Here is a 143,426-nt window from a genome sequence, read left to right as displayed (position 1 = left end):
ATACTACACAGTCCATTTAAACAGGTTGTTGTACAATTTCTGTTTTTCTTTTCTGTACTCCATTAACAGTTGTTGTGGTAGCCCAAGGGTCATTCACGTCTTAACGCACTAAAGAACCCAAAAGCAAACACTTATGCAGGTCTGGATGTCAGTAGTTGTGAGGCGGGTATTGAGTATTTAATAGCACATAAATATCTGTGACTCAGAAGAGGTTATATAAGGCTGATTTGAGAAAACGTTAAGGACTTGTTAGAAGAAGAAAAGCTGTATATTGATTTTGACTTACGGGGTTGAGTGGAGTAGTAGGATGGCATTGTTTTAACAGAAGGCACTTTGTAGGCTAAGCATCCGTGATTAGCAGAAGCCATGATTAAAGCCGTTGTGATCGCAGTTAACTACTGTAATTCTCTGTATAATGTTAGATAGATATGAGAAGATATTCCCAGCAGTGACTAATTCGGGGTTAGTCACATCTCTAATGCGAATAAGAATATAAAGAGGAGACAGCATTCTATTAAGTACAGTACAAGAACCGTAATCAAACCTACCGAAGCTTCATCAGTTCAACTTAGCTTCAGGGCCCTCAGCTAATTTTACTGCTCACTGAAACGTTGCATGTAATACCCGGTGGATGGAGAGCACTTCGTTCATTACTGCTGATTAGGAAAAAAGATCAAGCAAAATATGTCAACGCATGATAACCAGTTAATGTGTTTTTAATCAGCGCCTGCTTTTCTTTTCTCCTGTTGATTCCTATTCACAAACCTACCACTGTGTGCATTTAATTCCTCCTCCAGCGGCCTCTTGATTAACATTTAGCTTCCATTATGTTTTTTTGAGAGCGGCGGAGTGACCGAGCAGGGATGCAGCGACTAGATTAAAAGTTGAGTGGGTGAGCTCACTGGCTCGCCTCGTGCGCCATTTGAAATGAGGCCTGAGCCAGAGAATCATTTTACAATTTAATAAGCTAATAAACGTGATATGGCGAGTAGTTTCGAGTGCCCTTGGGGGGTCAAAGCACAGTTTGCAATCCCATTTAAGAGCTTGTATTATTACCATGCTGACAAAGGCTTGGACACGCTCACAGAGGGAGATGACAGCGTTTTGAAGCAGCCTCAGTGATGCAGCAGATCTGCTACGTCAAAGTTCACACTCAACACAGAGGGGTGAGCCTGAACCAGATTTGATGCTTTCTTCAAGACAGCTCCCTGTGTTGGGCATTCAGCAGCCGCCATATTAACACCTTATGGGAAAAAACACATTGAAGTTGAAATTTGTCCATATTCTCATACAAGCTAACGCTTGACAGTTCACCCTGTTCAGGATTTGACATTTAAAGTCCTCCTCCGAACAAGTTCTATAAAAATACTCTTTTATGATTTATGTTTTGTTTAACATTGTTTCAAAAAACAGGTCTTCTCTTCTCCGTCGTTGAGAAATTGATTTTTATTATTTTTAGTTGAACTGTTCAACTCTATCTTTTCGATAAAAACACTGACTACACACCCCGCTTTTCTTCCCATCACTGGGCCCCATCAGTCATGTGTTTCTTCCTGGAAAATAGTGAAGTTTCACAAATTCAAAACAAGGATGTTGTTGCTGCTGCTGCTGGTGCTGCTGCTTGGCTAACACACACGTATGTCCTTCAATCTGAGCTGCTTTGAGCCACACTGTTTCATCTCATGCTATCAGGGCTGATGAGAGCCTCTCGTCTTTCTGGGTGTGCTGCAGCTGCTGTGTGGTGAGTGGCAAGCCTCTCTGATGGCTCTCCTTTATCTTCACATCAAGCAATTTGCTGCTCCTTTCATTTTGATACTTGTGCCAGATTGAAAAGGGAAACTTGTTTCTGAATGACACAGGTTCAGGTTGGAGAGTTGAATCCTGATCCAACTTACAGACTGCTCAACTTAATTTACTTAACTTTCATTTAAAACACTTGCTTAATCTGAATTTTTTTTTTGGCTACTCTGTATTTCACTTGTGCCATATATCATCCGTTGTACTTTCCTGTCTAATAATGCCAGAACACTTTTTACAAACATGAAATACTACAGACATAGAGGATCTTCCAATATTTGAAGAGGAATTCTAAGATAAGATAATCCTTCAAAAGTCAAGATACTTAAAGTTTAATTCCTAGAACTAGCAAAACATATTAAAGAGTTTTAGGATGAAAACATAAAGTGGTTTTTAGGTTTATTTTGATGTATTTGATGGTGTTCTTTTAAAAGGCAACAGAGTCACTGTGAAAGTAAAGTAAGCAGGTCAAGCTATGGAAAACATTTATGTTCTGGTCATCCGTAAAGTTCATTACGGTCGATACTAAAGTGGGGTCACATAACCTATTATAAAGACACTCTGCCTTACAGTACTTTTTTTGTTGGATCTTAAGCATAATACGGACGGACGCAGTGTTCTCCTACACTATCACTGTCATTGGTCAGCGGGGGGGTGTCATATAGACTACTGTTATGATTGTCCGATTGTCCTCTGTTTATATGGCTAGAGAGAACTGATTCGGTTTTACTAACTTCCTAGTTTGTCTCATGCAGGTCGGTGGAAATATGTTGGCCTAATCTTCTTTCTTTCCTTTTTTTCTTTACTTCTCTCTAATTAACTTGTACTTGCAGGCAGAGTGAATGTTCTAACACCTATAACATGACCCGTATTGAAACGGCTGAAACATATGGTAATGAATGCGTGGGTAGTCAAAGAGGGACTCTTGGTTCCTGATGTTTCTTTAAAAAGACATAGGCCCATAGGGTAAAAGGATGGGGTTGTGGGGATAAGATGATGGACAAGGTTATAAGGTAAAATGCAACTCAATGTGAGGAGATGGACAGGATGATGAGATAACTGGATTTAAAATAAACACCTGGAATGAATGTTTGTGTTAAAAATTGTTAAATAAACATAAAGTTGAAAAAAGGGATGTGAAACTGATTGTTTTCCTCCTTTTAAGCTTTAAGGGGGTTTATAACTGCTGACACAAAAGGTCAGTGTCTGAGCTTAAAAAAAATATTCTATGATTCATTCATTCATTCAAGTGTCTGCATATCTTATCTATAAATATATATATAATATTATTTTATATTATATAATATATTGGTATACTGTGTATTTAATGTGTTTTAAATCAGCGTAAGCACAATTCTTAGTGTGAGAATAAGAACAAAAAGAGGAAATAGTGGTAAGTTTGTCATCGCACTCTGTGTCAAGGATATTGCCAAATCCTGAAAGTGGGCGTTTTGTAACCCCCAACAGTAACAGGAAAGGAAACATATGGTGGTTATAGCAAAATGTACATCTTACACATAGTGACATGACTCACTGAGACACTAAAATCCATCCAGATAACATATTTCCATCAATACATTAGGTACATAACTGGCCAGCACACCTAAAATAGCCAGTTTTATTTCATACCCAGGTATCAAATTGTGCTTGTTGACAAAATACCCTCCAAATTTAATAGCCCTTCCTTCCCTCTCTCTCCGTGTCTCTTAATCTCAATTGCCTTTTGTCAGGCCTGCAGGCAATTACCTATTAGTAGTAAGCAGAAATGCTGAAGAGGAAAGCAGTGAAAATAGAGGCCTTTATGCACACTGCTGATAAGAAACAGGGAGAAATTCCATTTCTCTCCATTGCTTTAATGCAGACTTTAGAAAATAGTGTTATTGGGGACTGAAGGCAGTGATCTGACTGTGAGTTTGAGTTTGGTTTGAGTTAAAAAATGATTAAAGTAATACCTCCTCGTCTACCTTGTCAGACGTAACATTTTTGTCAAGAGTTGATCCAGACCAGAAATACTGGGAAGTGGGATTAATAGAAACTAAAAACAAATGAGAACAGTGAGTTCCTTTGGCCTTTAAAGAATAAGTTGAATCAAACTCTAAAATGTCTGTTGACAACAAACATATCGATGTTGCCAACAATGTTTTGTCCTGAGGAAAAATTGACTTGAGATTTCTCAGCAGAATCAGTCGGACAGGAAGTTTCTCAGTGCTGTGGTCTCAGTTACTGTGCGTGTAATGTGTGTGTGAACATGTCCGTGAGAGATGTATCTCTGGTGGAGAAATCAATAAGGGGCATCTGCCACACTGTCAGATTACATTGAGAGCTTTCCTCCCTGCTGAGCTCTTAGTAACATTTGAGTATTGTTATCTGTTTGAATTATTGGTTTGATCCACTGTAGTGAAAGGAGTTCATAGATAATAATAAATTGTATACATCAAACAGCAATTAAAATGTCGGAAATGACACATTTTACCACCTATGCTGTTAATTATCCGCCACCCAAGATTATTTTCGTAAAGGAGTAATTTGATGATTATCTTTTATGAACTGTTAAGGTCCATCCTCAAAGCAATTTCAGTCAAAAGCAACTGGACTGATTATTTGTCTAGGAAGACGTTTCACCTCTCATCCAAGAGGCTTCATCAGGTTATGTACGCATCTGACCAGGCTGGGACCGGTCCCACCTTAACCATTCACAGGGTTGAGGTCCATGATAATGTCAGTAAATGACCGAAAAAAACACCTGTTAGAGCCCAAAGTGATTTCAAATTGCTTGTTTTGTTTAGCAATTCAAATGTTTTGGATTTAAAAGTACCTCAGGCAAGAAATCTTCCCAAATGAGAAGCAGGAATCAGAAACAATTTAGTGTTTACTCTAGCCCTATGTGAAATATATTGTGAAATGTCTAAAAAACACAAGTGCGTGTCACATTAACGGCTGTTTTACGGTGAATATAAGTATACCACTGAGAATTACTTTTTTTAATGTGTGAGATGGTGTTTGGCATATGACGATTAACGTGTTTTTCTTTTATTAGGGGGGAAATTGTTGTCAGCTTGCTGTCAATCAACCAACACAGTCGTATAAGTCAATAAAACAAATTGTTTTAGCCATTACTCCAGATGAATAACATCTTTGTCTTTCCTCCCACACAGACAGAAATGCTGTGAAGGCATGTCTCCGCCTCGTTGTTGTTGCTTTGTGAGCGACCAGAGTTCAGCTCAATTTTAACATTTCACGCTTGTGTAATGGTGAGTATTTCAAAAACACAGTCCTCAAAATGAATTTCAACTCAATACCTGCACTTTTAATTTGAGGCACCAACTGATTCTCCAATTTAAGAAGAAGGTTGTTGACTTTATATCAGAAGTGCAATATGCTGAACAATTTCATCTGTTTAGTTTACAAGCTCCCATCTTCTGTTCATTATAAATGACCAATCATCTTAGCAGCATGTGCCCAACAAGGCTGGTTACTAGCAATTACAACCTTCCTGTCTGCTCTGAGTTTATAACAGCTTGAATGTCACATCCTTTGTGTAATCATTTTTACATAAATGTGGACCCAAGCTGTCATGAATGTTGATTTTTCACGTGTACGGCTTCTGCAAACACCTTACACAGGCAGCACTGGCACAGCAGGTCTCTCTCCTATATTGTGTAGAGAAGCAGTGGATGGATTCTCTGTCCGTTCATATCAAAGTATTATGCATTATGGAGATCACATCCTTGCTCACATCACCCTGCCATACCAAACACTCAAACACCACTTTCAACACCACGTGTCTTGAGAGGACGGACGTTGTCACTCTCAATACCTCTCTCGCATAATGCAGCAGCAATTCAAATATAGTTTTGATAGGGCATGAAAGTTTGCAATTTAAGAAAAATGCATTTCATTTCTGTCGCCTGCCAGGTTTCATCATCATGGTATTCTCATGGTTGTCAGTGATTGTCATGCTGGTGGCATTTGTGAATAGTGCGAGAAATGGTAAGTGTCGTTCTCAGAATGAAAGAGTAAATCTAAATGGAAATACCTAACGAATACAATTGCTCTGTCCAGACTAAATATATAAAGCTGGGCACGATTAACATTCTCGTCAACATCTAAATTCATTTTCTCATTTGAAGAGGACGACATACAGCCGTGTGCAAAGGTCCAGACGTCCACCTCAGTGGTGCCTTTGGGGTCACCTGTCACAGCCACCTGTGTCATCAGAGATGGCTGCCCTCTGGTCACTGGAGAAGCTGTTCATATAGAGTGGCGGCTTGGCGATCGCTTTCTCCCCGGCAGACCCGTAGCCAACGAGAGTAGCAGGGTTTCCGAGGTTGTTATACCGAGCTTCAATCACACCAGGGAGTTCCTCACCTGCTGTGTCCTGGCCTCTCCTGTTCAAGTCGTAGGAGGAGTGGAGATCAGAGCCGGATGTGAGAAAAATTCAAACTTCTTTTTTTGTGAATGTTTATTAATAATCTAATTACCATGGTTGTTCCTGTTCCAGCAGTGAAAGGCAGAAAAACAAAAGTGAATTTTTGATCAATTAAGTTGTGTTTAGCGAGAGGAACTTTTAATGTGTTGCGTTGACATTATAAAAAAGAGAAAGTAAAACTTCAACACTGAACACTTTAATTAACTTTAAGAATCTTTTTTGTCCACCCATCAAAGAGATCTGACACATTTTAATGGATCTGTAGATGGATACATGTTTTAAAGGTTTACACCAAATGCGGAAAAGATTGTATTGAAGGATTAATGCAGCACTTCAAAAGAAGCTGGACTTTTTAATTTGGACTACTTCTAAACTTCCTCCCCAAAAGGACTAATTTTAATCGAGAACATAACAAAAATCTCTGGAAAATCAGCAGATATTTACTTTTTCATTATTATTACATTTATTCCTCAGGGACCATGTTTTAAAAAACATTCATCTCATACAAAAAGAAAAATACTTTGTAATAAATTTAGCTTTAAGCTTCGTTCCATCTGTAGTATAAACACTGCTAGCCTACTAGTAACAAAAATAATACAAATACATCCCAGTGCAATATAGATACTCATTCCAACTTGATTCCCATATGATGCATAGATCCTGGTCCATAGAAAAAACCCTCTTCACCTTCTTTTACATCTATAGATCCACCAGAAGCACCACAAAACCTCAGCTGTCAGACGAACCTCACCACCCCTAACACCTTGACCTGTAGCTGGGACCCCGGGCAGCAGGAGACCCACCTGCACACAAAGTACACCCTCCAAACCGAGATATGGTAATATTCTGCTTGTAAATGCCATCTTCCAGGAATACAATGAAGCGGTTACCAGCAAGCAAACATCATTTGGGTGTCAGGAATGTTTAGAGTGTCATTTACAACATATGTTGGCAGGTTTGCACAACTGCGTTTCCCACATTACAATTTCCTCATTTCAGGGATTCAAACGAGAACCACACTTACGAGCCTCGACCAGGAGTCCACCGTCATACCATCCCTCGCTCTGGCTTTGTCCTCTTCTCAGAAATGGGAATATATGTGAAGGCGGTGAATGAACTTGGAGAAGCAACCTCAGTACCTATTATTTTGGAACCCATCAGTGCAGGTGGGAAATATAGAACATATGCATCAATTGAATGTTTTTTATTGTTTGTTTGTTTGTTTTCTATTATGGGCGAGCAGTTACCTTCATCAATGTCATGTAGTTGCCATTATCTGATATTAGATAAAAAAAAAAAATATTAGATGGATGGATGGATGAATGGGTGGATGGATGGATGGATGGATAGATAGATAGATAGATAGATAGATAGATAGATAGATAGATAGATAGATAGATAGATAGATAGATAGATAGATAGATAGATAGATAGATAGATAGATAGATAGATAGATAGATAGATAGATAGATAGATAGATAGATAGATAGATAGATAGATACAACATTGTGCTCGACACTGTGTAGAATGCTAAATTGGAGCATTACTCTTTTAGTTCCTATTCATTATCCAACCTCCTTTTTTCTCTTGTACTTCCATCAACAAACACCAAGAAATCATTTATTTAAAAAAATTAATATTCAATCCAGAAGGTTGTTAAACAGCACTCACTGCTGTCTTGAAGGTATTTCCAGGATACTAATCCCTCTGCCTATAAAGGATGGATGAAAAGCATATATTTTTCCTATCCTGGAAATTGCCGATACTCTGTATTTTAAATGAGAATATAAATAAATAAATAAATATCATGTAAAAGCAATAGTTTCTTAATTTTGCTTCATGCTGAAAAATTAAAGAAATGATTTATATAAAATCCAGCCACCACTCAACTTGAAAAATGGGTTAGTGTGTGTGTGTGTGTGTGTGTGCGTGCGTGCGTGCGTGCGTGCGTGCGTGCGTGCGTGAGTGTGTGTGGTGCAGATGAAACATTTTTTATCCAGATGGTTGGATAAAAAAAACAGTCTCCAAGGATTCTGGAAACAACTTATACCAGATTAGAAAACCTTAAAGACTTGTGATAAAAAAAAAAGAAAAGAAAATACATCAGAGCTTTTGCTTTGTTGACCATTTTGTTTCAGCTAAGTTTGACCAACCAACGATTCTGAACGTTCAAGCGGTGCATAAAAGGTTTGGCTGCCTAAAGCTCAGCTGGACCTTATCACAGCAGCAGGCCTGGATGCGTGACTACCGTCTAAACCTGGAAATCCGTCTCAAGACTGCTGACAGCACCCAATGGACTGAACAACCAGTTAGTAAAATTCATTCCAGCTTTAGTATAAACTGAAAACTTTTGGTACAGTAGCTACAAACAACCGTATAATATAACCTGCATGAAGGACATAATGTGCATAATGTGTTTGGTTAGATCCTGGTGAGACGAGTTAGACCGACCAGATCTGTGGACCAGTGTCGTCTCCTCCATGGGACTCAGTATGTTGTCCAGATTAGAGTCAGATACCAGCAGAGCCCCTGGAGTGAATGGAGCAGCAGCCGGTCTGGGGTCACCTTGGAGAGTGGTAGGGTTTAGATCAATTCAGAGTGACACAATCAGTCACTCTAACAAATTTCAAATCCATCACCTCCTCTTCCATTTCCTGGTCTTTTCAATAAATGCTAATGCCATGTTCTACATTTCCCATTGCTTTGCTCTATAGCACAGATTAAATTGATGTATTGAGTCTTGCCGCACACTTTTGCAGGGAATCCATACACCTGTCTCGTATAGCAAAGCTTTTAAAGAGAAGTGCGGAAGCTGACAGCCACCTCTTTCTTTTCAGCTCCCACAGGGCGCCTAGACACGTGGATGAAGGTATCGGGGAATCCCATGCACAAACAACTCAACCTACACTTGTTTTGGAAGGTACACACATCACACTTCACGTGTTGCTGGACACCTTTCACAAACTGGTGTATTGTCTGTTCTCTGGTTGAGTGTGTGAGGTCTGATTTTAAAATGCCCGTTCACGTTATCTGTTTCAGCCATCAAAACAATTCCATGCCAACGGCCAAAATGTGTCGTATATTGTCTCAGCGAAAAAGCTGCCAGGTGAGAACGGAAAGGTGTGCTCTACAAAGTGGAATTACTGCACTTTCCAGGTTCCCAGGAGAGCAAAGAAAGTGTATCTGAGTGCTGTAAATGCAGCAGGAAAATCCTCCCCCACTGAGGTTCGGATTTGCCTACCTAAAGGTAAAATTGATAACCTTAAATGGGATAATTCAGATTTTGTACGGGGGTTGTATGAGGTACTTATCCATATTCAGTGTATTGCCTACAGTCGATGACGGTTGGCTTTCCTCCAGTTTGGAGAAGTAGGCAGGAGTCCTGGCACGAAAACTAAAGCAATGCACTACTGTGGAAGGTGACGGCAGCTAAACGTAGTTTAGCGACCTAAAAAAAATTCAATATAAGTTTAAGTGTATTTAGAATATTTTCGCCACTTTACCTTGCCATCAAACAGCCCTGTTTAAGTTCACTTGGGAGGAACTGAAGCCTTTCAATGCTCTTGTCAAAGCGACCCCTTTGACAGTAATTTTACCTTGCAGAACACGGGAGTGGCAGGTCTGCCGCTGCCTCAATTAGTTAGTTTGTTTGTGTTAATGTGTGACTTTAGTGAGTTTAAAGGATTAGGAACTAACAAAACTAATACACAAAAAACTTCAATCGAGTCACAGTAGACCAGCAACTCCTATGTACTGCAAGGTAAAATTACAGTTTTAGTCATCAGAGTCGGTTGGCTTTTACTAGAGATAAACTTATACAGAGCTATTTGATGACAAGGTACAGTGATGACAATTTTTCGGAATATAGCAGACACTTAAACTGATATAAAACATTTTCAGGTGGTTAACATACATTTAGCTGCTGGCCCTGATCCACAGTGATACATTGCTAAGCTTTTGTGCATGTCCACCTGTCTTCTTGAAACTGGGGCGTGCTGACAGACATCTGCTGTAGGTAATGTACTGACTATGGAAGAGTACCTCACGGCTACACTTCAAAAAAGTTTGAACTATTCCTTTAAACTTGCTTAAACTGGTTTAGAAAATGGCTAACATATGAAACATATATTCTTCCAGCAGTGAGCATGATGTGTTATGTGTCTCTAGCTTATACAGTGATATCAAACGTCACAGTCATTCCTCATGATGACGTATCCCTACTGGTCCACTGGAGAAGCCTGGTTTTTCCCGGTCTCACTGGTTTTGTGGTGGAATGGAGACCGCTGTTAAAAACAGACCTCTCTCTCACCCAGTTTGAAATAACAGACGGAAACCAGACACGCCTGGTTATAACAGGTATGTTTTATAGTATTTGTATTGCAGGTTTCAAGATCAATGTCCTTCTTATTTTACTCACCTTTTGTTTTTCCTGATCTAATGTTCATCTCTTATCCCGAAAAGTCACTCTTGTACGAGTTCTTCTTTTTCCTGTGCACAACCTACCTGTACACACTATCAGGCGCTTATGACCACTGATACATTCTTACCTCCTTACTCTCATTAATAGGCAGCTTTGAGCCCTACAAGCCATATGGGATCTCTGTGTATCCTAGGTTTAAGGATGGGATAGGCCTTGCTCAGACTGTTAATGCCTACTCCAGACAAAAGGGTAAGTCACCAAAGACACAAAGAGCGGGCAGGGGTATGAAAGTCAGGCGGCTTCAACTTTGAAGAAGTGAGAAAAGAGTTTGGCATGAGTAACACATTGTGCAATCAATCAGAATCAGTGGATACATGATGGAATAATGCCCTCTTGTGGATAGAAAGTATAATTATGTTTTAATTCTTGCCTTAAGGTTTCAAACCATGAGCTTAATAGTTCATTATAGTTGTAATAATTAATCACAATATTTTTTTTTAAAGCTCCATCCGTGGTTCCAAAACTACAAATTAAAAAGACGTGGCAGTCACACATCGAGCTTACCTGGGGTGAAATACCATTAGACCAAAGGAACGGGATTATCCAGAGCTGCAAAGTTTTCTACTGGGATAAGAAGGGGCCACTTAACGGTAGGTTAAAGACCTTCATTTTACTGTTCTAAAACACTTTCTCATGAACTTGACGCTATCTGATGCCTGGCTCTTCTTTCAGTTGTGAATGCTGACCTGGGAGAGAGGAGAGTGGTCCTAAAACACCTCAACACTGGGTCTCTGTATGAAGCTTTCATGATGGTTAGCACGTTTGGTGGGAGCCTGAACGGATCAACAATTAATTTCGAAATTGAGCCCTTCGGTTAGTATTTGGCAGTGGCTTTCTGGATACATAACAGAGAGATCACAGCAGATATTTCATTATGAATGTGTGTTTCTCTCCTCTCAGATGCCGTCGCTGCTGTGACGATTGTAACTGTGTCTGGTGTTGGACTATCATTGTTGGTTATCTTGATAGTCATGACTTGTTTCTCCAACCAAAAAAGGTGAGATCATCGCCACGCTGTCATGAGCTGGGAAGCTTTGATGTCATTATTATTATTCTGAAAACATTTTTCTTTCCTTTGCAGGCTGAAGGGGCATTTTTGGCCAGCTGTTCCAGATCCAGCTAACAGCAGCATCAAGAGCTGGACATCAGAATCAACACAGGTGCAGAATATTAACCTGTGCATTATAAAACACTCACACACATGCAATAACCGCCTTGAGGTTCAATCATTATTCCATATTAACAAAAGGTGATAATGATGATGATAATGTGGCTCCATGCAGGATGTGTAAACAAGCAACTGTCTGCTAACACATTTGCATTTGCATGTCAGTGTAATGTTTCCAGCTTGATCTTATATAGTCATTTATTGTCATTTACTACTTAAAGACATTGATGACTAGACTGGACAAAACGGTGATGACTCTGTTTTAAAGATCTTTTGTTGAAATAATTATTTTCCCTGTTCTGATGGTTAGGGAATGTGAAGGTAAGGAGTGCGTCAAAGCTACAGATAGCCGTGAACTACTGCTCTAAGATTACAGGAGTGCCCCAGCTCAGTCTCTCCGCTCTGTACTGTACAACAGACACCTGATCAGAAAGGCCACCTCCATTTTGGACGATCCATCCCACCCCTTGCATCAGTAGTTTCACCTTCAGCCTTGATGTTTGCTATTATTTGTTGTCAATGGGGTTTTTGTTGTTTTCGTATGTAAAGTCGTTTATCCCAATTGCCCTAAATAATAATAATTTATTGAATTGAATTCATTTATTTTCCCTGTGCAGGATTCCCGTCTTGCCTCGGACAGTGAGGAGCCCAATCCAGTGTACCTGTCCCACCTGAGCTTCCTGGACCTCCCTGTGAAACTCAGTAAAGAGAACAATGACCCATGGTTAAGCAGTGAAGAGGACACCAGTGACCTGGGAGAGTCCATTTGTGGTTCACCTTTCATCCCTGGTTACTCTGGTTCAAACAGCGACTCTGTTCCTTACGCTACTGTGATCTTCTCTGGTCCATGCAACAGCCCTACACCTAAAGACCCCCATGTCTACCTGCGGTCTGAGTCCACACAGCCCCTCTTGGAGACTGAAGAATCCTTCAGTCCAAAGTGCTACCAGAATATGGCAACTAATGGGATGCCAAGTGAGCAATGTTTTTTTGGACCATGCCATGATTGTGTACCTGAGAGAGAAGCAGACCTGAGCATTCTTTGGGATGACTTTCCTTTTCTCCAAGCATTATCCTTGAATGATACTCAACATGACTAAAAGTACTTTGCTGATTGTAAGAGGTGCCGCTTTGCAAGATGTTGGTTGAGTTTGTAATGAGCCGCTTGTGATAAGTTGATCCAGCAAAGCACAAAGCTGTAAATGCATCAAGATTTAATGATATAATCACTTTTACATTTAATGATTATGATGTCCATATTTCTGTACCGAACTTTGTAGATACATCACATCTATAGAAAATAGACTTTTTTTACTGAAATAGAAATCGATGCTGATGAAATAATGTTGTTGTGGCTTATATTTGGAGTTTTGTCAAAAGTATGTATTTTTTTTACCAAGGGGATGTTGTTAAAAAAATGTTTTTAATAAAGTAAATAAATAAATTAAAAAAAGATTTTCCTGTTGGCTGATCTTTCTTCTTTCTTTTTCATTGAAGCGGGTCATCATAAACATAACTACAGTGAAATTCAATTTAAGTATTTATCCAAAAGATTATATCAACATAAGCACCATCCTCACGTGCTGTTTTGCTAAAGATGAGTATAATGGGACATTTTTACTGGTGAAATGGCACCTATAGTCTAATTTTATGAATATTATTTACTCCAAAATTTCAGTGTAACTCAAATTGCTTTATACTCCTGTTTAGTTGTGGTGTTCCATTGTGGTGAAAAGTGACCCATTGGAATATAAGCTGGGAATGGTCGATTGGCTGATTAAGAGACCAGAAGATTTGATAAATCTCCCCTTCATATTACTTTTCATTATATTGTACTTTTATTCATTTTGGCTCCTCTCCCATGCAATTTGTGATAGTAAGCTATATGTCCAAATATACATTTAAGTCATTATTAAAGGTTGAATATGGAGAATGAGCAGAACACCTCCATCTAGTGTCTCAAGATCGTAGTCGCAACAAAAGATTATTCCAGCCAATGGGGTTGCCGTGTTCCTTGCCGAGTGTGTCAAGCGAGGAGACAAGAGACCAGAGTCTGTTTGAGTCTGTTTGAACCCATCCCCTCTGTTAAATCGCACCATAAAAACAAGTATTGCAGATGAGTTTGACTGACAGTTATCTTACCGATCAAGGAGAAATGTAGCCATTTGGGAGAGTGTTTTAATGCCGTTGAACTCCTTTATCTCAGTCCATCGAGTGGATGCTTGGCCTATATTGACTTCTTTTTGCTCGTCAGTCACTGAGCTGATGAGACAAAAAAACGCCCCTTCGCTGAGACATTCCACCCAGTGCCAGCCTACAGTAGCTGCACCAAACAACAGACAATCCTTGCAACCAGCAATGCCGGCCATTATTGGCTGGTACAATGTAAACAAAACGTGACAGAAAGTCATTGTCAAACCCGTCAAAAAAAAAAGTAAAATATTACCTGAGACTAAATATATATATATTTATTTTTTTATGGTAAACCAATACTTTCCTTCTGTACCTTTCAATACGCCAGTGGGTGTATTACCCTTTTTTAAATATAGCTTTTAATAAAGATTCTACATATTCAACCTTTAAGTATAAATTGTATTGTATATTGTAAATTCAAATATAAATACTAATAATTAAATATAAATGTAATTCTTTTTATTTATTAACTTATTACTATGCACTGGGGTATACTATAAACACATCTTAGGCTGCTCATCCTAAGACCCTATTGTCACTCACAACCTCAACAAGCCACTTCACAAAGATCTTCTCTAATAAATGTATCATCAAATACAGTAAATAGAAGGATTAAGTTATTTAGCAAACTATCTTTTAAAAAAAAATCAGTAGTGCAAAGACTCCAAGATCCGAAATTAAGGAATTAAGGAATTTGTCCCATCGATGTGTTCTGGGATTGTTAGCACAGCCTAGTAAAATATCCGCCATCGATCCTCCCTCGGCTAGCTTGGTCTAGTCAAAATGGCGGACCACATATAGGGGTCGAGTGTGATAACTTGTCACATTTTCATCACTTTTAGGGAGTTCATTTGACACCTTGTGAGCTATCCTGACCACCATGTTCGCAAACATGGCTCTGCGAACTGTTCTGAAATCGTCAGTCGGTGTTCTGCGTGAAGGCTCAGCTCTGTGCTCTGCTCTGGCAGTGAAGCCCTGGACATGCAGCTCGGCTTTATTATCAGGACCGAGAGTCAGCTGTGGTGAGTGTTAGTGACAAAGAGAACCTGGAGGGAGCTGACGCGTTTTCATTATAGACCTTTCAAAGATATAAACATAAACACTCCAAAACAGTCCTAGTTTATTTCCTGTTGCAGTGTATGTGAATGGCTTCTCCTGACCGGAAATTACCAAGGACCAAGGCTGTTGACAAGCAATGGAATTCTGTTGAAAAGGTCCTAAAGGTTGAATATGGCCGCCATCTAGTGTCTCAATATCGTAGTCTCAACAACATTAAATAATTCCAGCATTGGGGACTGATTGATAACGACTGATTACATGGTGGTGTAGTGGTTAGCACTGTCTCCTCACAGCGAGATACTTCCAGGTTCGCATCCCGGCTGGGGTCTTTCTGTGTGGAGTTTGTATGTTTTCCCCGTGTCTGCGTGGGTTTTCTCCGGTTCCCTCCCACAGTCCAAAGACATGCACGTGTCCCGTAGGTGTGAATGGTTGTCGGTCTCTGTTCGTCTCTATGTGCCCTGCGATAGACTGGCGTCCTGTCCAGGGTGTACCCCGCCTCACGCCCGATGTCAGCTGGGATCGGCTCCAGCCCCCCGCGACCCCGGCAGGGACAAGCGGTTGAAGATGAATGAATAATTGTATAATCAATTAATTGTACAACAGTATTTAACGTTATGCAGTCTTCAACTGGAAGTCTTTCTTTGAGTGGTGTGTAATCGATTAGCTAGCTAGCTCTCCCCTCAAAGTGATTCTTTGTTTCTGTAGCAACAACAGACAACCCTGGCAACCCCGCAATGCCGCTCGCCATTGGCTGCTACAATGTTAACAGAACGTGTCTGTTAACATTCGTTTTTAAACCCGTTTAAAAAATGTAAAATATTAACTCAAAAGCAATACTTTCATTCTGTACCCCTTTAAAACGCCAGTGGGTGCATTTAAATATATATATATAGATTATTACATAAAGTCACACATTTTACAGACACACATCACATTATATTATTATATAGCTACACTATAATACATATTGCTCCAACAAGGTAAAGTGAATTTAAGTAAGTAAAAAATGTGTGTCCATCTTTGTTTGATCACAAATTTGACAACATCAGCTAAACTGCTGTAGAACTGAGCCAGGAATGGTTGCTACTAGCAACAAAATGTTTTTTATTTAACTTCACTAAGTGTGTGTATGTATGTCTATACTCAATCCGATGCAACATCTGACTTCATCATGATCATATCAAGAGCATCTAGAGCAGCTATACTTTCATTTCCCCCTCACTAGAACATGATAACTGGTTTTCACACTGATAACTGGTTTTCACACTGTTGCATCCTATTTTCAGCTCGCTAACAGTCACAGACCAAACCTACATTAACAGGCCTAGGAACAAGCTGGCGTCTTCTTGCACATCACTTCCCCCCTAAACTCCTATTACAAATTTAATCATCACTCACATGTCACTAAATACATTACAGTAATGACAGAAATTAAGAAATAAGAGATAAAAAGCAGCTTGCCCTGCAAATACGTTTACTTGCAACTTTGCATAATGTTTCCTGCCGAGAAAACATTATGTTAACTGTAATAATTGGCTGAGAGCACAGAGACAACAGAGCAGCTGCAGTGCAATTGCATGTTAGTTGTACATGTGTCTGGACTTCTGCGGGGATTAAGCAACAGGGCTTTGAAGAAATAACATAATGTGGTGTTTTGATGATGCTGATATTGAAAACCACTTTCCTCTCACCATCTGATATGTGCGCATTTGTGTTTTATCTGGGGTGGGGGAAAGCAGCGTTATAGAGATTATCTCGGTTGTGCTCTTCAAACACCCATCTTCAACTCGAGGATGAGTTGCATCATCATGCACATGATGCACTACATGATGCAAGGCTGATAAAATGATCACTCAAATCTTGCCTTTAATCAGAATTAAATTAATGTATCTACTTACAATGATGCCAAATTTAGGATAGCCTCAGGTTCTTACGGGGTGTGTGCGTGGAATACATGCTTCTGTGGACTTTAATAGGATTATATACTTGCCTATATTTCTTGGCTATAATATAGCCACAAACACAGATGGCAGTCAGCATTATTACAGATTCACCACTTTTTTTTCAAACATGTGAAACGCATTGAGGACTGATGCTATATTTGGTGGTCTTTAGATATAACACCGCATGTTTGAAAAGGTTAAGGCCTATCCTCAGACCATGTTTCTATCTAGATTTGATGAGATTCCAGCTTTTATGCGTCTTTATGAGATTTCCTTGTTGAAGTCTCGAGCTTTGTGAAGGTCACAACGCGTTTTTGTTGAAACTGTCTTGGCCCAATGAGGTAGTAACTTTAGCATTGTGTGAAGTTTCCATCTAGTTCACAGTCAGCTTTGACTGGCAACCACTCATCGTTCACAGAGTCAGTTTGTTGTGTGTTTGGCATAGGTCATGTTTTCCTTCAGGCTCAACCTGTTGGGCCTATTCTGAGCACAAATAACCCATGATCCCTTCGTGTCTTTGTTGTTTTACTTGTAGTGTTTTGATCATTTCCTCCAATCACTTACTTTCTGTTCTCAGTTGCAGGCAGCTTTGCTGTTCCACCACCAGTGAGACATTATGCTCGGGTTGCAAAGAAAAAGAAGCCAGGTATGAGATTTTGTTTTTGGCGCAACATGTTTCAACATTTGAAAATGGTCGCTCTTCATCTTAACATCTTTTATCCTTGCAGGCCCTGAGAGCCAGCTCAGTGATCTTCCCCCAACAATGCTGAAGATGGATTATGCAGCTGTGCCCCTTGCTCAAACGTAAACATACATGCATTTAATCGTACCTTACATTAAATGAGCATTAAGTAGTATTTTAGTATTAATTAATTAATTTATTTTTATTACATTTATTTTATTTTTTGTTAATAGGACTGATGATGTTGTCAAAAGACTTCTGTCATTGGAGTTGGCGAGTCAGGTGAGTTCCCAAGCCCCCCCACCCCCCCCACACACACACACACACACACACACACAAGTTTTTAGATGATAATGATTACGATACTCGTCACAAACGGGTAGTTTAATAATCTGTGTCTGTGTTTTCAGAAGGAAAAGCTAAAGCTGAAAAAGGAACAGCTGATTGCAAAAGTTCAGAAGGACGAGCACGACCGCAGCTCAGTGGGAGTCCGTGGTAAGTCGTGATTCTTCAGTCTTGTTCATGGTGTTTTCACTGACGTAAAAAGATAGGATATAGCGTAACTGTGTGTTGATTCAATCCTGCTTTTAATCTCTTTTTCCTCAGTGGCGATTTTGACTGCACACATTCGAAACTATCGGGAGCACTTGCAAAAACATCACAAGGTGAGTGAAGACGTTGAATCAGCAAGTTAAACAGGAAGGCTTGTCTTTGATGACGTATCAAATCATACGTGAATCGACTTGCACCACGTTTACTCTCATGTATGATTACGTCTCTCCGCGTTTCCTGTCTACCTTCCTCTGGTGTGTGGTGTTCTACAGGATATCCTGTGGACTCCCCCACATTAAATACGAACATGTCGAGAACGGTCATGGGTGGAAATTTCCACGTCACATGATAGATTAAACATTGTTGTTGAAATTGTCACCGCGAGGTGATAGAGGTGTAAGTGCTCACCTGCTTCTCTGTTGCATTTGTAATAATGTGTCTTCTCATAGCTAATTAGTGTATAAACAGGGCATCAATTGTTGTCCCCATCTGAGCCTGTTTGAATCACATTTGTTGTCCAACCCAATTCTTTTATATGTGAATTCCTTCCAGGACAAGTCTAACAAGAGGAAGATGCTCATGGCCATTGACCGAAGGAAAAAGCTCTTGAAAAACCTGAGGGTGGTTAGCTATGATTCCTTTGAGAAGGTGTGCGAGCAGCTGGGAATCACCTACACCTTCCCTCCAGAGTACTACAGGCGGGTCACTCGCCGCTGGCTGGCCAAGAAGGAGTTCTGTATTAAGGTAGCAAACAAATGCCCTCATTATTCTGTTTCAAGATTCAAGATTCAAGAAGCTTTATTTCTCCCGAGGGAAATTATTGTGCAACAGTTTCAATACAAAGATGGGAAAGGGTCAGAGTAAAAATAAGCTAACATAAATCAAGTCAAAATAAAGTTAACGTAAAATAAATCAAACAGTTAACTAGATGTGACAGAATGCAACAGACATTGTGGTTAAACGATAGGTTTCAAATCTAACTATAAGTACATTTTCTGTGTATTATGATGTACAGTTTTGGTTTTTCTTTTTCATTTTGGGGTATAAGAATGGTATCGGATTAATATTCAAATCCTTTAAACCCTTAACAAGCCTTTCATACCACACTGGTGAAATAATAGTGCATATTGTGACTGCGAGTGTTACTCAAGCGTTCTGTAGGTTGATGTGTGCACACTTTCCAAACTGACTTACATGTTGAAGGTGTTGTTTTAACACTTGTGTCATGTGCGTCTCTTCTCAGGTCTTCAAGGAAGTGCAGAAGCAGAAAGCAGAGCAGAGGCGGATGATGAAACCAAGTTTAGTCTCTGCAGACAAGATAAAAGCCTCTGAGACCCAATAAAAGACAATATTCTGTATATTACAACAATTGATTTTTAGTGCTTATTATAACCAACATGTCTACCATCTATACTTTTACACCTCCAGATACTGTATGTCGCATGTGGATTAAAAGCTCCATTTCTCATGTTACATCATACAATGTTATTTACTTTTGCCTTCAAGTTGATGTCAGAATTTTATGGAAATGTCCCAGAAAGTTGTATTAATGTGTATTTCTGCAACGACAGGAATGCATTTGTACCAAAATATATTACTTTTAATTAGATGTTTTAGATTAGCTTAGATGTATCCGCACCAAACCAGTTAGGTGGCCACTGATCTCACTTGTGCAAGGGATCAAGTGAAGTAGGGAACTCAAATAACCACATAATAAGGAACATTTTTTGTTTTACTTAATTTCCCACCATAGGCTGAAACTTAACACTGGAAAAAATTGGATAAAATTGCTGACCTGCAACAAATGATTGCATAATATTTAATATGAATAAATCCCACACTTAGTACCTTTCGCCGTTTCATTACTGAGTTGGCATTTTTATGCTGACCAACATTCTTCAGTATCTTTAAGAATATATCAGGTTACGACATGATTTACCTTCTTTAAACACACTTTGATGGGCTTGAGGTGTTGAGAAAGGGCTTTGAAACAGGACCTAGGAACAACATGATCGCATGTACAATGTCATAAATCCACTATGAAATAACTGTTAAAAATAAGACATTTAAGAAGTTTGTAATGTTACATTTTTGGTGACTGCCAGAGACTTGTTGATCATTGTTTGGGCTGTAGAGGTCGGGATGCCTCATTCTATCCAAATACCAAAATGATCTTAGTGCAATGTGATCTAGTACAACACCTCAAACTATGGCTCTAGTAATTAACCACATAGTCACTGTTCATCCAATATGCTGGATAACAATACAATGAATTTCAGATATAAGCTTCACTACTTTCTGACTGCTCTTTATTCAATTCAATTCAATTCAATTCAAAAAACTTTATTTGTCCCCGGGGGGCAATTCAGGGCACACAGAACAGCAAATAACGACAGTGCAACTATACAAAAACATTTAAACCTAACAACAAGAATAAAGTGTAAAAGAAGAATAAGTGTCAGGATGTTAGTGTGTTAGTACAGGTTAGATACATATATGTAGAAAGACATGCGTGTATCAGATGTAAGCAGACATGTGAACGGGTGTATATGATGTAAACATGCAGTAGACTGTTGAAACAGGTATAAACAGAACTGTAGTGCAGAAAAGATATAAATGAACAGTGATTGGATGTATATTATGTATAATGCATTCGTCAAATAATATTTAATTTCAAACCTAAGTTGAGGAATAATAACGAATGCAGCCCTGCGTGCATATAACAGGGACATCCATATGAACATTTTGATTCCCTCGGGGGTTTAAGTCCATCAGAAAACACGTTTCTGAAACTGCATGTAGCTTTGTTCTGGTTCAAGTCTTGAGTAAACCCACGCCTTTGCAAACTGCTGTGGTTGATTAAAACCTCAAGCTATACGACAAAAGGACATGAGGCATTTCTGGGTGTTACATGAAAGCATGGTGTAAAGGACTAACAACTGCGTGAATTCTCTAAACTGCTGATCTAATGTGAGATTGGAAAACCATCTTAATCTGAAGCCTTCACCTCCTAACAGATAGTGTTCCAGTGATCTGTACTTGTTTGTGATTAGTCCCACTATCAGCCTCAAAGCAAAGCTGAAGTTCTCGTTAATGGTCTATCATTGAATCACCACAGGTCCTTGTCATCCTCCGAAGCAGCAGTCTGTTAGCAAACCAGCATTTCACAGCTCAAGATCGTCATAGCTTCCTGTGTGGTGTGCAGCTTGTCAGTTTGATGAGTGCACGCTGGTAAGTGACAACTTTTTTCCCTCTCGCAGTAGATCAACTTAAGAATTCACCACTAATTCAGTTAAACTAATATTACGCATTAAAGATATTTGCTGATCACTCATGTTATTCTTTAAAAGTAACGCGTTCGCAATAATTTCATTTTAACGGCACTGATTGAAGATAATATGTCTGTAATGTGTTTTTTGTACTTCAAGGTTATTTAACACCTTCATGTTCATGCATGCTGTCACAAGTCATATTAACTATGATCTATGTCAATAATATACAGCAACTAACACAATAACATAATTTTATATACCATACCTTTATCTTTATTCTCCTGTAGGTTACACACAGAAAATGTTCTGACTCTGAAACATTCCAAAATAATTGATGGCATTCTTCCACTATACTATCAACTGAAAGTCAAGTCTTTCAAGTTTTCAACATAAATTGACCTAGTTAAAAAAGGACTTTCTTAAAATATTAAGTATATGAGTAAAAACCACTATGCAGAACAATTTTCAATTAGTGTGAAAATCAGAAAAACTCTCAAAGCCCACAGTGTCTCCTGTGTTACAAAAGGAGTCCATGAATCGTTTGTAAGGATAAGATGAAACTTTGTTATCGGGGAGGTCCGGGTGTCTTAGCAGAATCAGCAGTGGCAATGAGCAAAACAAGAATAACAGTAGAGATAAGATAAATACATGTTGTTGTTGATTGTGGATACATGTTTACAGGGGGATTCATGAATGCTGATGGAGCTGTAGAGTATTGAATAACACATGAATTCTGTCTCAGTTATTTTCCAGTGGAGATCAGAAAATATACCTCTGAATTATTCTATGAAAAATCAAACTATGACATTTTGCTCCTCTGGAATTGAATACACATAAAATATAAATACGAAAACAACTGTGGAACTTGGAAAGATTAGTTCATGTCATGTTTCCTGAAGCTTTTTCCACCTGCAACAAACACTGCACTCATCTTTTTTCCATGCTAACGGCTGAATGTGTTCTTTACTAGGCAGCTAAACCAAAAACAACAAGCAGATCCAGTAATCCAAAATGTCAAACCCAGTGGTCACCCATCAACCAGCTGCAGGGGGCTACGGGACGAATGTCCAAACAGGAGAGTGGAGCACGGGCCTGTGCTCCTGCTTCAGTGACTGCTTTGTCTGTGAGAACTGTTCTATAGCTGCTTAAATTTAACATTATCACATTTTTGTCCATAGAGGCACATTTTCATGCTTATTCTCGTGCAAATATTCATAATGAAATCTATTGTGCAGGTGCTATTGGTTGCTGCTGTCCACTTGTATTGAGCTGTTACACAGCAAATAAGTATGGAGAAAACTGCTGCTTGGGCTGTGTGCCTGGAGGTGCAGCATCCATTAGGACTCATATGAGACTGACATACGGTATTCAGGTAAGTTATTCATATACTTACTGTACAGTGTATGTTGTAAATTACTATATAACATGTACATATATTCCAAACTCTCTAGAGGACCCTCCCTTGTGTTTTGCGGATAGTTCTGTATGTGTTTCAATAACTTGGCTCTTATGAAAGACAGAGATTTCTTAATCATAGGAAGTGTTGGGCGTTTCCAGCAATTAAGAAACCTGAACTGTGGTATGTTTCCCCATAGAGGGTTTGCGTTCCCTGATGTGACCTTGTTGCAATCTTTTAACCACAGGGAACATTAACCAATGATGCCTGTATGACCTTTTGGTGCGGAATTTGTGAGGTGTGCAGGATGGCGCGAGAAATCCGCATCAGGAATGGAGACATTTCATCTTAAGAAGACATGAAGGATTTGCGCCCACTATATGCAGTGTTTTTCTGTTTGTTAGTGATGTCCAGCTATGGTTGGAAGTACTTTATTTTTTTATTATTTCTTTATTCTTCTACGTTTATTTGTTTATTCATGTAGCAGGCCTAGCTTTCATGCATAAAACAAAGAAGGAGCAGCTAATAAATTATGCCATTCAGTATTATTTTATTTTTTTTTACCCATAGCCTTATATGTGAAAAATGTAAAGCCCTCACTCCTCATTTATGCTTTCCCCCAGGCCCGGTTGGCCATCTCTGACCTTTTGTAGACTCAGTCATTGTTACTTTTGTTTGTGCTGCTGTCAAGGTCACCCTTGTAAAAAAGAGCATTGCCTTACCTGGATAAATAAAGATTAAAACAAAATCCAAAAATATAAATGTACCTGCAACCTGTGTGACAAAATGCTGATATTGATGTGTATTACTGTAAATAAACTGCATTGTTCCATCATTCACAACAAGATTTATAACATATAAACATGAGCCATTTTGTACTACGTTGTCAATATAAAATGATTATTGTGTGATGTAATTTTATTTACCTTTTAATCTGTCTTCTGTGGGTTATTTTGGCAAAAAAAACATCCTTCTTAAACTTTGGGTTCCCAAACATTGTGGCGTGTGACCCCTTAAAATAATGTGTATATAACGTGGGCATCAGCTGTGAGTATTTCAGCAGCAATTTACTTCTCCTCTTTTCTTTATTAGACTGACTTTTATAGGCTTGACTAGGTGAAAGTATTCAGCATTTCACAGGAATATAAATAGCCGATGCATTATCTGTTCACCAAGTGTGCGGGACCTCTGAAAGTCAGGTTGCCGGAGTTATTCAATTAAATTCAATTTTATTTACAGTGCCAAATCATAACACAAGTTATCTCAGGACACTTTACAGAGTATGTAAAGACCACACTCTATGACTTATTTATGATTTACATAGACCCAACAATTTCCCCGTTGAGAACATGGTGGCAACGAGAACCTTCCCTTTAACTATGGAGGACATAGAGAGACAAAGACAGACACAAAGACAGACAAACAATCACAGGGATCCAAGCAACCACAATAGTAACAGTAACTATGATAATATCTTTAGTAATGTGAGTATGACTCATATGTTATGGCAGGTAATATAGAATAGAATAGTAGAAACAAGTGCAGCTAAGGTGATAGAATATGACAATGATAATAATTATGGTGGTAAATACGATCGATGATGAGTGGTGGTTATAAAGCCGTGATACAATCTATCTGATATATATTACTGATGATGTTTTTATGGCTACACATTTTATAATTTGCCTATTCAGACATGAAGACAACACAATGCATACAAACTGAGTTTGTACTTGTATTTTTAATATTAAAGTCTAATTTCTATCAATATGATTTAATTGCAGATGGAGCTGGGTCTGTTCCACGTTCCTGCCTGTTATAGGGAAGGCTTTCGTTGCAACCGTACTCTACGGGGAAATTGTTGGGTCTATGTCAATCATAAATAAGTCATATAGTGTGGTCTGTAAAGTGTCCTGAGATAACTTTTGTTAGGATTTGGCACTATAAATAAAATTGAATTGGTGGTTTGGGCATCTAGTAAGGATGCCCCCTGGGCGCCTCCCTAGGGAGGTGTTCCAGGCACGTCCAGCTGGGAGGAGGCCTCGGGGAAGACCCAGGACTAGGTGGAGAGATTATATCTCCACACTGGCCTGGGAACGCCTCGGGATCCCCCAGTTAGAGCTGGTTAATGTGGCCCGGGAAAGGGAAGTTTGGGGTCCCCTGCTAAAGCTACTGCCCCCGTGACCCGACCCCGGATAAGCGGATGAAGATGAGATGAGATGAGATGAATGGGGGCAATAGGGTCTGGCTGGGTATCTTCAGATTTTAGTTGAAAGTTTCACACCAGCATGACCTCTCCCTCTTCGTGTACGTCATAATGCACAACGCGCTGATTGGCTGTTGCGTCGTGGCCTAGCAACCAGAAGAGGCTTTACCAAACAGATAGACCCCCTAACAGCATAGCATTTGAGCTAGCTTCGACCGCTAGCTTGCCTACATTTCCTGGAGAGATTCAATCGTCCAAATACAATCATGTCTTCAAGAACCCTGCCTCTGTTATTCATCAACCTCGGCGGAGAAATGCTGTACATCCTGGACCAGCGGCTCCGAGCTCAGAATATCCCTGCTGACAAAGCTAAGAAAGGTAGCTTTAGCTTAGCATCTATGTAGAAAACAAAACAAATGTCACCCTGCTGTTTAAAACGTTAGCGTGATACCTGCACATTCATTTCAGTCGGTTTGTCCGTTAACTGGAGAGAAAGAGTCAACAGGTTGTGTTATGTTTTGATAAAATAATAACTCACGTGACGATAGACAACAGTTGCTGTTGCACGGGACACTGTAACCAGGAGCCCAGCATCTCAAAGTGTAGCCACTTCCCAGTACTCCATTGTCAATAACAATGAAACTGCTCTATCTTGTCTGCTATATAGCATTTTAGCATGTATTCAAATGTCGTATACAACAGCATTGCTCAAGCCTTGAGTCATGTGTCATTCCAGTCTAGTTTTCAGAACATCATTTGATTTATGTATCTCCTTTTTAAATCATAAAGTTTCCACAATAGCTGGCTGGATAGAGGATGACAGAAGGAGAGGTATTATTATTACACAGCTTCAGCATAATCATGCACCGATGCATTAGTAGCTCTCTGCTCTGCTTTGGCCTAGACTAAAGCCACACGCTTAATAAACAATCGAACTTGAGAAGAAATAAAGAACATATGAGGTGAGATATGTACAGTTAAGCTCATAAATAATGTGCTGTGGTTGTCTCTGCACCCAGGTACATCCTGTAAGTGGTTGGGTCAGTCAAATCAAACCATCCAACCATCAAACCATGCAGACTCACAGGCCACATGTGACACAGCATACACTATATGCCATAGTATAATCACTACATATAATTATGCAATACATTTATATTCTCCATCTATGTCTGTCTCTGCTCTCAGAACAGTGTGTTTGTTTTTAGCTTTTGTAGAACTACAGAAAATACTACCTTAACTCACTGTGCCAGTTTATTTTTCCTCACTCTTGAGCCAATACAAAGTGTTCCTATGAGGTTTGACCTCGTACAGCGATGACAGTGATTGTGATCACTTCTGCCAGCTGCAACAGTAGTTGTTGGAGGTAACACAGCAAATTAAACCTTTCTGAGTGGAGTTAACGGTTATTGCCCTACCACTAAGTAGGACGTGCTGATGGCTTTTCCATGCTGCTGCTTTATTAGGGCCTTTGCCATTGGGATAGGCTTTGGATTACTTTTTCAGAAGTTTGACCGATGTAGTAATGCTGCCTGCTTCTGAGCCCACAGTGTGGAAAGTTTATTAAAAAAAACCTCAGTTCACTAAGTTTTTTGTCCTGTTTACCTGACTAGTTATGAACGACATCATCACCACCATGTTCAACAAAAAGTTCCTAGAAGAGCTTTTTAAGCCACAGGAGCTTTACTCTAAAAAGGCCCTGCGGACTGTGTTCGACAGGCTAGCCCATGCCTCAATAATGAGACTCAACCAAGCCAGCATGGACAAGGTAAGTCATCATACAGATGTAACGTCCTGTATATTTTTATTTTATTAACCTTTATTTATACAGGTACAATCTCATTGAGACCCAGGGTCTCATTTGCAAGAGAGACCTGTTCAGGTAGGCAGCAACAAAACACAAAGTTACAGACTAACTGAACATACAGGAGACACAACACAGAACACAAACAGTAAAACAGTAAAATAATACAGTACAAACTGCAAAGGGCAAAGTTAAGTACAAGTTAAGTTATGTACAAGTGCAGACCCCCACAGACTGTCTCAACAGCCTTATATTGTGTTGTATCATGCACATGTTGAATTGTCCTGTTCCGCTGTTCATCTAATTTGAATTTTTCCCTTCAGTACACACAAGGCTTATCCACACATTAATCACATTGTCTCATCACCTGCACAGATATGCCAGTCTGTTTAACAGCCTCCCCGGTATAGAGGCTTGATTAGTATTGCAAAGTCGAGCATGCTTCAGATCTAGATACATCTACACAATCTAAATCTACATCAATCCATGCTTTATATTCATAAAAAAAATATTGGATTGTTTTGTTGCCTTGAAGCATAGTGTACAACAGGACTTCTGAAATACAGAACGATTCATATCTTAAACACTGTGTGTTGCTGTATGCGGCTCCCTCTGCTGTTTATTATTAAACAGTTGCATTGATATTATTTTTGATGGATGCATGTGTGTCCCTCTTCACAGCTCTATGACTTGATGACAATGGCTTTCAAGTACCAGGTGCTTCTCTGTGCCCGACCCAAGGACATCCTCCTCGTCTCCTTCAACCACATGGATGCAATCAAAGACTTTGTGAAAGACACTCCCAGCATTCTCAGCCAGGTTGATGAGACGTACCAACAGCTCATAGAGGTATGGCATGTGACTTCACTCTCCTCACATGCAAGCTCTTTGAGTTTTTGGTGGTATGTTAAATAGGTGTAATTTGAAAATGCCTCCAAAATTGCCCAATTATAGCATGAAGAATAAAGAAAAAAGGTACTCTACTTCAAATGTAAAAAATAGTCAGGTGTATAGAACTAAGTCATAAGTGAGGAAAAGCATTGACACGCAGTATCACCAAACGATATTTAACAACCTGTCGTGTAGTACAATTTATATGGCAAAGCAGAAACACCTGTCCAAATATAGGAAATATTGTAGTCTTGTGCAAAAAAAAGTATGAAAGTCCACATACCAGACCAGTCAAAATAAGAAAGAGAAACCATACAATTTAACTACTTAAACATTTAATAGAAGCAATTTAAAGGGCAGTGGCCTATTTAATTTACTTTCTTGATTAAATGTGGTAAATAATGCAGGTAACACACTATGCTGTCGTTATTTCAAACCATTTGGGTTTAGGGTTGCAACACAGTGAGATAATCGTCTCAGAATATGCATGCTTTCACAGTATTTGGTATTACACAATTACTATCATTATTATTATTCTTGTTGTTCTTGTTATTGTTTATAGCACAATACCATCTACACAGTATGATAACTGTCAGTTTTCATATTATGGTATACATGGAAGCCAGTATAACACTGCAACCCTATTTGGATTATGATTGCATAAATTCAGCTCTATTATCACTGCACATGTAATGTCATGTGTCAAGCGGCAACAGTTGTTTTTGATTGATGTTCTTGTATGATTAGGTTAAATGGGATCATTTTTTAACATTGATATAAGACAACTGTATAAATAATATATAAATGCATGCTGCATGTGGTGAAGTTATTTTCTCATTGCTGGTTTGATGATGTTTCAGTTTGAGTCTTTTTAATTTTTTTAGATGTATACAACCTTGTCTAGTGGGGACTTCCAGCTGATCAGACAAACTCTCCTTATCTTCTTTCAGGACATGCATATAAGAGTAAGTCAATTATGTTGGCAGATTTGAATCCTTTTGTTGTGTGTTTTATTTGACTCACAAGCCTGTTTCTATGTTTTCTTCAATGCAGGTATCTATTTTCCTCAAGGATAAAGTGCAGAACTCCAATGGCCGCTTTGTTCTTCCTACCAGTGGCCCTGTGCCTTATGGAACACTAGTCCCTGGCTTGATAAGGTACCACTGTATATAGCTGTTTTCACTTAGACCCAAACAATCTTCACTTTAAAGGATGGTGGAGATAACTGATGATAGCAAAATGTACCATTGGTCCTGTCAGTGATCTTTAATGTTTGTCTTTTTGTCTTTCATATGCTTGCTGATCTTACCCAGACACTGTAATCTTAAGTTAAGCAGGCCTATCTGCAGCTAATAGCATTACAGAGGTCTTGTTGAACAAGTATTTCCATTCTAATTTTAGATCTGTTGTGTGTTTAGCTTGGATCAAATTACTTTGCACAGTTAAGCATTTAATGCACAGAGAAAACAAGATCACATGAAAAACTAATAAAGCAACAGGGGTTCTAATGGTTCCATGTAAGGGTTCAGATTAAATATCTGTGTATAGGAAAGGTATTGAAAGCATACTTGTCCTTAATATATGGTATTTCCAGGATGTTTAGGTGTACTGGGGAAGAGGCGACCAGGCTGCAGTTCCATAATGGAGGAAACTACGCCGCCGCTCTCCGGGAGGGATCCTTCGATATATTCGGAGACAGGGTCACCAAACTTGGCACGAACATGTAAGACGCTGCAAAGTACAAAAGATGTACATGAACCTAAATTTGTGGCGTACTGTATTTATGCAATGGCAGGGGCTTGATGATGAGGATGTTATGTAATCCAGGTCATGAGGTATTTAGAAGTAGTAAGTCAAAGCCAACTGAACTTTACGGTGGGAGTCCAAGGTATTTAAACGCATGTGGTTTGATGTCCCATAATTTTATTACATTATAATGTGAACATCCTACAAAGGATTCAATTCCTGGGACTTCCAACCAGTCAGAAAACCGTATTAAGCCCACTGAATGAGTTGACGGATCATCTGTGGCACTAAGTGGCGTTGAAGTGTTCATTCTGTCTTTCTAATTTTTTCCATTTAGGTACAGTGTAAGCCGCCCAGTGGAAACCCACATGTCAGGAACATCTAAAAATTCTGCTCAGCACACTAAGGTGAAACAGCTTCACTGTCATCAGTGTAAACATTAATGGTTTTATTAGTGGACAAATTGTTCACAAACTCACAGGTTACATGTTTAAGACTGGTTCTGACATGTGTCCTTGTGTCCTCTGTACATTCCATGTGCAGGAATTTGGTGAAGTGACCCTGGTCCAACTATACTCTAGTTCCTGGTGCATAATCAAGTCAAGACAACAACAAACATTGCCAAAAGTGCTTTAAATAAAATAAATCACAGAGATTATCAAATGCAAAACACAGACATTCATAACACAAGTAAATTAATAAAAGCACAGAATACATTATTAACACAAGCACCAATGCACAAACAACAAAATAAAATACAAACAAGTAAAAATCAGTCAGGCATGCCTTCAGGATGATGGTTAAGGGCGCACTCACACTGTCCATTTGTACCTTGCCCGGTGCTTTGGGGTGATTGTTCCCCACTCGATTGCTTCTTGCTTATACATCCTCACCCATCGGAGGTTTAGTTTTGTCTGACTGTTTTTGAATATTTTCATCTGAACAAATCTGCAGTAAACACTCCACCTCCGCATCAGAGAACTGCGAACCGTTCGGCGGCATCTTTTTAAGTGTCGCGGGGTACAGATGCATATAAATAGACATCTGGACCGCTATCAATGCTCGCGCCTGTGCTCGTACACGTTCGCACGCTCATGGCTGTACATGTGCAACCTTCTCTCAGGCCGCGGCCAGCAAGCATGCCGTGCCTGGGCGCGGTACAGTTGTACTCAAACTGGCCAAAGGAACTAGACTTTAGTCGTGAAGCGTGCTTGGGCATGGTAGAGATAGATAGTGTCAGTGCGCCCTCAGAGGCCAATGAAAGGAGATGGGTGTTTAGACTGGCTATATATGTATTAGTGTAGGGGAAAGATTGAATTGTTAGTGGCAAACGTTTCCACAATGTAGAGCCAACAAATGAAAATGCTCCGTTTTTCAACTGGGTGCATGGAATGAACCCAAAGGGTCGGGAGTTGGAAACGGTACAGTAGCATGATCTTGTAACAAAACAGCTTAACCACTAATATATTGACGTTAACAAGCCATTGTGTGTCAGCAGGTCAATACTGCTCCCAACCCTTTGGCCAAAGAGGAGCTGAATCTGTTGGCAAAGTTAATGGGAGGGTTAGAAGTCCAGAAACCAGGAAATGCAGACAGTGGCTTCCGAGTCAACCTCTTTGCCACCGATGAAGAAGAAGAGTGAGTCCCCTTTTTTATGTGTCTACTGTCAATGTGTTGTATGGCCCTGGATCAAATGAAACTTGTTTTAACTTGTTTTAATTACTCCAAACTAACATTGGGACTCTTTTCTTATTATTAATATTACAGAGAGGCATTAATATCAAGACCCGATGACCTGTTATATGGAGTCATAAACATCCAAGCAACAAAGGTAAAGCTTTGCTTTCTGTTCTCACAAATGGTTTATTTTGATGTGATACAATTGGATGTGTGATTTGTGTAATGAAAAACTCTCTTTACTGCACATTTATTAACAAAAAGTCTAAGCATACAGTACTGTCAGACATTTGACATTTGACGTAACCATGCTCAAACTACACAAATTATCTCAGACAAGGTGGATCGATTACAAAATTACTGTAGTTGGAGACAGCTATGACTGGAGCGGATGACTGTGCTAGTCAATGACTAAAACACACAAGGAGTCACTCACTGGAAATTGCATCTAATTTGTTCCTGCATAGTGGTGGAGCTTGATTGTGCCATTTCATTCCCCTCCACCTCTTGTGTCCACTCAATCCACTGAACGCCAGTCCCCATAGTCGCACTCTTTTTAGGTATGATGTTTGTTTTGGACTGTCTGGTTCCCTATTGCTGATTGGATACTTGTCTCAAAGGTGGCCCAACTACAAGTTGATCTTGTTTTTTAAATCAAACTTGTTTAAAAACTGATGTAGCGTCTGGGACAGTTCACAATGTGGGCAGGGCTCATTACCAGACAACACGTTTTTTTGAAGAAGATCTAAGAAGTTCGTCTGGGACCGGCAAATCATGGCGAAAAATCTTGACATCTGCACTGGCCCCACCTGTCAGCCTCACAACTAGAATCTGTCTTTAACCCTTGATCAACAACCCCATGATTGGTCTCGGAGCCAAATGTTACTTATCTCAGTGATAGGCTTATGGTTATACAGTCAATGATCAGAGATGTGAGGCTGTTCCAATCTAACAGGATTTACTGTAAAGAGGTATAAGTTCTTGTACGACCACTCTGGCACTGTGATTGGTGGATAACATTGTCTTTCAGGACCAGCAGGCCAATGCAGAGCTAGCCAAGATCATGGGGGAGTTCACAGAGACTGGAGATCAATCTCCGAGTGCCAGCAGCAAAGGAGACGACCTTCTGGCCATGATGGACGGCCTGTGACATGGTCAACCTGACAGAAACGCCCAGGGGGTCGGGCACAATGCATCGTCAACAGTCTCTTCTACAGCGGACCAGTCTGCTGTCTGTACCTGCGTATACACTGCAGCAACCTCACAGGCAGCCAGTAAAACTTCCTATTTGGGTGCTTTTAAAATGCAGACGTGTGCAGTTGTTTCCATTGTTTTGTCAAATGTCCAACTGCAAAATGTGCATAATTAACAACAAAGAATGTGATAAGCCAGGCATTAAGCTGTAATACACTGTAATAGTATGTTTGCTGTGAGCTGAAAAGAGTTTCAGAGCATCAAAAAATACAGTGAGTGGGCCTATGTAAGTGTGTTCAACATGTGTATGTGGTAATAGCAAAGCATCGGTTTGTATGTCATAATGATCCTTTTTTTTTAAATCAGAGTCAGACTGCGCTGCTGTACACAAAAAACACATTCCTTTAATTTCACACAATGACATTTATGTTAAATGTTAATAATACATCTCAGTTTTAGTTGATTTGATGGTTTATGGTCCAAAATTCCATGTTACACAGTGTGAATAGGGAGTTTGTTAACTTCAGCTCTATTCTAACAACGATAATATTATGGAGGAATCAGAGGAAACCCAAGTGCTCTTTCGAATTTCTTCAAATCTTTATTTTGGTAGGAAATATGTTTATCTTGCATCGCACTACCTTAAAACGGTTTCACAACCTGTGATGTCTCTAGTGTTGAGCTGTGGCTCAGAAACGATTTAGAATAATGCAATGTAAGTAATTGTCTAATATGTAAATATATTTATTGCATACTTTATTTATTTGAAATATATAATTTTCAGTGTATAGGGGTGGTGAATATTTCTACAGTTATTAAATTGTTGAATGTGCAATGTAGGATTGTTAATAAATATATGGGGGAAAAACATGTTTTTACAGATGTATTGTATGAACTGCAGAATCTTTGGTCCTGATGCAAGAGAGTGTTAATAATGGCATGAACCTTGTAACTGTATGTTGTAGTTTAAAATATGAAACAGTAGGTGGAGCTGTCCGATCTTTCTAAACATCGTGTACTTTACTCGTGTAGTCTGTCCAAACTGACTACCACACAAATACATGGCATTTCATAATGCATCGTGCATTTTTCTTAAATACACCAACAAGTGATAGGTGACCATTTTTTTCTTTTTACTAATGTTCTTGCCTTGGTGTTGGGTTCATTGAAATGTAAACCGACAAAAGTGTGATTGGTTATATTTATCAATATTTACATTAATTGCCAAACCAGAAAAGCAACATGCTTGAGTATAATCACCAATTAGACTCCTGTCCTCCAGCACAGACCTGCAATGATAATAGCTAAACCAACAGCAGCTATCTGAACGCAAGATGTTTGTGTTTGTGTGCAGTCTGCCTGCACACGGGTCAAAGGGAGACTGTGATAGTCGGCACTCCCCCAGTCAGCCACACTCAGAGGCATACACGCGGACATGGTGCATACCATGCAGCAAAACATGCTGAGACATATCTCTAAATTGATCCAGGGGAGGAGGATTCTGGTGATGTCTTTTTGGATAATCTTGGCATCGTAGAGACAAGAAACACTATGTGCCCTGAGGATACAACCTACCTGCAAAACAAACAGAAACCAGAGCTCATGCCAGTCATCCTGCAAGACTGTTCACTGGAAAAAATATGTTTTTCAGCATAAAGATTTGCAAGATTATATTTTTATTACCAGGATAATTCTAGTTTAGTGGCATATTAAAAAAGAACATGAATGTGCTTTTTAAGATAATGTATAACAGTCCCTTATTTTGCGGATACGTTTTCCTTGCAAGGCTTAACAAGAAAAAAAAGTCTTTAATATCCAGTTAAACTTAGTTTCACCAAACATGAGAAAACAGCCACTGAAACATGTTTCCCTCAGACCTTGCATTTTGAGTTATGATTCAGTTTCCTCTTCAGAGACTGTGGGCAGGACACTGTAAAGCCACAGGCTGACAAGTGTTTCATGTGGCCGGGGACACATGCTCTACTGAGTCAATACAGGAAGACTAGTGCAACTCAAATAAAGCTTTGCCATTTAGGTTGCCCTCTCCGTCTATCACACCTGCCCACTGCTTTGAAACTGGTAGCTGTGGGTGGAAGGTTAATCGGGGAGTCTAAATTGGGAACATAGGTGGGCTTTGCTAAATGCCACTTTCATTATGTTTGCTGAGTATGACATTCACTTATTAGTGAGCTGAAGTGGTGGTTTTTCTATTCCAGAAATTCTATAGCCTTAAATATCGAAAATGTAATGCTCTTATCAGATGAGGTATTAATAGTGGTACACGGTTTCACTGAGTCATATGGTTAATGTGAATAAACTCATTAAGAAGGAACAATGTAGAGCCTTCTGTGAAGCAACATTTTAACAGTCAAAGAGCTTTACGTGCACAGTTACATTCAGGTTCATTACCTTTTGAGACAGAACCAGGTTTAATGGCGCCCTTGAAGAGAAAAGACTGTTTTATGTAATTTAGCAGAGACTTAAAATGAAGACCATATGATGTTACATTCATCATTATATTATAATTAAAGGGCTGCACTTGCAAGTTTGTAAAAACTAAGAGCTCTATGTGGTAGATTTTGTTTGTAGAGCTTATCTCAGTTCAGTTTGCAAAATCATGCTCTGTCTGACAAATGTCTTACCAACCCAATGGTATTTTTAGTGACTTAGAAGTCCACGTGGGCTGGCCATTTATTTGCATGATACAATAAATAACCATGGTATCGTCTGATCACACTGACACTTGCGTGTGGTGATGTTTCATAGCCCAAACAAATATTTAAAAATGTCTCAAACTCGTAGAGACAACTATGATGTAATGTGTTCCAGTTAGCAATCTTGTGTGTATCTTTCATTATGCGAAGAATTTCATCATCAGTTTTACTAGGAAAAGAAAAAAAAACAGACAGGTGTTGGCATTGGTCGAGCGCAGCTGTCAATCAAATAAGTGGTGTGCGTCATTTCCGTTGTCAGGTGGTGCTGTCGCTGTGGAAAGATGCGATCAGCGAAGAGCGGAGGCTTTTTCCTTAATTGCTCATTTCGGTAACAGAGGCTAAAACAACCCGAAACCAGACCTCTGTGGTCTCCCCTTTTTAAGCCAGAAGCTCCACACATCCACAACGGCGTTTACCACAAGGAATATCCATGTTGTAAGCCGAAAAACGCAGACTTTACCCGGCGGTTTTGGCTCGAGGTAAGCGAGGTGGTGACTACATTTGCTGTCTTAGCTTTCTGGCAACGCTAGCCAGCTGTAATATACTTTGTTTAAATGGCCTCCAGGCTGCTCTGTAGCCCCCGGCTTGTCGTTAGCTAACGCCAGCTCGCCGGCAATCGTCTTTAAACATCCGTGTCACATAGAAATGCATGCTAACTTAGCCGTAACCTAAGCTAAAGGCTGCTCTGTGGTAGTTTGCACCGAAACTCCTTGTTGTGTTGTGCTGTGTGTGCCCCCTTTGTGTGGCCGGTGTGCCTGAAGCTGTGCAATGTCTTTAGCCGAATAATTTGGTCAGCTTTGTCGCCGTATTAAGTTTGTATAATACCTCATGTTACCGTGCGGATATAAAAACAACGAAATAATGTGTACATTTATGTTTAGGTTATTTAAATGACCCCTTTAGTTAGTCAGACGTTGCCTAATGCATGAACGCGTGCCGTGTACGCCGTTTCAATGTGTGTGTGTTTTTTAAAACCGTCTGTAGGTGGTCAAATGGTATTTGTTGTGGGCAAAACTACAGTAGCACCCGGCTACTCAAGGTATTAGCTGTCTGTGCTGGAGTGTTTTGGTTTTTTTGCACAAATTTTAAGGCATAACGTCAGCGATTTACTCTTTATACATGTCGTTCACACTACTCCGCTGCCAGAACTGACTGTGTCCAGACACTTGTGGTCGCAAAATGGCACCAATCAATGTGTGACAAATGTGTGTGTGTGCATTTGTAATTATTTGTGCTTCAAAGTGTGACCTTGTGTGTGCACGTACTTGTTGTGCGATCAAATACGTTTGTATTGCAATAATGTAGTCAAGAACAGAAGACAGAGGCGGTGTTGTGTGTAGGAGCTGACATGAATGATTGACATTTCATTCAAGCAGCTGGATTAAAGCCTGTATGACCTTCCAGCTGCTTTACCTCTTTGTCCTGACTGTTGTGCTTGATCTATTTGTGGATTCATTGATTTGGATCACCTCTCTGGCTGTGTGAAAGCTCCAGAATGTGTTATCCGCTTTTATGTTTACTACCTGTGTCTTTATGCTTTTTTGTCCATGCTGACACTACCTCGATTTTGTCATCAAGCTGTTCTTGCAGAGCCAGACAAGTGGCATTGGAGTCTGGGTGGGTGGATCTTCAGACACCTACGTGGTTGTTTTGTTCAGATACTATTTAAGGAGCCCACATTTCTCGTGGGCACCGGCAGCGTGTCTCTCCTCCTTTTGTGTGATATGATTCAGAGGCTGTATCTGTTCTTGTCCTCCCTCTGGTACAGTCAGAGGCAGAGGCAGCCTTGCTTGCCAGATCACTGGCTGTGCAGAGAGGCCCAGCAGTGTCAGAAAGGGATAGCTGGGTGCTGTCATTGTGCTGATGTCATTTAGGTCAGTGTGCATTAGTCAGTTGCATTGACCTTTGCTTTTAGATGTGTCAGGGGCTGGCTCCACAGAACTACAGCTGGTTTTTAGTAGGTAGGTGAATGGCCTTGGGTCCATTTGTTGTGTATCATTTGGGTCAGTTTTGTGTTATAAGTCGCAGGTGCATGATTTGTGTGTTATTCTTTTGTAACTGTCCATGTAGCTGTAGATGAAATCACAAGGTAGTCACAGATCACCTTGTTGGAAATGTGGGAAATGTCTGCTTATTTGATTCTAGCAGCCCCTCTAACACTCAACCAACAATTTAAAATGAATCTGGCAGCACTGTAAGCGATATTTATATTGTTGATTCTACATTGTTGAACACTTTTTTCCATGGTATGAAAACAGTGCAATACTTTCCTTCCTAGACGCCTTGTGGATTGTAGTAGCTGATTAACCTTTGCTTTGTCTTGCATGCTCTGAGGAAAGATGCTCTCTTACTATTGGCAGGGTGACTTGGTGTCACTCTGGCTTGTGCCATAAATGCTGTCAGAAAACCTCAGATCATCAGACTCAGTGGGTGATGACTAGTGTAGATGGAGACAGATGGGCGAGAGACATGATGATGACACTGTCTGCTGTCTGGGATCACAAAAAGCCTCATGGAAGTGAGAATTCATACCAGCCCATACTGACTGCCAACTGTCCTGTCTCCTTTCTGCCCAAAAACGCCAACTGGCGAGTGGCGCACGATTAGTTTTGAAACAAGAAGATGGCCTAATTCATCAAAAATATTACATTTCTCTCGTCTGTTCCTCTTGTGGGACCGGTTACATTTTCTGATGTTTTGTTGGCTTTGTCAACTCTTCACTCAATGTCTAGCTTGCAGAATTTATGAGCCTAAATCACCTCTCTTATGTAGCAGGCTACAATATGCACACCATTGCTATCAGTCACTGATGTTTTTGCCTTTCTTGCTGACATAACTTCTACAAGGTATTTTTTTTTTCAGTTGACATAGTGTGTGTGTCACAGGCTAATGGCACATTGCTCTCACTCTCCTATTGGTTTTATCACCTAGGCATTTAAGCAGTTCTGCCCAATTGAAACTCAGGATGACAGCAGGGTGAATCATTCCTCTCGTTTCAAGGCACTACTTCCCTGTTACGGGAAACAGATGGGGTTTCATCACATAGGAACTCAGTATCAGTAAACAAAGCATACCTCTTGCTCTCTGGATTCTAAAGAGGTAGATCTGCTGTGGCGGTTAAAGTAGTTTGTGTAATGATGATGTGTCACACTGTGTCACTGGTTCTTCTGGCATGTGGATCTAGTTCCTTATCATAGTGTTAGGGCTTGGCATTTTTTGTTTCAGCCTTGTTCGAACATGCATGTCCTTTCAGAGGAAGGTCTGCATGGATAAGCCGTCTGTACAGATTTTGAGATAAAACGCCCAGATTAAGAGCGGAAGGATTTTTCTAAACCCATGTCCACTGCAGCAGGAAAAGCTGGAGGTGGATGTGTGGTTCAGTGCTGAGACTCAAATTAAAAAAATGCTTTTGTTTTAAAGAATTTTGTGCTAGTGTAATGCATTTGCATGATAGCATTTGCTATTTAAATTGCAGATTGTAGGTCGGGGAGTGTTGGGGAGATTGAATCTGAGGTGTCACTCTTGACACCAGCAGCCATCATTCTGAATGGAGCCGTAATGGCCTCACATTCACACTGAGGTGTTGGTAAATGTGTGGGAGGGATATTTAAAATAGGTTGGGAGGAGCTGCCCTGAGGTTTACCTCCTTTCTCTTCTGTTCACTAATGAGTGCATATGTGTTGTAGTCTGTAGTACTACTGCTAAAGCTGTGGGTATGGTCTTTATTTTTTTATTTTTAAAACCATTGTTTGGTCACAGATTACCAATTCTATTTTTTTGTCTCAGGTAAAGAGTTTGTGTCCTTGCAGTCACATGTATGCACTTACCCTTTAATTTGACTAGCTTTATCCCATGTACTAATCTGATTTATTCCTCTGTAGAGCTCCAGCATGTCCAAGCGGCGCTCGTCGGAGAGGGGGGCTGGAGAGACATCAGGCAGGGCCAGCAAGCTGCAATGTCCTGGGATATCTGGCAATAACGCCAAGAGAGCTGGGCCCTTCATCCTTGGTAAGGAAGCTACAAGTGTTTGCACAGGCCCCAAAAGTATGGAACTGGTAGTAAAAACGTCTATGGCTGAGATTGTACCTAGTGTACAATGTTGTTAACATGTGTAACCAGTATGTGCAGGAAATCTGGAAAGGTATGCATGTTTGTGTGTGAATGTGAGAGTCGTGGGGTGTCTCTGTGTGCACTTCTGAAACAAGAATGTGAAGAATTTTGCTGATCCCTCTGACATCGGCCAGAAAGGTCTAAGTCTGTAGGAACAAGGTTATTTTCTCCCTCAGGAAAATGTGTCTCTTCCCATACTCTCAAACTTGTATGTTTTCTACTCCACAACTCCTCCACTGTTTTGCAATTCAGAGTGCCAAAGAAAACATTACACTAGGGGTGTTAATGGGTACATGCACACACAGCCTTTAATGAGTTGCAGTGAGAGCACACACTCCGGCATGTAGCTTGCCTTTTGGTCATGCAGCTGTTCCTTTTCTTATCGTTGCAGGGCCTCGCCTGGGCAACTCACCAGTGCCCAGCATAGTGCAGTGTCTGGCCAGAAAGGATGGCACAGATGACTTTTATCAGCTCAAAGTAAGTCCGTCGGTTGGCACACACACACAGTTCAAATAAAATTTGATTACATTATTCAAAACAAAGCTATGATGTCCCCTTAGACATCTGAACCTTTGACCTTCCTTTGTTGGTGTTCATTTTTATGGCGGTGGTGTTTCAGTCTGGTGCAAACAACAAAACCTCAGCCGGGCAATCTGTTTATTGGGGCTATCCAAAGTCTGTTACACACAGGAGGGGGCTCATGGAAGAGGGGAAAAGGAAAGGAGGAAGGTAGCGCCCCACCTGGAATGTCGACTTTTAACCCCCACGATCATGAAGTGAGTCAGTGCGTGACCCTTCCCTCATACCCGTGACTACAGCGCCTCAGTGTCTGCTGCACAGCTTGTTTGCTTCACATTGGTATATGAGCCACTGTTGTAAAGCGGCAGACATCTTATACCATGCCTGAGAACCAGACGAATCTGCGAGCTCATGTTTTACTTACTCTGGCAGATGCGTCTGGTCTCCCTCCGCTTTGGATAGAATTCCAGCTAGACCTGACGGGCCAATCACAACCCTTTATCTAATGTGGGGTGTGTTTGAGACGATGACTGTAAAGAGGAGTGAGGCATTTTCGAAAATGACCAAGATGGCTGTGGCTTTTGTGGAACTGATCTGAACTTTCAAAACACCTTTTCACAGTCTAATGGAAAAACGGTAACACTTGTTGATGCTTCACCCTCACATCTCATCTCTGTACGCTCTAGACATTTACATTTTTCTGTTTCTCTGGGCTTCAGGTTTTGTTTCTCTAATTGGGTGTAGGTCTATCCAATTGCGCCCAGAGGCATTTTGGTTCTTCGCTCATTGGAAAATGAACTGAGAGGTTCCAGACAAATTTGCAGATGCAATTTGGTCTTATGATTTCAGGCTATTTTATACCAACTCCACTGAACAGATTGTAACATCTTGTTAAATGCTAAGCCGATGTAACCTGCTGTCATGTCTTCAGTCATTTAAAAAAGATTGGCTTCAGACTAAGGGTTCGTCCACACAATTGTAAACTTCTTAAAAAGTTTTCCGTCCACACAGACTCGGCTCAAGAAATATCTGCGGCCTCATGAAACCAGTGAAACTGGCTAAAAATGCTGTAAAACACATGCCAGGCCTGGATGTGGTGCTGTAACTACCACAGAAATAAACAGAAGAGAAGAAGAGACGGGGAGACGCTGTGTATAATACAAACACCAGTTTCTCGCCAAATCTGGCGACTTCCCAAATCCTCCTCCATCCTAGAGAGAAATCTGTTGACTGTTTCTGGTGTTATTGGAGACTTTTGTGGTGTTTTGGAGACTCTGATGCACAAATCACGCAGTTACTGACCGCAACGAGCAGCGGGTGCTGCAGTTAGCAGTTAATTTAGCGACTTATTCAGAGCATCAGGGAAAAGGGACAAGTATATGGTCGGCCTTTTTAATTCCCATGCATGTGGCTCAGAGTACAGTTCGGTCTATGGGTCCGTGTCTTTCTCCAAGCAGCAGCACGTTGTTGTTATATATCTCCGCGGGGGTTAGAGGTCCGGGTTGGGGAGATGCCGGCATCTTTAACAAAGTATGTGGTTTCGCATTCCAGACGACAATGCCACAGGGGGGTGTTCTCAAGTCTTTCCACTCGGGGACCTGGTTACAAAAAATACCGTTTTCAGGCTCTGATAACGCTGGCTGCGTGTGGATGGTCTGCCAAAACGATGCTAACGTTGTGCGGTTACAGGAAAACTCGTCTCCGTGTGGACGGGCCCTTTATGTGTCAAATAGTTTAAATGGTTAAAGCTCTAAATGGTTCAATCGGTTTCAATGGTTAATGATCTTTCTGCGGTCTGATCTTCTATGGGCTCTTGTCTTGTGTCCTCTAATGTTTCTTTGTTTACGTGTGCGGTCACGGCAGATCCTTACGCTGGAGGAGCGAGTGGACTCTGCAGGGGAGACTCAGGAGGAGAGGCAGGGGAAGATGCTGCTGCACACAGAGTACTCCCTCCTTTCTCTGCTTCACAACCAGGATGGAGTTGTCCACCACCACGGCCTCTTTCAGGTAGACTGATACCTGCACATATTTTGCAATTTAGTCACATTTCTGTTGACATAGTATGTCATCAGTCAAATAATTAATATAGACAAAGTAGGAGGGTGTCTTTTGCTGTATGGTGTATTAGTCATCACCATGTGGGCGAGTATCCTGTACAATTGAACATGATAAAAACATCAACATTACCATGGAGAAGTGTTGGTAAGTTTCTATTCAGTTCAGATTATGGCGTCACCATGTAAGTACAAGTAACAGCATGTTCTCATCAGCCCAGTAATAGCAGAGGTAAGCTTGTCATTAGTCCAGCCAGCTGCTTGTATTTTTCTTATCAGAGTTGTTTCAAGGGAGAAGTGGGAGTTCCATTAAAAACCATATTTATCTGCAGTCATTCTCGATTATCACCCCCATCCATTCACAATGAATCTCCCCCTCCCTCACCTGTCTTCCCGTCTGCCTCCTCCTCTAACTTTGTTATTATTCCATTTGCCTTCTCTCTCTCTCCGTTTCTCTCCTTTGTCTCTATTTCACATCCTGTCTGTTCGGCTCTGCCGGTGTCCTCAGAATAGCAGCATCGAGCTATGCACTCTGATTCATTTAGGCCTGTAATATTGATTGGGTTATTATAGTGCATCTCCACTGTGAGAGAACCAGTTAATAATGTACACGTTCACAGGTGCTGACTGCATCTTTAAAAAAGAAACTAACAACCTGATACAGAAATCAATAAGAAGTGGTGACTCTGCTAAGACTAGAGTTGGAAGAAGAGCAGTGACCTTTTGTTATTCGTCCTTCACCACCCGTTGTGGAGGGGTGGATGTGTCTTATTCATCGGCAATATGCAGGCTGGTGATTGATGGCCTCTACTCTGCTTGAATCCATGCCTTCCTAAGCTGAATGAATCAGCTTGATCAGCTGGCAAAGAAAGTACAGGAATCCATTCAGTTTGGTGCATTCATGGATTCCTCAACTTATATTGATTGGACACTGTAGGAAAGCACCTCCAAAATGCATCAATAGCTCATTCCACTTACAAAGTAAGCCCCTTCCTGAAGATAGTTGCTCATACTTCTTTGTTGTTTTTCCGTAGGATCGAGCCTACGAAATAGTGGAGGACATGGAAGCCAACAAAGTACGCAAAATGAAGAAACGGATCTGCCTCGTGCTTGACTGTCTGTGTGCTCATGACTTTAGCGACAAGACGGCAGATCTAATAAACCTCCAGCATTACGTTATAAAGGAGAAACGACTTAGCGAGCGCGAGGCTATCGTTATCTTCTATGATGTGGTGCGTGTGGTGGAAGCCCTTCATAAGGTGAGTCTAGAGTCTTTTTCTCATATGAACTCCAGACAATGTTAGGAGAATGAGGTGCATTGTATGCAGTTTCCCTTTCAAACATGTAGGACACAACAGGAGATTTTTTGTCTGATGTGTCCCTACTTACTGAAAATACTGTACTATAATATATGTTTGATTTCGGTGAGGAGTGGGTTCTTGGTAGAGCGTGCAGGACATGGCGTGGATTGCACCATGGTGACAGAGCCAGTTCTTGATATGGTCATGAACATTAGTTCATTGGTTCATTGAATTAGTATGACAAGATCAGTGTTTGCCCTAACTGACAGAAGTTCCTGAGTCTTGTCTTCTCTCCAGTTAGACAGTTGTGTTGCCGTCTTTGTGTAAATCACTCTTCTGCTTCTTCTTCACCCCAAGTGCTTAGTTTGTTTTTTCTTACGGTATCTGCAAAAAAACGGCATCAACAAGCCCACTTGCTCACTGTAAATACTCAATCAGTGGCTGTCTTCAAACATGGCTCACTCAGAGATTAAACTGTCTTTGTATTTGGGAGCTGGGAGAGTAAAGTCTATTTGGACATACACATACAGTAATGTCTAGATCATTTCAATTTGCGTAGTATGTGCGAAAGGGGCTTAAGATGGAATTTGGTTGACTGCTCCAAAAAAAATGCACTTTTCTCTTAAGATGTTGTCTATCATATTTCACAACAGTGTGCATACAAGAAAATACGAGCATGTTTTCTATTTTCTTAAATGAAGAGAGATTGGATACTACAATTTTTTTTCGACTGCAGAATAAATTGCTTTGTTATTCTTATCTTGTTGCACTTCCTTTCTGAATACTCATCTACCATACTCATGTGCCACTCTCAAAAACAAAAGGATTGTTTTGATACCAATGATTCACTAAGCACGATCTGACCAACCATTTTTTTCTTTCCTGCATGCAGAAAAACATTGTGCACAGAGACCTCAAGCTTGGAAACATGGTGCTGAACAAACGGTAAGATGAAACTAATGCTCTCATTTGGCCTTGCCAATCAGTTAGCTGGCCAATAACCTCTCCCATTATACGGAGTCAGTCATTTTAGCCTGTGAGTTAGTCATTCTGTCTCAGCTCACGTGTGTGAGAGGCCTCAGCCGGCCCCAGCAGCCTGTATCCAGTGTGCATTTGGCTTTAAACCCAAGCAGGGGTCACATTCTCAGACTAAGAGTGAGATCAGTTGTAGGAACCAACAGCCACGCTCTCTGGGTCCGTGTCTTTGTGTTGAGGAAAGGCTGATGATTCATTCCCCATGGTTGGATTTTTTGGAAAGCGGACGATGAACTGGACTCCGGTGCAAAACAGAGCAAAGAATATGCCACTGCTTTCTTCTTAGTGGCAGAGTGAGCAATGTTTTATAACCCTGGTGAGTGCACCTCAGGTCACAGAGTGCTGCAGTTCAGATAGGCCCTGCAGAATGGAAAACTGCTCATCTGTAAAACCCTCTCCAAACACCGTACATACAGACTGTATGAGAGATATGTTGTGTATATTCAGGCGGTGAAAGTTACTCTCACAGTGTGACTACAGCTGTTTTACAGGCTACTTGCTTATGGATATGAGTTTGTCCTAGTTTAGATTATTTGGCTAGGTCTTGCATTGGACCTACGGTAGGTTGCCTCTAAACAGCATAGATCTGCACGCACATTTTTGGAATTATCCAACAAAGTCAGCCTTTTCATTTGGAAGGACTTGAACAATACAGACACGCTCTCTGCTCCTACGCCTGCTACACACACCTTTGCATCCATACATCGAACATGTTTGCATCACACACAAGTGACCGTAATCATGGAGGTGTCGCACACTCTTAGTCACTTCTCATACATGATCTGCAAGTATGAGTTTGTGCATTGAGCTCTCATGTTCCCAGCTTACCTCATGCATGCATCTCAGACATCAGAGCCTGTTGACCACACCATCAGCAGCAGCAGCAGCAGCAGCAGTAGTAGTGGTGGTGGTGGTGATGATGAAACAGGAGAGTGTTTTGGCCAGGAGGAGGATGGCGGGGAGAGGAGCAGACGAGCGGAACACTCCGTCCCAGCTGGAGACAAAGGAGAGGCCTGCCAAAGGCCCCATAGCTCCAAGCTGACTCACACCGCAGTACACGTCACACACACACATATACATCATCATCATCATTTATTTACCCACTCCTCTGCTTTTTCTCTATTTTTCTTTTGCACCCAAATCCCTTTCCTGCTTATATTGTCTTTCTGTTTTATGCACTTTGTCATCATATCCCCTTTATCCATTTCTCTCTTCCCATCTCCTTTATGCGTCATACTTTGCTTGCTTTCATGTTTCCTCTGTTTCCCCCTGGATGTGTATGAATGTACAGTCAGCATGGGAAGAACATGGTCAATTTTAGATGCAGACCGATCCCTAAATCTCCCCTCGTCCCCTGGTGCTTGGGATCACTTCAACAATCAACAAGCTCAGCAGTTTATGCAAGAATTATGTGTTTTGCTCGTGCAGGGCCAGTTGTTATGAAAAGAGGATTTCATAAATACATCTGAAAGATTGTTGAATGTCAAAGCTTTATTGACTTCCTAAATGTTAGTTGTGTTCGTAAGGGGACATAGATGCTGTATTTTTTCAGGGATGGATTGTTACATTTCTGTTGAGCCAAGCAGTAACCATCATTCAATAATGCCAATCTTAGAAAATAAAATAATTGCTTCTGTTAAGTTTTGTTACTAGTATAACCCTCCAAATCACTGTTGTGAGAAAAGGATCCATAGAGGTCGACCTGTGTTGAACCTATTTTCTCGTCAGCTGGTGTATTTTCAGCAAAATGTTGCGGGAAAGGAGGAGAAATCATGGGGGAAGTTTAGGTTTCTGGTTTCCTGACTTACCCAGGGTCACATGACCAGGAAGCGAGGGATGGTGTGGTCTCTCTTCAGTCCTCAGGGACCCTTGCCTCACAAGGCAAACATGCAATTTAATTTACCCAATCTCCGGTGCAAGAATAGAAGCCTGGGTCGTGATGTACACGGACAAAAGAACAGACTCCTCTATAAAGGAAGCTTTTATGTTGAGGGTCCTTGAAGCGTTACACTCCTCCTGGCCCATCCTTGTGTAGATCACAAGGCCACTGTATGTTTATAGAGACTTGCATCACAAAAGCTGTTGAAGGGTTGGATCACATAAGTAGCTGGAAATTATGTGAACTTAATGTTCTAAGGGAGCTTAAGATGGGATCACTTGGTTGAAAATTGAGTGTTTGACAGGAATTGGCTCCAGACGCTGTAATGGGAGCAGTGAGTGTGTGTGATGGAGCAGGGTGTGAAAGTGAGAGAGAATAGGGGAAGCTGTTGACCTCAGGCTCTTTAGAAAGCGGATGTGGGTAAGGAGCGTGATCAGAGAGGACCCTGGCTCTAGACCGGTGTTGCTTTTGTGTGAACCCATATGCTTTTGAGTGCATTTTGGTGTGTGCCTGTTTTCCATGGGAGCGATTGTGTGGGGGCTCTTGAAGTTGTGCATATATGTACATATTTTAAATCTTTGTGAGCTTTATATACTCGTTTGCCAACCCATCACCATGCAGGCTTAGTCATCAAGACAATTATCCCAAGCCACAAGTTGACTCATATGTTTGTCAAATTGAGGCCTTTTATTTTCTCCTCTCTGCTGAAAGAACGGCAATATAGAACCGTCCATACCAGTCCCTCTGCTTTAATTCTGTTAGGTTTCACTCCACCACAAGCAAACTAAATTTACCTTGATGACTCAGAGAAAAATCTTACAGTGTCACATTGTTTCCACAGAAACCAAATTAATCAAACATCATTGGATACATCAATAGGTCTTCTCAGACATTGAAGCGCCAGTGTGTCTGGAAAGGTCTTGTTCTTGATATGGCCATCAGCTGAAACAGTGATGTTGATGAGAATACACTTTATGTGGAACTTTAGAGTTTACATAAAGAAAGATACAACAAGTACAACCACAGGTACAAGATAAGAACATGAAGCACATTAAAGAGAAAATTTTGCCAAATAAGGGAGCTAGCATATGATTGATTGATTTAACTTCAGCATTAGTGAGGTGCGACTAGTAGTTTTCTATAGGTTGTCATTTTGCAGTTAATGGAACACTGTATTAAATGTAAGTTATTGAAAGTGAAAATAAGATTATTTTAATATCATGTCAGATAAAATGAGGGCCCGTTGAGCAACTATGCTTTAGACAATTGAAATGATTGTCTACAGTTGTTAGCTGACAATCAAGACAAGTGTTTCTTTTTCCCGGTGATAAGCATGCATGCTTAAAACTGGAGAATATGGACAGGACAGGGAGACTTCCTGAAAGTTTAAGATGCTGGTCAGATGAGAATCTTGTTGAATAATTTTAGGAAAAAGAAAACTCATAGCTTAATTGCACATGTAACATAGGGAGATGGGAAGCTTTCCTCTGGGTCAGACTGGGTTTGCATACTCTGTTTTGCATCTGGCAGTCATGAGATACTGATGTAACTTAAGGCCCAGTGAACCGTGAAATTATTAAAACGGCAAGACATACTGCAGGTTCTGCCTGTCTCTGTCAGCCTGTATTCACTTCATGCTCTGAGTGTGCAGTGTTTCACATTCTCAACATTTGTTATGATGAGTAAGACATGTTTTGCCATGGTTTGATCAAGTTAAAGGGGAGTGAGGGGGACATTGTTTGATTCAAAAATTGATTTCCCCATGAAAAATCAGAAGTATAAAATGTATTTATCTAGCGTGTTTGTGTGTGCTTACAGGACTCACCGAATTACCATCACCAACTTCTGCCTGGGAAAGCACCTGGTGAGCGAGGACGACCTGCTGAAAGACCAGAGAGGAAGTCCGGCCTACATCAGCCCTGATGTATTAAGTGGTGAGTGAAAATAAATGTTGGTGTTGATGTTGATGCATGCATGTTATTTTCATAGAATGGTATGTATATCAAAGAAGGTGCTTTTAAGACAGAAAGGAGCCTTTTAAAACTTTTCTTTGTCTTTTGGTCATGGGGGGGTGGTCGGCCTCACCCAGTTTTTGTCACTTTCTAAAACCGACAACCCAACCGTCACACCTGTTTTTGCAGAAACTGATCATGTATGCACAGGTGTGAAAACCTTCCTCACTGCCTTCGATTTGCCACCATCCATTTTAAGATGTGAAATTGGGTTGTGAAGTGTATCAACTGCAAATGAAACACAATTGTCTACGTTACAAATAAATATGCCAGACCTGGTTCTGGTTAGAAGAGGGACTCTTATCCAGATGGGAACCTGGGATTCTTTTGAAGATCATTGTGTAACATAAAGCCGTCAGTCTTGTGTTTGATTTTCCGGTTATTAGGCAACAAGAAAGGGGTAATGTCGCAATCTTTGACTAGGAATAGCTTTTTTTTGTCTTTGTTTGTGTAATCACTGTGATGTTGCATTTTCTCATGGTGTGTTCTGCAAAGGAAGCTACTTTCCTCTTTGTGTGAAACAGTTTCTTTGTCTGTCAAAAAACAAAAATCCATTTTTATTGTTTAGCTTCACAATGCTCATTTGTCACAGTAAGTGTGCAGACCTGAGCCCCGCACACCGACCATGCCGATGCTTGAGCATACACTTCCATGGTAGACCCCAGCGCCATCCATTTGAACATCGATTTTCAGAACACCGTCCTGGACAGTGAACAAGATTGAGAAGAATAATTTCAGACCAGAAATCGTTCTGCTCCAACCGCTCAAAAACTGTAGATAAAACCTGGGCGTGTATATCAACATAACGTGACAGGCACACAATTAAACAGAGCTTCAGTGACTCACGCACTGATGACTCACTGGAGGGAAACTACCCCCTTCCCCTCCCATCCTCATCCCCATCCCCCGCCCGCCTCTGTGTGTGTGTATGTGTCACAAGCTTTAACATAATTGCCTGCTGCTGTTGCTGCCGCCTGCCTGGCTGTAACAACATTGCCTATGGTCATGCAAAGCCATGATGCTCCACCTTCAGCTCCAGTTTATTCATCACCGATCCATGGCTGATTCAATGGCTCAGGGTTGATCATTAAAAACAGTTAGCATTTTAAAAGTCAGCAGTGTTCTAGGAAATATAATGGATGTGGAGTCGTAGCATGTGTTTGCTCATTTCGTTAATCATTAGACCTGGTGACAGAAATTGCTAAATGGGCTGATCACCTCTGAGTCACACAGGGTAAAAACTGTCAGCAAACAAATGTTGTTCTCAATGTCTTATTTAATTTTGGAGTATAGCAAAGCTCTTTGCTGTCTCCATTTCAAATGGCACATGATATCAAACACTGAGTGGGATCCCCTCTCCTTTCTGTCTCCAGGTCGGCCGTACCGTGGTAAACCCAGTGACATGTGGGCTCTTGGCGTGGTCCTGTTCACCATGCTGTATGGCCAGTTCCCCTTTTATGACAGCATACCTCAAGAGCTCTTCCGCAAGATCAAGGCTGCAGAGTACTCCATCCCAGAGTGAGTAGGAGAACATTTTGTATTCAAAGCTATGCAATTGTATAGTTGCAGCATATTAAAAACATAGATAACTGTATTTTAACAAATAGTTTTGCATACTCCAACCTTGGTTCAAGATTTCTTTATGCAGACTGAGAATTTACCACATTTTCATAATCAGTTTGGACCTGAAAAAATGGCAGTATCATTTTTTTTTATTGGTGGCTTTTGGACTTAAATAAATAACTGTCCTTGCCCGTTCTCCTCCAACTCCTCACAGGGACGGCCGTGTGTCTGAGAACACAGTGTGCCTGATCCGAAAGCTGCTGGTGTTGGACCCTCAGCAGAGGCTGACTGCAGGAGAGGTGCTGGAGTCTCTCAGTGGCATCATTGCCTCATGGTAATTGCTCCCCCTGCTGGATGAAAAATTTACCTGAAAAATTAAATCAAATGTGTTGATTGTCAAGTCATGGTTTTAAAGTTAAAAGCTGAGAAATAATGAAACTGAATTTAGTAAAATGTCTACTACTAGCCATGAATTTTTTAAATAGATTTTCACTGGTTGGCTTCACATCGATGATTTGATTTTGTAGGCACTTGAATTGTCTGCACAAACAAGTATCCTGCTGATAGCTGCACAGTGATTCAGCATGGGTCATTTTAAATCGACAAGCTCACAGCTGTTAATCATCATCTCTGTTGTGTTGTCCTTATCACAGGCAGTCCGTTTCATCGTTGAGTGGCCCTCTGCAGGTGGTGCCGGATATTGATGATCAGGTCAATCACCCAGAACATCTGCAAGAGGTAAACTTGGATGCCATTATGTGTTTCTCTGATTTTCCTCCATATTTACTCTACTTTGTTGATACACTTAGAGAACTAGCTGAGTTTAATCAACTCAGATGTTGCACCACATTGAACAGACTACATTTTCTTCCCTCAGGCCAAGGTGATAGAGGAGTCTTCACAGTACGAGTTTGAGAACTACATGCGCCAACAGCTGCTGTTGGCTGAAGAGAAGAACACTATCCATGAGGCCAAGAGCTTTCTCACCAAGCGCCAGTTTGGCAACATCCCGCCTGTAAGGCGCCTAGGCCATGATGCCCAGCCTGTCAGTCCGCTAGATGCTGCCATACTGGCACAACGTTTCCTCCGGAAGTAGTCCCCAACCACCCATGGCAGCCTTCCTGTCCTCCCCAGGGAGTACAGAAACCTGTGGAGTCCAGAGAGGAATGAGGAAGATAAGCCCCAAAACTGAACTCTCACACAGGAGGCCAACCCTCAACCGGGGTACAGACGGCCCTACTAGAAGGTGGGTTGTGGGCAGTCTAGGTGGAACAGGTGTGAGTAGGGCACCAGAACAAACTGCCAATTTAAATATTCACTCCTCGTGTCTGGATCCTCCAGTGATACATAGAAAGCCCCGGAGGAAGATATGAACCAAAGGTTCCTAGTCCTCAGGTCACTCACAGTCAGATCTCACTGTGCAACCACCCTGATGGCAAAGTCACACATGGGGCCAACACAAGCCTCTGCCTGGATTGTTGAAGAGACGATTAACCCCATATTCCTCCTCCTTCTTTTGAGATCTCTCTACTGTAACACTTCCCCCATCAACTCTGGATCCCCTGAGCAATACAGGACCGGAATCATGTAGCAACCCCTCTCTTCCTAGTGGTAAATGGCATTGCCTCAAGTTAGATCACCTGATCACAGATGTCACTTCTCAATACCTCCATTCTACCCTCCTCCTCTCACTCCTTCCTCTCTACTGTTTCCCTGTACCGGAAAAATGATCCAGACTGGTCCCGTCTGTAACTCTGACTTCAAATCAATCTACCTCTCTGTCTCTCTTCTCTGTTGGTAAACCATGCTCACTGTTCTGAGACAAGGGATTGTAACAATGGAGTCCTGATGCCACCAGTGACATAAAGCATTAATGTTTTCTGTCAGAGTGATAATGCTTTGAAACCTTTTCAGTGGTTTAAAAAAATCTGAATAAGCTTTTTTTTTTATCATATATACCTTTTTAATAAGTAGCATTTCATCCCTACCGTCGGATCGAAGATACTGAATATCAAAGTATGTGCACATGCATCCCTTGATAATTGCAGATGGCATTGTCTCCTGCTTTTGCTCAGCCCTGTGGAAATCTTTTTTTAGCATCTAGGCAGCTAGTGTGAGGTACCTGGAAGTCACAATGCCAAGAACTGAATGGGAAACACTGTTGGATCCTCCCTGCCAAGGCATATTGATGGTAACGCTTCCTCAGTGCAATTATAGCGGAGATCAGGCACTGTCAGGTTTCTATTGCCAAAAATCATGTCTTAAATTTACTCTTAGCCAAGGAAACTAACTTTTACCCACAGCCTCACTCAGAATCAAATGGCTTCCAGGTATTCCAACTTCCCTGTTTCTCTCTCATCAAGACTTGACATCAAGTGTTTTTCAGTATGAATGTGAACTGTCACGCTTTGATGAGTCTGCAGCATCCAAGTGTGTACGTGTGTTTCGGGCCAGGCAAAAACAAGAGTCTGTGGAGCTGTCGAGCCGTTCACCTCTGACAGCCACGGACCCTTTTTAAGCTATCCTCCAATCGTTGTGTTCTGTTATCTGGCCTGCCTCAGTGGCAGACACTGTGAAAACCAGAGCAGGCTTTGCTGAGACGGGGCTTGACTGAATGTCTTAGCGATTGTCACGATCGCCATGAATGGTTTCTTAAGATCGGAAAATATCGAAATATTGCCATTCTCAAGCCCTCTCTCCAGCTCAACTTGTACATGCTTGTATTATCGCACCATGTAGGCTCTCTACGCAGAGACACTAGCTGGTGGCCGGTAATAAATACTTTAATATTTCATTGAGAAATGAAACATACTCATAGATTTTAAGTTTAGTTGCTGGGTCTTCTTGGCTTTTGATGATTCTTGTCTTTTATCACAGGGTTTCCTCAAACCATGGCAAAGCTACTAACCAGTGACTGTTAGGCATCTGTACACTGCTACTTGCCTTTGCGTATTGGTACCTGCTTTAGGCTATCTAGACTTCTTCCTATTTATATCAAACGGATTGCATGAACATAGGCTCTGGAATATTTTCAAATATCTTTACTTCTTCTTTTTTCCTTTTTGTAATTTCATGTTGATTTATTTATTCTTTGTGTTAGACCCCCCACCCCCAAACCACTGGGGTTTGTATCACAGCCTAGTCTGAACTTGTGCCAGTGAAACATGCCCCGAAACTCTTTGCTCTCTTAGCTTTAAGAAGTGTTGTTAACTCCAACAGTGGTTCTCGTTTTGATCCTTTTCAGCCACATTCATGAAAGAGTAGCATCTGTTTTTGTATTTTTCTTTTTGGATTGCTAAATCATTTTCTTGCCATTTTACCACAAAGTCTGTGGTCAACTTAAGCTACACTAATAACGTGACTGACTTTGCATAGTTATATTTTTTACAGAAAACAAATGATACTCGCACATTATCTTAATTTATGGGAGGGTGTTTTGTAGTGTTTTTTCCCCCCCCTATCATTTACCCCCAACATCGCCACACAAGGCTGCACTCTCTGGTCAGTATGTAAATATGTACCATCATTACTGCGCCATTCATATTGTATGTAGATACACCCTGTGAGATACCAACTCTGTTTCAACACATGCCGATTGCATTATAGGCCACGTTGGCCATCAACCACCACATCCAAAGGCTAAAATTATATGTAAAGAGAGCTGTTGGCTTTCTCCCACCTCAATGTGAATTCAATGGGAATACAGCAGTATTGTAGTAGTTTAGATCATTCATCAGAAAAGGGTGTTTCAACACCGTAGCCATTGCTGAATGCTGACATTAAGTGATCTGTCTGTGGAAAGTGTCTTGCGCCATCTTCCTCTGATGCCCAGCTACAGATTAGTAACGACAGGTTCAATAGACCTTTGATGTAGATGTTATTTGGCGCCCCCCCACACACACTTTCTAGCTAGTGGATTCTACCACATTCAATGTTTGTTTTTTCAGAGTTGTATTGGTAGACTGCAATGTGGACTGAAAAGCATGGACATAGTGTGAGGTTCAACTCTGTGTGAAACATTTTTGTTGCATGATTTGAAACTTGAAAGGTGTGCCAGAGCAACTGATGGAGAATTTGAAAATAATTTCCTTCTTTGGATCCTAAGGTAAACTAAAAGAGAACAAAATAGATTCACCCCTTAAATGGATAAGTAGTAAAAATGTGTTGATTTTCATAATTTTAAGTTTTTATGATCTGAAGTCCCGAGTCACCAGTATATATACATATATGTTGCTGACTGTTTCAACTGGAACAACGTAGTGTAGGTTATGAAATGTGTAGTTTAAACCCAATGGGATAATGTGTTGTAAGCTGCTTGGTTGGACATGGGCATCTAGATACAGAAAACGGCGCAATTGTACAGATGAAAAACACGTTTGTATAAAAAAGCATATTTTTCTACTTCATCAGATCTCTACATGCATGTCAGCAATAAACTTTGATATGGAAAGATTCATCTTTGTCTTGCCTTTGTCTTCTGACACATTATTTTGCTGCCAGCAGGTGGAGCACTTTCTCAAAAAATTAAACCAAAGCCGGCAGAAGGAGCGGTACAGTTAATGTTGCCTTTTGTAGGACATTGTACTGAATGTTCTTCTTTGTTGGCTTCCACATATTTCTCTACCATGTGGATATTACAATCTACAGAAAATGTTCCAGCCATCTGTATGTGCTCTTACATGATGTGGTCTGGGGCCTCTCAGGGTGAGACCTGTGTGAAGAATGAGCAGAATATAGAATAATGAAGTCTCTGTGTCTATACCACCTCAGACTTGCGGTGAGTCGGGTTTTGGACCAAAACTGAGGTAGAGGTACTCAAACAGGAAACCTCCTGCGTACTTCGACAGCACTGCAGGACCCTGTGTGCTACTCTGCCAACTTCCCCCGCCTCACTTCAGGCCTTTGCATGCACGCACCCTCTTGAGCAGGGCATTAATTCCATTAGAAATCATGTCCCACCTGCCAAAAAATACACACTGATACGCATGGAAATCTCATCATATACAGACTTGACAGACATTGGATTAAATCTGCGATAATGGCATGTGCAAATGATTCATGAACATTTTGCTGGTCCTTTTTATACCCCAGCAAAAGAAAGGGGCTCCCACCAAAGGGTATTAAATCTTAAGCCCACAATCACTGTGGCATCGAAGGACAAATTAGGAGATTAGACCTTCGACCTACTCCTTATAGCTCAGTTTCTGTCAATAAGTAGTTACCAGTGGCTAAAATGCTGGGCTGACTCCACAGTAAAAAAAAAAAAAAAAGAGTACTGAGTAACCTTTCCCACCCTTTTGAGATCCTCACAACTGGGTTTGTCTCTCCTTTGGATCATTACACCCCTCTCCCAACATGTCAAGCTGGGCGGAAAAGTCTCAAGGGTCACAGTTGCACAGATGCTTTGTCCCCATAAACTACAACCAGCTGGCCTTGAGGAGGTCCATCCTGGATTCATGTGTGTCTCAAACAAACGATTGTTCATTAAAAGACTACGTCAGACTTCTGCGATGCTCTTGCTTAATTACCTTTGAGAGCATTACGTATTCAGTTTCAATACAGAAGAGCCAGCATTATCCAGCTGGACATGGATGACAAAGGGTAAACAGGGATCCACATTTCCAGATGTGTGTATGTAGCAGTATTGTCATAGCTTTGAGTGTGTGTGTATACATTACTAGTAGCAGTATATTTAACTGTTAAAAACGTATTAGAAATAATTTATAGAAGTGCACAGCTGCATCTGCTTTGTAGTTATTACGCTGCGTTTGTGTCGGCCAGAGCGTGTGAATGTGTCTCCAGCTGTGTCCAGCAAGCCCCCCACCCCCCACCACCTCCGGACAAGACATTCCAGGAAACACACGAAACCAAAAGGTCACATCAAAAACCTCCTCTTACTGTCTCAATCAATTAAATAAGTAAGCAAAGGCAAAACAAAATGAATGTAAATGATCTTCAGGTTTGCAATCTAGGCCTGATCTACAGTGATTCTAGGCACATGCAGAGCAGAGGGGTAAAGCGCCAGTGTGCAGATCATGCTCATGTGTTAGCAGCAGTAACCGATAGGCTAGCAGTTTTTCGTTAAGCTTTCCAGGACAGCAAAAAAGACAGGGGCTTTACAGATGTATCTCTCAGACCCTTCAATGCCCACAGACAAGCCTCAATACCCATCAGAAAAAAAAAATCTAAAAAAGCACAGAAACACTGATATGAAATGTTTTTGATATTTCTTCATCAGTATATAGATACCGTAGATTTATATTTACATGAATGTGCGCATACTGACTCTACTCTCAATAACACGTTTTTACATCTGTATGGGACGTAGGCTACGTGGCTTTTGTTCGACTCCAATGTAAAACCATTTTTCCCCCCCGCGACTCGTTTGCAACTCCCCGGATGAAAATCAGAGTCTGCCCTGTGTAATCTATCCATTTAATCCGGTTCTGGTTGCAATGAACTCTCTCATAATGAAAGTACTGGATGTGGCATCATTGGGCTTACCAAAGTACAGCAAATCTGTCATTATAATCATTATAATCATTATAATCATTATAATCAAAAGAGTCCCCCCTAGTGAGTGTGAATTTGCAAAGGAAATGTCATGACAGTATCCAAAGTAAAAAAGGGTTCGACCTCAGAGGAACATGCATGTGCACAGTAAATAGCCATCTGTTCTTTAGATTTTGATACTTATTCTGTTAAAGTTAGAATTTTGAGGGAGGTCATCCAAACTATTCATCCCATGGGGACAATAAATATAAAGAAAACATTTGTATCAATCTGGCCAGCGATTGTCAAGATATCCAGCTCTGGAGTGTTGGACAGATTAATCAAGTTCTTCATGGATCCCAATCCTCCTGGGACAAACACCTAAATGTATAAAACTAATATCCTATTTGGAGGGGCAGAACACTGAACAAGCATTTCCATGTGTTTCCACCTTTTAAAACTCATAACGTAGAAGATGAGATTAGCAGCATTATGATTTGTACTAGACATGCTGAACGAAATCCAGTTTTTGCTGGTAAGCTGTCAAGGCCACAAAAACCGGCCTCAAGACTGAATGTGCATAGGGTCCCCACATGAGCAGCGAGGAGAGGAAACATCTGCTAAAGATCTTTCTTTACTTATTTTAAGTTACTCTGTTGCTTTAGTCTTACACTCATATTTGAGTGTTGTTTAAGAGGATGATAAAACAGAAGATCTGAAAATGACGAGCGCAATTACAGTATCATTAACAAGTTTGCGGTGACCACAAAAACATATAAATCATCGTGAGTGTCCGCATATTCTCGTTTTCATTTACTTTGCAGTTCAGTTGATTACAGTCACAGGCCGCCATGTGGGGCTTTGACATCAGCGCATGTTCCATTATGCCAGTAAAGATCTCTTTAACGTGGTGCTTTCCTTTATTAAGACAACTCATTGAGCAAGATAACAAAACGCCCGGGCCTCATGTTCCCCCCACATTAAAGAGTACAGTCTAATTTAGGAACAGACAGTGACTTTACATGTGGTTGTAAAACTGGTGCCAGCAGAAACAAACAGACTTTGTTGTGTCACTTTACACATGGCTGGCCCTACAGCGATGCGATCAGAGAACGGTCCAAATCTAGTACAGTTAATAATTGTTTTCCTTTCATGACTGGATATTTCTCTCAGCACATAACAGCAGAAATATAATGACGCAAATATACCATCTGAGTAAATACCATTTCATAGATCTCAACAATAACTTTGCAACGTATCTGCAATCACGGCGGTTTGACTTGGAAATATGCTTATTTCACTTCTTTCTGAAAGTTAGACGAGATGATTAGATACCTTCCTTAAACGTGCGTCAATCTTCTTATCTTACTCTCGACATGAAGGCAAATAAATGTATTTCCCTAAACGTCAAACTTTTACTACTTTGAGTTAGCCGAATCGATTGTATTTGTTTATTTTATTAAGAAATAACTGTCAGTGATGGCTGTAGGTTTGTTGACACTTCTGTTGCTGCCAGAAACGCTGGATATCTCTGACTAGGAATTACAACTAGGAGGCTGACGTGAAGTGTTTTTCCGACACGGCTGCTCATAATTATGATCTAAGCGATATGAAGTGAAAGTGGCCTAAGCTAAGCTAATCACCCTCTGGCTCCCGCTCCAGAAGAGGTATCGATCTGTCAATCCAACCTTTGGAAAATAAAGCAAACAAGTGTATTTCTCCAAATTTATACATTGTTCCTTTCCAGAGCGTGACAATGAGTTACTATCTTAATCTTTAACAATGTATAATGTGGGTATGAATAACTAAAGCCTCATGCAGACCCAGGGCATAACCCCTCTTACTCATAATCATCTGAAACCCATCAGCGTGTAGCTAGAGATTGTTTACAGCTGCTTTGTGTCTCCTCGTGACCTTGTCCTGTTTCTGTGGGAGAATGAAACACCCCTGTTAATCGTCTCTTTTAGGATGACATTTTGGGACATTCGCCATGTCTGCGTTTGATGTGATGCAGGAGGGTTGTGATGGTCAGTGCAGTCCTTGCATATTTCACCTACACATGGTTTTATTTGGTGCTGAGACATAGCGTAAATCTCAAGAGGAAGATGCTGAGAAGATCCGGGCCAGCTGTCGGTGGGGTATTATAAAGGAGTAAAAATTGCTAGAGCCCAACGACTGTCGTTCAGACTCAATAGAGCACTAACGAAGTCGAAACCAACTTCCCACCAACGACTGTCACTCTAACGACGGTCGTTGACACTTGGAGCACAAAGGGTTCCAGTGACATCATCGGCCTTGTGAGAGTTTTAAATACCTGGATCTCACACCAGTTAGTTGGACCAGTCCCAGTCTGGTCAGATGCGTACATGAACTGATGAAGCCTCTTGGATGAGACAAACAACCAGTCCAGTTGTTTTTGACTGAAATTGTTTTGAGGGTGCTTTGCTAACAGACTTTTAACAAACGTTTTTTTGTCTTTTCAAAGTCCTTGTACTATTTCTGAACTGTTTTCTCTTCGTCTACCCATTGAGCAAACCTTCATGTGACTGAACTCCTTCCTCTCCTTGTATCTTTCTTCACCTCCTCAACTCGTTCGTCAGGAGCAAAATGGGGAAATCCAAAATGGCGCAAGAATGAGTGTGTCATTTTCAAACTGCCCGCTAACTCTGAACATCTGGTCCTTGAGGGAGGAGGGTGACCCCGTCAATGGGAGCCCTTGTCCCCCCTGTCAACACCATGAGAACAGCCCGCCACGAGGTGAACAAGGAGGCATGTGTGTGTTTTAAATGTGTGTTTATGGGCCGACGCTGTTCATACTCAAATGATGTTTAACGGGTATCGTTAACTCTCAAATTTGTGGAGGGAGCTTCTGTAATTTCAATTTTTCTTTTCAATTTTCCCTCAAAATCAGGAGCTAAATCTGTGAATCATAGGTGTTCTTCAAGCTTGACAATATCCAACAAGCCTTCCATTTATAGCTTTCACGAGTCCATATAAATGCTCTCATCCCTGCATTACATTAATGGATCAACAAAGCACATGGTAACTTGTACTTATATAGCGCCTTTCTAGTCTTCTGACTACTCAGGGCGCTGTCACAGTGTTTGTCACATTCATCCATTCACACAGACATTCACACTACATTTACACACCAATGTGCAGCACGGGGAGCAATTCGGGGTTCAGTGTCTTGCCCAAGGACACTTCGACATGTGGACCGGGGGAGGTGGGGAATCGAATCGCCGATCTCTCGAATGTAGGACAACCCACTCTGACACCGAGCCACAGTCGCCCCATCTGGAGCAATAAAGAAAAACAAGATCAGAACACACAGACGAGATTTCACAATTGACCATTATACTGTACAATAAGCTCAGTAGTCCATGTGTATAATATTTTTTTATTGGAAACATTCATAAAAAAACGTATTAATATTTCATTGTGTAAAAAAGCAAGGCCTCCCCAGGAGCCCTGTCTGCTGAAAATGAACTTCCCATAAATTGTATTCTCAATTGCGTTTCGAGGGAACCATATTTTGTCTCAGATTGTTACGTTTTTGACGTATCGCACATATGTTACTAATCAAAGTCTGCATTGGAAGTAGATTGGGTGGATGGATGGGTAAAAAGAGCACAGACTTATGAGGATGTGTAATCCAGAAGTAAATATGTTTCCCATGAAATGTAATTGAGAATACAGTTTAGCTGTATGGGAATGTCATGTTTAGTAGCCAGGTTTGTCCCCAGGGTTAGTAAAACATAAAACATAGAAATTGTCAAAATAATACAGTATATCATTCAGAGGATCCTGTTTAATCGTGTAACCCAATTTGAAGCATGAAATCTTAATGGAACGTCATATGTTTGCCAGCGTGCATTAATTGTGCCCATACGGAGATAGAACTTGGTCTCTGAATATGGAAAACGTGCACCAATAAGAACCATCGTGCGAGTGAAATTTGCGTGTTTTGAGATCACATAAATCATGTTTACATTACTTAAAATACATAAAAACCGGCAACCTAATTTTCATATGAAAAGCACATTTTGTCTTTAATGCTCTCTAAGTTTTATTGACATAAACATGATTATGTTGAAGTATGTTGGGACACAAACAAGCTGCTTTTTTAAAGGTACTCCTGATCTTATTGTTGGTATTTGCACCAGATGCATCTTGTTGACCAAATAATTCACTGCCCAGTTATTGCTGCCACCTGTGTGTGTGTGTGTAAGAGTGAGAGAGAGAGAGAGAGAGAGAGAGAGAGAGAGAGAGAGAGAGAGAGAGAGAGAGAGAGAGAGAGAGAGAGAGAGAGAGAGAGAGAGAGAGAGAGAGAGAGAGAGAGAATGTGTCTATTTGGCAACACTTGCTGAGTGACTTAAACAACCCTGATGAGATTTAAAACACTCTGATGAAGGTGCCGAGACATGTTTGTTGAAATTCTACCAGTTACTGCGCTTCTGTTGCTGAGTATTTCTGCATTTGTTCCCTATATTTTATAGCAGCAAGATGACTGGTAAAGTATTGGAAGCACCTGAACTGGCGTCTGACACCAAGCATGCTCAAGAAGAACTTGGCCTGAAAAATTTGCACACTGCTTACTGCACTCCAGACGTGCTGTGCAGATCATCCTGGGCCTATAGGCGTAATTCCATCACCGTCCCAATTGGTAAGCGAAAGTGTGTTTGAACACCTCAATTTCGTCTTCTCTGTGACTGCTAGACACAAAGATTGTAAAAAAAACATTTTTCTCTGCTGTTATAATGATTTTAAAAGCTTCACTCCTTGTGCGGGGAGATTTCCTGCTAGAGCAAGTTTGATTGGGTCACCATTATGTGAAATGGGTCACTCCTCGTCTGAACCAGGCTGATGAGATAATGTGTCCTTTATCAGTAAAAGAAAACAGGACTCAATTCAATATAAAATCAAGCAAGAATATCCAGTCTTACATGGACTTGACGAAGCTGGAGTTTATCGAAATTCCAAATGTTGAATCAGGTCGTGGCCTCTGGGAAACTTCTGTTAAGGAAAATTGTCCCAAATGAAAGATACTGAACAGAAAGAGAATGTGCACAATCCTAAAAAACACTCACGCTCAAGCCAATCCCACATCCACCAGTTGTGGGTAGAGGGAGCGTTAGCTTGGGGAAAAGAGCTGCTGTCCATCGGTGGTGATTACGACTCTCGCAGCTGTCCCCACTCAGCACAGTCAGCGGAGAGAGAAACTGGAAGAGCTCTGCTGATGTATGCTGTGGAAAAACTCAGGAAATCTTAGCTGTCTGTCATCTCTCTGTCTTATGTTTGGGCTCAAACCACATTCTCTCTCAGACGTGGAGACATAAACAGTGGGGACGCGTTATTGAATCAGATACTGTACTTTACTGATGCCCTATGACTATATAAGGAGAATAAAGGTTCCATTCGACTGCATGCATTTAAAGTTACACATAAAAACCATTGCCTCATGTGCATTATTCAAATTTCTCTTGCCTCTAATGTAAATATTTGGCGTGAGATCAATTGTTGTAACTTTGGTGAACCCTCGACTTTTCATCATCAAGGCAAAGTTTTAATTTGTCTAATATTATGACCAAAATACCTGCAAAACTAATCTAAGCATTCCCATCTGCCTCAGACAGCTTCACTCTGTTTTGTGCTAATTAGCAAATGGATGCTAACAAGCTAAACTTAGGGCGCACTCACACTGTCCATCCGTACTGTGCCCCATGCTTTAGGGTACTTGTCCCCCCCTCCTTCTGCCCCCGCGGCCCAGGCCCGTTTGTACTCACACTACCTGGGCCTCGGCGCGAATGCTTCTTGCTGCCTATACGTCATCACGGCGTAACACGTCACACGCATTGATTGACGTCATTGCGATGCATTGCTTTGTTTACAAATCTTTCCATAGACCTCAGAGTTTTTGTGCGTCTTGTCGACTGTTTTTGAATCTTTTCATCGACCAAATCTGCAGTAAACACTCCACCTCCGCATCACACCAACGTGAACCTTTTGCCGCCATTGTTTTAAATGTCTGCGCATGGTCCCTCCTTCTTTTTTCTATGTCCGAACAGGCGCACATAAAATGATGTCAGAACCGCCGTAGGTCTCGTGCTCGTACACCTGCGCACGCTCATGCTCATACATGTGCAAACTTGCTTTACAAAAGCCCACCTCTCCCAAACGGGCCGTGGCCGGCAAGTGTGCCGCACCTAGATGCGATACGGTTGCACTCCCACTAGTCAGACGAACGAGACTTTATCAGCAAGTTTGCATTGGCATAGTGAGCGTGTTAATAATACTGACATTTTTCTACTCCTGTTCCATCGAGAGCATCCTTTACGTTGAGATTCAACGTATTTGGTTTACAGAAAAGTACAATGCTAAAATGTTATTCTGGTAACTGGGCTGCTCAATCATACACACTTTTGTTAAGTTAATATACAGCAGGACTAGGTTTTGTAATGCACACTGGTGGGATTACATTTCACAGTTATTGTAGCTTAATGTGACAAATAAAATTGATTTAGTGCCATGATGATTATATTATTATAGTCTCTGCTTTTTTGAAGCATGTACTATTTATACTTGTGTTTTTGTTCATGCACCATCTTCATCATGTAAAAAAAATGGGAAATGTCATGTCAGGGCCTTCTTGAAAAATCCTTTCTAGAGCTCTTTTCTGCAAACAATAAAGACTTTTCTGTGAACCTAATGTGGCAGATACAGACACTGACAGCTGTTGACCAGAACACAGAGCTTTCATTCTCAAAATTAAATACAAGACGTTAAGTCTGCTTTTGCCTTAGGGTTTGTCATTTGACTGTAATCCAAGTCTTCGGCACCTTTTTAAAAAAAGAAAGTGGAACAGCTCTTTTCAGCTCAGTGTTTAAGTTTAGTCTGCTGAACATATTCAGGAGGGGATGAGTTTTGGCATCAGGGGCGTGGGCGTATTAACAGATGAATCATTTACAGAAATCAAGTGATTTTACTTGACGTGTGAGACTGTGGCGGAAAATAAAGCCCACCAGCACTGCGCCGAGAAACAACAAGGCTTTATGCTCATCATAATGCCAGTAAAGATACCAGATTTACCAAAAGATTGAATCAATTCTGACTCTCACGTCCTCCTCCTCTTCCTCTCGAGTGCCTCCCACTCCTTCATCCTGTATCTGTTTGGTGGCAAACAGCCCTTGGATTTCCTCTTGTTGCCCCTTCAAAGCTTGAAGTCTTGGTGTGGGCGGCTAAGACACGTCTCTTTCTCTTTCTCTTTGTGTGCTGTAAATATTTTCTCCAATCAAAGAGTCAAACTTCAGAGCTCGGTCTAATCTCTGAGACGCACATCAAAGAACAGGAAGAAGCAGATGAGTGAGAGAGAGAGCGAGCGAGTGAGTGAGTGCGTCTCTTCCAGTTAGGGTAGTGTTTGTAGTAAGGAGTTTGTGATTTCATTTCCACAATTAACAGATAAACAAATATGGTTTACATCATATGTCATGGCATTTCTTTACATGCACACCAAAGGAAAACGTGTGTGACTTTTGAAAGATGAAGTAACACGTTTTTATACTTGAATGAAAAGATAAATTCATAAGCACCAGTACACCATTACTTTGCCAAATGACAATGGCTTTAAAGCAACTGACTCACACTTCTAGGAAATGAAGGCCAATGCGAGGCCCATATTCCTGTCATTTTTCTCTTCACCTGTAGGTGATTTTTCACCTTTTAGCCCCTTTACTTTAAAGTTCATATGTATTCATGTGTACTGGATTTATAAGTTGCAAATCACAACCACATCGTGCTGCTGAATTTCAGGTTTTTTAAGGACTGGTACTGATAAATCATTTTTTTATTCATTTTAACAACCCCCAAAACAAGAACTTTCTCTCCAAATCCTGATTTATCATCTTCCATTGTGCCATAGAGCTCCATGGTTGTCCAAAAACGGTATAAAAACAAACAAAAGAAAAACAACAGCGCACATCAGTTGGTCTTCACCATTGTACAGGTTGACATATTCCTTCGTTGTGTTTAAATGTGGTCACGGTAGTTTGTTTTTGAGTCAAACGTACAACATCCCAGTGCTTGAATACTCACTAGTGCATCATGTGTATAATAATTCATATATATTTGTAACCTGTTGAGAGTCTCTTATTCATTGGGAATTAATGTGCTCAGGGTTGAGTTCTACGAAAATTAAAGCATAGATTTGAAAAATGACCAGAAGCTACTGGAAGCATACCAAGATTAAAAACTGAGTCCTTTAATTCCGGTCTTGTCAATCTTTGATTTCATTTTTTTGGTATGCATACTTTTATTTAGATGATGGATTACAAGCTAGTCCATTGTTGACCATGATTACCGACAACCGCAGCGCACATTCTTTCACTTTGTTGCATGAGAAAAGAAAAAAACAAGTGTAATTCCAAAAACAGAAAACAAAAACACACCTACAACAGTTCTTTTTCTTTTTTGTGAAAAGCCATCACTCTTCCCACAGAAAGCCAAATAGAGCCGGAGGTAGTCATTATAGGCTTCCCAGGGTAATGCTCGAATGACTGCTCAGGTCTATTCTTGCTCAGTGGGTGAAGTGGGTGCGCAGTGGTTCTTTATAGTAGAAACTGGGTGACAAACATTCCAATAGGGTGTAATTCTTGTGGTTTTGTCTTCGAACCCAATGAGGCATGGGTGGAGTGCCACTTACTAAAACCAAACCAGGATTTCCCAAGTGGTGCCAGACACCCATAGAGAAGAAACAAGTCTGGACCATACTGCCTAAATGTGAACCCCTCAGGAGTTCGGTTTGGAATCTGTCCCATCATGGCTGCCAATGTTCTTTACAGTACCATAGTTTTGTGCGGAGCTGTAACAGAAGGCTGTTGGGAACAGGACTCAAACCTCCAGATGTCTGTCATCAGCGCTGATTATGTCCATGTTTTTGAGTTGCACTGTGTCTGCTACCTCAGCAGTCAGAGCAGGTTGCCCACTGAGTGCAGGGTCAATGCTTGGATCCGTGTTCGCTGGACGAAGTGTCCTTGAGCAAGACGCTGAACCCCAAATTGTTCCCGATGGTTGGCCAGCACCATACATGGTAGCTCGCTGCCATTGGTATGTGAGTGTCTGCTAAATTGGATGAAAGCGCTATATAAATGGAGTCCATCTGCCTTCTGGTCTTACTCAGCAGACTGTTTTGGTTTTCGGTCATTTGGTTACTGTCAGTCATTCATGAGGTTTGGGTAGTTTGGTCGTCTGTCATGGCATCTCATCGAGCCTCCATGAAGTGAACAGTTGTGTGAACATGCTGCCTGTGTTTTGCAGCTGCTTTATCTGAATATGTAATAAAATATTCTATTTCCTGTCAAACTTAGCTAACATAACAATTGTGTTAACACCTCGCTTACATGCATCAAGCTGTGTTACATGTATTATTCATAAGACGCACACAGTGTTTGGAAATAGTTTAACATCTTTGACAGAAATAGACGACAGCATGAATTACAGCACACACAGGGTGTGTACTTTGGCTCTGTTTAGACTTAGAAAATTAAGACCTGTTCTTTTCATGCCTTTTTAAAGATATGGGCTCTGCCTTTTGCACACTCTTTAAAAGGCAGCAGTGGCTGAAGTTTTGACAGGCTATCATTTCCCCTGAGAAAATGAATGTATTTGAAAAATGTGGCAGCCAAGCTATATCATTTCTGGATGTGACGCACAGTGTTCTGTGTAAAGTAAACTGAAATAACATGGATAAAGGAGCCGTTTCAGAAGCCTGAATATTACACAGATAACATCTCTTCCTGTGTTAATTGAATTCAGATACCAACATGCCAGATACTCTGGGAACACTTTAAACTCTGCAGTACCCTTTTTTAGTGTGTTTAATTTGGATGCAAACACTTATGATGGAACTATTAATTTGATGTCTCCAAGTGACTATAGTCTCATACAATAACTGAGTAACTGCGCTGAAGAAAACATTGATTGGACGTCCAAAACTTCCTCCAGTTAAACTAAGATACAACAGAAATAATTGTTTGTCAAGCCTAAAATTAAGTCAGTACTTCACTTTACTTGGCTTGGATTTGAACTTGACTATTTTTGGATTAGCCAGTAGGTAGGCGATGGGTGATGTCAGAGACTATGTTCATATATTAAACAGTGGATGAAAAGTGCAAAACAAATAGCCTTTCCTTGCCTTTATTGGTAAAGAATTAGAAGAAGGCAGCAATGAAACAGAAAGTGAAATGCCTGAAGACTCTCCACATCGTCATTTTGAAACTTGGACCCATTTTGACCACAAGAGTAACTTTTTCTCCATCTGTGGAAATGCTTTGCACCAAAGCCCAGAGTACATTTTTGCTGCAGTGTTCTTGTTGTAAATGATCCCCAGTGCTGTGAAATAAGATTTTGGAGGGCTTGACTGTTATTTATTAGGCTACCGCTGATCCCTCTCCTCAATCACATACACACTCATCACCCCAGCAGCAGTTTCAGAGGCCTTTTATTCCAAGCACCTGGATTATCAGGAGGAGCAGCAGGGATTCAGACGGCAGAGGAGAGACCATAAGAGATTAATGTCCAGGGGTAAATATTCAGTTATGCCCACTACATGACTTTAGCTTTTTTTGCTTGCTGACAGCTTTTGAAGCTCCAACAAAACCCTCAGATTTGAGGCAAATTCTTAGCTCAGCGCATGGCGCTTGGAGCTTGTAGCTTGAACATGATGTGTGAACTTCACAAATACCTAAGTCGAGCAGCTCGCTGGTGATCGCAGACACACTCCAGATATCTAATGGGCTAAATATCTGGAGATGTCAGGGACTCCAGCGCACAGGCTGAGGGGAAAACAGGGGGAGAGGGTGCCTGAAACAATAGGAACTTGATTGTATGTGTAGCCGCTGACAGGCTGCTGCCTCCCAGCAAAAGCAAGTGTTATCACGGCTCTCTGTGTATCATATTGACGACTTAAAGGCTACCAACCAACATAGGACAGCAAGTTGTGTAGTTTGAACAGTACAGCAATCTGTTTTTGCAGTGTGCACATTTTCGCGTGTGTATATGAAAAATATTGTATTTTATCTGCTTAACTGGTGCCTCCCTCCATCAGCAGGGTACTATTCAAAGGGCGAATGGCGTGCTGGCAAATTAGTTGAATTTTTTTTCAACTTTGAGAGGGTGTCAGCTGTGTTTATGCTCCAATATGTATTAAAACTGGCATAACAGCCTGAGGGTTAGAGTTCAAGGCTTCAAGCTGTGTTTATTGTTCCCACTACACACTTGCATGCATCATCTCTCTCACCCTCTCTCTCTCTCTCTCTCTCTTACACACACACACACACACTCTGACCAATTGCTTCCAGTGAATACTTTGTGAGCCTGTAATGGTTTATTTTCTCCACTCGTATGTCCTGGGGTGAACTCAGCAGTCAAGCTCTCCAGATTGCACGTCCGGCCCTATTACCCCCTATACTGTACTGTCCAACCAACTAGTCACTGGTTCTATTTCTAGATGCTTAAAATGATGCAGTGATGAGTCGACTTCAGCTGAGAATGATGTTAACCAAGTCCCCTTTTTGCTTTAAAGTTTATATAAGAAGTATTCGGAGCCCATGTGGAGAGCATATGGAAGCTGAAAAATCAACTACCACTATACTGTATTAAATGAAAGTTTTTTTTAATCTAATTAACATTCCATGAAACCTAATCAGAGGAAACTGTTTAGTTTGGAATCCATATAGAAGAATGTTCAAGGTATAGTCATTATTCTTGGACGTGGAAGGCGCATTTCACTCCATCCATTTCATTTCCAGACGATACGATGGCTTCATCCTCACGTTACAGCTAATGCTGCTGCCAGAGAAGTGCGGTCTAAGAGCAAGTGGATTAGACTTCGTGCTGTGAGGGAGGTGAACCGTCGGGGTGGGGGTTCACGCAGTCTTGCCCTGCCTCCTGCTTTGTACTCGGTTGCCACAGCTGCAGCGCTGGAATTTGATTCTCTCAGAGGAGATGTTTATTACATTTCAACCAATGAAGCAAAAATAGGGATATCCTTGGAATGAGTGTGATGGATGAGGGTGACATTTTATGTATAAATTCATATATTTTTCTATTAAAATACGTCCGTTTAAAAGCTCAATCCTAACAAATAGGTAGCATGTCAAGACTCCCTGTCTTCTTTCTATCGACAAACATCCAGAAGACTTCAAAATTGAGCGTTTTTTTGCATGTGGGCAAATCATTTAGACTGTTTCCCAGATGCAGGTCGGTCATTACATCAGTGATAAGCATCATGCTTTGCAGTGGCCACATAAACTCTGGGGGTTTGAACAGGAAGCTGATTTATGAAGTCTTGCCCGTTTGTTTTCTCCCAAGCATGCAGCCTAATGTAAACACCCTGACACTGCACAGGCAGATTACAAGTGAGGCTGATGGTTTCCACTCCAGGGGAGTCATGTTTTTACATTCCCCTGTCATGGGGGAGCTGAAAAATGCAATGCAGTTCACATGCACACACACATGCACACACATTGCCTTCATGAGGATGTACGCACACATATGTTTGTGTGAGTGCACACGCTTTCATACAGGCAGGATACACTTCCTACACTCCCTGAACTCTCAGGTTGATATACAGAAGGTATATACTGTATATATAGATATATAGGTGTGCTTGAAGGGATCTTCTTAAGAAACTATTGGCAGTAAAAAAGCAGAGGTTGCCAGGGTTGATTATTTGACTCTTAATGCAGTGCTGTAGAGATTTTAATCCCCAGCCCTGGGGAAATTGTAGTTTTCACAAATCCCCAAGTTTCTCATTTGAGTCTTGAGGATGAGTCTCTACATTGGCCATAAATATATAATTTTACTCTGCCCTGTCTGTGTGACAGACGTGCTATCATGCTAAGAACAAATGGTTCATGAACTCTGTAGCTCTACATTTTGAATGACAGTAATATATTCTCGGCTGCGCCTGAAGGAAGCAATAGATCTTAGTAAGGGGGTGCTTTGATATGGGTTGACTGCGAACAAAAAGATGAGATTTGTTCTGTACATGTCAGCTCTTGCTCGAAGGTCCTCATAGGGAGAAGCCATTAAGTACCTCATCTGTTAACTCGAGAGGTGTGCATGCATCCACTGAAGATCAAGACTAGATCCTGCTGACAGATTCAAATCTTTGAGAGCGCCTTCACTCTGACATGCAGCAATTGGTAGGAAACCAAACAAATTTCCTGCTGTTCTTTTATTTCCGTTCAAAGAAAAGAAGGTCACACTTATCTGCAGGCTAAAGAAGTTATCGAGAATACAGCGTGGAAGGACACCTGCTTCCCCAAAACCCTTGGGTCTTAGAAATAGAACTTTTGCCAAACTTGTCCCGGCACATTTACAAGCTGTTCAGTCACTTTTTGACACCATTTTGTTCCACCGACTGTGCGATGGTGTCAAAGTGCTTGTTTTCCAATGAAAAGCAGCATAGCTTGTTATCACAAGTGTCAGAGTGTGTTGACTATAACTGCAGGGGTTTGTTCCGGTAAAAAGGTAAATGACCAGCAGGCCACAGCGGTGACCACAGTCCAGATGAATGCTTCTAACCCAAAACTGTTGATTTAGCCAACCATGAGTCAACAGTTCCCAGCGGAGAGGGACTGCAGGATGGAGGGACCGAGGAAAGGAAGTGCAACAGTGTTGAACGATTACATGGGGCTTAAGCTCCTGGGGTGGGGGCAAACAGGATGTGGATGCCTGAGTGATTCAGAAGCAAAAAGAGTGACCAACTGATGTCGATGTGGATCGCTGTGTTAGTGTTTGTGGTGTTATTTTGCACAAGTGATCTATGGTTTGTAGCTTACCGACTTGATGAACAAACCAAACAAAATATTCAGTAAACTAAAGATGTTAGGATACAGCAGCCAGATCGCTTCATTTCACGTTTGCTCCATATTTATTTATCTTTTTACAACATAATCATCTTCCATAGAATTTCTTAAACACCTCCTGCAGCATAATCTACTTGTTCAGTATGTTGCAAATTTTTTTTTCTCATTGTGTGAATGTCCTGTTCTGTGCAACTGTGTGTTGTTTTGCTGATGTTAATCAGGTCTCTGTTGAGAATGAGACCCTGTGTCTGAGATAACCTTTATTAATAAAGGTTAAATAAAGAGAAAAATCTAAAGTAAGCCCCTGCACCTCCAAAAAATTGAGCATTATGTAACTTCTGGAAAAATGTTGAAGCTATGGAGAGATGATAGTGTGAAATGGAAGTAAAGCATTTTGCTAAATTCTGGATAAACTATGTTGCAGAACATACTGACGTTATGGATTATGCTGAAGGAATGGTTTGAGAAGTTGAGAACCAACATATTTCTTTTTTTTTTGTGGAGTATTCCTTTTAGTAAATGTGCACCACTTCATCCAACTTTCACATCTGCTTCCTCTCTCTCCTGTCTCCTGACCTGTCGGGTCCTGTCCTCTGAATGTGCTGTCAAGTAAACCTGCACTCTGAGTTTCAGCAGTGTTGACTTCCAACCTGGCTCAGCTCTGCACTCCCATCAGCAGCTGTCTGTGCAACCGTGTTATTATCTCGATTACACTCCTCCAGCACACTCCTTCAGGCTCCACCTTAATGAGAAGGAGGCAAAAAAAAGACAGCATCTAATGGCTCTGCCCTGAATCATTGGACACACATACTGTGCATACACACATTTAGGCAAACTATATGGTATAGCTATAGCGGAGGTATAGCTACGCCTAGTGTGTACACTGCTTCATCTTCACCGTGCAGCCCCAGTTAATGTTAGACCCTTCCCTGTGGGAAAAGCATGAATGGAAACAGATTGTTTGTTGACATATTATCAATGCCAGTTTCTATGTCATTATGTGCAGGCTTCTGAGAGTGATGTGCTCCCAAGGCTGTACAATTGCTTGTGGTTGACAGCAACAAAAAAAAACAACCAACAAAAAGCCCGGCCTACCCCATATTTCTACTTGATGTTTCATTTCAACTTGTTTTCAGCAGTCATAAATACCAGCGTGGGCTTGTATTTTTAGTTCATGCCTGTGGGATAGTTCAAGCTCAATTCTAAAAAAGGTCTATCAGTCAATGTGTATGTGTATATTGTGCATGTAGGGATAGGAGTGACTTTGCATCTTTTGGGAAAACTTGGGATTTCAGGATGTATATCATGGAGGGACAGGCTCACAGGGGAAGGCGCTGTGTAGATATAATTTGGCACCTGGTTGGTGCGTTGAATCCCACGGTGACTGTTAGCTAGAGGGAGAGAGTGACAGGGTGAGTGAGGGTACAAATATTGCCTGTTTTCATCGTCGGACATTTTATGATCTCTGTGCCATTGTTTTCCCTTCTTTGATAGCTTGCTTCAAAATGAAACCGATTGATTCAAAAGAAGGAAAATCGATTCCCCTCTCTTTCTGCAAGACATTGTGAGTCATTTGAAGTCTGTTTGTGCTGAGAGCTCTTTTCCGTCATAAGACCTTTACGGTTTGTGAAGATTTTTGTTAGAATGAATTGATGACATGCTTACGTGCTTTAGGCCAGCGCCTCACCAAGGGTCGTTGTACTGCAACTCGTTGACTGGGAGGCACCAAGGGTCGTTGTACTGCAACTTGTTGACTGGGAGGCACTGCCCTTCCAATGAGCCCCATACTATACTAAATCATTTTCGTTTGTCATTGTCGTTTTTGTATGTTTTACTAGAGAGTTAAGGATTCAAAACAGGCTGCAGTTGTAGTCTTGTAAGTTGGTTCAAATTGTTTATGTGTAAACTGAATTGGTACCTCTGGGAAGCCCTACAGCAACAACACTGTAGTTTGGAGCCTCCCCTCGCAACATGTGTGGTGCTCATGGTGGTGTTCTGGTGCCTGGACCGCAATGTGGAAACAAGGGTGAGGGCATGTAGAAAGTGGAGATGCAGTGTTTTGTTTAATCATGTACCTAAACTCCAAAGTAGATTCTGATGTCTAGATTTTCAGTGTGGGACAGATGGGGTCTTTTTTCTACCTCCTGTCCTAAGAAATTCAGTCAACAATGTGGACATATTGTTAATGTTATACATGTGTGTCTGTTTGAGCTGATGTTACACAAAGTTAATTCAATTAAGACACGAGACGTCATAGGCCAGCAGATAAATCTGAGCTCTTTTTGTCCCTGTTGTTTTTCTTACTTGATCAGTTGTTACACTGAGAGATTTGTCACTGTGTTTCTATTTTCCTTGAGAAACCATATGTCAGAGTGTTTGGAAAGTGTCTGTTTTGTAATGCTGGAGCTAACATGGAGGCAATAAAAGACTGGAGGCCAGGTCAAGGGTGGAGGCAGGCTTACGAATGATAGGCTGGGGCCAAAGAAGCAGAATATACCCAAAGTGTCGACCAAAGAATGACACTGTCATTTTGACAGCCAACAGCTGTGCTCGCTATTCGTGTGTGTGTGTGTGTGTGTGCGTGCGTGCGTGCATGCATGCGTGTGTGTGTGTGTGTGTGTGTGTGGGTCTGTGTGTGTGTGTGTGTGTGTGTGTGTGTGTGTGTGTGTGTGTGTGTGTGTGTGTGTGTGTGTGTGTGTGTGTGTGTGTGTGAGTGCGTGTGCGTGGGTGTGTGTATAACTGGCTCCAGCTTGCTCTGGGAATGATGCCTTTGTCAAACCATGATCACCACCCTTACTGTTGTTATAGTGTTAGCCTCAAATCTAATACTGTGTTAGTGGCAATGGTTATGCCCCATAATATTCTCCGCTGTTCCGAAAAGAAAATGTAATTAAAAAAAGAGTTATGCAAAGAAAGTTCTGAATACTTTTTAGTTCTCTCGTCATTTTGACCACTGGACATGCAAACACACAACTCTTTCTGACATAACGGTTCATGACTGTAAAAGGTTTTACATTCTTGCTGGTTTTTATTTATGACTGAACAACCATAACCGATGTAATTTGAACAGCTCCACTGTTTCTATTCTCCATCTCAAAATGGAAACTAGTGTTTCATTGACCGAGCGTCGCCAATCAAGTAAACGCAATTTCACAAACGGAGCCACAAACACAGTGCAACATTGTTCAGGCTTATTTTGGGACATGTACTTAGCATCATTTACAGTTCGCTGTAAAAGAAAGCCCATCATTATGTCTCACGTGTAAACAGATGGGGGTTTTGGTGTTGCTAGGAGTGGTGCTGCTGGCAGAGCTGACCAGAGGTGGAAATAATTATTCATGATCTCGGACTGCAGCTGACCGTTTTTCTCTCAGCTGGATGTGTCTCTCTCTGTGCTTTAGGCAGGCTGACAGGGAATTAATGTGACTGGCTGTTAATAAACCTGTTGTTCGAGGCCTAATCTGAGTTTATAGAGGAATCCACTGCAGGGCTTTACCACTATATCCAGCACTTCAAGGCTGCCAGAGGAAGCTGGTCAGTCACAAAGTTTCCATGTACTTGCATGCACACAAAGAGCTATTCTTAAATATGCAAAGGAAACCGGGTTTGTAAAAGAGTTGTTTCATTTGTGGCCTCCTGAACAGTATTTGTGATGTTGTTCACATGTGCACAGCTTCAGCAATAGACACGTTGTTTAAATGGAATGCCAGTTCTCTTTTGAATCAACATATGCACTTATATAATGTTTCTATGTTGGATTTGTGTTTGACTACATTTAACAAGACTACTCTGGGGTTCAAACCAAATCCCGAAATTATTCACCTACATGTGCACTGCAACATTCTTGCATGACACTGTCTCCTGTTTTTCAAGAAATGCTTATCATAAGAAAAAAAACATGAAACGTCGCTATTTGGATTCATTTTAATAGCACCTTACTTGACACCAGGATCATTATCATGATAAGCTGAGCAGGAGGAATGTGAGAGGTTGTGCTTGGATCCTCATGGATTTTGGCAACTCACTGTCACGCACAGAGGAGAATGGAGAGGAGGTAGGGAGGAAGGGAAACTATGTAACTGAGGATGCAGGGAGAGACACGATGAGTTGCCAAGGTGTTGAGACATTTACTTCTCTTCAACTTTTGCAATCCCTCCGTTCCTCCTCCGCTCATTTAATCTTTGTCAACCCCTCTGTGTCAAGTGGCAGAGAGTGGAGTGGGGGGCGAGGGTGAACACTAAGGCCTTATCCTGGCCCTCTGATGCGACCACTGCCTGCTATGTGGATGAAACCCTCGACCATTTCCTGTTCCAGGCTTCCCGCCTAATACCAAACAGACCTCTCCCTCAATCTCCTTTCTATTCATTACACTGCATGGGTGTGCCAGAAGTGAGGTATTACAACCTTTTTCTTGGCGTGTTTCCAAAATCTTGCTGTAGCTGTGGGACAGTATGATATACTGTATTGTAACAGTAATAGTGCATAATATTTCCAAAATAATCAACCGCAAATAAGGTGAATCCACACAAATGTTGAGCTTTGACATGCGCACCATTGACTAACAGCAAGTCTTGTCAGTGTCGTGGAGCTTAATAGCTGTGATGCACCACCCACCTTTATTTAATGGGATGTTTAAACTGCTCCATAAAAGATGGTATTCAGACAGTAAACCTCAAACAGTTAGCAAGCTTTTTAGCTCAGAAAGCCTCCTTCCCCTCTTAAATAAAACCTATTTGAATGAAATAATGTACAATCCCTAGAACAAAATGTCAGGGGGGGGGGGGGGGGGGGAGTAAATTAGCCTGGTATTGCCAAAACAAATTGCAAATGCAATTTATTCTGGAGCCACTCAGTTCATTTTCGATTTTCCATGGGGCGTCATCAACGGCCGTAGACCAAAATGCCTCTGGATGCAACTGAATAGGCCGACAACAAATCTGAGCAACAAATCGTGGCGCAGTGCTGAGCGAGGGGAAAAAACAGTCCACAGCATGTAGAAATGAGCTGGGATGGTGCAGCAATAAAATATCTGAACGAGTGTTTCCGTTTTTGCTATCGTAATTTGAAGACAAAGGTTTTGTTTTTGTTTTTTCCCCTTTGTCTGAGAACCATGCACATTTGTGAGCTTGTGTTTTATTTGCTTTGGTAGATGCATTGGTGATTTGGTCTGGCAAAGTCAGGGTATGCGATAGCGGCATCACCAGCTGCAGCCTTCTTGGTTTTCTGTCCAAAGTGGAGAGGGATCCACGTGCATCTGTCTGAGGAATTTTTGCAAGCAAACAAGCTTACAGACTATTCTGGTTTCCAGGCAAAGAGTAAATGGGACAATACAGAAAAAAGAAAGAAGCTTGTGAGATATTTTGACTGACAAGCGCTAACATGTTCGGCCTGGCTAGCATTTTAGTAGTGAGCTCACCATCTACAGTACTTCATAAATTAGAAGAGGATGCATTTCACTGTAAAACCAAGTCTTTATGAGGCCATTGTTTCTGGAAAGAGATGACTGTGAACACAACAATCAAAAGCAATCAATCAATTCACCTCCATAGTCCAATAGACCCATATCTGTTTTGTTTTATGATTTGGGTGGACTGACCCTTTATGGTTGTTATGAGGGGCAAGGATCACAGTCAGTATATGCTTATACATCTCTATACATGAGCGCTAGAGTGTTTCTATGTGCCTACATATTTGCATGTGATATGTAATTTATGCATGCAGAGAGAGTGGAAAATCACAGCAGGAAGGAGATCAGACTTATGATCACAACACGAGCCCCATGCGCAGGAGCTCCCTGCTCTGGGATCCCATCTGTCCCATAAAGAAGCTACTGCTGGCAGATGCCTCCAGTGAACCTTTTTATGTGGGGGCACCAGGGGCCAAAGAGACATGTGTTTTCATGCACTGGAAACAGGGTGTGGAGAGTACCTGAAGGTGAAGACCTAGACAAAATCCCAGCCAAAGAAGTTTTTTAATGAGCAGTTGGTGAATGCCAAAGTGTTTGTACTTTGACGAGCTTGATGATAACCTACATTAAGAAGTGACAGGGTAAATGTTTTCCCTCCTCTCTCCTTTGTCTATTTTGCTGTTATTTATTCATCAAGTTTGTCACTTGACTTAAGCCAAACTTCTTTGCAGCATGTGTTTTCGGTTTGATATCCGAGTAGGTTTTTGATTATAAAAAGAACAATGCTAATTCTCTCAGGGCGCACTCCTAGGATATTCATTTCAGTGTATGGGTGGTGCTTTTTTCCCTCTCCTCCTGAGGTTGAGCAAAGAAGACAAAGCTTTAATTATAATGCTTTCATGTTAATTATCAGATTATTATTGTTTTCTTGGGAGGTAAAAAAAAAAGCATTGCTTTCTTCTGAATGGATTGTGTTGTGTTTGCACTTTAGTTTCTTTCTTAAGTTTAAGTGTTTCTTTTATCTATTTTCTGTGCTTTGTGCTCTGTCCTTACCAGACAAACTCAGCCTCACATCAAAGGTCCCTGTGCACTATTCATATCGCCAACAAAGGCTCTGTGGCAACCTTTGGAAAATGAGTGGGTGCGACAACTCGGTCATGGAAAGCACTGCAAATATTAATCTAGGTTAAAGACGGTAGTTTGCTTTTGTTCCTATGAAACCAGTTGAGAGCGTATCACCTCGCTTCACCCCGACAGCGAGCTTGGTGAGCGAGTGCTATCTTGTTTAAATTTCCCCCACCACCCCCCATCTGTCTACACACACACACAGACACACACGCACACACACACACACACGTTTCACTGCTTGTTTCATCCTTTCACACCTGCAGACAGACCCTACCCGGTCATCAGCCACATATCCCTGCCTGTTTCCGCCTCTGCATCAGCTTTTTATGATATACTGTGTATTTACGTTGAACGGCACAGCAGGCTCAGGTTCATGTGACATGATCCGGGAAAAGTCTGCCTTGAAAGCCTTAAGTGCCCTGCAATTAGACCGCTCTCATTTCTATCTAAGCCTCATTTTCACCTCTCTCTTGCTTACATATTCATTCTTCTTTCCTCTGCCTCCTTCCATTCTACTACCCTTAACTCATCCACCCTCATCAGACCGACCCAGTGCTGGAGTATAAATCAGCCCCAGGGACAGGTGGACATCTGCCAGCCATGAGGAGATCCAGGCAGGAATGTGATCACTGATGCAGCTCAGAGAAACATTTAAATCCTGGCACTAAAGGGACACAGCTTTGCCTAAAAAAAAAAAACCCTGCTCCAGCCTCTACACCTCCTCTTCACTGATTGAGTTGACAGGGGGGGCTATTGGAGAGATGCCTTCTGCTCTCCTTTTTGTTTTGTTAGCATCCAGGATTTTTTTTTTTCACGATGGGATAGGGAAAATTAGAAATTTGAGAAAAACACAGTGGGAGGATGTTTGATTTGGAGTGATGAGCCTGAGAGTTCAACGGGTCCAATGCAATTTCAACTGAGGAGAATCCATCACGAGATTTTTCAGCCACACGTAGACAGGCTGCTCAGGTTTAGCAGGCGGGTTTATTAGTGAAATATGCGGCATGGAGACCCAAGATTTTCTTTCAAGCCCCAGCAGGGTGTAGCACAATAACAGCGCTGCTCTAATGTTGAACCTCTTGGAAGAATAAAATGAATGCTTGATTCCACTGCTCTCAGCTTTTCTTCCCTGTTTTCTCATGAAGAGTAAGGCAACGCTAATGAAAAGTGTCACGATGTCCTCCCGAGCGTATGGCTTCAATAAAATTTGGTCAAGACGGAGCTTGGTGGCCACCAAGATTTACAGCTGAGGCCACGGAGACGGGATACGGCTCTCACAGTTTTAATGTTCGCTGTAAAGCTGGTTGCAAAATATGACAAGCAAGTGTTCAGAATGTGTGCTGTGAATGTATGAGACATATGAAACGTACTAAAACTACAAAAAGATTCTCAGCGTTGCCTCAAGTTTTCAAGTTGCCTGAGTTTTTTCAGCTCGCAGCTGTTAGCAATTAGTATGTCAACTCCTTCAGCATGGGAGTTGACATATTATTGTGATTACATGTTTACCATGTTTTGTATGAGGCTGCTTTTACCATAACCATATAGCCCGATTATTATAGCAACGCACTCTAGTTATGGAAGGGACGTGACTCCAATAATAAGTTGCAAATGCTCGTAACATTTCTAAATTGAAATTCAAAATATATAGTGACATTAAACTTGTAAGCATCATGGCAGCATAAGACCACTATTGAGACATATAACAGTACATTTGCAACCTCAGGCATTCCTGGGAAGCTCTTATGACACTTTCTGTCAGCACGTTGGAGTTTATGTTGCAATAGAGACTTGATGTTGAATACATTGAGTGTATAGTCTCATAAATAATATCACCAGGGGGATGAATGTATTCTTACTTTAAAGGACTCTGATTGTATTTTTCATCCACACTCAAAAGAACGAGAATTCTAAATTCATACATAATAAAATGTCAGTTTTAATGGAATAGTTTGACATTTTGGAAAATAGACTTTGCATTATTGCCAAGAGTTGATGAGAAGGTCAATACCACTCTCACATCTGTCCAGTAGATATTGCCCTAGCTTAGCGTACAGACTGGAAACAGTCTAAAGGCAGGGACACATCATGCGGGTTGGCCGCTGGTCGAAGTCAGGTCGACGATAAGCGACCATCACCTGCTGTGTCCAGCACCGTCGAGCCTCGTTGGCTGTTTTCCTGAATGTTCAGCATGTTGAATCGGCCATGGAGTCATCGGAAAACAAACTACTTATAACAGGAAGATAATTTTTTTTTAGCCATCAAGCTCTTTTGCAGAAACAGTGTATTATTATTTGTGATATCTTTGACGTGTGCACAGTATATATCATTTGTTAGTTATACTAGTGCCTTGAGCATAGACTGTATAAAAAATGGACGTAGCATACTCGTCAAAGTCCGTTCTCTGATTTGATCCAATCGTCCTCGCCTTTGGGAGTTGCCATCTTGTTAGACTTTGACTCTGCCTTCGTCTTACCAGAAATAACGTTGGGGGGAGGGAGATACGTCCATTTGGCTGACGTATACCTCCCAGGAGAAGGGAGGGCCAGTGGCAATCAGTCACTCAAGAGGCTATGCCCCTTAATTATTCATGAACTTTAACCTCCAATCAAATAAAATCTAGCCTGGTACAAAAAAATTCACCCACTCAGTGTTGTCATGGAGATTTGACCTTAACATACAGACTAGAATATTTGGTTGTACCTGTGTTAAGCTGTGAAAACGGCCTATTTAACATGGTGGTCACTGAAAACTTTCTCTATTATGAAACCTGCCCCCAGTGGCCACTCGACGAACTGCAATTTTTGGCACTTCTGTATTGGATCAACCAGAAAATCACTGTGGGGGGTTTTTCTAATGACTAATTAAGACTACCGCTACCTGCTGGTGGGGAGAGTTATTTCCTCTTAGGCAGGCGCAGAATGCTTTGCTAGTTGGCCGTCAGCTGTAGTCTTAAGTCTTTGAGGTGTGTTCAAGTAAGTTTTTTTGGCGCGAGACACAGGTGCCGCGAGGCGACGCAACTATTCGCCTTCATCACCACTAGTTCTCTTAAGTCGTGTGTACCTGACTTAAGCTGACTATAGACGCAGGGTTCATATTTAGCATACTGACATGAGGGTGGTATCAATCTCCTCATCTAGCTCTCAGCAAGGAAGCATGAGCATGGAAAACCTGAGCTAATTTGCCTGGAGTTGCTTTCTGCTTGTTTTCTTAACAACAGAGGGAAAGCACCCCCTCTCTCACAAACACACATACACACACACACACACACACACACACACACACACACACACACACACACACACACACACACACACACACACACACACACACACACACACACACTAGCTGCTTTCTTCCCTCCCCTCTTCCCCGAGCTTGCCCTTTTTAGGCTGTTCCTTTTTTTTTCCTTCTGAAACGGAGGATAGTATGACAGCTTTTCCTGCTTCTTGTGGATTGGAGCCGGGAGAGAGAAAACTCTGTTACTCACTCCGTCTCCAACTTTGAGAGGAAGTTACCACCTCTTCCCCAGACTCTGTACACACACGCACACAAACGCACACGCTCTCCAGGACTTGACCACAGTGGCAACAGGGACTCAACTGAAGCAGTCAGGACTGCTTGTAATGCTGTGTTCCTTTCAAATTTTGGAGGGAAAGAAGGCTTTGCCTGAAGTTTTCTGTGTGGACTGAACAGTTGCAGAGGGACGTTTCTTGTAATCACAGACTGGTGAGTTTGACAGTTTATTTCAGTATATGTACATTACCATAGCAACCTCAGTGAACCACAGCTTTACTTATACAATAGAGGCTTTTCTCTGTAGTTGCATATCTGCAGCTTTAATGCCCTGCATCTCGTGAACTAAAACATTAATTTGGTAGGCTTGTTTAGAGGTGCGTGTGTTTGGGAAAATTTCCATGTGCTATAAACTCTGATATCTGGTTTCCATTGCAGCAGCTTGTGTAAGTTTTTATTTCCCATGAAATATGAGTTCCTTGTGTGATTGTTTATATTTTGATTATAAAGTGTGGTTCAGTATGACAGACAAGTAAATACTTAGATTACCTCATTGTAGTATGGCACTGTTTTGTCCCTGACCTGTCCTTGACCAAGCTAAATATCCACATCCATCCAAGCAGTGTGCATCATAGTGTAATCCTGCTAAATGTGTGTTTTCAGCATGTATTCGCTGCCAAAGACAAGCTGATGCAGCACTTATAGTTGAGACAGGACAGGGGAGCCCGGGTATGGCTTTCCTATGCAGCTGCACATTATTGGTTAACCTTGTGGTGATTAATTAGCTGTCACCTTGCCACAATCAAAGCAAACATCCTGTCGCTTTTGTATTTTTCGTTAGGCTGGAAAGAACAGACGTCATATAATCAAAGAGTTGAGAGACGTCACAAGCTCTCAAAATGAGGCATGAAAAGTGCACACATGGTGCATGTGGCTATGTTTCTTTAACAGCTGTTCCCCTTTCTTTCATTTTTTCTACATGAACTCATAGAAAGATTCATGCAAGACAGCAGTTGACCATATGCTTCAGCTCCTAAAGCGATCTCTCGCCACTGGGCAGTTGTTGTTAGCACCTCTTATCAGTGAGAAAGCGATGTGAGGGAAGAGGGAGGCGATGGGCGGAGGCTGGTCAGGGTTGGGTTGCTCTCAGGGGTCTCCTTTAATTTACACAATCTGAGTGTGCTGGCAGCACTTTAGCTGTGCCTCCTCCAGTCAATCAGATAACCTTCCATAGGATAAGTGTGAATGCTTGGTTAAGTAACCACTTCAAGGCCGGCTGGGAAGAGTTGACTTCTGTATGACCTCTCCGAGCTATACATGTCAGTAGACCCGTCCTTCCAAAACCCCACTGACTCACTTATCAAGCAGCCTGTCTTATCTGTCCTGAGGATGGTTATTAACTTACTTTATTTACCCAGAGGTCAGAGGTCAGACTCTGATTTGAACTGCTTGTCTAAACTCCCAGGGTACCAATCTATTTGCAGGGAAGGGATACAGAAAGTGTCAGCCTACACAAAGCTGAGATAAGTCAAGAGAAAAGAACCCCTCTTAGACAACCTTACACATCAACAAGAAATGAACACAACTCCTTGCAAGAAAAAGGTGGGGGGGGCTGCTGTTCATAGTTGTTTTTTTAATGTATATGACTGAAACAACAGCATGTGATGAGGCCATACTGAAGAAAGCCTGGAGCAACTCTATTGACAATGGATGTGGCTGATTTAGCCGGCTCAAGAATGAGCTTCACTAATAGAAGAGTTGTCTTTTGTTAAACAAAAAATGCATTGTTATCATAAAATAGTCCCAAGGGATGTTCCCAGCGTTGCATGTATAGACCAGCTCCTTTCATTTGCAGTTTCTCATTTAGTGTATGGATTGCAGAGAGTAGTATTAGATTAAAAAAAGAAATAGTCTTAGATTGCTGGAGACCACAGTAATAACAACAAGGTAATTTGCAATTAAAGTGTAAACAATCTAGGTCTTAATGCACATAAAGTATTATGTGTCTCTTATGACCCAGTATTACTGGGACACACAGCATTGTGCAGAATGCTAGTGCAAACAGAGTAAATGGAAAAGCTTTGACATACATAAATTAGAATGAGTTCATGTTTACTTATTTTCCCGCAAACTTTTCAAGGCTAGCTAAACACACTATTACTTATAGTTCAGCCTGACTATTTGCAAGACAGTAAACCACCAGTGGCTCACTTACACATCCCACGAGGTCTGTGCTTTCACAGAAAATAGTCAGATTTTCATCCAAATCATACTGACCTGAACTGACTACGATTGTCCTCCACTGGAGACTGGGGATGGTCACATCAGCATAGTACAGATCAAATATCAGCACAGACAAAGTGTGAGGATTTAATGTATGAAAAGTAGAAAAATTGTACTGTCACTAGGATTTCATGGTACATATTTAGTCATTGACATGCAGCCATTCACATAGATCAGCTTATCATCAGCTGATCTCTTTGAGGCACTATTTCCCATAACAGAGAGCTCTATTCAAACACTTTACTGCTGATGCTCACTGTTCAGCCAATGCCTGCCATACACTGCAAACTGAAAATGCATTCTCTTTTTTTTTTATTTAAAGGTTGAATATGTAGAAGCTTTATTAAAAGCTATATATTAAAAAATAATAATAATAATAATACAACCCTGGGGGCATTTAAAGGGGTACAAAATGAAAGTATTTATTTTCCATAAAAAATATATATTTAGTCTGAATTAATATTTAAAAATGTTTTGACAGGTTTGACAATGACTTTCTGTCACGTTATGTTTACATTGTACAAGCCAATAGTGGCCGGCATTGTGGGGTTGCCAGGGTAGTCTGTTGTTAGAATGGAGTTTACCAATCCTGCAGCTGCGTTATTTGTCCCAGCAGCTGAGTGACTGGAGACGGGCAAAAATGAGAGCCAATATCGGCCAAGCAATCACTCGATGGACTGAGATAAAGGAGTTCAAAAGTATTAAAATGCACACCCAAATGGCCTCATTTCTCCTTGATAGGTAAGCTAACTTTCATGTTTACTTATCTGAAACAGCTAACGCTAACTGTCTGACCAACCTGGCAACCCGACTCCTAGAATTATTTTTTGTTGTTGCGACTATGATCTTGAGACATTAGATGGAAGTGCTCTGCTCATTCTCCATATTTTACCTTTAAGGTGATTCTCTAACCTTACAACAATTGTTATAGAAGCATGAACATATAAGAACATGTTTTTTGCTTTACAACAGAGTGTCTCATTGCATCTTCCATCATGCAGCAATCCGGTTTGATTAATGCCTTTTTAATTAAACCATAATAATACAGTATTATGGTCATCAGATGGAAGAGTCTATAGATAGTGAATGATATACACTAATGAGTACACTATGATCCTGTTCACTGACAAATTGTTCAAATGTGAGTGGTGGTGTTATGAAATATAAATGACAGGAATTTGAGTTCTGCTTACCACAGCCAGCTCTAATCTCACTAGCATTAAGTTCCATAATACCACAGTAACCAGGAGGATATTTTAGCGAATAGAGAAAAAGGGAGTTTGATGAATGACTTGTCTGACAAACTGTTTTTGGTAAAGCTCCCATCAACCACTGATGTCTTACAGGACCCAGGCTTTATTGTTTTCTAGTAGGAGCTTCACTGGTCCAGACACTTGCCTGTTTAGGCTCATGCAGATGTTTGACATGCCAAGTCCAGTGGGTTTGCTTAAGCTTACATGCCTATCTTAGATACACACACATATCAAGACACACACATATGAAGAGGGGTCCCCCGAAACTGAAACATACAAAATGTGCTTGATCATGCACAGAAGTGGTGGCTTTTTCATTTGTTAAAACTGTATGTGAATTGGTCAAACAGGATGCAACAGATTAGAACTTATATTGGTATTAGCAAAAGAGAATTGACCCCAGATTAATTCAGTGATAGTCTGGAGGCAGTGTTAAAAAGACTATTAGAAAAAAAGAAAAAATAATTACTAGGATGATTTCATGTCATAGAGTTAATCAAAGTGTGAGTTTCAGGGGAGGAAGGCTGATAAAAATTACATTACATTACATTAGTTATAACAATAAATATCAAAGAAGATCAGATGGAATAGCCAAAAAGTCAGATGTAAGATAAAGCAGTTTAATTTTTATTTTTTAGGAACAAATAAATGCCTTAGAACTGACATTTCTTTTTGCATTTGTTGTAGTCTGAGGTTATGTCAAAAAGCAATATTAGGCTATTTTGGCTCAGCTGTTGAGTACCCATGGGATCATGATTGTTATTTGATACCATAGGCATCCAGGAATTGAGGGAAACTAAACAAGTAAACTAAGATTGGGGGGCTTTTTCCAAGTTTTGTCCGGCCTCAGACTTGAAAATCCCTGTTCTACAAAATCAGAACCAATGACATAACCGCACTGAGGTCTCTTTTTTTCGAGACTTGTTTTGGAAACATAATCTCTCCCCCCAGCTCCAAAAAGCTAACAAGCTAACTACCACATGACATTTCATTCCTTAGGCACAAAAAAAACCAAAATAATAGGCATTCATCTTAACTCTACATCATCTTCTCATGTGATAAGGAACTTCGGCATTTCTGTTGGAGCTACTCTGTAGGGCGTATTTTCTCATCCCTATTGTAAACGTTTGATGCCACTCTAATTCAACGGAAACCATGACAGATGACAATACTGTTGATGTTTTTGTAATTACTACTGGTCAGCATCAGTCAATCAGGCTTCTCAAATGTCTTTTTAAATAGCTGAAACATACACCAGCCTTCACTTACTACACAAACTTTGAGTCACAACAACATTTCTGAAGCGCCTAAATCTCGTTGAGCTGCACCACGCTCATGAGCTGTATAGAGTAAATGCTACGAACCCAATCATACAAAGGGCAAACACGTGTTTTGTGTCACAGAATAATCCGTAGGGTCCATGTAATTGGTACAACATGTGGTGTTGGCGTGCTGCTGGATGGTGGCCCAGATCGATGAAAAGGGTGAGATCATGGCTCTATTTTTGGAGCTCTGAGTTTAAGATGATCTAAAGCCTACCGTGCTTTAGAAGAGAATGGAGGAATGTTCATATGAATCAGTTTCAACATACAGGAATATACACAGAAAACCAGTAACTGACAACACACAGACCCACAAATAAACCCTGTCAGAGAGCAAACACACACACACACAGCTGTGGTTGGTTCCAATGTGGCTTCCTACTGCCATGAGCGCTGCATTTGCTCGATTGGTACCGTGATAACGTCAGCAGGAAGATGGTACATCTTCATTTACATAGTAGAGCATTCGTACTCTGCCTCACATCAGGAACACATCTGGGTGCTATTAACCACTTGCCCTAACCTCCAGCTCAGCCCCATATCGCCATTACCCTCCCATTACCTGCCATAGACCACAAAATAGGCTCTTCACAGGACAAGCAGCGCACTGTGGTTCACGTTTTTATGACATGAGGATACACAAGGAGCACTGGGACAAGGGTTACAGTGACTCTGAGCCGAGCTGGCGTCACATTGGCACACTGAGTCATGTTGAATTTACAACCCTACCCTTGTTGAAAAGCGCAGTTTTAAGGCAAATAATAAGTTGCCGACATTGCCTGACTGGTTCGATTCTGTGTTTACTCCTGGAAAGGTTTTTGTCATTGATAGCAAAGCTGTTGTTCATTGAGTCTATGTCAAATAAAGTGCATGCCCAGAGCCAAATACATCAACACATGACTAAACAAAGCTTTCTTTCAGCTCTATAACAAACACTCAACCATATTCAAGAGGTTTGGATAAGATGGAATCGTTTAATGGAACAAAAATGTCAAAGTTTGAATGCTGCACAAACAACACAGGTTTAGATGTAAATTTATTTCCAGTTAAGACCCGCTCAAGAGAAAACTTAATAAAAGTTGGGCAATTACCAACTTCACATTCACTGGAGGCATTTTTCTCCGCTGGCAACACACTGTAGTTCAGACTAGGTGCAAATATGATTTTCAATGTGTTGGGTTCTTTGATTTTACCTACAGAAGTGTTGAGTGGGTGTTTTTCACCTTAGGATAATTTAATGTCATAGTATCCTAAACCATAGTCCATTATATGCTGTGTTTTCAATCCTATCACACAGTTTTCATCTTTCATATAGATGCAGATGCAGGACTTTGTGTGTTTGACCTTGGAAACAGCAGTTGATGAGACAATCTGCACATCCCGCCTGCTTGTTCTGTGCTTTTCTTCATCAGCACAAGTCTCCGTGTTCCATGACAAGTAAACCAACTCCATCTGCTGTCAAGAACAACAGAAAGCTCCGGAAGAAATGAGTGTGTAGAGGCCTGGGTTTGAGATTTCAACTGCTGTTTCGAAGGTCAAGCATGAACAGGCAGGCATTTAAACAGGCAGGGTATGCATCGCCCAATTTGTGTGACCTTTTGCTGAAGAGAGGGGAGAAGTACAGCTGAAATGGGCATGAAGATCCGGATAATATTTCGGCATAAATCTGCTTGGAGTTTTCTTCGTCTGCTTCTCATCCCGACACTGACTGACACTCCAACTTGGCTCGTTTTCAAAATAAAACAAACTCTTAAGTTATTTGCAAATACTCTGAACCAGGTCCGTCCAAGGTCAACCTCACCTGGTGCTTCACGTCTTTCTCCTGATAGGAACCACATGCCTGTCCTGTTTCCAAGTGCAACAGTTTTTCTTTCAGTCAGATACTCTGGCAGGCCTTGACAAAGAAGAAGAAGCACTAACGGCTTGCACAGCTTGAAACCCAAGATGCTCATGTCAAGAGGAATGGGGAAGAAATGTACTCTTACTTTCTCGAGAAATGACCTTTGCAAGCTTCTTGGATGCGGCTTTCACAAGATATTGTACACCTTCATGAATGCTTTCACAGACATAGTGAACAGATATCTCAGTTTGGATAGTGTTTCTGTTTACTGTGTGGAAAGTAATCCCCCGCACCTCTGATTTCTAGAGGAGAGCTTGAAGTTCCATCATGTTTTAATGCTTTGAGACTGTTTTCTGGCTTAATTACAGGTGTGTGATGCATGGCTTGTAGAGGCATCCAGCAGATACTTTTGTGATAGAGTTTCAGATTCTGGCAGTTTGAAGGTTGCAGTTAACTTTTCATCAGCTACTGAAAGGATTTCTTCATCACTATATGTACTTAAAGGGACACACAGAGTTTCAGAATGTGCTCCGCAAGCTAAATAAATTACCCGGATTGGCTTGTTTGATGATATGCATCATTAAGTTCAGGCTGGGTTTTGTTCAGCAGTCAGCCACAGAATCAAAGCAGGAACATTTTAATGAACAAAATCAAGAACAAAGACATTACTATTACATACAATATGGAAGATACTATAAAGTCTAATGGCAGCTTCTGTGATCGCCATCACCAGAGAGAACGTGTGTGTGTGGACTTCAGTTCAAAAACAATGAAATGTGATTACATTCAAATCTATTTTCATTCTGTTAAGCTCTGTCCAAGGCAAACCAAAGAAGCAAAGAACCATCTATTGTGCCAGGAATTGTTGCGGCTGCACTGAAATTCTAGGTATTAAAAATATTTTTTTCCCCTCTGCGGTTCGGCGTGTGTCATTACAATGAGGAAATACCACTGACCTGCTCCCTTGTGTAATACGACCTTTTCATCTTCTGTGTATAAATCAAATGTGGCTTGACTCCTTACATAAATTCCACTGAAGGGTTATGACTTTTATTTTTTCATTGTGGTTGGAGGGTTTACAAGCATTACTGGTGAAATAGAGAAAAGTGCTTCTATTCTGTGACAGACTTTTTCTCTGGAGGTCTGCCCCTAATGAATAGGCCAGTTGACATCTGTGTGCAGAAGACAGTTCAGTCATTCTGTCTTAACATACTTATCTTAGACAATAGCGACAATGCTGAAGGAAGGCTTCGACCTGGATGTTGTCCCTGCGGAAAGAGACAAACCCTGTGGGAAGGAAGGACCATTGTGGTTATCTCCAAATGGATGACAACAAAAATATCACATTGCATGATAGTTTGGAGTTTTTCTTCCACTCAGCTCCAAACCAAATCAAACAATGTTCAGTCAGAAATAGTGTTTGACCTCTTCTTTGGCCACCACTCCACACCATAATGTGTTTACCCTGGCTTTGGTCTGAGCACATTTTCTCCTGTGACCTATGAGAAATAGCTCATCGCTGACTATTTTGGGAAATATCATTTCTTACTGGGATTATATTTTGTTTTGATTTAATACGAGATAAAGAGATGGAGACATAAGTTTCCCACACAATTTAAGGCATGACAGGAAGGATAAATAGATTATTTAATCGTCAGCAGCGTGCAAAGGACTCAGGAAGAGGATGCCTGAATGTTTGACCTCAGGATATGAGGTCGGGAAAGACAAATGATAAGTTAGCAGGGACAAAATAGCAATAAACGTCACAGGAGCTCATGGTGCAAAGACACGTGCTGCCACTGATTTGGCCAAAACTGCATTTAACCTGTCCTATATCTTTTGTTACATGCAATGAGATAGATAGATCTAGAATGATATTTGATTATTTGCAACTAAAATTATGAAAGGCAGAGGAAAGCTTGTATTAAAGGCCATAAATGATGAACTCTAACAGTTCACAATTTCTCAATTCAATTTCAATTCAATTTTATTTATAGTGCCAAATCATAACAAATGTTATCTCAGGACACTTTACAGAGTAGGCATAGACCCAACAATTCCCCCGTAGAGTACTGTGGCAATGAAAACCTTCCTTATAACAGGCAATTGCTGTAAAATGATATTTAAAAAATGGAATTGTATGCAGGTTTGCCACACAATAACATCATATGGTGTCTTGATTCTTGATATATTCTCACTTCTATGGCAGAGCAGTTGGTGTGAATTCTCCCACAAGTCAGCCCTCCCCACAAATGGCGGTTTAACGTGTGAAAAGTTGAGTGAGAAGCTTTGCTTGTTTGTTTGTTTGTTTGTCTTTTTGCCAAAATGCATGGTCCTAGCCAAAGTGATGAAACCACTCAATATGATTTGTTGATTTTGTTAGGGTTTTTTTTTTTCTTTTTAATTTTGACTTTTTTTTAAGGAAGCCATCAAGGTTGGTGTCAATAACTGATTACACCAGAAGCCATCATTTGAGGACTGTTGCTTTCACTCATAGTATTTACCAGGCAGTCAGCAACTAGGGGTTAAACATGATGGGACAAAATGATACATCTAATTCCGAATGCATGACTGCTTTGTTGTAATTTCAGTCTCATTTTCAAGGCTGCAGGGTAGGGCAACATCTGCAATATAAAAAAGCAAATTGGATCACTTGGAGAAAATTACTGCGTTGAGTCATGGGATCGCACATAGCTGGGGAGGGGAAGGTCTGTTAATAATTTGCTTCTTGAGGTAAAACAAAAACACAACAAAACAAAAGGGCAGTATAATTAGTGTTTAGACAGGCTTTAAACAGGTCTCCAGTTGTCATTAACCACCAGGAACGGATGCCTGAGTGCTGATGAAGCTCAGGTTTGCTGCATTCCAGTGCGAGAAGAGGCCAGTTACTACTGTAAGTGTCCAATCATTAGCTTTGACCTTGTCTTGAGGAATGGCTGTAGTCATTCGAGCCGTTCACTTTATTACCCTTGAGACAAAAACAAAATCTCATTGAAAGCCCATGTTCTTCTTGGATAACGATGAATAGATTCCATTAGTATGGAGGGATTAGGCTCTGCGGGGGCGAGGATATTAACTTGTTCATAATTGAACAGTAAGGAAGGAAACTCAACATGAAGACAGCACATGGGGAGGTCCATCCCTACAGTGCACTGCAGAAACAAAAGGCCCATCGTTTCGCTCCCGTGGGGACCCAGGGGGTGGCCTGGAAAGCACGTTACCATAGTGACCGCAATGTCACTTAGCCCTATAAGCACTGTCTCGGTCAGGCGCTCTGTAGTGTACATAGGATCTGCCAAGAGTCAGCAAGATCAAAATCTGCCCTGGAAAGCACAGAGGCTCTGTTAAACCAACTACAGCTGGCAGAGGAGCTTTTTCCTAAACAGGGCTCTGAGTTAGAAAACTTCACAGCGCAGCATTTTTCACACCCCTCGATCCCCCACCTGGCATGTAAAGCACTAACCCCCCACACATTATAGGCTTTTTATTGAGAAAAGAAAAGTGATTCTTGGGCTTGTGTTGTTGGATTTATGGCAGAGATATGAAGGAACTTTGGCGTAGCAGGGGAACTTCCCATTTTGTCGTATCAGACTTGTTAGGTTATTTCTTTTCCCCTTATTCTCCATTCCTGCAATAAAAGATAGTGATTATAATGTGAATGTGAATTCTAATCACTTTTTGCATAGGAGCATTTAGATTACAATGATATTGCCGCAATTGTGCATATTTTTCCATTTGTCAAAGGAGGACAAAACTGTTTTTGCGCTGTTAACGTTGCGCTGCTGACTCTGGCAGTGTAGTTCAGTACTATAACACCACTAACTACAACCTCAATAATAAACATATAGTTGAATTAACATCTCTCTGACAGTGTCAACAGAAACTGAACATAATACTCTTCTTAAAAGTAGAATTTGTGGCAGGTTTGGATTACATTAAACTGTATAGATATACTTAATAGTGGCAAGGTAGTGTGCATCCCTATGTTTTTTTGTTTTCACCCTGTGCAGGCTCAAGACAGCAGAGTTAAACCAGTGAAAACTGAAAACTCTGCCTCTAGTCCCTTGCTTGACTGTGTATCCTGCAATAGGCCTGTCGTTGTTTGCATTGCAGACGCCTCACTGAGTTTGGATCTAATGTGGCTTGACGTCTCTATGTGTGTGTCTGTCTGTGTGTGTGTGTTTGCTCTTGTCTCAGGGTGGCCAATGAACTGTTTAGCCTGAGGACCATAGATCACAGGCTCTGATCCAGCAGCGACGGAGAGAAGAGTGATCATTTTGCAACCGACTTCTCATTACACTATGAGCCGGGACTGAGGACTCGCTTCATAGTTTCATTTCGTGGTAAGTTTTTATACTTAAATCCACTTTCTGTTGACTTGATTGTTTACTGATTTTACATGAGAATGTTTGCTGTGTTTCAAGTGCATTAGTGACACTACATAGGGTTTACATGTGTGGTTGCATGCTTGGATTTTACTTAAAGCTACATCATCAACTAAACAGAAATGCTGCATAAATCAGTGAGGTTTTCACATCATGATACAAATCAGTCACTGAGGTTATCAGTGGGTGCAATTTGGAGGTAAATGCAAACACAAACATGTGGATTGTGCAATTTAAGGACATCCATATGATCTGTGTGTAGTCTCAGTGGCATGTGGTTCGACTTAGACAAAAGTGTGCACACGTAAGAGTGGGGCGGCTTCAGAGTTCATCATCATTTTACATGAACAGGGTTCTTTTATTTCCACAGCCAGCCACAACACAAAGCACATGTTAAAGGGGAATGGCGCTAACATGTAGCTGGTAGGATTAAAGGCACCTCCTTTTATTTTGAATTGGTCTCTCCTCTGTTGCCATCAACACTTTCATGTGTGTCATGGTGCAACAGCATGATGTCATCAAGCCACAGGACGGAAAATGTTCACAAAGAGGCAAAGTGAAGGAAAAAAGACAGAGTCAGCCGGAAGGGGGTGCAGGGTGGAGGAGGAGGGGAGGTGAGGAGGGCTGACAGAGGAAATACAGAAAGACCCAGCACCACAATACAATTGTGGTTTGGTATTTTAATCGGGAAATTCCAATAATAAAAAAAAAGATGAGGAACCTTTCTACTGAGGACAAAAGTGAGTGAGGAGGTAGCATGAAGGTAACACAGAGGGTGTGCAGTAGATACTTGCTGAAAACAAAGAACAGACTCCAAAGGAGAATGAACTTGAACTGTTCTTGCATCTCATCTGGTTCATGGCTCCACAAGTTTTACTTTAAGAAGGACTTCCTTGGGAGTGTTAGGAGTCACGGACGCACACAGGAACGGTTAAAAACACAATAGAGCTCCCCAGACTGACAGGATGCCAGGAGAACAGACAGCTTGAATGTCAGGGACACAAAGTTTAAACAGTACACATAAGTCAACAACACACTGCTCTTTTCATCTTGAGCTTCAAAAATTGATCTGGGAGTCCCATCAGGCAGGAAGGAGTCCTACGTGGCTACTTGGAAAATTGACTCTTGACCTCCTTTATAGAGGGCTGTCATGGTTCAGAGAGAAGGGCAGAGGCAGTGTGCCATGTGCCAAATGCGTTATGATGATCCCAGATGAAGTCGGTACTTAAGGACGACACAGAGGAGCTTTTGTTTGACACTTGGAGGCCTCATCCCACCCACTCCACAGCATGTGAAGAAGTACTGTGGTCAGTGGGTTTGACATCTAGGCGCTGCACAGAATGTGACTCTGGAGGAAGGGAAATATTTCAAAGACTTTTAGCATGTGGAAAAGCACTAATAAGTATTCTAGCTGCATTATTCACTCAAGTCGGATACGTTTGATGTTTTTCAGGTGAGAAGAAATCAAAGTCAAGATCACCATGGATGTGAAGAAAAAAGAAATGGACCTCCTGAGCAACAGCATAGCTGCATATGCACACATCAAAGGTAAATCACAATACCTACGTCCCCCTGCTGTAGAGATCTCCAAAAAAATATTAAGCAACAAGATTTCCCTCTATCTGACATTTTCTCTTTTCCTCAGCAAATCCAGAGAGCTTCGGCCTTTACTTCGTGCTTGGAGTGTGTTTCGGCCTGGTGCTGACGCTCTGCCTCCTGGTGATCCGCATCTCCTGCAAGCCGCGGACCAACGTCACCCCCTCCACGCCTGAGAAAAAACAGTTAAAGGACATTAGCGAGGAGGACGAGGAGACTGAGGATGATGAAGATGAAGATGGGGATGACGTAGAGGCACCTATCCCTTTGCCCAGCACAGAAATCCCTGTTGGTAATCACACGAGCCATTCAGACGGGACACTGAGTGTGAACGTATTTACTTCGGCTGAGGAGCTGGAACGGGCACAGCGACTGGAGGAGAGGGAACGTATCATACGTGAGATCTGGAGGAATGGCCAGCCTGATATCCTGGGCTCAGGAACGGGGACTATTGGAAGAGTGCATTACTACTAAGATCCACGAGGCTTCAAGGGAAACACTGTGAGCTCTGTGAAGGACAGACATAGACCTTTGGGCAGGCCCAATGTCCTTGAAGTCTGTAAGACTTAGAGACAATGCAACATACTGAAAACAGGACGACAGTGATGTGACCGAGATGAACTTTGTGATATTGCACTTCCCATGTAGCAATGTTTTTTGTTTTTTTTACAACTGACTACATGAAATGAAACCAAGAGTTGTCTTGAAGACTGATATGGAAATGATGCAGTATAGATGCAGTATGAATGTGGGAGCTGATGGACTCTTGAAATAATCAGTCTATTACAATGTATGGCGCTTAATGACAAAAATGCACACACCTAGGTTAATGTATGTAAGTGGAATGAAAGCATAAGGACAATGTACTGTATTTTGCAATGAAGATTATTTGATTTCAGTGAGGACATTTCTCTGGACTGGTGAATTTGTGGGGAAAAGAATACGTTCATAGGAGCAGGCTACTGTTACAGTAAAAAAGGAAATTACCTTGTTTGAAAAAGCACATTAATCAATTTGGGGGGGGGGGGGGGGGGTCAGACTACACGGTATAATGTAAAGGCAATCAAAATTGGAGCCTTTCATTTATGAGCACGTTAAATTAAAAGTCCATGTTTTCAGGGATAATTCCACCACAGGAAATGACAGAAATTAAAGTATTATGCTGAAATAATTTGCTGTCGTTTCTCTTCATAATGGTCAGATGTCAGACAACAGAGCTCATTTTCTGTGTACCTTTGGGCCATGGATTTATGGGAGAGAGAGAGAGAGAGAGAGAGAGAGAGAGAGAGAGAGAGAGAGAGAGAGAGAGAGAGAGATCATTCTTTGTAATAAGTTATTTCTGCTTAATGTCTCTGCCTTAAAAGATTACAAATTCTTAATAAATGCAGTTTTACAAAAATCTGGGAACTCCAAAGATGACAGTAAATGTCTTTACAAGGCTCGGGTGGAGTCAGACGTTAGGGTTACAAAGAAGATGCTCTGATAACAGAGATTATTTGATGACTTACAATGAAATGAATTTCTTCTCCATGTTTATGAAGATTTTTTTTTTTTTTCTTAAAAAAGCTTGAAAACGGAGGTCAGTCTGGAAGCTAGTTGGTTCAGGTAGACATCTCTGGTACCAGGCAGGTGTTGTGCCATATTCAGCACCCCTGCCATGAAATGCACCCCCTTGCATTATAGGTGATATTCTGCATCAGAAGGCTGTTGTTTCCACCTATAGGAGTAGTTTATATATATATATATATATACATATATATACAGGTAACCCACAACGGTCAGAACATTGGTTACTTACAGTCTTTGAACTATTTGAAAGAGTTTAAAATCACAAACTTGGATAATAGCGAACACAAAACAACACCTTCTGTATGTTCTGTGGAAATCTACTGCAGCCATAATTACAAAATGAATGAAATGGATCTTTTGAGCAAGTTGAATGTATTTGACTCAGCGTTTCCTGAATAGAATCACATCTTTTCTTGCAATTCATAGGTTCAAAAGTGTGTGCTTTTACTTGGGTTACCTGTATATAAACTACTCCTATAGGTCCAAACAACAGCCTTCTGATCCAGAATATCATCTGTAATGCGGGGGGGCGCGTTTCACGGCAGGGGTGCTGAATACGGCACAACACCGGCTGTACCGTGAAGCACATCAAGCGCACCCTCCGTGTGAAGGCGGTCCATTTAACCCGTCAACACCTTGCTCGTTCGTTAACTGCTTCTACCGCTGCCCCTGTAGTATTTCCTAAGTTACAAACACCACCTGCCTCTTAAGGACGATTTTATAGATTTCAAAAAACCGTAAATGCGTCGCTTGTCCCTAGCGCCCTTCAGCTGTTCTTGTCTGACCACACGCACCACTTCAAACCCGAGTTTCCCTTCACCTGCTGTGGACGAACCTCCCCATCACCAAGCTAAGTGCTAAGTGTTATTCTGAACACGCGTTGAGAGGAAGCGTGTCTTGGCTCTGTTGAGTTGCTGAGAGCTAAGCAATGATGAACTGTGGTGGGACCCTGTGCAGACATTGATTGTTATATAAAGGGAAAACATGAGGCTGCTGTTGTTGTTGTCTGGTTCCCAGTGGGTGCACCACTACTTACACAACATTTTTGTTTTTTAGAAAAATATTTTCACAATTTTTAGATTGGCCTGAAATAAGGACAGACATTCCCAGACAATGCAGATCATTTTGGTTAACCATGTTGACTTTTTATTTTAGGGCCCCATCAGAAGATTGACATTTTTGGCTCCTGGTGAAATGCCTGGACAGTTATTTAAAGAATTTCCCTGAACATCTTTGCTCTCTCACAGCATGATATTGCAGTAACTGTGTGTGTGTGTGTGTGTGTGTGTGTGTGTGTGTGTGTGTGTGTGTGTGTGTGTGTGTGTGTGTGTGTGTGTGTGTGTGTGTGTGTGTGTGTGTGTGTTCCCCTGACTTTTCATCCAAGTCAGATTCGATTTTATTGTGTCTCCAATTCTTCAGAGGCACCTGCTAAACCAATTTGACATTCCCATCAGCCTTAGCTGTACTTTGAGTTTAGTGCTAAGTAACACATATTTGCATGCACGTTAAAATAAGATAATGAAGTCAAATGTGCAAAACACCAGGAGCATTAAGCACAAAGTAACTTCTGCTCATATGCTGTTGATATTCGTCTGCTGGCTGAATTTTCCCTGTGTATGCTGGCTGCTAACGTCCTCTCATACGCTGCTGAAATGTGTTAGTTTTTGCTCTTCTGTTTTCAATGCTTGTTGCCAATTTTCGCTCATATGCTGTTGATAACTATGTGCAGTGTGTTTGCATTGTTTGCAATTGTGAATAACTGAGTTTCCTTTCTTTTGTGGCTGAGTTCATTTCCCCTCTCGGTTGTTTGGCATGTGCATGATGCTTTGATGCTTTTTATAGGGACTTAATTGCTTTCGTGGTATGTCTCCTTCCATGTTGTTGACATTGTTTTGCAGAGGTGGGAGGACGGGGGCTTCTGGTTCGTACTCCGGTTTCTGGCGTGTAAACATGACTGTTGATGTCCTGCACATTTTCTTGAGACACTTAATATTTGGCCGGAAATGTTTCAGTAGGGTTCATATGAAAGCTTTTTTCTTCTGTACTACTGCTGCACTCAGCTCCCCTCATTATAGTGATGGTAATCTGCTGTTGTCGCTGCAACATAAGATTTCTTAAGAAAATCCATCTTCTGTTTGCTAGATTTTTTAAATCCCTGTTTGGAGGTGCTTTGTTTAGAAATGGCCACTCAGGAACCAGATGCTCAGTAGCTAGTATATTGCCTCCATTGTCTGTGGTGTTTTGCAGGGGAATGGCCCACACATACAGTACAGTAGTAGCATCCACATGCTCAGTATCTAATGTGATTTTGAGGGGATAGTGTTATTATCCTTACTCCCAGCTTTTCTGACTTTGGTGACGAGGTCAGAGCTTAGGAAGCCAATGTCAACTCTGTATTTGCATAATAAATCTGTTCCACGTGAGTTGGCCGATGAAAATATTGTTTGGCTGCCAATAAAGGCCGACAGAACAGTGATGAATTGCCCACACTCGGCGAATGTTTGTACTGGACATTATTACAAGTCAATCTGGGGATTTACAACTTGTGAAAGTATGCATTCTTGGCATGTCAACAAAGCCATATAAGAGGGAAAATATACTAAATACTCATTAGTGTATGGCACATGTCCACATTCTTTCAGTTGGCCAACCTGGAGCCAGAAACTTTTATCTTGAGTCCTTGTGCTGTGAGGCTGGTGTTGCGTTGCGTTGAAGGTCTTGGTTTGAGATGGAGGAAGGCCAAGAACTTCCGCTAGAGCTGTCCTCAAAGTACAAACTGTGCTGGAGGAGCAGACAGGCTTCAGGTTTGCCTTGGGGGCCCGCTGTGCTTTCAGATGGAACCAACGCTGAAGTCTCCACTGTTGAGGTCTTGGAAAAGCTTCTCATGTGGTCATGGATTTTCAAAAATCTGTGGCGTTGACGGTGTGGATGCTTTGAAGTAGCTGTGTAATTATATTTGTATGAACCTCTTGTGGATGGCGTATACCTAAAAATCCAATCATACCCAAAATATGTTTTTCTTGATCCGCAATTCAATATTTTGATTAGCTTCTTTTTTTACATTACAGGATGTAATCAAGACACACATGTAATTAGAAGCAACATGTCTTAGCCTTACGCTAATTATAGTTAAAACAATACATCAGTAAAATTAAGTGAACCTCAATGTGAGGGAGAGCCGTAAAACAGAACCGCAGCATAGCGTGGGAAAGATCTCTGCAAAGATGAACACTGTCATGACTGTCTTTTGTGGTTCTATGGCTGATTCCAGGAACCAGACTTTACAGATACCGGCTACATTCATTTTATGTAACCATCCCTTTAATTAATCACAATTTATTATAATTGTATGATTTTTTTAAAGTCTAAAATGGCACAAACATAGTGATTTGCCTATGATTTGTTTCTGCATCGGCCCAGCTCCTTACTTAGACACAGGCGAACTGTTGTCCGTCAGCTCAGCTCCTCTTACTCTATTTCTAATTTTAACTCAAATAGCTTTTTTTGTATTTGACCTCTGAGCTCCAAAATGCTTCAGTTCTCAACACTCAGTTTCCAGTACTCTCCACAGTTACCGTGTCTTACATTCCTCCTATATTATTCATTATATCCATTTTAATTTATAGGAGTGCCTGTGAGCAGCACCCGTCATCACTGACATTATTGAATATTTTAAAGGTCCCTCGGTGAAAAAAGTAATGTCTTCATTTGTGTTGGCAGGGCTTTACCGAAAGGACATTCATTTTTTTAACATCTTCCAAAATTCAGCAACTGACCCTTTGTTTGTTTAGTTTCATTTATTTCACCCCTGTCCAATAAGGAATGTGCCCTCAATGACCATTACTCAACACAGTTTTTAAAAATAGTATGTTCCCATGGTAGTTTCCGAAGCACCCGCTCCCTGATGAGCTCCAGATGTCATACAGATGTGCTCTACGGTGGGCAACACTAGTAGGCTTAGACAGGAGCGCAACACCACCACCACCACCCCCACCGCCACCACCAATCGGAGCCAAAACCAAATCTGTGTGCCTTACTCTGAAGATGGCATGGTCCAAACAGTCAACTTAAATAGCAATCCTCTGCTGGGTTCCAAAGAATTCCTCATTAATCCTCTACCCACGTTCTCTGCATCCATCGCAATGAGTCACTATGTCCAGGGTTTTCACAGTGAGTCAGTTTTTCTCAGAATGACACAGGAGGCCTTTTCCACTTTTAACTACAAAAATGCAGCTGACCACAAACTCTTTTTAACTCCTGAAGATTTTCAAAAGCATTTAAAAAAAAAAAGATTTAGTTCCATAAAAGTGCTAGTCATTAACATAAGCCATTTGCTTGAAATTTAACACATTTATTCTTTTGAATGACACGTTTTTTGTTCTGTAATGTGAGGTCACCACTTTCGCATGGTCACTTTCACCAGTCCAGCATTCAGTGAAAAGTTTGACACTTCTCTTCATGTAGAATAGTCAAACCGCGCCCCCCAGTGGATGTATGCAGCGTTACATTCAGATGTAGAAAACCACCTGTATGTCAGCCCTTGTTTTTGACAGTAGCACTTTAACATTCAAGTAACAATGCCCCCTTTGGATGACTTAAATTTATATTTTAGGTCTTTGCAAAAGACATTACAATATTTCCTCCTATGTACAGCTACATATATTGCATATTCTGGTAAGGCATTAAACGTATTATATGTAATGATGATTGCTTACTGTTTGTGAACACAGCATTCAGTGTGGACCCCTCCTCTCCAGCTCAACGGCCAGACAGAAAGAGAGAAAGAGAACAGAGATGGTAGAGCTAGCTAGAGAGCGAAGACAAAGCAGTAAATCAGAGGAACAAAGCAGGGTTTTTTTGATTGTTTCTCAGCGGTTACACTCAAATAACCCCACTGGAAGGTGCTGTCAGATTATGAGTGAATGCAGAGCTTCATCCTGTCCCTCTACCTTGTGAGGGTCGTGTCAAAGTTGTGGTTGGGAGCCGCTCACCCTGCTCTCCCTTATTGGCGGGGGGTTAAAGAACCGCATGCGTTGATGCCTCTTTGCTGACACCCTTAAACGTTTTGCACAGACTAAAGACAGGTTCCCTGCTTATACAGACAGCACCACACTTTTAGTGTGTGGCGGCTGAGAGGGATTACTTTTGTAATCATGTTGATTTTTATGATAACACAACATATTATACCTTTAAATATGTAAATGTTAAAAGTATAGTAAAACCTATGATAAAATGAATAATGTTGATAGTAGAAACCAAACCATGTCAAACATTAATTTGCAACCAAACACCTAACCCAGTCAGGACCAATGTTTGTTATTTCCAGCATTTAAATATGTAAAGATTTTATCAGTAGTACATCATTTAAAGTCTTATTGAGGATTATGTTTCTCCAGTCCAGTGCAGGATTAGCTTGATCCTATGTCCACATATACCTCCTAATTCATCCCTCGCTTGTGTGTCTGTAGAAGGAAAGCTTTCTTGTCTTCTCCATCCCCATTCCAAGTCAAAAAAAATGTTCATCTTGTTTAAATTTGCAGTATGAGCACCGACATGGCACAGCGTCAGAGGGGCAGCCCAGTCACAGTCAGTTTGTGGTATTAATGCTTCATCCTCAAACTGCGTACTTCTTCCTGTATTGAAAAGACATTTTTAACAATCAATTATACCACAGTCATGATCTTGGGAACCACAGCTTCTGTGTTCTTTCCTGTGGCAATATAAAGCAGGCATAAAGTACGAATGCATGCAAAACTCAAGGCTCGCCTCACTGACCTGCAGTGCCACTCGTTTGTTTCTCTCCTCGCTCAGTTCCCCTTTCACTTCCTGTATGTCTCGACTGATCAAAAGAGACAGAAAGAAAAAGATGACTCCACAGACATGGGTATGTCTTAATAGGTCACGATGAGCACAGGTCAAAATAATAAATTATTGAAATGGCTAGGATCAATCTTTTTAAAAATAAAAATCAAATATGTATGTAACAATGTCAAAGGGATCCCCGGTAGTGATGAATTATCAGTCTGCACCTCCTTTCCGCTTTATGAAACTTTTTAGTGAGTCAGCCGTTGTTTAGCTGTCCGGCTGCTCTCATGCTACTCTCTAAAAACGTAGTGCCCTTTACCTGCGTAACACCAAACAGCAGACAGACAGCTAGCTGGTGAACATACTGAAGCATTTAGTAGCTAAATAGCCAGATATTTCCCTCAGGAGTTTGTACACCAAAACTAGTGTTTTACAAGAGTAAATATTGGACGTAAATTCATCAGGTGGACAGGAAACACAACTCCCAATGAATGTTAATGTAACTGCTGGATGTGTTAATAAGTAGGCCTAATAATTATAATTATAACTGTTTATAAATCAGCTTAAAAGGTGATGAATGATATGTCTGGTTGTTTGCATCTTGTTTCTGCTGCCCCCAAGTGGCCAAAGAAAACCTGTTATTGCGTGTTTAAATATAAATATGAAAATATAGTGAAGACGGTGCAGCGTATGACATTTTCCGGTCATCATGGGAGCCAGTGTCAGCTCACAACAAGGAAATGCATTATTATTTTGGAGAAATAAACAATTCCCCCCCTGGGATTATTAAAGTATTTCTGATTCTGATTCAGAATTGAAAGCTTATCTTAAGAAACAACATATGAAGCATTTTGCTTTGACCACACACAAAATCAGATGACTTGGATCTCTAGCTTGATTAACACACTGAGTGCTCCAGACATTAGAAATAGTGCCCTTCAGCAACAGTAAGGGACATGTCAATCAAGCCCAGTTTGTACACATTTACAGTCTAATCAGGCAAGATGAATCAAAGCAACCGTGTGGGTGGACTGTGGGTGTGTAAGGGCTTTAAGTGGTTGTATATTTTTACATGACATGCTGTTTATCAAAAATGAATATATGCTTTTTCAAAATGACTTTTAGATTTACCTTTTTAAAGCTACTCTGGTTGTAGTCGTAGCTTAAGGGCTCAGTTGACGGAGAATAATGTGTCTACAGCTGCCCAGCGTGGCTCATATGTAACAACCAGGCCTCTGTGATGTGTCATATCAAAGCAAATGAGATGCTAAAGATCTGACATTGCTTGGGTCCATTTACCCCCCCAGGGTGAAGGACTGTTTAGTTTAGTACACAGTCTGTACTTCTCTCTTAGGTTTTGATTAGTCTCTTCCTGTGTGCGTGCAACAAACACCAGACATTCATTTGGGATAGGAGGGTCCATCATCTTCTCAGTTGAATGTTATGAATTTCCTCTATGTGTTTCAAGATGACAAGACTGTTGTATTTTTAACTTTTGAAAAAACAAGGTACTGTAGCTTCTACTTTCGTTTAACACCTCTTAGAAAAACAGAGTAATTTGCTCAGGTGTTACAGATATACCCGCATTAAAAATGAGTACTCACTCGTGTCGTGTCTGTAGCAGCTCCAGAGCCATCCTCAGCTCTTTGATCTCGTCCTCTAGGCTTTTTACAGTTGGTTGTTCTTTATGGGTCACAGTTTTACCATCCACAACTAATTTGGGCGGTGCTGGTCGAACTGGAGGTGGTGTCTTAGGTCGATGATCAGGCTTTTTAGGCGATGGCAGCAGATGCTCTGTACCCTGCAAAGCATCTGTTAGCTTTGCATGACACTGTACAGACCACTAAACTTCATTGGCTCTATGGTAACATTTTCACTAATCCTAATGATATGTTAATTGAACAGTGCATATTATCTTATATATGATCTAAACTCAGACTAGTGAGGTTTTATCACAAATGTGAAAACACGTGCTGTGTTGGAAAGCAGTCAGTGTCACAAACCTTTTGCAGGCCAGGTAATTTCTCTGTCTGGAACTTTTTTGGTGATAATTCAGGTTCTGTCTGGTCAGTGGCACCCTGGGCATGCAAAGGAGCAAAGCTATGTCTTAATGGTAATCATTGCTAATCATCAGTGCACACAATCTGCCTTAATAACTCTCTTTCTCCAACTATGCCCGCTTAACACCTAGATCCTCCTTTTTTTGAGAAGCCAAGTACAAATCATAAAATGATACCTCAGGGAATTAAATCTTTAATTCCCAGAATAACTTTTTTTTTAAACCAGCCCATTCTCATTTCCAGGGTGTCAAATACAGATGCTCTGTCACACACCCTAAGTGTCTGGCACCAGCTCACCCTTTAGGAGAGCAGGACGATATGGCCGGCATCTTCTGTGTTCAGTTCTATTTTAAGAAAGTAAGAACTTTTATCCAACAGGTATGTTCAACATAGGAAGGGAGTTGCCTGCAAAGTTGCAAGTTGCAAAGGTCACCTACAGAAAGGTTGGATAGTACTAACAATCTGGTCTAGCAGGTTTTTGGCGGTTCTGGTCTGAGTCAAGCTTTCATTATGTAAGATCTTCCTTGCTTGTCACATGCATTGACCCAGTTTATGACACTTATTGTATTTTAAATGCAAAAGTTGTGATAAAAAAAGACCAAATCAATATTAGTCTCTGACTAATGTGGACATACTTGTGCTGCTGTAACTAGGCCTGATGGTGGTCTCCTCTGCGGGGGTTTGGCTCTGTTTGCTGTAGGATGGCAGAGCTTGTCAGTCTGCACGTCCACTCCATCAAACTGGACGGACTCTTTCTCTTCCGGTTGTTTTGGGGAAACGGGAGCCACATCACCGTTGGTTCTACTGAAAATAAGAGTAACACTTTAAAAGATTCAAATGTATGTCAACAGACAGAATCTCTCAAAAGTTCTCTCCTGATGAAAGAAGACAGTGTTGCACAGGCTTTGCACATTTTTAAGACAAGAAAAAGAAAAAACATGTGGTTGAATGTGGTTTCCAGTTTCCTAAACTCTGACGGGTGCAGGTGCAGACTGAGCATAAGAGCTGAAGTCTTGAAGTGTCTCTGTATTTCTTATTTTGTCCTGGCACATGTTTCACTTTCACAGCTCATAAGCCGTGATGGCAGATCAACATATTCAAACTTAACTTCAAAAACCTTTGTGTCCTGCTTAGATGTGAAATGAGGTTTATAAATAATCAACCTCGAGGTAAAGGTCAGAAAATTTGAGCTTCTTATAAAGGATCTCGAAAGGTGTCCCTTCCAAAGTTTTTCTCAGAAAATAGTTCTCGTGTGTGTGTGTGTGTGTGTGTGTGTGTGTGTGTGTGTGTGTGTGTGTGTGTGTGTGTGTGTGTGTGTGTGTGTGTGTGTGTGTGTGTGTGTGTGTGTGTGTGTGTGTGTGTGTGTGTGTGTGTGTGTGTGTGTGTGTGTGTGTGTGTGTGTGTGTGTGTGTGTGTGTGTGTGTCAGGAAACAGGAAATGGGCTGCTCTCGTCTGTTTGGGCCCAATCTGACTCATCCCAGAGTTTCCACTGAGTAGCTAAAGGTCGGGCATCCTGGCATTCTTCTTTAAGGACACCATGGCAACTGGTGGCGGCAACCAAAACCTTTTACATCTAAAGGCTCCGCTCCCGGTGCCAGACCAAAGAGGAGAAAGTGTTCCTGACATTTCCTAAAAGCCTTTTGCTTTTAAAAGGTTGCAAATGAATCACTATTCATTTCTCAGACTTGGAAGCCATATTGTCTGCTAAGTCTTTGGTGGTTTTGCATGAAGATTAGTTGTGAAACACAACACCAGAGAGCCTTTAGCATCACTTACTTGGGTGAAACCTTGTTGGGTTTGTCTTTGATTGGAGGCGGGCTGGGCTTGTTAAGGGATGGCAGCTTGACTTTGGTTGGAGGATTGCTTCTCAGGTCTTTAACCTCTGGTTTATCATCTGTAAGGCAAATTCACGACATTACTCCAGGAATGTGTCACAAGAATGTGATAATTCTAATAATAACCACTTATACCTTTTGTCTTTGCTGGACCACCTTTGTCCATTGTTGTGGCCTCTTTCACTGGAAAAGCAGTGAAAGAACTGTTACCACAAAGTTTGGTATGTAAATAGCAAATCTGCACTTCAGATAAAATATTAAAAATATTCCATCAGCTGCACGCAATGAAGCAGTGGCATCCTATATAAGGCTTTTGTCAGACAAATATTGTAACTATGAGTCCGTGGATCAGCTTAAAAATGTTTCCCTAAGCAACTGTGGTTGTTCCTTATGCGCATTGATCAACATCACTGTAAATTCAACTATTCTCCCTCTTCCTAAATTGACCAATAACACAACAAAGAAAACACATAACGTATACAATCAGAAATGGAGAAAGCAAAATTTGTTCAGTGGAACAGGATAAATGGTTTAGAGGAGTGAGGCAGCATCAAGCAAAGTAGACCATGTAAAAAACAAAAAAATAATGTTGGGCAGATAGTCAGCACAGTTAGAACATGACAACATAAGTTAGATTACATTACAGAAGACTGGTAAAGCCAGGGTGCTGCAAAAACAGACAAACAGCCAAGCAAATAAATAAAGCATGGAGTGTATGATGGCAAGTCTGGTTGTTTTTTTAGCCAAGTTTTGAGATTATGTGCAAAGGACTGGTAAGAGTCGCTATGACCGGTATTTAATGGATCGATGTTCTAAAACCAGGAAGCTCTTACTTTGACGGTGTGTAACAATATAAATATTAGCAGGTTATTGCTAAAAAGAGTCTGCAAACTCAGCAAAACTGCCATCCATAAATAAAAAGTAGCTTTTATCTCATGCAGGTGAGGCTTCTCCTGTAAGAGATGAAATCACAGATACTCTATCCATTCTGTTTATATTGACATCCCTACTTGTGTTATTTTTTTTATTGTTTTCATATGCATTACTTAGAAAAACGATAACCAATGAACTAATGAAAAGCCACTGACTTATTTTAAAAATGCTACCTATCCTTTAATCAAAATGTAATCTAGTTTAGGAGCAGTTGCTTGGGAAGGCAAAGATGTGCATGTCACTGGAGCAGACCAGGTCACAGCTGTATCCAACAGGACTGCAGATCCCACAGGTCTCAACCAGTTCATCAGGGACAGTCACTCTGCCTCTGCTCATAGAAATAAATACAGCCCCTGAGAAGACTTTGCCTTGGAGACTGCAAGAATAGATGCTCATTGAACTGAAGGTAATGGGATGGTTTCCTGTTTGCCATGCCAAGTCAAGTGCTTATTTAAAAAAATTGATGTTGAGGATCCTGGTTACAACTCTGCTAAATACATATATGAATACATTTCAGGAGTAAAACTGCTCTAATGCACAGCCCTAAAAAAGAGCAGAATATTTTGCATATCATCTAGACTCAAAGACGAATAACAGACCGTATGAGAACACAGGAAGCCTACCTTGAGTGTTCAAAGCATTGTGCAACATTCCCTCTCAAGCAAACCATCCACACAGCCGTAGTAGCTCAAGTGCTGCTTCTTGTGCTAGTTGTGAAAATCTCTGTGACAGAACTCTCCTCTGTTCCCCCCACCCCCTTGTTTCCTCCAAGACTCCTGGACTGTGTCACATGACCAGTATAACCATCCCCCCATCTCACTATAGTCTTAGAGACTTCCTGTGAAGTTGTTGTGTGTGATACTGTGTGGAAAAAAATGCTGTAATGAGTATAATGTGGTGGCAGTTCAAATTATGGGCTGTGCTGCCCACGGTTCAGGTGACATCTTTGAATAGCCGAGCACTTTGTACTGCACTGTTTAACCTGCCTGTTTGATCATGACTGTTTTGATGAGCATGCATTTTGAATCTCCAAACTAGGCTAAATTTGTAAAAAAATTAAATAGACATTTTTTTTCTTTTTGGTACATTTTGCCTGATTTGCAACTTGCACCACAGATGGCACTCCTCAGCTGAAGGTTGAAAAGAAGCCACATCCTGCTCTGTGTGGCTCACTGATTTGACTTCTACATCCTCTTGTTTCAATGTTCATCTGCTCTTTTCTCACCAATCTTAAGAAAGCAAAAATCTGGCTGCATTAATTGTGAGAAAACATTAACAGTGACTCAACAATCTAGAAACTTAAACATAATCACTGATAATCACTCAGAAATATTACATTGATTCAAAGTGGCTAAACAGCAGCAATTGCAAATAAGCCAAAAGTTATTATTTTCCTTGTACAGGACGAGATACATTATCACACAGTATGAGAAGATATGCGTTTTGTTTTTGTTGGTCATTTCCCTATTAATGCGCCGCAGGGCAGAGAATGTCATCCTGTCCAACCGTCTTTGCACGGTGACAAGATGAATACTTGTCAGGATATCTGGACGGACTGTTGCACAAATTGTTAATCAGGGGCATGTTGGTGTAACATGACATCACAGATAATGAATGAATGAATGAACATGAGTTATTACCAGTCACCACAGCTAAAGTACACTGGTATTTGTTTTCACCCTGTGAGTCTTCGTGTGTGTTTGTTTGTATGTCAACAACAAGCTTCTGTAAAGGAACTATCACAGAGGTGGTTTTGAGTATTTTGCCAGGTGTTTGTTTATGCGTCTGTCCTTTTGTGGACAGATTTTGTCACCGCGATAGCATCCCAACCATGCATGATACAGTCACAAAACTTTACAGGTGTGTAGTTTTCGATCAAAATGATGGTTGAGTTTATAGATGGGTGTGGTCTGAGCAAGGATGGCGGAAGAAGGGGGCAGGAAGTAGCAAAAGGGGCCATCGTGCCACCACTTTACGCCCGATTTGGCGTTGGGGCTGGTGTGATGCCAAGATGGTCTCCAGTTTTTTATTTATTTGTTAATTATTTAGGCCAAACTAGGTTATGCTAAAATGTTCTGATAATACATCGGACTCCATGGTAGTCAAATGTATTTTCAAACAGTTGTGTGCCATCAAGTATGTGAGGATAAGTACTCAGATCTTTTACGTAAGTAAAAGTAGCAATACTAAGTAAAAGTATTGCATTCAAAATGTAAGTAATGTACACAATTATCATTCCAACCAAAGTTTACCAAATGTAAAAGTACTAATGCAGAAAGGCCCATTTCAGAATCATAGAAGTATAAAGAAGCATTAAATGGAAATACTCAAGTAAAGTACAAAGACCTGAAAGCTGTCCTTAATAAAGTACAGTAAATGAAAATTGTATGGGTAACCAGTGTTGTAAATGAGTAGCACTATACTGAAAGGACTTCAAGTTGCTTCCAGAGCACACTGAAATAATGGCATTGATGAGGGGAACGTTTTGGCTGCTTTTATACTACATGCTGAAAATCACCCAACCAATACTGCTGCAAATGTCTCCATCTGCTAAAACAACAGCCCATCACAGTCCAGGCTGTCAGAACACTGCCAGGATAAACACCACTACAGCCAGAAGCCATGAGTCAGAAGAGGACCTCGAAAACATGAAGCCTAGCTCCACACTCTAATGTCCAATGTGTCCCTAAACTGCTGTGTTTGATCAACATACATGCTGTTCTCTTACCTGAGAGTTTCCTGTTGATGTTGCGTGCAGGCGGTTGGCTCGTGGTCCCTGACTAGAGGAGGAGAAACGGAAAACTCAACAGGGTGGCAAGTACATCCCCTTGTGAATTAAAGGCATCTCTATTTTACACGCTCTTTCCACTTAGGGATTTTTCAGTGAGTAATTCCAAAACGGAGGATGTTAAAAAAAGTCCTGACTCACTGCGCGCTGGCTGCAGACTTGGTAAAGTAACACAAATACCAGCCATCTACAGATAAAGTGGTATTATGCGCATGCTGTATTTTGAGTCATTTCAGAATAGTATGGAAGTTTAATGGATATGAATTACCATAAAGCATGTCTACGGTTTTATGGTAGCACAAAGCAGTTGTCAAATATTGAATATGTGGACAGTCCGGTCCAACAAAGATATGCTTGAGACTGTTTTAGTCCACTCACTTGCAGACTGTCCATTGGTGGAATCACCATGACGAAGTTATCAGGAAAGAAGCCACAGCGTCCGTTTAGCTCTCCCTCCCACCAGCCTTCATCTTCTGTTTCCTTCAGATAGAGATTAAAGAGACACATTAGAAGCTGAACATGGCAGTGTCCTGTGGGATGCCAAATTAAAAAGGTTACAAAACGATCGAGCAAGATGCAGCTGCCTTATCAATTTATCAAGGTATCTCAGAAATCTTTTTTTCCTCTATGATGACATGATTGGACATTAGCGTCATCTTGTGCACGGGCACATGACTTACTCGAAAAGTCACACAGCTGGTTTGGCTGGATGAACAATGTGATACACCTGCAACTACTTTGAAGCGCCCAAAGGACTAGTGTATTTAAAAAGCATGACATCATGGGAAAACATGCTAGTAATCATGCAAGATAATAACAATGAAATGTGCTCTAACCTTGCGCAGTAACACAACAACGTCTCCTTTTTTCAGATCCAACTCATCCTCTGTTTTGGCCTTGTAGTCAAACATGACTTGGCAGCACTCCACCACTGAGGAGACGTAGTATAAGAGACGACGTGGTTACTTCCTTACACACTCTGTGCATTATAGTACATGTGTGATAGGAATAGGAGGTTTTAACAATGCTGACTAATCTTATCAGCCTTGTATGCAACTTTCACAATACTAACTCAAAGAATAGCTGGGATGAGGCTGTGACAAACTGGAGATAAAAGTTATAAACTTTGATCTTTGAGGGATGTTCCACTCTGACGTAACCCTCTGTAAAAGTGATTAACCAGACTCAGTTAGTCATGTTACTGTAAGTATTTCCATGTGGCCCCACCCATACACGTCCAGGTAAAAGTACAGGAATTACCACACGTCTGGGTATAAATAGTTACTGGTTGCCCTTTGAAATGCTGTTCTAAAATAGAAATAGTGTCTTAAATGAACGTATCCCTTTGGTGTTGAAGCTATGGTTGCGGAACATTTTCAGAACAAGCAAATGCTTTTATAATATGACTTACCGTTTTTTGCTTTGTTCCTCACACTTGCCCTTTGCGATATCTTTTTTAGGACAAAAAGTACAAGAAGTCAAAGGTAAACAATTCATGAATTCAGAAATCTAATTTCTAATTTCTGCATTACAGTACATACCTCCTTGTTGAATACTGCATCTTTGAGCTTGGGTCTTGCCTTGCCCTCATTGTGCTTGCCGTCTGTAAAAAGACCACCCACAGTGAGTTCAGCTGTATGTATTTTTCCATGAACAGAAAAAGAAACAGAAAACAGTGAAGAGGAGTTTTGGCTTTACCAACCTTTAGGGGAAACATAGATTTCTTTGACAAAATTTGAAGGAAATGCTCCCAATTTGCCATTTTTCACCCCCATCCACCATCCATCTTCAATCTGTTGTAAAGATTATATCGAGTACAAAAAGAAAGTATGTGAGAAGACAACATTAGCATTATAAGGCTGCACTAAAACTTCCAGTATACATTACAGAGATTAAAATCAGTCTGTTTAAGATCTCTGATTACACCATGGCATGATCGTCCATGTGATCACTTCAAAAGCATTTCCATGAAGCTGTATTTGTCTATTTATCTGGGGGAACATGCTTTGGCAACCAGGTATAAAACAAATGTAATGCCTAAGCAATAAATGAATACCTTATGAAAAGACTGCCTTTGTTTGCCCAGGGCAGATTGGCTGAGCAAACATTTAACCAACTCCCAGATTTACATACAATGCCAAGGTGTTTGTCTGCTGAAGAGTATCAGCAACCAGCAGTAAAATACCTACGCAGTAGTCTACCACAGCTTGTTTGCAGTGCATCGCTGTTAGGTTACCAAGTTCAAATCTGAGTGTTTGAGCAATGATAAGAGGGGACTCTACCTCTCTGATGATCTCTATCGTCTCCCCAACGACCAGACTCAATTCATCTTCGTTCATGGCATTGTAGGCAAACGCTACCTCGCACTTCCTCGTCTGTTTCATCCTCTTCGCTGGAAACACAAAGAATCACCAGCCACATCAACAGCCACATGTAAAGAAGCTAGAGCTCAGTAATGGTATGTTTAGTTTGATCAGAGGCAGAGTAGTCAAGTCGCAACAGGATAGAGTTAGACTGCAAAGCACTTCTTCACGCTTCTAACATGTCTAATCCTTCAAAGACAGTTTGTTTCTATCAGCTCCATTTTCCTACATTATAATTAAGGTATGTGTGGCGAGGATGTGGTAAATATATATTTACAGTCGGCCTGCTTGCTGCACAGTCTCGCTGACTGCATGCACCACACTAACCGCGGTTCTAAACACTTGTGTTTGTAGACCATACAAGTTACATAAGGAAAGCCAACATATTGGTTTACTTTAAGTCGACTGAAGCTGAGATAAGGGTTTTTTATTCCAGGACGTACAGATTTCGCAACATGACAATTGTTCTGAGTACATTAAATGTAATGCAACTATCTCTGATTGAGGGCAGAACTTAAACAGTTTCATTAGACTTAGAATTGTACCTGTTCTAATGCTTCGTGGTTCCCTCTTGCTGTCACCCATCAAATAGACTGGCACCTCCTGTAATGAAAAAACAAAACGAGGCATATTTTAAGACGTGTTTAAACATAAACACACAGTACAGTAACAGTACAAGACTGTGCAGTGTTAACAGACCTTGGCAAAGTTAGCTGGGAAAATTCCTTTCTTTCCTCTCAGCTCCCCGTGCAGCCATCCCTCCTCGCTGGCCTTGGTGACATTTTTGACCACATCCCCCATCTTCACTGTCATCTCATCTCCCATTGTGCCCTCGAAGTCGAGCAGCACCAGCACCTCTACAGTGGCACCGTAAATAGGGCAGAAAATTTGATTCTTTGCACAAGGACTGGTTCGCTTGCTTCACAAGTGATGTGTCCTGACATTTCAAAACCAAGACAAACGTCCACCCCTTGAAGGCTTAGACAAAGATATGGGCTTTGCAGATTGTAGATTACAGATAAACAGTACAGTACAGGCTTCTTCTGTCAAATGAAAATACAATTAGAAAATGGGTTTCCAATGTCAGTATTTTCCTGCAACGTTAATAGAAATTAAGAATCAACAAATCAAATAAGAAGTTTACTAGTGTTAGTAGTTTTCCAATACTCATTGACACAGTACATTCAGTCTATGCAAAGTTATGCAATTGTATCCATAAAAAAGTACCACTGTTTTTATTTGCATGCCAATTTAAAATCAAATCAACTGCATTTTGTGCAGACACAAAATAACTCTTTTCATTACTTTGCACATACTCATACGTTTTACCATACAGATTAGATTTGCAGCAAACAAACAGCAGAGAGGGTTAAAACATTCAAAAACAAAAATTATCCACCAGTATATAAGACATAGCGATAACACTGACTCACCCATGATCTCTTTCTTTGTTTCTTCTCCGGATCCGAATACGTATTTCCTTCAAAGCAGCGAAACAAACTCTGGAGTAGAAGGAGAACTGAAAGAGTGTGGTTGTGTTGTCTAAGACGGAGAGATATGGCAGCCAGGACCCTTCTTCCTACTTGTCAAACATTAACATTGAGCAACTTTTTTCTGAGGCTAGTCATGGCAAGTCAACAGCAAGGAGTAGGATGGGTCATACAGTGCATAGAGAGAGAGGGAGAGCAAGCGAGAGAGAGAGAAAGAGAGAGAGAGAGGGAAGGAGGGGAGAACAGGTAAGACAGGTTTATAGTGAAAGAACAACGCTCATAAGTGAGGCTGAGAATAAAGCTTGACAACGTAGGTCATCACAAGAATATTAGAAGACAAAAGTCAGTATTCATAAGCAGCACAATCACACATCCAGGTCTACTGTGTTTCTTCATACAGTACATCGCTATACTGTTTGGTGTCAAATAGCAACAGAATGGTGGGAGGACTTTGTTTGAATGTATGTCTGTAACATTGTTTTTGTATGGTCCTTGAGGCAAAGTAGCTGGCCGACTATAGAAAGCAGAACGAAATAACACATGGCCAAGAAAACTAACAACAAACCTTTTTATTGGAGGATAAAATGCACTTTAAATGTTACGCATGAGCTGCAGTTGTATAACTCAGGCTCTCTCCCTTCCCTTTGCTCAATGTTAGGTCACTGGGCTAAGTCATTACTCAAGTATGGTACTTCCTCATTTTCCATGTTGAATGTTAGCAAGCAAGTCCACGCTAGTCTGCAACATTGTGTAGGATATGTGTTATCTTTTTTTTTTATAATTCTCCTCCTGGAAAACACGAGTGACTGCAGTTAAAAACTACGAATAAGATGTACAAACTGATAACAATGGACACAAACTGCCCCATTTCTAAATGCACAAGAGTTCACAGTAAAATTGTAGAAGATAATAAAAATGTCATTATCAAATTTAACAGTCTTAAGAGTCTTGGTGGACTGAGTCAAAGAGTCTGTTTGATATCACCTACAGGCTTTAAGTCAAGCCTAATGTTACACATACAATAATGATCCCAGCCACACAGTGAGGCATACGGCTTATTAATGAAATAATAGTATCGGATCGGTACTTGTTATTGGCCGATACCAGGACTGAAAAAGTCGGATTGATGCTAGTTGATACTTTCTGTTTAACTCCCCTCTGGTGTCACTGTGCAAACTGGTGGGACTTTAGCTGTGGACATGCAAGTGTGTGTTTCCCATGAAAAAACTATGATTGCCGCAAAGTGGTTTGTCAATTGATAAACCCGGATTTCTCTTAGATCTTTAATCAGAATCAAAATCAGAAAATACTTTAATAATCCCAGGGGGATTAATAAAGTTAGAGATTACAATAAAAAACACATCAAGACGAACATTAAAGTCATCAGTGTCTCTTTAATTTACAGTCTCTAAGAAAAAAAACATTAACAACACCTATGTTAAAAAAGCAATATTCCCCAGCCAGGTAACCTTTAAACAGATAGATTTGAATCTCAATCCTTAGGCCTGTACTGTACAAATTAGAGCAGCAGACCCACAGCAAGGCACATAAATCATGGGATTGAATTGTATGGGCAGTTAGCCAAACAGATGAGCCTAGTCCTAGGCTTATAGTCATCAGATATTCATTGAATCTTATTCTATGCTTAGAAATACTCTAATCCTTGTTCTACAATTATGTTTCTTTACAAACTATAGACTAAACAAATGCAAATTTTTAGCCTGTTTCATCACAACGTGGACACAGTTGAACAGAAGTAACATAACTGATTAAATAATCGTTGGCAGGAGAAGACAGTAAATTAAAAACACATAGAGATCTATGGCAGTTCCTTTACAGACAAAGTCAAAATCCTGCCTAGCCAGGTACAAAAAAACTACAATGAATGTCTTTGGGAGAAAAAACATATAATCACTATCAATATTATACATTGATTAGTGGTATCCAAGAGCTACTGTAACGTACAGAAATGTTTGACAGCAACACATTAAATGTACAGGTAGTTATCCTTATAACAGTCTGCTATGCTGCCAGCTAGTATTGCAGATCGGTTGTACAATGAAAGACAGTAGAGCATAACCATTGACCCCATACAGTTTGGTCCCATGTCAGATCAGGGTCATATGTAGAGTGCTGAATTGGCTAAACAGTGATGTTTTTATGTCAACATGAACTACAGTGTACTCATTGCTGTCATTTTAATCCAGACAAGACACAGCTCAAAACAACAAACTTGATTCTCTAAAACTATTTTAAACTATTTATCTTGTAACCCACTCACAAAACCTTTCTTCATATGCACGTATAAGGCACAAGCGGATTTGATCTACAACGTGGTTTTCTCTTGCTACTTAAAAATCGATTCTGCAAGAAAAGTGTAATATTTCCCTTTACCGTATAAAGCAAAAAAAAGCATGTAACATAAATCCTAAATTCTTATGATAAACAGCAATTCACCCTTAAACAGTGCTTCTACTAGTTATGACTTCTATCCTGATGTGGAAAATCGTTGTGTCAAGTCAAAGTGAGTATCCTATGCTGACATTAAAGCATAAAAGAGTCTTAAAAAAACATTATGCATTTATGAATCCATTGTGTTTGATATAATCACTGTGTCACATCCCATAACAACACAGAAGAAAATTAAGATTTTCTGCAGACTGCTTCACTGCTCAAGTATTCTCTCCATTGATTCCCCATCTTTATGGTCCTGTTCTGTCTCCTCTTCCTGCGCGTTACTTTGCACCCTGTCGATCTGGAACTTGTCATGGGCCCATTTGGGACTACTGGTGTTGGGGCCCCCAGAGGCTTTGCGTATGATGAATCGTGCCCTTCCACGCGAGAAGCCTCCCCGTCCTCTTCCTCGGTTGTCCACCCACTTGCACTCTGCCTCCCGTTCTCTGTCATCGTGCTGAGAAAAGAAAGGATGGAGGTGTGACAAGAGAACAATCTCAAAAGTATACTTTTGAGCTACATTAGACTAAATGACACCCTTTGGTTTAATGAGGCGTTACTTGAAAGGGATTGACCCTACCAAGTAGTATTTCCTGCTTTTGGGAGTGTACTCTGGGTCCCAGTCTTCATTTTTTTGTTGTACTGCCATGTTTGCCGTGGTGTTACTAATCGAACAATTTCCCTGATAATTGCCTCTGTTCCAGCTCCGCCCACGAATCCGGACTTGCTGTAATTGGACAGAAAGAAAAGTAACTGAAAAGGAAAATTATTGATACACAGCAAACTGTGAAAATCAATTGCACAGTGTAACCCGACACAACCGTTCAAACTTTGCTCCTCTGTTAATACAATGCCATGCCTGAAACTTACAAATCCTCCTCGTGTTCTTCCCCTTTCTGCTGATCCTGGTGACTCTGTTTGACCCAACTGGGCCCTGTTAAAGCCTTTATCTTTGGAATCAGACTTGTCATGGGGAAAATCTTCTTTTTGGGACTTAGAGGACGAGGAAGATGAGGATGAGCTTGAGCGAGAGCGCTTCTTCTTACTTTTCCTAAAAGGACAAATGGTAAATGCGAAATGGTTCATGGCCAACAGTTTATCATGCTAGGTAGATGAACAACAGCATTCAACATATTTGTTGATCGTCTGAAACAAACACAGGGCAGGTGCACATACTTTGATTTCTCGTGAGATTTGGATAACTTTTCCCCAGATCTCTCTCTGCTAGAATCTGGAGAGTCTCCCACATCTCTTCCTCGCTCCTGATTATAATCTTCTTCATGAGCGGAATATTGTTTACGGCGCTCAATATCCAAACGAAGGTCCATTGGGTCGCCCTTCACCTTTTCTCCGCCATCCTGAGCAAATCAAAAACACAACGTCGTGGACAGACTTTTAAATGCTATCAGTCTGTACTCAGCCAAGCTGGTTTGTAAACGACAGAATGTAAAGTCGATGGATAAAGGGGGAAACCTGAGTAATAGCAGCTGGCATGTATAAAACCAAGACATTCTGGTGTGTATTTTCCAGTGCACTTAAAAGGCTAAACCAGTAGTTTTGCATTTTTTAGGCTTACTTTCAATTCTGAACCATTCTCCAAAGCATAAGTTTTTAGACTGAATTTTCTGCCTTCAAAGCAGCTGTTTAAATACGTTAAGAAAATCAACTTTGCTTCAGATAGGCAGTCCGTCATTATCAATAATCAGTCAGCTGTATTTTGTGTCAGTTAAGTTATTGTAGTGCCAGCCTCCGGAAGGATGGGTTTTGAAAACCTCCTTACTGGTGCGTTCATGCTGGTGGGAAAGTCCAGTATCCAATACTTCAAGAATCTGTTGCACTACAGCAACAAACAGCACCAGTATATTTCACATCATCCTTGCTTGTGTGTCTTCCATTTTGTAACATGACTTCCAGCCGACAATTCCCACATTTTGAACATCAGAGCTTCAGAGACGGGTGCTTCCAAGTATTTTCAGTGTTTTCAAAAGGGTCCTTGCATATGCACAATGATGCATTTCCTGTTTCAAACAAGTTTCGAGTCATTGTAAGTTGATTATCATACTTTAAAAAACGTGAAATTAAACCAATAGCTGCCTGTAAGGTGGGAAACCAATCTAAAAACTTTGAGCTATGCTTTGGGAAATAGTTGCTGGTGTAAAGTTTTTGAGCTACTGGCAAAATGACTAGTTTGGTTCTTGTAACACTGGTGAAGAGAAAAGAAGATAGGACTGTTCATGCTAAGTTAAGTCTAACCAGTTTGATTCAATGTATCTTGTAGTATTTGCACCTCATGTTTACAAATGCTTGACCATAAGTGTCCATGCGTATCAGTAAAGAAATATTGAGGGTTTTCGCAGAAAGTTAAGCATGTAAATATAAGCACAGGTGCATAAAGTGCTTGCTGCTGGTTATTTCCGTTCCTTACTTTTTTAAATAATACTTACGAAGAAAATTTCTTAGAGTCCTTTCAACAGCTTTGGCTCAGTGGCTTCCGTTTCTGAACTTATATGATTCATTGGCCTTGGTCAGGCTTGTGCCCACAGTCTAAGCAATTCACCATGTGTGAAGGGCGATATATAACAATTGTCAACTGCCTTATTTGGCATTTGCATTTCTTAGACTGTGCATCTCCCTTCAAGGAGAGAGTGCAGTCTAAAGGCTTCTGGCGTGCTCACTCGTTTGCTGTGGTTTGTTTTTCCAACATACTTCATACTGCAAAATGTTCAGTCACCTTGTAAGTGCCATCCTCTGAGCTTTTCATCGCCTCAAAAAGCTGAGAGTGTTTCTTAAAAGCTCTTGGTGAAACATCAATTCTCCTGTGAGGGAGAAACAGAGTTCAGGCATGATAATTAAATGCACATAGTACAGGCACCACAGGACAGGTGCCCCAACGACGGAGCTTCATCAAACTGCAGAGACGACACAAAACAGACAAAAGAAAAGAAACAATGGTGGGAAAACAAAACTGACCTCCACCGAGCATGAGAACAAACAAGCCAAGATTTCAGGTAGGAAAGGGGAGAGAAATACCTGAAAGCTGTTAAAAGAGGAGGTGAAGCCACAGCACACTGAAGGTGAGAGGGTCACTCAATAGGCGACTCTACCTGTGTATCTCTGGGCTTTTTCTTGGCTTCATCATTTCCTTCTCTGCAGCTCGTCTTTGGTACATGGTGAATCGCTCGTTTAGAGTCATTCCAGATGAGGGAAAGTGATGAGCTGTGCAGGGAAACAGTGAAAACATCTGTTTAAGTAGTCAGTGCTTCTAGCGTCTGCCACTTGTCCATCCAACTGTGAACAAAATTGAAAATTCCCATGTGCCACAGGATTATACTGTAGAAAAGCCTTAGTCAGCACTTGAAGGCTTTGTTTTACAGTCCCCTCAAAAACATAATGTGGCTTTTCTTTGCAGAGAACCTGCAACTTTTGATGAAGTTGTTTTTCATTTAAAAGGTTACAGTGTTGAGTTACTTTAATGACCAAATCATATTAAACATGTAGTGTGATTTGGCAGTTCCTGGAAAAAAAGCAACTATAATTAGATTACTCAACTCTTTAATAGTGTAAGTACAGTAAGAGAGATGAGGACTCACCTTTAATGTGGTGAACGATGGTGACAATGTGTTGAGCAAACAGCTCAGAGGGACTCCTCTGTGACTGAGCAGCCTGAACATGTTGAAAGATCGAGCGAAACTCCTGATCCTTTTTTGAGGACTGAACAAGATCCTGAGACAACTGTCGCTCCTGAGCTAAAAAATCAGGAGAGCTGAAAATGACAAAGAAATTCTTTAGTTGGTTGATTTTTGTCTAAAGAAATAGACAGACCTTGTATGGGGCAGAAACCATTATTGGATGCTCACCTCATCAGGCTATCTCCAAGGAAATCCATTCTGATATTTAATTTTGCTTCCTGTTTTCTTGAGGACATGAAAGGCGCATCCTCTCCCCTGAACTCTTTGTCAGAGTTCCTCCTTTGTGGTGTAGGGGATGGAATGGAGGGAGATCTTGCCATCTTCCTGGCTTTACCCCCCATATCTGGGGACAATTCCTCAAATTTTCCTGCTAACTCCCTCTTGGCAAGAGCAGCAGCAATGGTCGCTGCTTTATCCTGCTTTCCACTGAGATATATGTCCTCTGCCATGGTGTCAAGGTCACTGTTAGCTACCTGTGAGTAGGCCACATTCTGCCATTTGCCAAAGCATTCATCAAACAGCTCCCGGGCTGAGTGAGTGACCTTGATCTTTGGCTTTGGGGAGTCGTCCCCATTGTGCCAGTCTCTGTTAAGTGACTTTGAATGAGGCTTGCTTATCACCTCCTCCTCGTCAGCAGACAGAAAAGGTGAAGCTTTCAAAAAGCTCTTCAGAGACACTTCACCATCAGTGTCCTCCTTGTTCTTTCTTGACACTGAGTCAGAGATAGTCGTGGATGCTTTGCCATTCACTTTCCCTTGTTCCATATCCACATCATTCACTTCTGTGTTCTTGCCATTTTCCCAAGCTTTAGCTTTTTTATTTTTCTGCTCCTCCAAAAACCTAAGAAATGACAAAGAAATAAAGAGCTGCATCTAACTGGGCATGCAACATGTGAGACAACAGCAAAAATGAAACCAATAGAAGATGTCAAATTAGAGCCTTTACTAAAACAACAGAGAAAAAATGTGCCATAAGTATTTTAGTTATGATAGGTCATGATGAAGCATACACCTAATGATTGTCGGTCATCCAGGTCATGGGTATCCAAGAAAGGGTTGAATCAAAGGCACCTGGACTTGACTGAAGACGCTTGAAAATGTTTTGTTTTTTTAAAGCTGGAATCTCTGTATTTTTCAACCATAACCCTATTTCCCCATGTATATCTATGTAAGTGACTAAATGCAACAAGTTTTTCTTTAAAATTGGTCCAGTAATGAGTTTGAGCACAGGCCATTGTGAACCTGGCTGCAATGTAATCCAATGGGGCACCTGCGCACCGACGACATACATCCACTAAAAGTCAGTCCAGTTGCCCTTAATGGAACCTTTTGTTGGACAAAAGCACACAGAATTTGGATTTTTTTTTTTGGACTACCTAAAGCCAAAGAAATGGTAAAATACTGTCATCTAAAAAAGGCATGTTAATGCATTTAAGCAATGATTCACAACATTATATCTGCATATTTATAAAGCTTGCATAGTTTGATAAAACTATTTGAGAAATAAAGTAAGTAAAATAAGCCTTACTGTCTGAAGGCAATGGAAATTGCTGTTTTATCTCCATCCAGGTATTCTTCATTGGAGAAGAAGTCAAAGCTGGGAAGCATTGGATTTAGACCTTCGTGTGAGTTTTTTTTTGTTGTGGATGAACTACACACCATCTTCCAGGAGGGGGTGCCATTGCTGCTGTTATTTGGGATTTTAGGGGAAGGACTAGACTGGTTAGTAGTTTGGCTGTTCTGACCAAGAATAACAGCAGAGCTTGCCAGAGGACTCATTCTCTTCGGACTGCTGCTGCAGCCTGTCAGGCCCTGCCAGTTCCCCTCAGTTTTCCCACTGCATGCGCCTTCTTTGGCATCCTCTGCCAACACACCAGCAAGCTCCACTGCCTCCACATCTCCTCCTCCCTTTTCGACCTCCTTGGAGGCCGAGAGCTCCTCTTTCACATCTTTGGAGTTTTGGTTAGTCAGCAACAAGGCTGGCCTGCATTTGGGGGATGAAGAGTGCGAGGAAGAGGACGAATTGTGCGAGTGCCTGGATAATGGCGTGGAGGATCGGTCAGAACGGTGACCATGACCACGTGGGGGACTTCCTGAGCGCTGTTGGAGGTCGTTAGAACGTCCTCGTGAATAGTTTTGCTGCTGCTGATGCTGCTGCTGTTGTTGCTGCTGTTGCTGCTGTTGTTGTTTTTGAGGGTACTGCTTGTAATTCTTCCAGTTGGGGCGGAAGTTGTTGTTGTTATAGCCACCACCACCACCACGCTGATAGCGTCCACGTGGGAAGAAGCCCCGCCCTCGGCCTCTGAAGTTGTACGGCCTCCGGAAGCCGCGGTGGTAGCCCCGGAACTCACGATTGTTCTGGTATCCTCTCTGATATTTTTTTTCCCGGTAATGAGATGGAGAATGAGATCTTGACCGTGTCCGAGACCTTGAGCTGGGAGCAAAAGCAAGGGGGGAAAAGAAAGCACAGTTATAACTTGGAAAAAGGATGTGAATGTTCTCATTTGTCCAGGTCATCGTTATCCTCAAAGCAATTTCAGTCAAAAGCAACTGGACTTGGTTATCAATAACCAAGTCCAGTTGCTTTTGACTGAAATTGCTTTGAGGATAATTTGGAATGCAATCTAATACAAGACTACTTGAAACTGTAACTCATAGCCTCAACACAAACACTCCCTCCCACATAATGTACAGTAATATGGTAATATGTAATTTAGATTCACAATACAAATGGATGAATTCATATGCGCCTGTTGTATGTGTCATGATATAGCCTACAGTATTCACATTACACAAATGTAGTATAACCTGGTAAGAATTCAAATCTTTGATGTTGACTATTCAAGGGAAAAGAACAATGTAGAGCATTGAATGCCACTTTGGCTGAATAGACAATGATAGTACATGTAGTGCACAAACTGTTTTTCAGATAAATATTTGGGGCAGTATATCACAGTGATGACCTGGCTTATAGCCAAATAAAAAACAACAACAAATGCCACTTAGATTGCCACTTCAACAGACTCAAAACATAACATCCAAGTCAGGCTACTATTGGCCTAACATATGGAAAAGACATACACCACCGTAAAACACATAATATAAATATAGTAATGCAGTTGCATCTGGCATCCATATATCATTTGGAATTGACAAAACATATGTTAGCACACAGGAGCACACACAACAAGCATGAATGGAGGAAAGCAGAGATTTCCCAGTGTGGTGATGGGCCAGGCTGCAGGGTTGGACTAGGCCACATGGTGGCTCTGCTGCACTTCTGACATTGTTCTCTTGCCTGAACCTTTTACATAGTACAAGGATATATCATAACCATGATACGGCATGTTCTCTCTTTTAAAACAGTGATTTAATCAGCCCAACATGCTCTTTTTAAGCTTAACATATATCGACCCAACATCCACAAGTTTAAATTATGAATGTAGCAAATGTAGTGTGGACATCAGATTAGTTCTTTAATGTTCTTTGAAGCATTTCATCTACAGCTACACCTTCGGCAACTTTTCTACAACTGTCGATAAGTTAAAAAACTGCTCAGCCAGTCTCCCCATTAGAAACTCAATATAATATAAATGACCTGCTAAAATGTACATATATTAAGAAATACATAAGAAAAGAATACATACAAAGCCTTTTGCAGAATACTCTAAATTGACAGCACAAAACAGTTCCACACTACATGCAAAGAAATGCTAAAGCCATGAACAAAGGCTAATAAAGCACAAGACTCACCGAGTGTGTTTTCTCATTTGAATACAGCGAAAGAAAGAAAGCAGCGCACTGAGCAGCACTGCACACTCACAGTGCGAGCTACGGATACTACATCTCCTCTGGCCAACTCTGGTGGAGCAGGGAGTCACATGGAGCATGTGAGGGGGAAAAAAAACGTCTTCTCTAATCCTTTGAATCTGTGCTTGCCAGCTACTGTATACTGGCTCTTGAACCAGTTTAGTGAGTCTTTTACTGTTTCTGACTGCTCCACTAAAGTACAGCACATCCTAATGTTGCCTAAATGTATAGGTCTTCTCTTATTAAACATGTGATAGTGACTGTTTTGCTTAGACACATTCTGCATCTTTGACCCATTTAACTACTGAGTTGATTAAAAGCAAAGAGATGCTATGAAAGCGGAGAAAAAAGCTCCAAATTGGACCTATTTGATTGTAGTCATTAGACCTGTCAACATGTTGGAGGGGTTTTGAAGAGGAAGAAGATGTAGGGATACAAAATGTGTGAGTGTTTTTTGTGTCTTTGTATTTTAATCTGTGTTTTTATACAACTCATGCAAATGTGTGCATTCAGGCTTTCCCCCGTTTCAGTGCAACCACAAACACATTTGCACACATGCAAGATGGGCTCAGGAAGAGTAAACCATTAGATTCCTTCCATGTCTCTTCTTTATGCTAATTTTAATATGTGTTGCAACCCTGCCAGGAAATGAGCCGCCCTGCCATTTTACTGCCATGCCACAGTCATTATGCCAGAAACAGCAAAGGCATCGAATGAAGCCTTGCTTTTTCTTCCATTATAGCCAGCAGATTCACCTCATAACCGGGACATTTTTATCTAATCAAACCAACCAACAGCCAATACTGCCCTCTTCATTAAAGGCTTGATAAAATATTTGCATAAGCCACAGAGGTCGACTAATATAAAACTGTTTTCCCACGTAATGCAAACTGCAAGAATATTCACTCTAATTTAAGTAAATTCACAAACCGGCAGCTGAACTCTTTCTCAAACATCAATTTCCTCTTGATACACAAGCCAACTCCAGAGTTTGAGTCCGACCCAAATCCATTATACGCTACACAAGTATTGTGAGTTCATGAGAACCAAAGCCATAAAGTCCAGGACAAGACGAGGTCTTGCAGATGGAAATCAAAAAATATGTAGCTTACAGGATATGCTGCTTATAACAGAACACAGAGCTGCTTGTTGGCATTCCCACGTTCACAACTAAACTACCTGCATGTGCTGGTTTTACAAATCTTACCAGCGCATTGCATGGTCAGTCCTTTTTGAGATAAGATTTACTAGATAAGAGTTTGACTGGAGGGAGCTTTGCTGAAAATATAGTATGTCTATACTGATGACTTTGCCTGCTGCACCTGCTGCTAGTTTATCATTTCTTCGTGACAAATGACTGGATCGTTCATACTGATAGCGTTATGTGGCATTCTTTATAAATACTTCATAATACATTCTAAGAATGAGTTATAAAACCTTCCTTAATACGTCGGATCTAGCAACACAGAGGCATCTTCAACAATCAAAGAAAATGCAGTTGATCTTAAACACAGAAACCCAATATAGTCAATAGATCATGATCTAAAGAACAGAGGATTTTTCATGAAATGGAACTCTACCGGTAGTGGCGGTTCCTGGAACGGGATCTGGAGCGACTCCTGGAGCGAGAGGTAGAGCGGGTTCTTGACCGGGACCTCGAGCGGCTCCGGGACCTTGAGGCGGATTTTGTGGATCTGGACATCGCTGCAGCCAGCCCACCTCAAACTGTCACACAAAGGGGTTGTACAACCGAGTTAGGATTTTTGGACAATCTAATACAACAATACATGTACAAAAAAAATTATAATTCACCTTCAAAAAGCTCTGGCTGCACAGAATGGACAATAATAATCTGAATGAACATTTATCACAGAAAAGTACGAGTCAAAGATTTGCGAAATTCAATATCTGACAGATTAGTCATCCGAGATGCACATCAAAAGCTGTCTCAAAGCAAAAGCTGAGTGAAGCAACACAACAGCTGTGAAAAAGGAAGAAGGCAATAGTGTAGGGCATCCAAACAGAACCAGTTTTATTTAGTCACTGATCATTTGCATAGAGGGCAGTCTTACGTCAGTCATCTGACTACTTAACTGTGGAGCCCACTATAAAATACTAACACAAAGATGCCATTATCAGTCGGATCACATACAGTACTTTTACTCCATTACACTGAATGTACGGTAAATCTGCTGAAATCATATAAAAAGTGCTGACAGAAATGTTTTTTTCTGTCGTTATAGTCTTCACAAGAAAAGACCAAATAAGGTGAAAAAAAGGAAAGCAAGTATGCTCAGTCTCAGCATTCCTTTGACTGATTAGCCCATGCATATGAGATAAGTCCCCCCAATCTACTCCAAGCCTTGCTACTTGTCCACACTTTCATTATCTTAAATACACTATATTTTCCATTTAGTTCGAACTTGTGACCTCCACCAGTGACAGTTGAGTCAGAGATGTGAACAGGTGTGGCTTAAAATATTTAGCACAAATGACTGAGATGATCATTTTGAGGAAGTAATGGAAGAGCGAACTGTGTAATGCTTATTGAATAGGATGCAAAGCTGCAAAAATGTGTTTTCACACCACAAATGGAGGAGCTTTGAGACTGGTCTAATCTAGTATGTGCCTGTTTTTTTTTTCCAAATGCCTCTTCATGTGTGATGAAAAGCACTGGTTACTGTTAGTCACACCTGATTAGTCCAAAGATAAATACTGAGTCAGCCCACCAGACGGGAAAATAATTCATTTCCTCTGTAGCTACCTAATCTTGTCACATTTGCATGTAATACATGATCTGTTTTGAGTCTGCTACCAAAGAAATGCTCTTTGGAGTGGATCCTCCGTGCTCTCAGGCCTCTGTACACTTTTCACTTCAAAGGATGTTACTTCTCGACTCCCCTCTATAGTAAGAGCCTCCTTCCACGCTCCACAAGGCATTATTATCCATGACATATGATCCTAGGCGTACAGTAAATGCCAGGGATCAAATAATTGATCTTTCATTATGAGAGTCATCTTCAGGGACTTTGGAAGGAGGAAATTGCCGACTACACATGACAGGGATTTCAAAACCAGCGCACGCTATCATATGGTGGTCCCAGTGTGCATCCTAGCTACTATTTTGGAGAGCATTGAAATGGATCCATCATCCCCTGCCTCCTCCTCATACTCTATGAACTTCCCACTCTCCTCATTTCTGACAGCTTGTTGTTTTTGGCTTTCAGAGAATAATTTCCTGTAGGGTTCAGCCTCAACAGACCGTCAATTTAGCTTACTCTGCACTTTTCAAGAATGGCATTCAGATGTGCCCCTTTCCAGTATGTGGTAGCTAAACAGTAAAACCAATTGCAACAACCTTCTTTATTTTACTCTATATACCGTTGATGGTGGGAAACTCAGTTGTAATAAGTTATTATACTCTCTTCTATTTGTTGTTATAGCTGTAATTAAATGTTTAAAACCAACAAATCTGTGTTTTTCATGTGGCTGAAAAAAATTCCTTTCTAATGGGTGTCAGCAGAAATAGCTATGCAAAGCTAAGGTTCCACAGCCAAGGTATTGCATTAGGACTGTATATACGGTACAGTGTATGCTTGAAAGAGTGCCCACTCAGTATACAGTGGTATCTGTTTCGATAGCTTTTCTCTGAACGCTCGATTGATAACCAGCTGCAGCTGTCCCGGCTCCACGCTGTGTGGTCGGCAGCCTAATCACTGAGATTTCAGCCTCTCTAAAAGGCTGCGTTAAGCTGGGTCTTTGATCACTCACTACTAGAATTGTGCACACAAACAGAGTTACTGACACTCATGCGCACACACGTGTCCTACTGTACTTGTGAAGACTTTTAGTTGATTCCATTTGTGCCCTTGATGTCGGCTTTCTCACCTTTTACCACATCCTTACACTGAACTAACCACTTCAACTGTCGTCACAGTCAACTCCCTACCAAATTCTATGAGGCATAAAAACCAACATATTCCCTGGTTTAAAGTCTTTTTTTTATTGTATCACTGCCTCTCTTTGTTGTTGATTATCTAATGCCTATAATCAGTTGTAACATTTTAAGATGGATGATATTGGTCTAGTAATAATAAACCACCTCATGATAAACTTGTCTCACAAAAATAAAAGGTTGAGCTTGTTAACTGATATCTTAATGGACAACTTTAGTACCCTTATACCAGGATCAACTCTGTATGAACAGGAACAGCATGTAGAACCAGAAAAACAGGTCTTCAACATCGCAAGATAGAAAACATAAAACACCAGTGAATAAATAGGGTTTGAATAGTAAAATAGATAGAAATTCAAGAACACACACACCCACACACACATACACATGCACGTACACACACACACATGATTAAGCGCCCCCATTGGAGTATGGAGCGACAGCTGTGTAATCCTCATCAGCTGTTTATTTCATGTAACGGCAAAAGTAGCTCCGATCAACAATGGTCCAGCAACTTGATACATCGCTCAAAGCATAGGAGGAGAAACACTCCACTCAATCAACTGCCGTATCATTAAGACTTGGATGCCACACTGGCAGCTGGAATCACATTTGCTATCTATATGTGCCCCTGAGACACCCCGTTCGCTATTTCAGAAAAGCCACAGCAACTGTCACTGGCACAATCTTTGGTTATTGAAATGTGGCAGTCGCTCTTAGTGTTCCCTTCACATGATGGGCAGTTAATGGATGGCAAAGCCACTGGCAGAGCTGCTCAAGTCCAGATAAACTTTTCAGCTTCCTTTGTGGGTTATTAAATAAAAAAAAATAAAACCGTCTTCTGAGTGGCCCGATTTATTTGTGTCTGAACGAAGACTAGCAGAGTTTCGTTTGTATTTAGGAAGCTACTGTAACTGCTAGAGAGACAGATGGGATGACCTCATGCAGAGAGTCCTGACCACATTATTCTTTGCTAATTGCCCACAATGACAGACGAGAACGCAGTTCAGCCTGGTATTAAACTTGGCCACAAGTTTAAAGGCAACATGAGGCCAGTTGCAGCTAACTTTCTGCTAACTAAGGCAGTCAACTGCTCTACTGTATTCTCAGGAGGTTTTAGGAGGTATTTGTGCTGCTTCTTATTATTCAATTCTTTTTGGAAAAGTTCTTACAATATGAATTAACTCTTAGTAATAGCCTGCCACTGTAAGGCTACTTGTGCCTGAAAAATGGCATACAGCAGAGTGTCACTGTCATCCTCACACCAACATACTTTTTAGCTGTCTGTCATCACTATGTTTGTGGAACTCTGATGCATACAAGGGAGAACTCATCAGCTTATGGTCCTCTCTATTTCGGTCAGTTGGGAACAGCTTGGCCAATGATGGGATATGGGTCTATATTTCCAAAATACATATAGTTGTTTTTTGTGTTTTTATCCGCACCTTTAAAGTCTCCACGTGAAGCTTGTTACACAGTTGCTGTATATCTTGTTATGGTAATTAATTAATTATGGAGTGACATTTTGTAGAACCAGAATTTTCATTTCTGCTACAGGTAGGGTTACCGGTTTATTTCATTAACTTGCACGCACATTACATCAATGTCCTGTTTCTTTGTCAGTGTTTGCAATGATTCCAAGCCACATTCCCATAGCAAGTTGATCTAAGAAGGCGGCACAACCAAAAGGGAAAACAAAACTACATGCTAGTTACTGCTGCTTCAGTATGTGCCAGCATACTTAAACGTGGGCACACCTTTTCACTGTGTTTGCAGGTAGTGTTTGTTTAAAAATGATCGACCTGAACAGGAAATTGTGTGATTATCTTTTAAATAAACTTTGTTTTGCATCACTGGGTGCCATACATGGTTTCATGTTGGACCACAGACCCTGTTTAGATAAGCCTTTACAGTAAACACAAAAGACAATTATTGTTGCTATATATGACAGGCTTGGCTTGGATCGAGATTGCACAGCTGTTTACCGTAGGTGGAGGGAGAACTGGGTGAAACCTGCAATCACAACAGTCATTCTCAGTCATTGGGGCTAACCAGTAAAAACAAGTGGTGGAGTTAAACAACTGTGGTACTGAGTTCCTCCTTGAATCCACTGGTGGTCCAGAGGGTGCACTTTGGAAATCCCTTAACCATGAAACAATGTTCAAGATATAGATGTGGACTCCTGATTGCGGGGCTTCAAGCAAACTCAACTCTCTCAGATATATGTCCACTAAACTCTGTTTTAAATGACATCAGTGAGATGCTCCTTACTCCACCAAAGGAAAGTGTATCAAAGCCTGCGGGGTCATCATGTCCTGGATGGGGTGCGCATCCTTCTGGTTTCCCCCGTGCATCATAATGCCAAAAATGACGCGTCAATCGAGCTTGACGGAAAAATAATAAATCTATCAGACAAGAGGACGCACTTGACGTCGCACGGGCAGTCATATATGATGCTGTTTTTCCGGTCTTTAAATGTCATTTCGATGCAGTATTTAGCAGCGAATACATGAATCCCTGTGCTGCGCAACGACTGTAAGCATCGTCTCCCAACATTGCTTCTATTTAGAATACACTATTTCCTGTACATGCATTGTCACTTTCGATCACAACATTGTAATAAATGAATGGAGAAAACAAACAAACTACTCACCGGTCGGTTGTCGTTCAGTGTCGCCTCGTCACATTCACGGTGTAAAATTGCAGGAACGCGTTGAATATAATAGCTATCCTAGGCTGCTTCTTCTTCTGTGCGTCTGTGCTGTAGTGCCCAGTTTATGTCAAGTGTGTGTGCGTGTGTGTGTGTGTGTTTGTGAGTGTTTGTGTGTCGGCTGGAGTCTGCGGTGTTCAGAGAAAGGGGGTGTGACGGCTCCGAGGCTCATATTTCCTTCCGCCTTCACCGCCGTCTGTCAAACAGTTGAGTCAGTTCAGTGAGCCCTGTCCTCTTAGAAACACAATGAGCTAGAAATGAAAAAAGAAACAGGTCCGCCGCCCTTTAATGATCATAGTGTCATAGCAGCCTAATAATCCCCGATGAAAACTCACAGTGTTTCCAAAGGGAACAGCCTGCAGTGAGCTACTGTGTCTGCTACTGGTTAATTATACAGGCCTAGTGCTATTGCAAAATTATTATACTCCCATTTGTTTATTATTCATAGAATGTCATTTCCATGTTCCTTTTGGTTCATACTTTGCACATTTTGTTGTAATCCAATGCAACAGGCCTGCCATAACATGTCTTTCCAAAGCTCCAAATGTTCATGACATTAGCAGATGTGGGAATTTGATTATGCGTTTATTATTGAGGATGTAGAAGCTTGAAAACAGCTAACTGTATAAATAAGTTAATAGGGAGCATAAGGCAGTCACCCCCCCCCCCCCCCCCCCCCACACACACACACACACACACACACACACACACACACATTCACTCGCTGTCTTCGACCGGGTCCAAATCTACCCCTCACCACAGCGACTTCCTGTTTGATCCAGTCAGGAAGCTCCAAAAGCATCAGTTCTCTGAGTGTCCACTAGGGGCAGGTTTCATAACAGAGCAGTTTCTCATTGACCCCCTTGTTAAGCAGGTCGTTTACGCAGCATCATTAAACCTGTTTAAGGCCTGGGACAAAAGAACATTATGGTCTGTATGTTTAGGTCATATCGCCATGACAACACTGAGGGGGGTGAACTGCATTTTGCTCCCCATTAACCTATTTATACAGTTAGCTGTTTTCAAGCCTCTACAAGGACATTAAAGGTGGTGCTGTACTGGGCTACATCGAAGGCTCAGTCTGGGTCGCCAGAAACAAATGTTGGCTTTGTACGTTTCTACAAACCACAGAAACGTTGATATTTATTGTATTTGGCACCTTTTTATCATCTGTATGCTTTTTCAACTGTTAAATTGCAGACGTTACCGGGGAGACCATGGTTTTCCATCCCGTGTCAAAGTGAAACTCGATCACATAATAATCAAAAACATGCTAAGGCGACTGTGGCTCAGTGGCGGAGTGGATCGTCCTTCACTCGAGAGATTGGTGGTTTGATCCCCACCTCCCCCAGTCCACATGTCGAAGTGTCCTTGGGCAAGATACTGAACCCCGAATTGCTCCCTGTGCTGCGCATGGGTGTGTAAATGTGGTGTGAATGGTTAGATTAGATGGTATTAGACGTCCACTGCCATCAGTGTGAATGTCTGTGTGAATGGGTGAATGTGACAAACACTGTGAAAGAGCCTTGAATAATCAGAAGATTAGAAAGGAGATTAACTCAAACTGTGATCTTTCGTCGTTTCGATGTCTAAACCTCAGTGACGTTAATAGTTTTTTTTTTAATTCACAACATTAATCATGTGTTTAAAACTGCAACCATGGAGCATCAAGTAGTGTCGGTGTAACAAGTGAGGAATGTGAACAGGTCGCTTATTTACATACATGAGGGGACTAAATATTAGAAAACACCTTTTGATATTGTCATGACCTGGCTCTAGGTCAAGTTTTTAAAGGTTTAACAAAGAAATGTATTAAACAAATGTACCTGAATGGGAATCGTAACGGAACACAAAGAGTGGGATGTGAATGTCAGTAAAGTAAGGTGTGCATGTATAGTCAAAATGGTGGGGGTGGAGGTTGTATGATGCACAAAATAAGCAAAGGGAACCAAGAATAAACTATGACGGCCACATAACAAAGGAGGGGTCCTGCCGGGGAGAGAGGGGGCATGAATGAGAGTGTCAATGACAAATTGAACACTATATGCATCCAAAAAATGACTTTTTAACGGCAGTGCAGTTGTTCTAGATTGCAATAGACTGTACAGATGTACCTTTATAAAGTGGCCACTGAATGTGTATTTCAGGAAATGTACTTTCCCCTCCACTGTATGTATCTGATATAGTTGCTAGATACTAGCAGATGAATTTGGATCTTTCAATTGCATCTCACGGTTTGCAGCGGCTCAGCTTTGCAGATAAAGTTTCTGTATGCAAAACAGAGATGAGATCCATTTTAGTCCATATTTATGTGCAAATCATTTTGTCATTCCTGCAAATGCATTTATGAGAACCACTGACACTAAAAAAAACTTTAACTCTTCTTTATCCATTCAACCAAGTGTCACGACATCTGTTTTAACGGTCATGTTATAATTCATTTATTCAGTCTTTATTTGTTCTCAAAAGTAATCAAAGTATTAGCCGAACAAATATACAGCAGTGGTACCAAATAAAGAAATCAGTTGAGCTGTGCTGTGAGTATTCCTCTTCTGAGAATGCCCACGGTTTCATCAAAAGGTGACTGAGCCACTAGATCCAAGCAACTCACTGAATACTTATGAGTTACAGATAATCTGTGCCACATTTAAAAAGAGAGATTATAATCCATCGTTGTTGTTTTTTACTTTCACCTGAATACTTTGTGTTTAAATGTGTTTTTTAATGTTATCTTTAGGTTTTTTTGTCGTCGTGTTTTAATCTGACTACTGATGTACCATGTTCCATAAAATGTTATGTTATCTTTATGGCTCACAACTTTAAAGGGTCATTTTAAGTCTTATACTTAAGTGTAATACTTACTGGGGAACTCTATTTTATTCCAGTCTTTAGTTCATCTCTGACATACTGCCTTTAGTATGGTTCTTAATTCCTTACGGTATTCTTTTTTTCTTATTAAATGTAAAGAGTTTCTTAAACTATTTCATACTTGTGGCATCAGTCTATCCCACCAACATCATTTCACTTCAGAGGCTTTTCAATCCTGCCAAGAATAGATTTTCGGGGGAAAATACAAAATCTTTGCAATCATTTGGCATGAAAGTGTTCAAATTTACCGATTCTAATCATTGGTAATGGTTTGAAATGCTGACAATGTTACTGAGGCACTGCTTCTTTCTCATCTTTTAGAGCAAGGGCTCTTGGAAGACTTTTATGGTGTTGCTCTCGGATCTCTTATCTTCTAGTTTTCATGGCTTGTTTTCAATATCAATATGTTCTACATTCGTAATAGTCCAGCGAAGAGTTCATGCGGCTACACTTTATCTTCCGTTCCCTGGAATGTGCTAAAAAAACATGATTATGTCTGCGGTACACAGTAGCCAACAGAAGTGTCTACCACAGAGACACTCTTGTTTCTCAGTCCTCCTGGGAATAAAATTGTTGCTAATCATCCTGATGACAGAAATGCAATATCATGACATGTTTATGTATGAGTCATGGATGATCTAATTTAAACAATATTGCCGTCATCTATCATTCCTACCTCGACATAGCCAACTCACTGTCTAAAAAAACAACATACTTTTGGATTTTCTGGACTTAAAGTGAAGACATCCCTCTAGATATTTGCTATAAATCTTAATGTAGACCAGACAGCATTTACAGGGTGATAATATTCTTAAAAGCTGCAAAAAGAAAGTCATCTGTGTTGGATTTACAGAAGCTTAATATGAGACTTTAGTAGCATTACAATTATCTGTACAACTGCTGGTCTGCGTGGGGATAGACGGGCTATTGAGTGTCCAGAATGCACTTTGCATTTAATTTTCTTTCTTTATACTACCTCATATATAGTTGGAGAAGTAATTGAAGATATAGCATATGAAATACTGCACTGTTACTATAGCACTTACTTTAGCTACATGTAGATTTTGAAGAATTTTATCTCTTCACCATGCATTTATCTTTCTGCCTGTCCAGGCATGTGTTGTGACAAACTACAGCAGTTTATATTTGCATTGGAAATACATTCACAGATAAAAGGAGACATGGGCGCATGCCACTGAGACATCCAGGAAGTGCCTCTGCAATGCTCATTTGATTAATTTAAAACGTGGCTACCAGGAGATTGAAACAGCAGAATACATCAGCCGATATAGGCAAAGGGGAGATAAGAAGTATCAGTGAGGCTCAGAGATGCGAGATAGAGTAGGCAGGAAGTGGCCTGTTGGTATTTTTGCAAGTTCATAAAGTCAGTTAAGACTCTCAGAGAACTGAGTATTTTACTCCTCATGGGAAACAAGCGCCAACAAAAGACCACAAGCTAAAAGCCAGTTACATGTGCATGGGGTTATTTGCTCAAAGCAACCCCTTAATGTAATTTGGCCCCATCATCAGGTAAAATATTTAACTTGTCCAATATTAATTTTCAAGGAAGCGCTAATGACATTCCCATCCTCCTCAGTTGTACTGTGTGGTTAGTGCTAATTAGCAATGTGTCGGTAATTTAAGATGGTGATCACGATACACATGATACCTGCTAAATATCAGCACTTTAGCATTGCTGTTGTGAGCTTGTTGGTATGGTCACAGTAGTATTTAGCTCTAAGAACAACCTAATAAAGCTGCTAGCATGATATAGACTTTTACTTCATTAAAAAAAAAAAAGCAAAGCGAGAGAACAGATGTTTTTAATAATGTAATACACTCAGATTGTTTCTTTTCTGGCATTTCTTTGTGAGGAAGTCTTTCAGACTTCTCTGACTAATATTCCCATGCCTCCCAAAATTGCTCCCAGAACATGTATTTTGTGCTACATTTTAGTGATTGTTATATCAACCATTTTCAAATTGGATTAGGGTATTTCATCTAATATAAAAAGTCACAACCCTTTTCCAGTAAAAATAAATACAAAATCTAACTCAAGCAGAATACAAAACTACGGCCTGCCAGTTTATAACCTTGACACTTTCTATGCTGAAAGTCAGTCCTTGGATGGCCCGTGGTTAGCGCCTACAGTTTGCCCTGTGGCCCCTTCCCATCCATCTCTCTCGCCTGTTAGCTCTGCATCATATTGCCTCTGTCCAGGCACCAGGCGGGTTATTTTGGGCAATCCCTCTGACACCGGTTTCTCCCTCTGTGCCGGGATAAAAGAGTTCATACTCCCCCTACTTTATATCCTCCCCACCTGTTGGAGCCGTCCATCTCTGTGCTGACATGCATGAACGCGCAGAGCTTTGACATTACTTCAAATTACTGCACCTTAGATCCTCTGTGGCTGATGGATTATGGAGCCAGCAGTTACTGCCGCCTTTATAGTGACTGCACATGAGAAATTACCTGATTTCTCAGGATGTTTCGCTGTATTTGCTTTAAGCGATCAGTGAGGAGAATCACTTTTCACATAAATCATCTGATTTCACCGGACATTTAACTTTTTGTTGATCAGGATATTGGAGTTTCTGAAAATATATTACCCAAAGTAATTCTTCAAATATTAATTTCTATTATACATATGGATGTGTTTTTGTAAATTGTTTGAATCTTCAAAGTAGTTTTTGGTGAGCAAAAACATATTGGCAGAAACAAACAACTAGTTGTTAGGCCATTCCTTGCCAGTCCTCTTGCATAATATAGTCCCATCTGGTCGTGGTTACCTCTTGTAAAAAGCCAAACTCTTCATAATAATGCTGTTGTTGGCTGAATCATGTGTAATTCATGTTTAGGGCAGTGTGGCAGCAATTTCACCCATTCATTGTACGAAAATAAAGCTTTTATTGTTCTAAAGACGAAATCTCTTTTTGTCTTTCACAAAAGTCCTTTCCACTCCATGCTGTTTAAGTACCTGCTTGTGAAAACACATGGCTAGATTCAGTATGACTAAACACAATAAGTCTGTGTCAAATCCCACATTAGTTCCAAGTTCTGTGCCAACTTACTTTGTATGATCTATAACCCTGGGCACTGGTATTTAATCGCTGGTCGTTTTCACAGCTTTTCTGCAGATCACTGAGATCCTGAGGTCAACTTCAAAAGAAAAGTAGAAGTGCCTGCTTTGAGTTGAATGATTTGAGGAAATAATACTTATTTTCTGGCAGCACTCAAAAGCTCAGATTTAGACAGTGGAGGAAGTATGCAGATCCTTTACTTGGATTGGTAGATTTCAGTCCTGGTTGATTTTAAATTCAAAGCAACCAAATTGTTTAGCAGCCCTGCTAGCAGCCATGTCGTTGATTCAAGTTCAATTACATTTTTGCATCTATACCATGGAAACAACTGTAATACCATTTTTTTCGGGGAATGCCACCACATACTATTTTTGTGATACTGCAAATACATATTACATATTACAATACTTTCATCAGTGGTCCATAGGCTCAGCGATCATTGTGCTACCTCTTTGGAAGATAGTGACTTAATGTACAATCCTAATCTGAATGAACTTGTAATGATACATTAACTGTCACGGTAATTTAGTGGAGTAAAAATATAATATTTGCCTTTGAGATATAGTGGAGTAGAAGCACAAAGGAGCATAACATGGAAACACTTCTACTTCTGAATCTACTCATACAACAGTTACATTGCACCACTGTTTTTAGTCAGAGCAGATCTTCCATTGGCAACCTGTTGAATATAATAATGTGACATAGGAAATTCGGTTCATAGAATATACGTTCTTTTATTTCAATCGTTGTAAATCCACTTGTATGGCTGTCAAATACCTCTAGTGTTTACGGTCAATGTATTTCAAGCTTTAATCTCCAGTTCATGTTGGTACACCCAACCAGATCCAGCTTTCCCACACTATAAAGGAGAATATTTGGCCAGGAAGTGAAAAGACACTCTCTATGCGACCATCACCTGCACTGTCCTTTACCGTCACCATAAACGTCAGGTTATCTGACACCTCCCCCACACAAGATCGATGTCTGTGTTGTCCTCTTTGTTGTCAACACAGCCGACTCAACTGAGTCTGATAAGATGAACACGTAAGCAAGACAGCTGCTGTGCCTCCAGAGGGTTCTATGAACCCTGTCCAGAGCACATTATCACCTTTTTATAGATGTTTCTCCATGGCGTCTTACCCATCAGAGCCAGTGTACGCAATAGAAGGGAAAAGTTGGAACCCAAGATGGAGCAGCTTGCTCGGGGTGTTTCATAGAAGTTTGATGTGATTAGTAGACAAATAATGGTAGCCAAAAAGTAGCGCACAACTTTCCAAGTGGGCAGTTTGAAATTAAATAGCAAGGATAGTCTGTTCCTGATATTTTGTGTGTGTGACCATCATGTCGTTTTTTGTTGCAAATAGCCAGATTGACATAACATTTGCTTTGCTTATAAACGTATTAATGCTACTAAGAAGAGCATATATGTGATGAACCCATGTGCTTTAGCAACTGTGTTATAAAAGAGTGTTCTGTTGATAGAAAAAAGTCAGTAGAAATAAAATATTTTTGTCTCCTGCTGTCATTGAGGTGCAAAATATTAGGCCTGCATCTCACAATATGATATAATAATATATATATATATAATTAATTTCTCTACATTGAATATAGGAGAATAAAAATACTCTGTGCTTTAATACGGCTGCTGAGCTACAATAACATTTATTGTCATTAATCCAGATGGAAAATCAAGTTAAGTTAGCACACTTATTATGGGATCATGATAAAGCTACTAGATCTCAAATAAACACCACAGCATGAAAAAATATGTTTGAAACAAAGAGGCCAGTGTGTTACGAAGATACCTTTAGCATTGAAAGCACATGTCAGGCAGGACACCCAGAGAAAGACTCCAACTACTCTCACTGGGATTTACTTTGTTCTCCAGACTAAAGTACATACTGTACGTAACTCAAGTATCATGACTGGCATCATTAGGAACTATTAGGCATATGCAATTACTATATCAACCAGAAATGAGCTGAAAAAAATTGAGTGTTGCTCAACTTTCCTATCGTGAGTCACTCAGGTTTTTCCCAGCTACCATCATCGCTTGAAAACCACACTCAGACAAGACAACTTCTGCATGCATGTCCACATCTCCAGTAACTTAAAAGACACACATGGAGCTCAGTAATATTTCTTCTCTTTGTTTCAAGAGATGGTTTCTTTGGTTTCTGGAACTGAACCCCTTCTGGCCTCGGATCAGATCCTACCAGAACATTCTCTCCTGGGTCGTCAGTCTCCTCCCTTGACTCCCACTGTCTCAACACAGAATAAAAAACACCAAAAGACGAATGGAATGCCCACAGTGATCAGTTTCCCCAGCAGGGCTTCTTCTTTCAACTAAATTTGGTTCTTAAGCCCCTACTTAGAGTCTGTGCCAGCAGCCTAGACCTAAATAGACTAACCCATATGATGCAGCATATACAGCAGTCTCATAAAAGAGGAACTCTCCCTGTGCATGTTGCTCACACACGCAGCTCGGCAGCTGCTGGAGTTACAGTTAAGAACAGTCTGCGTCAAGGGGGGGATTGTTGGTGGGGGTGGGGGGCTCAAGGTTTCCATGTATTCGGTTTTGATGAATCAGTACCTGGGGGACTCGGAAAATGTTGTGCTTAAAGTGTAAGCCAAATACGTGACCGGTATCATCTGCCAAACAGTGCCGGAGCAAGTGGTCAGTCTGGTGGCGCACTTTTCTCTCTCTAATGTGATTAGATTTATGATGGCTTCATTTGTAACTCTCAAGTCAGCAGGTGGTAACGGCGTACAAGTGGCTAATGATTGCTTATAAATGACCAGAAAGCGAACTAAGTCAGGGTCTAAGGTCACATGACACCTCTTGTGGCATCTCCCCTGCAAACTGAGGAACTGGATCCAGTTTGTCAATTGCCCTGTGCTGCTTCACAGCTTCTCAAGTTTGATATTCTATCAGCCTGGCTGTCTGGAATGGCGGCGCTTATTATGCTCTAGGTGAAGTAGGTGACTATGGCAACAAGTTGGCAAGTCTCAGAACATTTTGCCCCAGAGATGCTATAAAACAGATGTTGTGGTGGGATTCAGCTCTTGTAGCAGCTGACACATGAAATTTCCATCCACACTCTGCTGACAAAAGACACTGAGCAGTGCATCACACTTTGCAGACTGTTGGAGTCGATTGTAATTAAACACAGATACAAGGGATCAGAATAAAAGAGGAGGTGTCCTCTACTAAGTATTACATTTTTTCTTCATTAGCTTCGTTGTTCATTTGCTTCCTTTACCTCTGGCAAGATAAAAGGCAAAGATCTGCAAATTCAAACAACTTAAACAATAATTGTAGAGTTGTTCAGCTTGCAGGGTAACAGTGTGCGTGTTTATGTGCATGCAACCCTATGCCACATGTATTTGTTTTGTGTGTGTGTGAAATGCACATGGGAGTTCATGCAAGGAAAAACACTTTAGGTTCCATCACAGCTGCACTCTCTCAAACCCAAAGGAGGCTTCCCCAAAGGCCTCTAGATGCCCAGAGGATGGACTTTATGAAAGAGAGCAGCTGAGGTTGCCACTCTCCACCGAGCCATCCAAGGCTCAGCTCAGTCCCTTGGAGAGCAGTTTGTGATGTGCTACATCAATAAAAAACATTACACGCTCCCTTCTCCCCAGCTGCAGTCAACAGGGGCCGCAGTGAGAAGACAGTAGAGCTGACCTGCTTTCACACTTCACATTTTACAATGACGCTAACACAGGTGCACTCCAGCGCCGCATACCCTCTATCTGTGGTTTTCCACGGATAAAATTAGTGGCCGTGCAAATCCATCCAACCTTCAGTGCCCCATCTTTCTGAGCTGCCACTCACTATTATAGGCTGTCATCGGTTTCGCTTACAGTTAGCGTTCCAGTGGATCGCTTGTAACCTGAGAACATAATCAGGAGACAGGCAGTTGAGAAAGAGGCTAAAGATTCCATCATAAAACGTGCATGTGGCATCCTGACACCTGAGAGACTGCTCAGCTTGTTCACATTCCCTTATTTTCGACCTGCGGTGGCCCGAGAGTTGTACGGCATGTTTGATTTACTTCTGCTTCAGGAACACATGCATAAATCCATGGGTGGCAATGAAAACTTGAGGAGGGGCTTATGCAGTCATAATGTTCAAATGAAAATAAAAGTATGCAAATGAGAATATGTTCGGCTTGTTAGATTAATTAAGATGTTTATTTTCACTTAAAGGCATTTCTAGCACCAGGGATATTGTTTTACATCATCATATAAATTACATTTATTTGTTGATCTTCTCCTGCTGGCATTTATGGGGCTGCATTTTTTCCAAAGGTCATCTCCTTAGCTGTAACTTAACCATAGCAGTGCATGGTTGGCATATTTTATGTCCTAGAGGTAGAGGCTCAGGGCGTATCACCAGACCATTGAGGTCACTTTTGCAACTGAATAACACATAGTGGGTTTGACACCACAGTTAGGATTAATGGAGCAGAATCAAAGGACACTTAAACTACTGTCCTCCACACGTCCAGAGACAAAAAAACTGAATAGCCCACATGGACTTAGTTCTTTGAAAGATGATGTAAAGTAATTTAGCACAAAATGTGAAAATTGTTATATTTTCAAAAATGGTTGCATTTGATCGGATCATTAACAGCATTTGTAGGGAAGTTGTCCAGTTGGGCAAGTGGGTCACAAATTTACTTGCCCAAAGTACATTTTTACTTGCCCCTATACAAATTGTTTTATTTAGGAGGGCTTAACAGAAAACAACAAAGACTAAGGTTAATTGTCATGTTTAGTCTTTATTTAAGTAAATTAATCTGAACAAAAACAGTATGTCATGGATGTGAAACATTTTTGCATATTGAAAATGGTATGGCAATCCCCCATGACAGAGATGAGAAGGAAGCGCAATGCTTCACTCCTTAGCTACTTCCATCATCAGCTCTGGAAAAAACATATGTTTAGGTTATTTTCTTTTAGTTTTATGAGCCTGATGTGACCTTTTACCTGCCCTGGGCAATCGTGTAATGCTAATTGTTGAGCCCTGATTTATGGGTCAAAGTGGTTATTTTATGCAAGCACAGGTTATAACAGTCCTCAGTACCATGTGTTTTTGGTCAACACATGAAGTACTGTATCTACTATGCTTGTTAGTTCTCCTGCACTTGAAAAGATTTACGCGGATCATATAATTCAAAGCCGAAGTACCGTACCCCCACTGATGTGTTTGAGCATAACACTCCCTCTTGGAGTGGATTGAATGTTTGGTTCATTAAGTGAAGGCAGATGGCTAACTTGCAGAGAACTACTAGTGGAAAAAAACAAGAAAAAAATGGCACAATGAAAGGGAAAACCCTTACCAATAAAAACAATAAATTCCACATAATTAGATGAATTGAAAAAAAATCAGCTGAATTCAGCTGCCTCCAAAAAAGGCATTGAGGAAATTGAAGGCAAAAGAGGAATGCTTCTGGAAGACCACAGTGACTCACTTTTGGTAAAAAAACAAACAAAACACCCTGACCATGCCAATACCATATGTGAAGGGAGACAGAAAAAATGTCTCAAAAGTATGGCATCAATCACTTTTTCTGGCACATGCTAAATCAACTATTTTTACATGTTAACATTTCAACATGTGCACCTAAAGGCACTAAATATTTGGCATGTCAATGCCAGATACTCTCACACACCAGCCATTGCCCTGAGCTGCTATTGTTGAACTGTGTTAATCCATTTAGCTTGTGGCAGAAATGGTCATAATACTTGTGGCCAGAACACGATGACTTTTGAAGACTTTGCCTGACAAGGCGTGCTGTGTCTCGCCCCCACTGTCTGGACACAAGATGCCCTTCACTGGCCCCGCGGCTTTAAGAGTGGTGAACTGGAGGCCTTTAAAGCCTACTGTTGCTGACAGGCTACATTTTTCCCACTCAACATGAAATGGGTGGATAACAGCAGATCAGACTGAAAGTCTTAACATACACTCATTGATGATTGTGTCCGCTTCAGTAAAGGCAGAAGTAAAATTAAAAAAAAACCTGCATTGCCTTACTCACCTCTAATGGTATCTAGTCATGCAGATAGAGAGGTTTTTGTGTGCTTAAGCTTCTCTTATGCCATACAAATGCCACAGAAGTTAATGTTCCTCGTAGCATAGAAATTAAGCATTTTACACAATTCTCCTCATCCTAATTTCAGTGTCCTGATACGTCTACTTAAGAGTGCAATGTTGAGAGCAATTAATTCATGTACTGGAAGTGTGTCTGTCTCTGTCTTTGTGTCTGTCTTTGTCTCTCTCTGTCCATCTGCCTGTCTTTTCTCTCCTTTTCTTCCTCCCCAACCGGTGCAGACAGATGTCCGTCCTCCACAGAGCTGGGTCTGTCTGACGTTCCTGTCTGTTATAGGGAAGGTTTTCGTTGCCACCGTACTCTACGGGGGAATTGTTGGGTCTATGTAAATCATAAATAAGTCATAGAGTGTGGTCTTTACCTAGTTTTTAAAGTGTCCTGAGATAACTTTTATTGTGATTTGGCACTATAAATAAAATTGAATTGAATTGAATTGAATTGAACAATGTATCAATATGAAAAAATGACTACCTGAAATTTAACAGGCAATGTCATATGGAAACGACTACATGGAAATGTACTGTAAGTGGATCCCCATATTGTTTATGTTTAGAAGCAGCTGTTGCCCTTTGGACCCAGTTAGTTGTTAAATTTGAATACATGCTTTTTTATAAATAGATGCTTACAAGTACACAAAGGTGCACATGTGCTGGCTTTGGTGCACCCATGGCCTACAGCCAGTGACAGGAGGTAATTAAGCTACTTACATGATTAAACATTCAAACAACTGTTGGTTTGCCTCAGCCTCAGAATTTTATGACTGTAGACTAGTTTCATCCTAGCAAGCTAAGGCTAATAGCCTTCCAACAGTGGGTTTCTCCCTTGTCCACTGGCCCAAGTTAAAGGTATCCTTTGGAGTTTTTGATCGCTAGTAGCACTATGGAGCAACGGTTTTTCAAGTGGGTCCCTGTTTTCAAAGCTCACAAACAGTGATGCGTTAACACTGACTGTGATGGTAACTTTGTTTGTTTACAAGAAATCTCCACAGGGCGTAGATGAGGGACTCACATCTCCAAGATACATTTTCAAACTTTCTTTCCGTAATGTTGTCTTTCTGTGGTGCAAAACCTTGAAATCACTACCGGAACTGCCTTAAATCCCTGCAGCGTTATGGTAAGTACTTTGGTTGCACTAATTTCATACATATTTGTGATGTACTATTTCTGAAACTGTGTTATCAGTCTTGGCCAGGACACTCTTGAAAAATATGTTTTAAATCTCAAAGAGTCTTTGCTAACTGAAATAAATAAATATAAAACAGTATATTGTTTGGAATATCCAAAGTGACTAGCAAATTACGTCAGATATGGCACGTCTCTATTTCTTGGTGCTGTGAGCAACAAAATTCTATTAACCTCCACCTTTATTGGCGTGGCAGGAGATATCTCTGAATCTAGCCAGATAAATCCCAAACTAACTTCAATGCTTACAGAGAAAATATGCATGAAAAAATGGGTGAACCAACCCTTTTATTTAACTTTAATATCACAAACCAGAGGCACTCTAGAAAGTCGCTCTTTCTGGCATAAGAACACATAGAGCATTTCAGCTCAAACTCATTAAGACTTTTTCCGCTTTCATTAATAGTCGTTGGTGTTGCTGTTCCATTTACTTTGGCATGAATGCATGCATGTGGCCGCTCAGTAAGGACAGACTGTGACCAGCAGTGCACACCTCAGCAACTGTTTCACAACCAACATAAAGTCTAATGAATAGGCAGGTATGTGCCAACTTAGCCTGCAACTCACACATTGTATCGTTCGTGCCAAAAAGTCAATTTAAGTTTGCTCCCTTCTATTGCTACTGTATTAAAGAGATGGGTGCGTCACATATTTTTTATCTACATCTGTTCACGTTTGTTTTGCACACATGTTCCACAGAGTCATATTCAGCGACTGTCCAACAACCACAGCCTTTGAGTGTTTCCTGCTGATTCTACCGGTGCAGTAGGGCTCCTTTCCTAAAGACATGTCAACAGTAGCTGGTGAAGAAGCGGAAAATTTTACTCAATCACATGTCTGCCTGGATGTTTGTGACCAGTTTTAAAATTAAAACCAGTAACCGGCTGGTCACAAGCCCACTTCTTAAACTCAGAGGCCCTAATGGGATGCTGAGTGATTTGGATATGCCAGAGCACAACCTGCAACTGTATCCACAGAGACATTAGTTCCAGCTGACTGAATTTGTTGACTGTGTTACCCTCAGGCTACATTTAAGCACAGAGTTAGAACTTACAAAACATCAATCTCTATCTCTGTTAAGCTAAATAATGTTGTACAAATGGCCATCAATGATTTATTTGTGCGTTTCTAGTATCACTTTTTACACAAGTTAATATTAATAACTATAGGTTACACACCAAAGTGTCACTCGCTGTAACAATCAAATGCTTCTGTTCATGTGTTTCAAGTCGAAATAAATATTCTTTTAAACTTAGGTCAAGATGTCAAAGGAGTCACAGGACTCTGTTACTGATTGGCTGTGGATCTGGCTTATCTGGCTGTCCTTTGGCCGCAGTTAAAAGTTAAACTTTCTCCATCTTTGTTCGACCACGGCGAGCCAAACTCGGTGCCACGGCTTGGTGTATTTTCAGCGTACCTCCCCTTTGCCCCATGTGGCCTTTTGTTGGCTGCTGACAGAAATGACTAACAAGGCACTAGCTGTGGTTTGTTGGGACAAAAAGAAAACAATAACTTTAATTAATGTCACGTGGCTGAGTGTCTTGGTGGAAGATCTTGCAGTGCGCAACTATGGCTAAATATCTAGCAAATAAACTTCTAGATGATTTAAGAGTCTGATGAGCCCAGACCCACATGTTCTCTATGGAGCAAAATTCAGAGAACCAAAAAATGGTGTGGTAAGTGTTACAAGGAGATGAAACTGTTTACTTATTCACAAACATCAGCTGAGGGGAGTTAAGTATCAGATGTGTTACCAAAATAAGATGACCAGACTTGTAATTGTTTTTCAGTGTATTTAACCCCTGGGGGGAAGCACCACAGTGTTTAGGACTAACGTTTAATGAGTGAGGTCTGTCGGGAAATCATCATATAATCTACAAATTTGTCCCTCTGTTTAACTCACGCGCACACACACACACACACACGCACACGCACACACGAAACTGGATAAATTA

General features: G+C 40.9%; 8 protein-coding genes across 11 annotated transcripts; 6 read left to right on the top strand and 2 right to left on the bottom strand.

Moving 5' to 3' along the window:
• The first annotated feature begins 1,616 nt into the window (after positions 1–1,616).
• Positions 1,617–13,310, top strand: csf3r (colony stimulating factor 3 receptor). Its single transcript, XM_083918285.1, has 17 exons — positions 1,617–1,741; positions 4,953–5,048; positions 5,713–5,787; positions 5,928–6,224; positions 6,932–7,064; positions 7,226–7,392; positions 8,365–8,534; positions 8,652–8,802; positions 9,064–9,146; positions 9,266–9,473; positions 10,394–10,582; positions 10,794–10,895; positions 11,150–11,296; positions 11,379–11,519; positions 11,607–11,703; positions 11,788–11,866; positions 12,492–13,310. Exons 3-17 carry the CDS (start codon positions 5,724–5,726, stop codon positions 12,972–12,974), a joined length of 2,511 nt encoding a protein of 836 aa, XP_083774411.1. The 5' UTR covers positions 1,617–1,741; positions 4,953–5,048; positions 5,713–5,723; the 3' UTR covers positions 12,975–13,310.
• A 1,549-nt stretch (positions 13,311–14,859) lies between these two features.
• mrps15 (mitochondrial ribosomal protein S15) lies at positions 14,860–19,871 on the top strand. The gene is made up of 8 exons (XM_083919052.1): positions 14,860–15,089; positions 17,647–17,715; positions 17,798–17,873; positions 17,985–18,033; positions 18,162–18,246; positions 18,358–18,416; positions 18,856–19,047; positions 19,547–19,871. Exons 1-8 carry the CDS (start codon positions 14,948–14,950, stop codon positions 19,643–19,645), a joined length of 771 nt encoding a protein of 256 aa, XP_083775178.1. The 5' UTR covers positions 14,860–14,947; the 3' UTR covers positions 19,646–19,871.
• Positions 19,872–22,550: 2,679 nt separating this feature from the next.
• LOC310951000 (cornifelin-like) lies at positions 22,551–23,358 on the top strand. The gene is made up of 3 exons (XM_083919059.1): positions 22,551–22,698; positions 22,811–22,947; positions 23,219–23,358. Exons 1-3 carry the CDS (start codon positions 22,587–22,589, stop codon positions 23,321–23,323), a joined length of 354 nt encoding a protein of 117 aa, XP_083775185.1. The 5' UTR covers positions 22,551–22,586; the 3' UTR covers positions 23,324–23,358.
• Positions 23,359–25,393: 2,035 nt separating this feature from the next.
• On the top strand, positions 25,394–33,174 carry oscp1b (organic solute carrier partner 1b). Its single transcript, XM_083919032.1, has 10 exons — positions 25,394–25,555; positions 26,791–26,945; positions 27,663–27,830; positions 28,757–28,837; positions 28,926–29,029; positions 29,467–29,595; positions 29,956–30,025; positions 31,117–31,256; positions 31,386–31,449; positions 32,326–33,174. Exons 1-10 carry the CDS (start codon positions 25,444–25,446, stop codon positions 32,443–32,445), a joined length of 1,143 nt encoding a protein of 380 aa, XP_083775158.1. The 5' UTR covers positions 25,394–25,443; the 3' UTR covers positions 32,446–33,174.
• A 2,311-nt stretch (positions 33,175–35,485) lies between these two features.
• stk40 (serine/threonine kinase 40) lies at positions 35,486–54,088 on the top strand. Its single transcript, XM_083918767.1, has 11 exons — positions 35,486–35,682; positions 39,085–39,211; positions 39,705–39,790; positions 41,696–41,839; positions 42,921–43,145; positions 44,080–44,132; positions 47,920–48,035; positions 49,487–49,631; positions 49,891–50,010; positions 50,330–50,414; positions 50,554–54,088. The coding sequence occupies exons 2-11, from the start codon at positions 39,094–39,096 to the stop codon at positions 50,770–50,772; spliced, it is 1,311 nt and encodes a 436-aa protein (XP_083774893.1). The 5' UTR covers positions 35,486–35,682; positions 39,085–39,093; the 3' UTR covers positions 50,773–54,088.
• Positions 54,089–80,117: 26,029 nt separating this feature from the next.
• On the top strand, positions 80,118–93,761 carry eva1ba (eva-1 homolog Ba (C. elegans)). The gene is made up of 4 exons (XM_083918002.1): positions 80,118–80,297; positions 90,980–91,125; positions 92,621–92,715; positions 92,813–93,761. The coding sequence occupies exons 3-4, from the start codon at positions 92,649–92,651 to the stop codon at positions 93,235–93,237; spliced, it is 492 nt and encodes a 163-aa protein (XP_083774128.1). The 5' UTR covers positions 80,118–80,297; positions 90,980–91,125; positions 92,621–92,648; the 3' UTR covers positions 93,238–93,761.
• Positions 93,762–98,345: 4,584 nt separating this feature from the next.
• sh3d21 (SH3 domain containing 21) lies at positions 98,346–111,729 on the bottom strand. 2 transcript variants are annotated; one of them, XM_083919093.1, is made up of 17 exons: positions 111,550–111,729; positions 110,816–110,973; positions 110,662–110,719; positions 110,036–110,145; positions 109,456–109,546; positions 109,295–109,356; positions 109,165–109,204; positions 108,590–108,684; positions 108,132–108,233; positions 107,694–107,745; positions 104,168–104,215; positions 103,974–104,091; positions 102,833–102,998; positions 102,141–102,215; positions 101,742–101,938; positions 100,108–100,171; positions 98,346–99,965 (listed from the first exon to the last, which is right to left on the bottom strand). In XM_083919093.1, exons 1-17 carry the CDS (start codon positions 111,551–111,553, stop codon positions 99,933–99,935), a joined length of 1,473 nt encoding a protein of 490 aa, XP_083775219.1. In that variant the 5' UTR covers positions 111,554–111,729; the 3' UTR covers positions 98,346–99,932. The 2 variants fall into 2 exon arrangements, with proteins under 2 accessions (XP_083775219.1, XP_083775218.1); XM_083919092.1 differs by having other exon boundaries at positions 102,833–103,001; positions 111,550–111,728.
• Positions 111,730–112,980: 1,251 nt separating this feature from the next.
• thrap3a (thyroid hormone receptor associated protein 3a) lies at positions 112,981–128,318 on the bottom strand. Of its 3 annotated transcripts, none has more exons than XM_083918166.1 (11): positions 128,167–128,318; positions 123,139–123,283; positions 119,277–120,182; positions 117,918–118,589; positions 117,651–117,823; positions 117,165–117,276; positions 116,792–116,876; positions 115,237–115,418; positions 114,931–115,111; positions 114,641–114,787; positions 112,981–114,517 (listed from the first exon to the last, which is right to left on the bottom strand). In XM_083918166.1, exons 2-11 carry the CDS (start codon positions 123,258–123,260, stop codon positions 114,272–114,274), a joined length of 2,826 nt encoding a protein of 941 aa, XP_083774292.1. In that variant the 5' UTR covers positions 123,261–123,283; positions 128,167–128,318; the 3' UTR covers positions 112,981–114,271. The 3 variants fall into 3 exon arrangements, with proteins under 3 accessions (XP_083774292.1, XP_083774293.1, XP_083774294.1); XM_083918167.1 differs by lacking the exon at positions 128,167–128,318 and adding an exon at positions 123,371–123,504; XM_083918168.1 differs by lacking the exons at positions 123,139–123,283; positions 128,167–128,318 and adding an exon at positions 121,502–121,594.
• Positions 128,319–143,426: the final 15,108 nt, after the last annotated feature.

Source organism: Echiichthys vipera (genome assembly GCF_963691815.1).
Source record: "Echiichthys vipera genome assembly, chromosome: 8".
Taxonomy (NCBI): domain Eukaryota; kingdom Metazoa; phylum Chordata; class Actinopteri; order Perciformes; family Trachinidae; genus Echiichthys; species Echiichthys vipera.
Note: the sequence above shows the minus strand (reverse complement) of the source record. Positions and strands in the feature narration are given on the sequence as shown.

Bases quoted from the DNA above. Each gene is read 5' to 3' on its own strand.
- csf3r (XM_083918285.1), top strand. From the start codon at position 5,724: ATGGTATTCTCATGGTTGTCAGTGATTGTCATGCTGGTGGCATTTGTG. The intron at 5,788-5,927 runs GTAAGTGTCGTT...TCTCATTTGAAG, and splicing joins TGTGAATAGTGCGAGAAATG to AGGACGACATACAGCCGTGT. The intron at 8,803-9,063 runs GTAGGGTTTAGA...CTTTCTTTTCAG, and splicing joins TGGGGTCACCTTGGAGAGTG to CTCCCACAGGGCGCCTAGAC.
- mrps15 (XM_083919052.1), top strand. From the start codon at position 14,948: ATGTTCGCAAACATGGCTCTGCGAACTGTTCTGAAATCGTCAGTCGGT. The intron at 17,716-17,797 runs GTATGAGATTTT...TTATCCTTGCAG, and splicing joins TGCAAAGAAAAAGAAGCCAG to GCCCTGAGAGCCAGCTCAGT. The intron at 18,034-18,161 runs GTGAGTTCCCAA...CTGTGTTTTCAG, and splicing joins CATTGGAGTTGGCGAGTCAG to AAGGAAAAGCTAAAGCTGAA.
- LOC310951000 (XM_083919059.1), top strand. From the start codon at position 22,587: ATGTCAAACCCAGTGGTCACCCATCAACCAGCTGCAGGGGGCTACGGG. The intron at 22,699-22,810 runs GTGAGAACTGTT...TCTATTGTGCAG, and splicing joins CTTCAGTGACTGCTTTGTCT to GTGCTATTGGTTGCTGCTGT. The intron at 22,948-23,218 runs GTAAGTTATTCA...TTTTAACCACAG, and splicing joins GACTGACATACGGTATTCAG to GGAACATTAACCAATGATGC.
- oscp1b (XM_083919032.1), top strand. From the start codon at position 25,444: ATGTCTTCAAGAACCCTGCCTCTGTTATTCATCAACCTCGGCGGAGAA. The intron at 26,946-27,662 runs GTAAGTCATCAT...CCCTCTTCACAG, and splicing joins ACCAAGCCAGCATGGACAAG to CTCTATGACTTGATGACAAT. The intron at 31,257-31,385 runs GTGAGTCCCCTT...TTAATATTACAG, and splicing joins GCCACCGATGAAGAAGAAGA to AGAGGCATTAATATCAAGAC.
- stk40 (XM_083918767.1), top strand. From the start codon at position 39,094: ATGTCCAAGCGGCGCTCGTCGGAGAGGGGGGCTGGAGAGACATCAGGC. The intron at 39,212-39,704 runs GTAAGGAAGCTA...TTATCGTTGCAG, and splicing joins AGCTGGGCCCTTCATCCTTG to GGCCTCGCCTGGGCAACTCA. The intron at 49,632-49,890 runs GTGAGTAGGAGA...AACTCCTCACAG, and splicing joins GCAGAGTACTCCATCCCAGA to GGACGGCCGTGTGTCTGAGA.
- eva1ba (XM_083918002.1), top strand. From the start codon at position 92,649: ATGGATGTGAAGAAAAAAGAAATGGACCTCCTGAGCAACAGCATAGCT. The intron at 92,716-92,812 runs GTAAATCACAAT...TCTTTTCCTCAG, and splicing joins TGCATATGCACACATCAAAG to CAAATCCAGAGAGCTTCGGC.
- sh3d21 (XM_083919092.1), bottom strand. The intron at 109,205-109,294 runs GTATGTACTGTA...GTCCTAAAAAAG, and splicing joins ATGCAGTATTCAACAAGGAG to ATATCGCAAAGGGCAAGTGT. The intron at 108,685-109,164 runs GTAAGTCATATT...ACGTCTCCTCAG, and splicing joins GAGGAACAAAGCAAAAAACG to TGGTGGAGTGCTGCCAAGTC.
- thrap3a (XM_083918166.1), bottom strand. From the start codon at position 123,260: ATGTCCAGATCCACAAAATCCGCCTCAAGGTCCCGGAGCCGCTCGAGG. The intron at 118,590-119,276 runs GTAAGGCTTATT...GTCATTTCTTAG, and splicing joins ATTTCCATTGCCTTCAGACA to GTTTTTGGAGGAGCAGAAAA. The intron at 116,877-117,164 runs GTAGAGTCGCCT...TCTCCCTCACAG, and splicing joins AAAAGCCCAGAGATACACAG to GAGAATTGATGTTTCACCAA.